This window comes from Schistocerca americana, chromosome 4, assembly GCF_021461395.2.
Source record: "Schistocerca americana isolate TAMUIC-IGC-003095 chromosome 4, iqSchAmer2.1, whole genome shotgun sequence".
Classification (NCBI taxonomy): Eukaryota; Metazoa; Arthropoda; class Insecta; order Orthoptera; family Acrididae; genus Schistocerca; species Schistocerca americana.
This window is the reverse complement of record NC_060122.1, coordinates 79,986,113-80,130,291: the sequence shown is the minus strand read 5'-3', so window position 1 is coordinate 80,130,291 and position 144,179 is coordinate 79,986,113. Positions and strand designations below refer to the sequence as shown.

The 144,179-nt window shown below is 42.6% G+C and overlaps 1 pseudogene; it reads left to right on the top strand.

Moving 5' to 3' along the window:
• The first annotated feature begins 46,731 nt into the window (after positions 1-46,731).
• On the top strand, positions 46,732-46,848 carry LOC124614624 (annotated as a pseudogene).
• Positions 46,849-144,179: the final 97,331 nt, after the last annotated feature.

Genomic DNA, 144,179 nt, shown 5'->3' with positions numbered 1-144,179 from the left:
TCCTTACTTAATATGCAACTATCGTGAATCTCTCGCCGAGCACAAAGTCCCAACCGAACGAAAAACAGCTCAGGATAGTGCTGTTTATGTGGAAGGTAAAAGAAGGGGCCCGCACAATTGGATGCCTGTATTCTTCACATCGGTTTGCTGCAGAATTATTGCACAAAATCTTTTATGCACAAATTAGCATAGATTCGGAAAGCATCGCTAGTGGAAAACCGTGCTTGCCCTTAACTCGCACGATAGTTCAAGGGTAACAGGCAGGTTCACATTACTATCGGGAAGCCGTGTGATTTAGAACCGGACTACAGACTGTTAAGGAAGGTCCGACCGTACGGAATATGTTCTCAGATATGAGAGTGGTTGGAAGACATCTAAAGTTAGAGAACAGTATGTTGTCCTTAACGGCGAGCGTTTATTGGAGAAAAAGGATTTGCCCCGAGTGCTTCAGCGAAGTGTGACAGGACCAGTGTTATTTTCTATCTACGTAAATGATTTGGCGGACGGTGTGGGCAGCCATCTGTGGTTATTTGCTCCTGATGCTGTCTTGTACGAGGATGTGTCGTCGTGGAGTCGTTGAGTGGCTGTAGGAGGATGCAGAATGACTTAGACAATATTTCCAGTTGGTGTGACGCATGACAGTTGGCTCCAAATCTAGAAAAATGTAAGTTAATACACATGAGTAGAAATAACAGCTAAGCAATTTCCGTATACAGTATCAGTGATGTGGAACTTGACATGGTCAAGCCCATTAAACGTGTAAGCGTAATGTTGCAAGGTGCTATGAAGTGGAACTAGCTCTTAAATTCAGCAGTACGTTTATATGGAGAATTCTAGGAAAGTGTACCTCATCTATAAAAGAGTCTGCGTATACAGCACTAGTATGACGCATTCTTGAGTACTGTTGCAGTTTTTGGGTTCCCCACGACGTAGGATTAAAGGTAAGCGCAGAAGCAGCTGACAGGCGTGCTGTAGGAGGTGTTACCACTAGGTTCAGCCAACACGCAGTAAGTGCAGTGGTGCTTCGTTAATTCAAGTGGCAACCCCTGGACGAAACTAGGTGCTGTTTTCAACACAGGCTGAAGAGTACATTTAGATAATAGATAGTTACGACTGACTGCAAGACGATTAAACAGTCAGTTACGTGCATTTCGCGTAAGTATCGTGAACACAAGGTAACACAAATTACAGGTCAGGCAGACGGTTTTCACCGCTCGGTTTGCCAGTGGAACAGGAAATGTTGGATTAATACACTCCTGGAAATGGAAAAAAGAACACATTGACACCGGTGTGTCAGACCCACCATACTTGCTCCGGACACTGCGAGAGGGCTGTACAAGCAATGATCACACGCACGGCACAGCGGACACACCAGGAACCGCGGTGTTGGCCGTCGAATGGCGCTAGCTGCGCAGCATTTGTGCACCGCCGCCGTCAGTGTCAGCCAGTTTGCCGTGGCATACGGAGCTCCATCGCAGTCTTTAACACTGGTAGCATGCCGCGACAGCGTGGACGTGAACCGTATGTGCAGTTGACGGACTTTGAGCGAGGGCGTATAGTGGGCATGCGGGAGGCCGGGTGGACGTACCGCCGAATTGCTCAACACGTGGGGCGTGAGGTCTCCACAGTACATCGATGTTGTCGCCAGTGGTCGGCGGAAGGTGCACGTGCCCGTCCACCTGGGACCGGACCGCAGCGACGCACGGATGCACGCCAAGACCGTAGGATCCTACGCAGTGCCGTAGGGGACCGCATCGCCACTTCCCAGCAAATTAGGGACACTGTTGCTCCTGGGGTATCGGCGAGGACCATTCGCAACCGTCTCCGTGAAGCTGGGCTACGGTCCCGCACACCGTTAGGCCGTCTTCCGCTCACGCCCCAACATCGTGCAGCCCGCCTCCAGTGGTGTCGCGACAGGCGTGAATGGAGGGACGAATGGAGACGTGTCGTCTTCAGCGATGAGAGTCGCTTCTGCCTTGGTGCCAATGATGGTCGTATGCGTGTTTGGCGCCGTGCAGGTGAGCGCCACAATCAGGACTGCATACGACCGAGGCACACAGGGCCAACACCCGGCATCATGGTGTGGGGAGCGATCTCCTACACTGGCCGTGCACCACTGGTGATCGTCGAGGGGACACTGAATAGTGCACGGTACATCCAAACCGTCATCGAACCCATCGTTCTACCATTCCTAGACCGGCAAGGGAACTTGCTGTTCCAACAGGACAATGCACGTCCGCATGTATCCCGTGCCACCCAACGTGCTCTAGAAGGTGTAAGTCAACTACCCTGGCCAGCAAGATCTCCGGATCTGTCCCCCATTGAGCATGTTTGGGACTGAATGAAGTGTCGTCTCACGCGGTCTGCACGTCCAGCACGAACGCTGGTCCAACTGAGGCGCCAGGTGGAAATGGCATGGCAAGCCGTTCCACAGGACTACATCCAGCATCTCTACGATCGTCTCCATGGGAGAATAGCAGCCTGCATTGCTGCGAAAGGTGGATATACACTGTACTAGTGCCGACATTGTGCATGCTCTGTTGCCTGTGTCTATGTGCCTGTGGTTCTGTCAGTGTGATCATGTGATGTATGTGACCCCAGGAATGTGTCAATAAAGTTTCCCCTTCCTGGGACAATGAATTCACGGTGTTCTTATTTCAATTTCCAGGAGTGTAGTAGTACAAGATATCCTCCGTCATGCACTGTGTGGTCGCTGAAGAGCATGTATGTAAATGTAGATAAAGAACAAGGTAATTTTATCAAAAGAAAGATAAACTTTGTGATCAAATTTTCGATGTAAAATTTTATTACTTAAAATTTGTTTCACCAGTATGAATCAAAATACCACATGAAGCAGAAACATGTTTAGGCACAAAACCGAAACGTTACTTTCATTATAGGCAAGCTATGAAACCCAATGTTGTGATTTATTCTTTGGTTCCTTACTACTTTACCTGAGAAAAACGTGCAGCTCCCAAAAGGGGATGAGAAAACGGAATGAAACGTCACAGGTTGAGAGGGTAAATGGAATTACATCAGTGACTACAATAACGAGTCAAATTTACAAAGAACTTGGCAGTAAGAGTGCAATGATCAGCATGATGTTGCACCACCTATGGCTTGGGTGCAACCACTTGGTCGGTCGGGAGGAGTGTTAGAAACCTGTTGTATCCTCTCGTAAGGCAAGCTGTAGCTGAACTGCTGTAACTGCTCCTAGACATCCTGGATGCTGGGCATTCGGGGAGGGATTTCTACCGGGTACGGCTTTGAAGATGTTGCAGGCCACATGTATATCTCAACATCGTGCATACAATTCAAAGATACGCTTGTTGTGTGGGGAAGCGTTGTCCTGTGGAAAATTACTGTCACGAAGCGGCCGAAAGAGATGTAACAAATGAAGACGTGGGACGCCCATGACGTACCGTTATGATGTGGGAGTTCCCTCGTTCACTACCAGCCATCTTCTGGAATCATACTCTTTGCCTTTTCACACCTTAAGGTAGGGAATTACATCACCATACCTCCTCTGAACGTTGGAATCATGGACCCTGTGTCTAGGCCGCCGCTATATTCCCGTACTGTGGTATTTTTCATCGCTGAAGACAATGCGACGTCATTAATCACCAGCGCACTCTTCCCGGTCTCGGAAACACTCCATATGCACCTACATCTACATATACATCTACATCCATACTCCGCAAGCCACCTGACGGTGTGTGGCGGAGGGTACCCTGAGTACCTCTATCGGTTCTCGCTTCTATTCCAGTCTCGTATTGCTCGTGGAAAGAAGGATTGTCGGTATGCTTCTGTGTGGGCTCTAATCTCTCTGATTTTATCCTCATGGTCTCTTCGCGAGATATACGTAGGAGGGACCAATATACTGCTTGTCTCTTCGGTGAAGGTATGTTCTCGAAACTTTAACAAAAGCCTGTACCGAGCTACTGAGCGTCTCTCCTGCAGAGTCTTCCACTGGAGTTTATCTATCATCTCCGTAACGCTTTCGCGATTACTAAACGATCCTGTAACGATGAGCGCTGTCTCCGTTGGATCTTCTCTATCTCTTCTATCAACCCTGTCAACCCACACTGCTGAGCAGTATTCAAGCAGTGGGCGAACAAGTCTACTGTAACCTACTTCCTTTGTTTTCGGACTGCATTTCCTTAGAATTCTTCCAATGAATCTCAGTCTGGCATCTGCTTTAGCGACAGTTAATTTAATATGTTGATTCCATTTTAAATGACTCCTAATGCCCACTCTCAGATAATTTATGGAATTAACTGCTTCCAGTTTCCGACCTGCTATATTGTAGCAAACTGCAACCGATCGTGCTGTGGTGCTAACGATAGTCTTCACTTGGGACGGTATTTCCTTGGTCGGTTGCTTCTAGTCTTCGTCCAGTTGTGAGGGACAATACAAAGTGTAACAAGGAATCCATTACACCCAGAAAGAAATTTTCGCTCTGCACCGTAGTGTGCTATTTGAAAGGTCCGGTACACAATTTCAGTCTGCCTTTCGCGAGAAGTGATCATCGGCTCAGCTGTCCAAGCACGACTCACGATCCTCTCTCATTGTTTGACATCCGCCAGTTCATAATGATGAGTTAGTGGCGGATGCAAAGGTTTGAGAACAGGACGTGAGTCGTCCTTGGTCAACTCAGCCGGTGAGCACTTTCCCGGGAATGGCAGATATCGCAGGTTCGAGTCCCAGTTCTGCACAGTTCTCATCCCCAAGGAGGCTTCAGTTCACTGTTTTTTTCTCGGATGGCAGAAGTAGATGTGAAGGGCTTACGTAATGTTCGGTGCGCAGTACGCCGACGCTACCTAGTGGTGGTCAGACGTGGTCGCCGAAACATTGACGAATATGGCTGCACTCACGTTCCGACGCAGTACTACTTCGGGCCACAGTCGCATCTGAACGCCCCAAACGTCTTGATACTGTGTGATACACCCAGACGGTCAAGCCGACCGCTGTGACGAGCGGTTCTAGGCGCTTCAGTCCGGAACCACGCGGCTGCTACGATCGCAGGTTCGAATCCTGCTTCGGGCATGGATGTGTGTGATGTCCTTAGGTTAGTTAGGTATAAGTACTTCTAAGTCTAGTGTACTGATGACCTGAGATCTTAAGTACAATTGTGCTTAGAGCCATTTGAACCAGATGTTCTAATGGAAGCCCGTAATGAAGTCAAATTTAAACGGCATTAGGTGCAGATGACGCTGTCTCTCTTGCGTACACGGCGTCCCCGCGTGCTTCATAGTGGTCACTCATCACCTAACGCTATTCAGTTCCGTTTCCATTTATGTCCGGTGCTGACAATAAAGCAATATGCAACATTTATTTTGACAGAATCAGATGGTTCAAATGGCTCTGAACACTATGGGACTTAACGTCTGAGGTCGTCCACTAGAGCTTAGATCTACTTAAACCTAACTAACCTAAGGACATCACACACATCCATGCCCGAGGCAGGATTCGAACCTGCGTCCGTAGCGGTCGTGCGGCTCCCGACTGTAGCACATAGAACCGCTAGCCCACTCCGGCCGGCCTATTTCGATAACTGCATTTTATTCATACAGGAACTATGATTGTGAATTAGTCTATGGCATCAGTGTTGCCAACGTGGTGCTGTGTTCTATTTTTCACTCCGGCTTACGCAGCTATGTGCATACGGTCCAGTGGCGTCATGAAATTCGTGTGATAACCTACATTGACCTAGCTATAATTCACCTTCCATGTGGCTGCGTCGCAAGGCAAACCTATTTAGTTCCTCCCACTCTATTCAATTAACGCGCCGACTGCTCTCGTTCGATTTAATGTGACCACGCCTCCCTGAACATCGGCGTCGACAACACATTGAAGCGGAATTTCACCCACACTAACCACATGATTCGCAAAACACTTCCAGTGACCCAAACTAATGTTTCGAGAATATTATACGTATAATCCTTTGTAATGATAATCTAACGAAAGTTTTTGTGCACTATTAGTGTGGAAGCCACCTGAGTCAGACGAATTAACTGATTCTAGTCCTTCTTTATTATACTGATTTTTTTAAGCTGTTCTCCATTTCTTACCTCTGATTATCTCCCATTGTTTTTTGGCTACTACCCCAGAATTCTTCATAAAGAATCATGTTGATCATTATATTTGCATACCCTCGTTGTTTTTTGCACCTGTGTGCTCCTTCACCCACAACGTATCCGCTCTTCTGTTCAGTACTTTCTGTAGTCATTATTCATCCACAAAATGTTTTGAAACCGGTGTATACTTAATAAATCCACTTAATTTTTAGCTTTTTCGTACTACTTGTTACCTAACGCGAGTTCTGTCACTTCCAATATTCTTACAGCCCTCAAATTTCTACAAACAACTGTGCTTTAGGACATAGCATTGAGAATGCTCTTATTGACAAGTGTGTTCTTTTGCATTACTAAACTTCCTTCACCTGCCTTGTATCAACCAGACTTGTATTATTATTTGTAACTGTATGTAAAATACTTCCCAATCTTAGTGTTTAGGAAAACAGCCCTGTTTACCGCCTGCTGTTCATCAGTCCTCGGTTTCTGTGTATCCCCTAGCATCGATCAGAAGGTAAGGGAATTACTGGGACTAATGCATCTTTTCCTTGCTGCGAATACAGACAGAACAGTGAATAAGTCCTCGTGATTTTTCAGTACTATTACTTATACATTTTCGTTACTTATGCTGATTCACAATTTTCAGACCATATGGTTGAGAATAGCTTTAAATAAAGGTATGAGTCTGAACTCATATGGTGCACTCAGTCAACCTACGAACACCTGTCATGCAGAGAGAAATGTACAGGTAACGTAAAATAAATTTGAAGTGGAGACAACCGATAGTAGGACACAATATACCAACCACAGATGTTTTGAAGAAGCCTTTTGTATTGATTTATGTGACTGTAACCATAAACTGCAGCAACCTCTGAAATCGGTCAATAGGAGAAAGGCATTGAATACGTTAAATGACCGAAATGATTCAACTGATTTTATAACGAATGTAATTCTCTTATTCATGAGGTAAGATTCGTAATGTTTCGGTATTAATTTCTCAATGACATTTCGTTTGCTATTTATTTCCCAGTAGCACTTTAATACACGGTAATCAGTCACTATATTACTCAATCAGAGCTTCACTTGCTCTCTCTGGTAATCCTTGAAATTAAACAACGTTTGCCGGCTGCTGTGATCGAGCGGTTCTAGGCGCTTCTGTCCTGAACCGCGCGGCTGCTACGGTCGCAGGTTCGAATCCTGCCTCGGGCACGGATGTGTGTGATGTCCGTAAGTTAGTTAGATTTAAGCAGTTCTAAGTCAATGGGACTGATGACCTCAGATGTTAAGTCCCATAGTGCTTAGAGCTATTTGAACCGTTTAAAAAAGGTACAAGTCGGTGGATTAGCTCGACCGTCCATACTACAATCACCCCAAATGATGATGCAATAATTCAGACAGGTTGAGGTGACATACTTGAGTTTCTTACATCTTCATGGCCGTACATAATAGTAAAGTCTCAAGTTCCGAAGAATATACCGTGGCACTACTGACTGGTGATTTCCTTTCATGCTCCACTATCAAACAGAGCGTGACGGAAACGACTGTATATATGGTCCCGCGCATGCTCTAATTTTTCCTGTCCCCTCTTCATAACACTTACACGAAACGTAAGGTGGCGGCAGTACTAGAATGAGTCAAATTAAAACCTTAAATTTGTAACAACAAATCGAAACTTCGCACCGTTGTCCTGTAAGTTAGCGCGCTACAAACAGCGTGCTGAATGGCCTGTAGGTGGCAGCATAGTGCAGATGCATACATACCGTCGCAGTATCAGTATAAAGACGGCCGCCTTACTTGCGACTTGCACCAGGGAAGAACAGCATTCTGTTATTCGGCTTTTGTGTAGTGAAGGTGTGAAACCTACTGAAATTCATCGACGAACGAAGGTTCAGTACGGTGATGCATATTTGTCACAGCAGCAAGTCTACGAATGTAGTAGGAAGTTTACAAATGGTGTGACTTCAGTGGAAGATGCTACTCGTCCAGGTCAGGCACAACGAGTTGTGACTCCACAGAACATTGCAGCAGTTCAAGCCATAGCGAAGGAAAACAGCCGAGTGACACTGAATGACATTGCTGCATATTTACAGTTCAGTCATGGGCAGCATACCACATTGTGTATTATGTGTTCCAGTTCCACAAAGTGTCTGCAAGATGGGTGCCACAGGAGCTGACTCCTGAAATGAGAGAACGACGTGTTGATGCTTGTGAAGAACACCTTCAGCGCTTTGAACGAGAAAGTGATGGCTTCCTTGCAAGAATCGTTACTGGGGACGAAACCTGGGTTCACTTCCACCAACCGGAAACGAAGAGAGCGAGCAAGGAATGGTACCATTCCTCACCACCAAAACCAAAGAAGTTTCGAACAGAACCATCAGCAGGGAAGGTTATGCTGACCCTCTTTTGGGACGAAAAAGGCATCGTTTTAGAGCATTACATTCCTAGAAGGACCACTGTCGCCAGTGCATCACACACAGACCTCCTAAAAATCATCTGCAGCCTGCAATCAAGTCAAAGTGACGTGGATTGCTGTCAGCAGGTGTCCTTTTGCAACATGACAATGCAAGACCCCACTCTGCCCGTACAACAATAGCGGAAATCACAAACCGGCATTTTTAGTGTCTTCCTCGTCCAACATACTCACAAGACCTTGCCCCAACTTATTTCCATATGTTTGAACCGCTCAGAGACGCTATGGGAGGAAAGAAGTTCCGTTCTGATGAAGAGGTACGCCACGAGGTGCATGAGTGGTTTCGCGGATTACCAAAATAATTTTTTTCTAAGGGAATTTAACCACTTTGTAAGCGCAGGAGGACTTTCATTGAGCGTGGGTGAGACTATATTGAAAAGAGATACAGCTGTGTACCATTTCTGCACAATAAATAATATTTAAAATTATATTTAAAGTATTCATTTGACTCACCCTCGTAGAACTATTCTGCACTTGGCTTCAAACGCCAGTTCTCTAAATTTCCTCAGTCGAGCTTTTCGAAAAGAACGTCGTCTTCCCTTCAGGGAGTCCCATTTAAATTCCCGAAGTGTCTCCGTAACACTAAGGTGTTGTTCGAGCCGAACAAATCTAGCATCCCGTCTTTGAATTGCTTCGATGTCTTTCTTAAGTCCGACGTAGTTCGGATTCCTAATGTTCGAGCAGTAATCAACAATGGGTCGCCCTGAGATGAACCACATTTTTCTAAGATTCTCGCAATCAACCGAAATCGATCACTCACCTTCCCTAATACAATCCTCACTACCCTTGCTCCATTTCATGTCGCTTTCCAACCTTACGTTTCTATATTTAATCGACGTGACTGTTTGAATCAGCACATTGCTAATGCTGTATTGGAATATTATGGGTTTCTTTTTCCTAGTATTCTTTATTAACGAGATTTCTCTACCTTTACAGCTAGATGTCATTTATAACACTAACTACAAAATTTGTCTCAGTCGTCTTGTATCCTCCCTCAGTCACTCAAAGAGGACACCTTCCCATGCACCCCAGCATCATTAGCAAACAGCCGCGGATTGCTGCTCTCCCTGTCCCCCAAATCATTTATGAATATAGAAAATAATAGTGGTTCTATCACACACCCTTGGCCACTCCTGACGATCCGTTGTCTCTGATGCACACTCGATGTCGAGAACAAAGTACTGGTTTCCGTTACTTAATAAATCGTCGTGCCACCTACATATATGGCAACCCATTCCATATGCTCGTACCTTCATGAAGTGCCTGCAGTGGAACACTTTGTCAAATGCTTTTCGGAAATCAGGGAATGTGGAACCTGCCAATATCCCTTCACCTATGGTTCAAAAGATGTCATGCGAGAAAAGAGCTGATAAGTTTTGCCGGAGCAATGCTTTTTAAATCTGCGTTGGTTCGTGGACAGCAGTTTTTCTGTCTCCAGGGAATTTATTATTTTTGAACAGCCAACAGTTATGACCGAACGGTTCAAGGCGCTTCAGTCCGGAACCGCGCTGCTGCTGCTGGTGTCGCAGGTTCGAATCCTGCCTCGGGCATAGATGTATGTGATGTCCCTAGGTTTAAGTAGTTCTAAGTCTAGGGGACTGATGACCTCGGATGTTAAGTCCCATAGTGCTTAGAGCCCTTTGAACCATTTTTGAACTCATCGTTATGTTCAAGAATTCTTCAGCAAATCTGTCTAAACGATACTGGTCTGTAATTTGTGGGTCCGCTCTTTTACCCTTCTCATAGACAGCAGCCACCTGCGCTTTTTTCCAGTCGCTTGGGTCTATGCACTGGACGAAGGTCTCGCGATAAATGTCAGCTAGGTAAGGGGCAAACAACGTCGAGTGTTCTTTGAAAACCCAAAATGTTATTCCATCATGACCTGGTGAGTTATTTGTTTAAAGTGTTTCAGATATTGCTCCACGTCAGGAAAGCTTGTAACTATGGCCTCCATACATGACTGTGTGCGATAATCAAACGACGGTATAATTGAGCGATTCTCCAGCACGAATGATTTGTTAAATACATTTAATTCTCTTACTCACTCGCCTTGTGTTATTAAGTCCTTACCTAGTCAACATCATTTGGGTCAATACCGCGTCCTTTTATAATTGATATTAAAAATGAAAAAAATTCCTCCAGCTCTCTTTAAGGTGTCGATTTTATTTTGGCAACTAGTTCAACGTTATGACAACGTCACCTTCTGGTCCATACACTTGTTGACGTCAACTGGGTGCGACTGATACTAGAAGTCAGTAGTGAGATACGGACGGGTTCGGTGTGGAAGGTTGTTTATTCACGTCTGGCTTCGCAAGGTGTAGTTTGTCTACTAACGCAAAATATAGACACCATAGGTGTGGTGGAAGTATTCTGTATTTTTTAATCCATCGTCAAATATGTATTTTACTTTAGTTGACGACCCATTCTTTGTGGAGTTAGACTTGAATATTAAATCCAGTGCAGATTGAAGTGATTCAGATGGTGTTTGTTTGTTTACTACAATAGTGCTCTTTGTTGGGTGATGACAACAATACGAGTACTAGGAATTACAATATCAATCATGGTAATTTTTATTTATATGTTCGTAGTGGCTGATGATTCGGGATGGTGTCAATGAAAAAGAATGCAAAATTTCTTCCACAACCTTACCATATCCGAGCTTCATCTTGTTTCTAAGGACTTTTTGGCTGACTGGACCTTATACCTTAATGTTCCTTCCCTCCTGTCCGAAGAATTGCTTACTTCATCACAAGGGCAAGTGGATACATTACCCTACTATTTTATTCCATTATTATATAAAAGGAAAGAGGAAATAACAACTGTAATCACACAGAACGAATGACAATAGAACCATAACCAGAAGCATAACTGGCGTATGTCAGAATGATTAATAGCGTTATAGATGCTGCGAGACTCTAGTACTAAGTACAAGTAGGAAACGTTACAAGGATCATTAGAAAGCTGCCAACTACCTAGGCCCTTGCCTCCAGAGTCAGAGAATCTCAGCCGCAAGTAATGCCTGAGGTAAAATTTCACGATGCCGTTCCCTCTGCCAACGCAGAATGCAACCCATCCGGGTTGCCCCAGTAGACGTGTGATTTAATTAGGTCAGTGCGTTCGCGGAGTTATCCAACGCCGTGGAGTTAGCAATAGCTTCGGGAGTGGCTTGGAGCTCACGGCCGCAGACCTGTGGCGGCGCCGGACAAACTTTAAACCGCATTAACGTTAGCCCGTCCAGGCGGTGCGAGGGCGGTGTGTGCGAGTTTGACGGTAATGGCTGCACAACTAGGCCATCGGTGTGCCTCGCCCCCCTCCCCTCCCCACCTTCCCCCCCTACCCATTTGCGGCTACCCGTATCGTTAGACAGCACCCTAACGGACGCCTCGTTGTGTTGGGAACTGAGTCAGGGTGGGATCGTTGTGTGAATCCCTTCCATTCTCTCTTCGATGTTGTACATGTGGTCACTGTCACCTTTACAACAGCCAACATTGCGCCCACAAACGTAATCACCATCGTCTGCTATTTTACACCAATTTAGGGACGAAAGTCTTCTCTAGATTTGAAATTAGTTATAACAGTCAAGATCTCAAAGACCATTTTTTAAAAAGTGATTGAGTTGGATCATATCGTCACATGGTCATCCGCAGACCTACAACCATATTGATAGGCAACGCTTGTGCATGGAGAGGGAACCGCTCAATGATTATAATCATTGTCGACTGAGTTTTTAACTATCGCCATTCAGCGGTTCCTGCTCCACGCAGAGCCACTGTACTCGTAAATCGACATGGTCGTAGGTCTGACGATTAACATGTGATTGCTGAGACCAGTCACCTTTTAATAAGCGTGTTTTTAGACGTAAGCTTTTACGATTAATTACAATTACGCTATTGTGATCACTGTCTCTTGCAATAATGTTTTCAAAAATAATTTCGCTTCTAGGCTGTTCAGTGCTTAATGGCTTTCGACTATAGACCTTCGCACTAAATACCAGTAATGTGATTAACTCATGTTTGTACGCATTTTGGGACAGGCAGCAATTTGTATGGAATACCTTTAAAGTCTTTTGTAGCTTGTTAGGGTTTATAAAGAAAGTACACTGAAGAACCAAAGAAACTGGTACACCTGACTAATATCGTGTAGGGGCCCGGCGAGCACGCAGAAGTGCAGCGACACGACGTGGCATGGACTCGACTAAAATCTGAAGCAGTGTTGCAGTGAACAGACACCATGAATCCTACGGTGCTGTCGAGAAATCCTTAATAATCAAAGAGGTTGGAGGTCTCTTCTGAACAACATGTTGCAAAGCGTATCAGATACGCACAATGATGTTCGTGTCTGGAGAGTCTGGTAGCCAAAGGAAGAGTTTAAACCCAGAAGAGTTTTCAAGGAGCTACTCTGTGGCAATTATGGATGTGTGGGGTGTCGCATTGGGCTGACGGAATTGTCCAAGTCTTTCTAATGCACAATGGGTATCAGTGGTTGCAGATGATCACACGGGATGCGTACGTTCGTGTCACCTGTCAGAGTCGTATCTACATGTATCAAGGGGCCCATGTCACTCCAACTGCTCACATCCCACGCCATTACAGGGCCTCCACCAACTTGAAGAATCCCCCGTTGACATGCATGGTCCATGGATTCATTAGGTTGTCTCCATATCCGTACACGTCCATCCGCTCGATACAGTTTCACACGAATCTCGTCCGACCAGGCGACATGTTTCCAGTCATCAACAGTCCAATGTCGGCCATGACGGGCCCAGGCGAGGCGTAAACCTTCGTGTCGTGCCGTCATCAAAGGTACACGAGTGGGCCTCAGGCTCCGAAAGCCCATATCGATCATGTTTTGTTGAGTGGTTCGCACGCTGACAGTTGTTAATGGTGCAGCATTGAAATCTGCAGCAGTTTGAGGAAGGGTTGCACTTCTGTCCCGTTGAACTAATCTCTTCAGTCGTCGTTGGTCCCATTCTTGCAGGATCTTGTTCCGTCCATCGCGATATCGCAGATTTGAGCAGGCCAGTGTTGCCGAGCAGCTCTAGACGCTTCAGTCTGGAACGGTGCGACCGCTGCATCAGGCATGGATGTGTGTGATGTCTTTATGTTAGTTAGGTATAAGTAGTTCTACGTTCTAGGGGACTGATAACCTCAGATGTTAAGTCCCATAGTGCTCTGAGCCCTTTGAACCATTTTTCGGAGATTTGATCTTTTACCGGATTCCTGATATTCACGGCACACTCATGTATTGGTCGTACGCGAAAATCCCCACATCATTACTACTTTCGGGGACGCTGTGTCCCATCACTCTCGTGCCGTCTATAACACAACGTTCAGACTCACTTAAATCTTGATAAACTGTCCTTGTAGCAGCAGTAACCGATCTAACAACTGTGACAGACACTTGTTGTCTTACATAGGAGTTGCCGACCGCAGTGCCGTCTTCTACCAGTTTAAATACCTTTGTTTTTGAATACGCATGCCTGTACTAGTATCTTTGGCGCTTCATTGCCGTGTCTTTGTTTTTTCGTGTGGTCTAGGTATTAAGACTGGTTGACACTTAGTTATTTATTTGAGTCATAAGAATACACAGAGTATTCTTTAAATTTTCAAGTCCAGGTTAGGAAATTAAATTAACTTATAAAGACATAAGCTTTTATTTTTTTTTAGTCATATGTCTTTAGTTTGATGCGGCTCACCAAGAATACCACTCCTGACAAAAAACAAATATACAAAACTAAAATCAACCAGTCTTTACTCAGAACCGAGCAACTGCAAGAGCTTGCAGTCTGGAACCGCCAGACCGCTACGGTCGCAGGTTCGAATCCTGCCTCGGGCATGGATGTTTGTGATGTCCTTAGGTTAGTTAGGTTTAACTAGTTCTTAGTTCTAGGGGACTAATGACCTCAGCAGTTGAGTCCCATAGTGCTCAGAGCCAACTGCAAGAGCTATTTCTTGTGCCTTGAACTAATCCTCTTCAAAACAGGTATCAGGGCAACATAGACACAGTTGTTCCATTGTCCGTATGTTTATACACTCACAGAGTATTGACCTCTTTAAAGATCCCCATATCGTTACGTTGTCCTTAGATTTGCCAACACCCGTTCGTAATATGTTTATTGATCACCATGTCCAATTTGTGTCCAACTGGTAAGAATTCTCTTGACTTCAAACCTGCTTGGAGATAAGTTATTTTGCCTGGCTACAGCTATTTTCCTCGGCTTGCGTATTTAGTGTGGATGTCATCCTATGCCTCAGTGAATTAGTTTCTTCCTTTCGCCATTTGCGGGTCCTTCCTGCCCCAAGTCAGAAGGAGCAAAGCCTTCGAGTTTCATTAAGGGCTACGTCTAATTCCTTTTTGTGGTCGTATTTATGCCACACTCGGCAGGCATAGTCACCAGCTAAAAGAGTGCCGTAGCACACTACTGGCCATTAAAATCGCTACGCCAAGAAAAAATGCAGATGATAAACGGATGTTCATTGGACAAATATATTGTACTAGAACTGACATGTGATTACATTTTCACACAATTTGGTGCATAGTTCTTGAGCAATCATTACCCAGAGCAACCATCTCTGGCCGTAATAACGGCCTTGGTACGCCTGGGCTTGAGTCAAACAGAGCTTGGATGGCGTGTACAGGCAGACCTGCCAATACAGCTTCAACGCGATACCACAGCTCATCAAGAGTAGTGACTGGCGTATTGTGACGACCCAATTCCTCGGCCACCATTGACCAGATGTTTTCAATTGGTGAGAGATTTGGAGAATGTACTGGCCAGGGCAGCAGTCGAACATTTTCTGTATCCAGAAACGCCCGTACAGGACTTGCAACATGTGGTCGTGCATTATCCTGCTGAAATATAGGAAATGTATGGTAGAGCCACGGGTCGTAACACACCTGAAATGTAACGTCCACTGTTCAAAGTGCCGTCAATGTGAACAAGCGGTGACGAGACGTGTAACCAATGGCACCCCATACCATCACGCCGGGTGATACGCCAGTATGCCGGTGACGAATACACGCTTCCAATGTGCGTTCACCGCGATGTCGCGAAACACGGATGCGACCATCATGATGCTGTAAACAGAACCTGGATTCATTAGAAAAAATGATGTTCTGTCATTCGTTCACCCAGGTTCGTCGTTGAGGACACCATCGCAGGCGCTCCTGTCTGTGATGCAGCGTCAATGGTAACAACAGCCACGGTCTCCGAGCTGATAGTCCATGCTGCTGCCAACTTCGTCTAACTGTTCGTGCAGATGGTTGTTGTCTTGCAAACGTCCCCATCTGTTGACTCAGGGATCGGGTCGTGGCTGCACGATCCGTTACAGCCATGCGGATAAGATGCCTGTTATCTTGACTGCTAGTGATACGAGGCCGTTGTGATCCAGCATGGCGTTCCGTATTACCCTCCTGAACCCACCGAATCAATATTCTGCTAACAGTCATCGGATCTCGACCAACGCGAGCAGCAACGTCGCGATACGATAAACTGCAATCACGAAAGCTACAGTCCGACCTTTATCAAAGTCGGAACGTGATGATACACATTTCTCCTCCCTACACGAGGCATCACAACAACGTTCCACCAGGAAAGGCCGGTAAACTGCTGTTGGTGTATGAGAAATCGGTTGGAAACTTTCCTCTTGTCAGCACGTTGTAGGTGTCACCACCGGCGCCAACCTTGTGTGTGTGCTCTGAAAAGCTAATCATTCGCATATCAGAGCATCTTCTTCCTGTCGGTTAAATTTCGCGTCTGTAGCACGTCATTATCGTGGTGTAGCAATTTTAATGTCCAGTAGTGCATGACCATTTTCCACATTTTCCTTCACATCACATAAACATTATTTTGAAAGAATCACATCTGCATCGCAAGTAATTTAGGAATTTGGCGGTAGCTGGCGCCAGCTGCTTGGTACCTCTTACAATTCTGGTGCTGCAGAAGGTCAGCCTTGCTCAGTTTGAAGCAGTTCTGCCTTTCACCGTTAGTTGGCAAAGACGTCGGTTTGGCAGGAACGAGCCGAGTGGTTATAGGCGCTTCAGTCTCTAACCGTAAACCGCTACTGTCTGAGGTGCGAATCCTGCCTCGGGCATGGATGTGTGTTATGTCCTTGGGTTAGTTAGGTTTAAGTAGTTCTAAGTTCTAGGGGACTGATGACCTCAGCTGTCAAGTCCCATAGTGCTGAGAGCTATTTGAACCATTTGACAGGAACGAGGAACTTCGGTTCAACATAGTTCAGTCAGTTTCTAAAAAAATAAAAATTTATCAACTACTTACACAAGCCTTCGTAGCGAATCAGTCTATAAGTTAGTGAAAATCTTATCCAGACACATCCAGTAGCTGCTGAGATTAGCATGGACAGAAACAGCACCGGCAGACGTTGATCTATACTCCTGGGAGAAAATGCAACACCCTCAAAGGCACGTGGGGTTAAGAGTACTTCATCGTCTTAGGAGTATGTTGTTGTTGTTGTGGTCTTCAGTCCACAGAGTGGTTTGATGCAGCTCTCCGTGCTACTCTATGCTGTGCAAGATTCTTCGTCTCCTAGTACCTACTGCAACCTACAGGTCTATGCCAAGCATGTGTACGGGCATACGGGCAAAACCCACTCTCATAGCCGAAGACATTAGAGTATTATTTCACTCTACAGTCAACTCTTTCACGAGGTCAGAGTAGCCATACTTGATGGTGTAGCGGTGTCAGTAATAGCCTGGCAAGAGGCACATGTGATCTTCATCTGCTGGAAGTAGACTGTTCCCACTGGCCCTTGATGACATAGAAGGTACAACTCGTGCCTAGATTTCATACCTGAGTGATGGTCGGTCGGCAGCCGCTGAACACAAGATGGATCGGCCTTGACGTGTTTCTGTACCACTCGGGCGTCGAGAACCTGGTCCGCAGGTGTGGAAATGCTCCACAGACCACTATTGAACGCAGTGACACAACGCCGACACATTGTGCTCAACATGTGCACAAGCCTGTGGATGCGTCCATCCACCTCCCTGCAAGCCCACAATGTGACTCTCTTAAAATGACTGGAGTCTTTCAAATGAAATATTTATTCGTGGGTACGACATTGCTGTAACTATACTGAATGTCTCACACACTGTTCACCTATAAACTGGTCACAGTTACTGCCTGTAGAGCCAAAACATAGGGTGTACAGCCAGGTCTTCGTCATCTGATGGACGAAGGCTGTAGGAAATGAATCGGTAACACTAAAGGCTATCAGTATGCATGTGTTATACACTGGTGCCTCTGAAACACTACTTGAGGGCATCGTTTTTTTTTCCCAGATGTGCGTGTAGCATGTACGGTTAGAAGATATACTGCTCAACAGAAGTTCGTAATACTATCGTAAAATGTAGTCTACCATACTAAAGGTTCACTAACCTAGGCACTCCGTGCATTACCAAGTTATGGCCCACATACTGGACGCTATTTACTACTGGCATGCTTCGTGGCCGTTTCCCAGTTATGTAAACATTCCGCTGCCGCGAGTAGTCCATTATCAACAACAGCTTCGTTCAGTTTCTGTTCAACACTGCAGTAACATGCCACGCAGAGGCATACAACACGCTGATACATTCAGAATGGTGGCTCCACCTTCAGCAGGTCCTACACAGCCAGATGTCGCCTATTGGTTACATGGCGTTCAATGTGATGGGTGTAAGAGTTTGAGAAAGTACAGAGAGACGGGAAATGAGCACGTCAGACCTCCCAGTGGTCGGGCCCGTATGATAACACCAGTGCAGGATCGTATCCTCCAACTTTCGGCTCGCAGGTGGCCAAAGTCAACTGCCAGAAATATTTGACATGATTGTCTCATGGTACAGGGATTCGTGTCTCGGACCAAACAGCGTGCTATTAATTTCAAGCTACCGATGAGAAGTTCTGCACTGCTCCAACGGAAGCGGCACAATCGAAGGACACGGGCTCTTTCACTTCCACATTGCACCATAGCAGATTAGAGCAATGTCGTGTTTGCTGATGAGACCAGGATTAGTTTGCGACGAACACCGGACGTGTTAGCGTTTGGAGAAGCACTAGACGACACCAAGAGCGCCGATACATTCAGAAAGTCCATCCGTTTCCTGGTGGAAGTGTAATGTTCTGGGCGGCAATAATGATGGAACGGCGGACTCCTCTAATTGTCATCTATGACAATTTAACTGGCTCCCGGAGGTCCTACAAACGATTGTAAGGCCGAAAAGAAGTGAACTCGGTGACGATTTCGTCCTAGTCGATAACAATGCAAGACCGCACCCTGCTCTAGCAGTATCTTGGCATCTGCAAAGATGCAACATCAGCCGAATGCAGCCGCAGGCACAGTCCCCAGACATGGATACGACTGTGCACGCATGGAACCCCTTGAAGGTGGCCATCGCACAGCGACCGAATCCACCTGATAATCTTTAGAACCTCCCTGAAGCCGCCTTTGAGGATTTTGACCTCATACTCAGAGATAAACTTGATGCTCTCATCAAGAGCTTGCCTCGTGTGCGAGGAAGACCTACTCACTTAATGACTGATAATCATCTGCATGAGTAAAGGACTTGCACTCTTTTTGTTTTCCTGACGTACACTTAGGAGAGAGCCTGCATTGTTCGGCAATGATTTCTTGTAACGAACCAAACTCGTTCTTGTTTTCAGAAGGACTAATGTTTGTTTTGTTAATGAGGTATACTACAGATCTCAATGAGTGTAGTGTACGAAGTCACTGTAGTAAACTCTATGATATTCCAAACTTCTGTTGAGGTGTGTAGATTGAAGAAGTGCGAGTCATATTTGTTAGGGGCCGTAGCAGACATCGGAAAATTTTGATATCTTGCCTTTGACGTCTTTGAGCGTCGTAGTCCTCTACCAGCTATACATACCGCTACTAATTTGGCAGGTCTGATTTTTGGATGAACTTCCCTCTTCCTCCTTGAAACACTATCACCTGCTTTTGTTAATATTGAAGTTCTTTGGTGCAATTGAGTTCCGAATCAGTTCACCTACTTTGACTTTTATGGCTGTGACGAGCTATTAATTACAAGAAACTTTTCTTCTTACGATGGCCGTGAGTACTGTTTGGCAATTGCACTACCTTTATGTCACGTTCTGCTCCAGATTCAATAGACTAACGATTCCACAATCGTAACTAAAATATTACTGACGTGGGCAACGCACATCCCCGTAAGCAGTGAGCTACAGCTCCAGCTACTGCCCGGGGTCGGAAAATTGTAGCCTCGTCCCCTCACCCCAGTGCCAGTCACAAGGCCCTCCCATACCTACGTGATAGACGTACAATGAAGTGAGGAAAGTCGGACATCTTTCTGCCCGACGTAGTGCAGCACCTAAATGTGGCCTGGAGATAACAAGTCTTTGGAAGTCCCATACAGAAATGTTGAGCCATGCTGCCTCTCCAGCTGGCCATAACCGGGCCGGGATAAGATATCGTGCATGAACTAACCTCTCCATTATCTTCTTCTTCTCTGCATACAAAAGGCAGTATCCTCACTGACTGACTGATCGGCTCATCATGGTCCAGACCAAATCGCTATGGACAGAAAGTTCGAAATGGGAGAAGGTGTGGATCTTATCCTGTAGGCGTTGTTTGGAAAGGGATTTTTCGAAATTACAATCCTAAGGGCTTGAAGTAGGGAATGCATGGCTCTTTTTTAAAAAATGTCGCTGTTTATGCAATTTTGAAGCTAGATCTATGAAAATTGACATTTGGTTTCTCGGTCAGAAATAAAAAACTTTTTTAGCAATTTTTGGAACTTTAAACCTATTTTTTTAAATACTAAAGTATTTTTAAAGCTACTTCTATGAACATAGTTATTTGACTTTTGGGTGGCAAATCAAATAATACAGGTTTCAGTGTTTTCCTGGAAATTGAACCCCGAAGGGTGGGAGGGTGGAGTGGGGGGGGGGGGGGGGGGGGGACTTGGGATGAGATTTGGCCAGAAAATATTTTATTAGGAAAGCATTTGGAAAGCTAAATCTGTGAAAATTTGAATTTGGTTTTTCACTTAGAAAAAAATATAGGTGTTTCACTGTTCTGTAAATTGAACCTCTATGGAGGTGAAAAGTGGGACGAAAGTTTTTATGAACATATTTAATTGCGCAAGCGTTTTTGATGCTAAATCTATGAACATTTGTGTGTGGTTTCTCTGTTAGATATAAACCATACGCATGTCAATATTTCCGGAAATGCAGCCCCTAAGGGGGTGAAACGTTTTATGAAACTTTTTAATTGCGAAAGCATTTTTGAAGCTAAATCTTTGAAAACTGGTGTTTGGCTTCTCGTTTCGAGATGAAGTAAAACGCGTCTCAGTGTTTTAGCAAATTCAACCTCCAAGATGGCTAAATAGGATCAAACTAGCTCACTTACTCATTATCGCCCAGCCGAAATCAGTAAGGATAGGAACTTTAAGTTTGGAGAGGGTGAGGAACTTTTACTGTAAGCATCGTTTAAGAACGGTTCGACCGAAACTCTAATCTAAGTGCGTTAAATAGGGGATGGAACACGTTTTGAAAGGGAATTTCAAGCTTGAACTACGAAAACTGGTAGTTGGTTTCTCAGTCAGAAAATAAAAAAAATACCTGTTTCAGCCTTTTCTGAAATTCAACCATTAAGGGGTACAAAATTGGATGGGAGTTTTTTTGAAAATAAATAATTACTAAAAAATACTTAATTAATTTTTAAGGCTACATCTGCAGTTGGTATTTGCCTTCTCGGTTCGGAATAAAAAAATACGTGTTTCAGAATTTCTGGAAATTCGGCACCGAGCGGAGGACAATAGAGTATGAAATTTTTTAAGAAAATATTTCGTTGCATTGAAAAAATTTTAAACCTAAATTTATGAAAATTGATGTTTTACTCTTCGGTTAGATATAAGGAAATACATGTTAGGGGATGGTAGTTGCTATGGAAACATCTCCACAATAAGGCAAATGACATGATTAACAAAAACATCGGACTCTAGTGACAAGAATCGCTTTCTGGTCAGAAGCACGTGCTTATATTGCCTTAATTATTCCAAAAGCTTAGAAGATGTAGCCATTCGTGAAAAACAGAAATATTCGATTAAATGAAAACCGAAAGAAACATCCTCATGCCATACAGTCCATACGATGGAAGCTGCTGGCGCTAAGATATTCTCCCATAAACAGTCATGTCGGGAGTTCAGGGTTCAAATCATTCGCTCGAATACTCCAAAATATTTTAATGGTCCACAGTCGTGGCTCAATGAGATGGCGCGTTGTCATCCATAAAATTTCCATCGTTAATTGGAAACATAAAGTCCATGACTAGCCGCAAATGGTCTCCCAGTAGCTGAACATAAACATTTCCTGTCAGTGGTCGGATCTATGTAAACACAGCCCACACCATTATAGAGCGACCAACAGCTTTCACCGCGTCTTCCTCACAACTTGTGTTCATAGCTTCGTAGCGTCTATTCCACACTTGGACCCTACTGTTAGCTCTTACGAACTAAAATCGAGACTCATCCGGCCAGTCCACCTTTTCCAAACGTCTAGAGTGCCATTTCGCTTCCAATTCATCGGATGTGTTGGTTTGACTCTTTATGTGGATGAGAGTATCTCTGTGGCTTCTGCGACTGGTTTTGGAAAAGTCGTAGTGCTGCGACTAGTTTCTCCTTCCCGGAAGACCTGTTTGCTGTTTATGCGGGTTTGCTCCGAAAGAACTAAAGTTTACCTTAATGGAAACAACTTTGTTTCATTAAAGACGTTACTGTCATCTGCTTGTGAAATGTGTGGAAGTTGCGCGGCATGTGTTACGTAGCTAGTGGAGGTACATAAATCAGAACAACCAACTTAAATTGGTCATATGGCGTGTCGCTTACCATGAACCATGGCCGGCCAGTGTGGCCACGCGGTTAAGGGCGCTTCAGTCTGGAACCGCGCGACCGCTACGGTCGCAGGATCGAATCCTGCCTCGGGCATGGATGTGTTTGATGTCCTTAGGTTAGTTAGGTTTAAGTAGTTCTAAGTTCTAGGGGACTGATGACCTCAGATGTTAAGTCCCATAGTGCTCAGAGCCATTTGAACCCAGCCATGAACCATATTGAGGACTGAACTGTTGTTCTTTCTTGTAATTACAGTGAAGTATGGCAACTACACCTACCAATTCGTGGGATATAGCAGGAGAAACCATGGAGGTAGTGACCACATTCAGTTATCTCGGTTCCCAGATCTCAGCTGATGGCGACTGCAGCCATGAAATCCGGAGACGCCTGTTGCTCGGTAGACAGGCGATGTCAAACCCTGACAAGGTTATAGGGTCCAGAGATATAACACTAGCAACAAAGATCAGTATTGTGAGGGCTATGGTCTTTCCAGTTGTGATGTATGGATGTGAGACCTGGACCATTAGAAAGGCTGAACGGCGAAGAATTGACTCCTTCGAATTGTGGTGTTGGAGGAAACTTCTTAGAGTTCAATGGACTGCAAAGAGAACCAACAGATCAATATTGGAGCAAATTAAACCAGATTTCTCCCGGGAAGGTCTAATGTTAAAACAAAAGCTGACCTACTTTGAACACACAATGCGAAGGCATGCCTCGCTGGAAAAAACATTAGTGCTGGGGAAGAATGAAGGAACTAGAAGAAGAGGACGTCAGAGGATGAGATGGATCGATGGCATCACAGAAGCAATGTGTTCCAACCTGGAAGGTCTACGGGAGAAAGTGCAAGACAGGAAAAAGAGGCGTGATTTGGTTCATGGAGTCACGAAGAGTCGGAACCGACTAAACGAATGGAGAGAGAGAGAGATAACTTAACAGCTTTAATTCCGCCAGCATCTCGTCTCCTACATTGCAAAATTGACAGAAGCTCTCCTGCAGACCTTGCAGAACTAGCACTCCTGGAAGAAAGTATACTGCAGAAACATGGCTTATCCACAGCCTGGGGGATGTTTCAAGAATGAAATTTCCATTCTGCAGCAGAGTGTGCACTGATGTGAATTTTCCTGGTAGAGCACTTGCCCGCGAAAGGCAAAAGTTCCGATTTCGAATCTCAGTCCGGCGCACGGTTTTAATGTGCCAGGATGTATCATGTCAGCGCACACTCCACTGCAGAGTGAAAATTTCATTCTGGATGTCTAATTTAATCAGTGCCTTTTTACTGCAGTCATTTTAGTTAACTATTTGGGGGCGTTGTTAGTTGACCCGTCTTGAGATTTTGTATGTTACATACTGCTAAAATATGAATGTACTTTTCCACTGTAGTTTTAACAGGCAGCCTGGTAAGCCATGTTCGACAAATGTGATTAAGTTGCTTAGCTATCTGAAATAGTGGAGTTTACGTTAGTAAGAGCTGCCCAATTCGTTACTTAAGGCTAGTGTTTCTCTGATCAACAAGTTAGAAGTCAGCGAGATTGAGTTTTCTTCAATTTCAAAATAGTGTGTAATGACTGTTGCGTAGTTAGTACAAGTAACTATTTGAGAATTAATTTTGGGGGCACATAAAACTTACTGGTTTTGTCATTCCTGTAATCACAGTGTTAAACAGTTGTTAAGTATTTGGTTGCTTATCACCATATTCACTGATTCGACAGATGTTTTTTTATTCATTTATGTTTGGCTTTTAAATGGTAATATAATGAAAAATGTGCCGCCCTTGTAAGACTGTGCACTGTTGGTAGTTTTCTAAGATTAGTTCTTAGTCTGGTGTAATTCCCTTCGTACGGGACCTGGCCCATCCAAGAGCACAAACGTGGATGGCGAGTTCACGTAGCCCATTCTGTCCGACGGGTTATTTCGCATGTCGCGGTGCTGAACTGTATCTGTGTAGCTTCTCCTTGATCTGAACTTACGTCACCATCAGACGTGACGCATTGCTTATATTACTACTGTAGTTACCAAATCTTCTGCAACAATTGAAAATATTGTATTTCAAAGTCAATTGAAATTTTCTTATAAATATCAAGGTTTCGATTATTAATATGCAGCTTGGATGACTCAGACACCTGTTAATGTTTGACAAATTGCTTAGTTTCTTAACTGCTGAAAAGCGCTTATCCTGCTATCAGTTGCTGATCTCATTTCCTCGTTAATATTGGACAAGTTGTTTAATGTCTTACTTCTCTTTAGAAACTATTTTACTGACGTTATAAGTTGTTGAATTTTATTTAACTACAATATTAAGCATGTTTTCAACTATAAACGCTGCTTTCTAGCCTCCTGTCCCAGCCCTACCGCTCAACAGCGTATCAAATTGTATGAGGGTACGTACGCCCAGTTGAGATTATAGGCAGTGTTGTTGTCTTTCAAGACCTGTAAACGATAGTTTGTGTGCTTGACACACTGCAACACCTTCATTTGGAACATCATAAAAGTATGACTTTAGGATTGAAATCTTCCATAACTTTGCTTCTGGTGTCACGTAACGCATTGGACTTCCTTACTCACGAGAGGTTCAAAAAGTGGCCCTCAGTACTATGGGACTTAACATCTTAGGTCATCAGTCCCCTAGAACTACTTAAACCTAACTAACCTATGGACATCACACACATCCATGCCCAAGGCAGGATTCGAACCTGCGACCGTAACAGTCCCGCGGTTCCGGACTGCAGCGCCTAGAACCGCACGACCACCGCGGCTGGAAATATCCACGAGAGTGACATATTAGTTACCAGAGCTACATCTTGCTATTCACTCCTTTTTTCCAAATTTCCCGAAAGATTGCCTTCTGATGCTCTTTTTCCATAACAGTTCTCCGTTGTCAAAATCGAATGAGGTTCAAGAAAACTTTTGATTGATGCACAGCACTTTCACTCCATTACGATAGTAAAAGTTGTCCGACGGAGCACATCCATCAACAATAATTACCGGGCTCGCCATTATGGTTCAAGCATCACGCCGAAGAATGAACGAACAATGTGGACGAAAAAACGACGTTACATAGAACTGCGCGTACCACGACAGCTGTTGGTGTCGCAGTAACGCCGTTTTCAAAGTACATGTAGCAGTCGCGGGCATTGTTGCGATATACGGCATATGGGTGTAATTTTGATAATGTCTTCTCCTGTCCACGTTGTAAATTGTTTGCAATTAGGCTTTCATGTATGTAAAAGCTACATTCATCATGGTTTTTCTTCAGTCGAGGAATCTCATCTCACTTTGTACATGTCCCTTTGTTTCTGATACTCTGTTAGGAACACAAGCGAGGCGACACGCAAACGCTCCCATATGAGCCACTCCAAACCTAAAATCTGGTTCAAATGGTTCAAATGGCTGTGAGCACTATGGGACTTAACATCTGAGGTTATCAGTCCCCTAGAAGTTAGAACTACTTAAACCTAACTAACCTAAGGGCATCACACACATCCATGCCCGAGGCAGGATTCAAACCTGCGACAGTAGCGTTCTCGCGGTTCCAGACTGAAGCGCCTAGAACCGCTCGGTTACACTGGCCAGTTAAAATCTGGTTCTAGTGAATAATTTTGGGGGAGGAGTCCTGATTCTACAGAAACAATAATGTGAGCCATACAGAGTCCATCTGAAAGAAGAGATCCAATGTAGAGAATCTCTAAGTATCCACATCCATCTAAGTCTTCTTTTGTACTCTACATCGTGCAGTGTGTGATGAGTGCCCCATAATAAGCACTATTATTTCTTTCACTTCCATCCTTAGAAGACGTGCGCGGAGTATGATTGCCAGTACGCTACCGTGCCGTTTATACCGTGACGGTGGTTTTGCAGTTTAGGCATGCCATATATTTGATCAACACCTGTAACTGCAAAACCATCATCATGGTATAAACCGCACTGTAGCGTACTGGCAATCATACTGGCAATGGGATAGGAAAATCACTGGCATTTTAAACAGCTTCCAGTCGCCTCTGTGAGGCAAAACACGTATCTTCTATGGTTTTCAAATCAGCCTTATACCATTCTCCCTGCAAAACAGTGGCAAGTACAAGTAATGGTCTCGGAAGTGGATAGAGGCCACCCACCCATCTTTCCAAAGCAGACCACAAAAATTCAATAACAACGACTTCTGATGACTAGGGTGTCCATGGGGGATGCCCCAATGTACCCTTTTGCTCGAAAAACCAGTTCTGGACGATGTGAGCAACGTGAACAGGGGCCGTGACTTCTTAGAGCACTGCATCGCCAAAGGGAAACAAACATTGTATCATGGGTATGATCAGCAAAACAGTCACGTAATCTTTGGCAGTAATAAGACCTTGCAGAACAGCCATGGGGCTCGCAGAATACCACGATATGACAGCCCAGATCGGCATGGAACCCCAACCATGTTTCATTCTTGCGTCGTAAACCCGGCCAGATGTTAGAAAAACTGTGAAACTAGACTCGTCCTACCGAATGACTCGCTTCCTGGTTTTAAGCTTTCGACACCATTTATTCCACTTACTGGCATTTGTATCACTGATGAGTGATTTTTGAAATAGAGCTTGTCCTGCTGTTGTCTGCTTTGGACCTCTCTCCGCGTTGTTTTGGTTCTTACGTGGTTCGCGCTTGCGGCATTCAGTTCTCGACTGTCTTTTGAAGCCGTCGTCCTCTTGATTTACGTCACTATCATCTTCAACGATCGTTTTTCACCACCACTCAATATACACTTTCATCTGCGTTGTGGCTTAGCGAATGATGTTTTTTGGCTTTTCCCCTCTGAGGAATTACAATGACAAGAGAAGTCGTCAGTGATCAGCCCCGCTTCGAATTGAGCCCCGATGACCAGAGTGTCTGGAGACCACTGGACGGTGGTCGCATACCAACATAACTGTCGCCCGTTATACTACCCGGCAACCATGAGTGGTGGTCTGGCCTGCCACTTCATTTCAGAACAGGACCTATTCACACAGTTTTTCTAAAATTCTAATCATTTGTTTGTCTGTACATGTACATTCCGTCTACAGATTTCCGTCCCATTCGGATAATTCCTTCGCGGGGCGTCCTTTTTTTTTATGTCTTACTGTGTCTGTGGGTCAAGGGATAGTACAATATCTTTGCCATCTTTTCGTTTAGTTACTATATATTCTCCATATCATCAATTTTCACCTTAACATCTAATTTTACGACAATTTAAAATTTATAGTGTCATCGCTACAAAGCACGATGCACATATCAGTATCACAGTGTACACAGTACTTGTGTATTCATCATTACATATTGGGTTTTTGGAATTCTCACCCCTCACGATCTATAGCCTTACATAGAAACGCTTCAGAACCGTGTTGCTGTGTCAGTTCGATGTAATTTACACACATTCTCCAAGCCCTTGAAGGAAAAGATTTGAAAGAAAACGTTTAGAACGTTTATAGAGACAGCATTTGCGAGAAACAGAAAAACTCTTCTTCTGTTCCCACTGCACTTGTTATGGAACGTAAATAAATGGGATACTGCAGAACCTGGTAGGCTGGTACATTACCTTGTTCCATTTTCGATGGAAAAAGAAATGAACTCATTACCAGTTATGTAAAGTTTCTTCCTCTTCACTACGATTCGCTGTACAGTAGCTTGTGGATGAAGTAGATATAATTCATTATTATAGGTTCAAATGGCTCTGAGCACTATGGGACTCAACATCTTAGGTCATAAGTCCCCTACAACTTAGAACTACTTAAACCTAACTAACGTAAGCACATCACACACACCCATGCCCGAGGCAGGATTCGAACCTGCGACCGTAGCAGTCCCGCGGTTCCGGACTGCAGCGCCAGAACCGCTAGACCACCGCGGCCGGCCATTATTATAGGACTATATTGCTTGTTCTATAAAGCAATGTTAGTTTTTTTGGAACTCATTGTACACATATCAACAAGATATTCCAAAATTTTCTTTCAGGTGACAGCAAGTACAAGACACATCAACACTTCATTGTTTTAGCAGTTACACTGTATGTGAACATACACACGCTACAAAATCAATGAGTATGGGAATCCGTATAGCCACAGACATTAATAACTGTTTTGGTCATGTATAACTACTTTGGTCATGTATGGTACACTCTAACCAAGAAAAAAGTCTGTCATCGACACTACTGGCCATTAAAGCAGCTACACCACGAAGATGACGTGCTACAGACGCGAAATTTAACCGACAGGAAGAAGATGCTGCGACATGCAAATGATTAGCTTTTCAGAGCATTCACACGAGGTTGGTGCCGGTGGCGACACCTACAACGTGCTGGCATGAGGAAAGTTCCAATCAATTTCTCATAGACAAACAGCAGTTGACTGGCGTTGCCTAGTGAAACGATGTTGTGATGCCTCGTGTAAGGAGGAGAAATGCGTACCATCACGTTCCCGACTTTGATTAAGGTCGGATTGTAGCATATCGCGATTGCGGTTTATCGTTTCGCGGCATTGCTGCGCGCATTGGTCCAGATACAATGACAGTTAGCAGAATATGGAATCGGTTGGTTCATTAGGGTAATACGGAACGCCATGCAGGATCCCAACGGCCTAGTATCACTAGCACTCCAGATGACAGGCATCTTACCCTCATGGCTGTATCGGATCGTGCAGCCACGTCTAGATCCCTGAGTCAACAGATGGGGACGTTTGCAAGACAACAACCATCTGCACGAACAGTTAGACGACGTTTGCAGCAGCATGGACTATCACCTCGGAGACCATGGCTGCGGTTACCCTTGACGATGCATCACAGACAGGAGCACCTGCGATGGTGTACTAAACGACGAACCTGGGTTTACGATACGCAAAACGTCATTTTATCGGATGAATCCAGGTTCTGTTTACAGCATCATGATGGTCGCATCCGTGTTTAGCTACATCGGGGTTAACGCATATTTGAAGCGTGTATTCGTCATCGCCATACTGGAGTATCACCCGGCGTAATGGTATGGGGTGCCACTGGTTACACGTCTCGGTCACCTCTTGCTCGCACTGACGCCACTTTGAACAGTGGACATTACATTTCAGATGATTTACGACCCGTGACTCTACCCTTCATTCGATCCCTGCGAAACCCTACATTTCAGCGGGATAATGCAAGACTGCATGTTCCAGGGTGTGTACGGACCTTTCTCGATACAGAAAATGTTCAACTTCTGCCCTGGCCAGCACATTCTCCAGATCTCTCACCAATTGAAAACGTCTGGTCAATGGTGGCCGAGTATTTGGGTAGTCACAATACGCGAGTCACTACTGTTGATGAACTGTGATATCGTGTTGAGGCTGCATGGGCAGCTATACCAGTACACGCCATCCAAGCTCTGTGTGACTCAATAACCAGGCGTTTCTAGGCCGTTATTACGGCCAAAAATGGTTCAAATGGCTCTCAGCACTATGGGACTTCTGAGGTCATCAGTCCCCTAGAACTTAGAACTTCTTTAACCTAACTAACCTAAGGACATCACACACATCCATGCCGGACACAGAATTCGTACCTGCGACCGTAGCGGTCGCGCAATTCTGTAGCTTCTAGAACCGCTCGGCCACCCTGGCCGGCTATTACGGCCAAAGGTGGTTGTTCTGGGTACCGATTTCTCAGGATCTATGCACCCAAATTGCGTGAAAATCTAATCACATGTCAGTTCTAGTATAATATATTTGTCCAATGAATGCTCGTTTATCTGCATTTCTTTTTGGTGTAGCAATTTTAATGGCCAGTAGTGTATAAGAACAAAAACTGAATTTAGGAGTGTATGCAAAAACTGTATTATGAGATCAACATTTTTAGCCGTTTTGTGTTTCAACTCTAAGTTTCTCTGTAACAACTCTGTACAATGCTGCGTTGCATTTTAATTACAAATGTGCATACCTTTACGGCCTTGCTGCAGCTGCAATGTCAGCAATGTAAACTTCTCAAAAATTCTTACAGTATACGATCAGTTGTCAGCTGTGCGTTTCTTGGATTTAAACGTGAGCTAAGACGAAGGATTATATTTGCTTTAGTTGTTTCACATAGGGAGCTACACAGCTAGCAAAAAGTTTATTTATCTGCAGCTGTTACAGTGGAAACAGACAGTTCCATTTCCGGCTCTTGATTTACGACTTCCGCCAACGAAGATTAGATTGTCCAACTCATCCCCTTAATCAACGCCTTACGCAGCCCTGTGACACTTCCGTGTTATACTACGTTTTTAAATGTGGTACTTTCTGACGCTTTAGTCCAGTTGTACCAACCTATTTTTCTCGCTGTAGAAGTTAGCTAAGCGCAACTCTGAGCAAGTAATAGCAGACGCTGGTGAATTGTTGCTTGATGTTTTATCTTAAACGAAACGTATGTCGTACTAAACAAATCTTATAATGTAGATGCCTTACAACGATAGTAATTAAAAAACTGAAAACAGCGAGCAAGGTGCTATTCATGTGGAAAAACTGATAGTGTTTCTTTTACAAGTTTTTTATTGTTATGAAAGGAGTATACACTCCTGGAAATTGGAATAAGAACACCGTGAATTCATTGTCCCAGGAGGGAGAAACTTTATTGACACATTCCTGGGGTCAGATACATCACATGATCACACTGACAGAACCACAGGCACATAGACACAGGCAACAGAGCACGCACAATGTCGGCGCTAGTACAGTGTATATCCACCTTTCGCAGCAATGCAGGCTGCTGTTCTCCCATGGAGACGATCGTAGAGATGCTGGATGTAGTCCTGTGGAACGGCTTGCCATACCATTTCCACCTGGCGCCTCAGTTGGACCAGCGTTCGTGCTGGACGTGCAGACCGCGTGAGACGACGCTTCATCCAGTCCCAAACATGCTCAATGGGGGACAGATCCGGAGATCTTGCTGGCCAGGGTAGTTGACTTACACCTTCTAGAGCACGTTCGATGGCACGGGATACATGCGGACGTGCATTGTCCTGTTGGAACAGCAAGTTCCCTTGCCGGTCTAGGAATGGTAGAACGATGGGTTCGATGACGGTTTGGATGTACCGTGCACTATTCAGTGTCCCCTCGACGATCACCAGTGGTGTACGGCCAGTGTAGGAGATCGCTCCCCACACCATGATGCCGGGTGTTGGCCCTGTGTGCCTCGGTCGTATGCAGTCCTGATTGTGGCGCTCACCTGCACGGCGCCAAACACGCATACGGCCATCATTGGCACCAAGGCAGAAGCGACTCTCATCGCTGAAGACGACACGTCTCCATTCGTCCCTCCATTCACGCCTGTCGCGACACCACTGGAGACGGGCTGCACGATGTTGGGGCGTGAGCGGAAGACGGCCTAACGGTGTGCGGGACCGTAGCCCAGCTTCATGGAGACGGTTGCGAATGGTCCTCGCCGATACCCCAGGAGCATCAGTGTCCCTAATTTGCTGGGAAGTGGCGGTGCGATCCCCTACGGCACTGCGTAGGATCCTACGGTCTAGGCGTGCATCCGTGCGTCGCTGCGGTCCGGTCCCAGGTCGACGGGCACGTGCACCTTGCTCCGACCACTGGCGACAACATCGATGTACTGTGGAGACCTCACGCCCCACGTGTTGAGCAATTCGGCGGTACGTCCACCCGGCCTCCCCCATGCCCACTATACGCCCTCGCTCAAAGTCCGTCAACTGCACATACGGTTCACGTCCACGCTGTCGCGGCATGCTACCAGTGTTAAAGACTGCGATGGAGCTCCGTATGCCACGGCAAACTGGCTGACACTGACGGCGGCGGTGCACAAATGCTGCGCAGCTAGCGCCATTCGACGGCCAACACCGCGGTTCCTGGTGTGTCCGCTGTGCCGTGCGTGTGATCATTGCTTGTACAGCCCTCTCGCAGTGTCCGGAGCGAGTATGGTGGGTCTGACACACCGGTGTCAATGTGTTCTTTTTTCCATTTCCAGGAGTGTATACAACATTTGTGAATATTGCTTCAAAGAAAGTTTTCAGTAAATATTCTCGGTTTCTGTCGTAGAAAGGAATTCTGACTGAACTACACGTTCATTATAATTTATTAATATAATCTTCGTTCCATTGCTACGCAGCAAAAGACACTGTGGCTTTTTTCAAACCGAGTGCCAAACAACAATTTCGTACATTAATTCTGCTTATTTTTGTAGGGTGTCACCATACTTCATCCTGGAGAACTATAAAAATAGCAGTCATATTACTTCCTCCTCATTATTCCAAAACTAGTTCACCCACTTGAAATGCAAATGCAGCGCTTCATTTATTAATTGTTAACATTTCTCTTGTGTAAGACTGTTACTATGGCACTGGAGCTTAATGACCTATCGGTAGAGTAATAAGGAACCTGTTGCAATAGGTTGAACTACACTTCACACATGGACAGAGCGTTGTGGAAACCAAACGGACATACAAAGTATATTTAATGTTGCTACTGTACCTTTAATACGCATCAGAAAAAGACGCGTGGATCAACAGCGAAATACTGCTGATGGTGCCAATACACTCAGTTGAGGGCGTCCAAAATCCTCGTGGAACGTTGCGAATATTGACCACACCAGCACATACGGGGTAGTCAGTCCCCAGAGTCACTTGGCCACCTGTCTTATTAGTATATCAGAATCCTCGTTACACAGAGTTTTACCAATTGGCATACACAAAGGTGTGTAGAAAAATCATATATCCCAAAGAAAATTCCTAATGGCTTGTCAAAAAGACGAGTCCGTAAATGAACAACCTCATTTCCCCAAGAAATTTTCATCGGTGGAGCCCATTTTAACCTAAGTGGTTTTGTTAATAAATAGAACTGCCGCATGTGGGCGACAGAATAGCCACAAATTATTTAGGAAATAGCTCTCCACGAGCAGCATGGTGTGAGGTGTGGTGTGGGATTATCTAGCATACCGTGTTTAGAAAAATTTCTACTTGCGATCAGACGTCGGAAGGCTCAACGATACTGACCCACCGCCATGTCATCCTCAGCCGATTGCCGTCACTGGATGCAGATATGGAAATAAATGTGGTCAGCACACTGCTCTCCCGGCCGTTGTCAGTTTTGCTAGCGGAGCCGCTATTTCTCATGCAAGTAACTCCTCACTTGGCCTCGCAAGGGCTGAGTGCATCCAGCTTGCGAACAGCACTCGAATAATATGGACGGTTACCAATTCAAGCGATAGCCAAGCCCAACATTGTTTCATTTCTGCGATTTGTCCGGAAACCGGTGTACCCGCTGCGGTGAGGCCTTTGATACATCCTATGTTTGATCATTAATGACTGTAAAATACAGATGGTATGTCCGTCACTGTGAATGGTAAATGTTATCGTGAGAATGTTAAATACCCTTCTGATACCATTATTGGCCATGGAAAATAGTATACTGCCTCACTGCTCGACAGACAGCAGCACTTCTTCAAGATATGTCCTCTGGTAGAGTCATGTAACGCAATGGAAACATTACTTGTCCGTCGAGATCGCAGCATCTATCGGCCCCTGGATATTTCTTAAGCGTTTCTCAAGGACAATGCCTACGGGAATAAACTATGGGTATAATGTCAACATTATCACGGCATTGTGCGAACATTCACAATAGATCTAACAGAAAGTCATGAAACGCCTTGTCCTAGGGATTTGTTACTGCTGAAACTTTAATATCGGACAAACAAGTAGTATTACTTTTCGGAAATAAACTCCTTACTATAGTCTGTAAATGGCTATGAACATTTCAGTTGGAATAAAGTCACTAAAAATTATCTATTGTTAAAATGGATAAACAACTTTCATTACACACTGTACATCACTATCAATAAGAGAAAGTGCACCGACAACCTGTCTTCCTGCTCACCATGCTCATATGGGACAAAATGGTGGAAGAGGTGGGGAGAAGGGAATAGATTCTCTGACACATCACACGATATGTAGTGTGGGGAGTTACAAGGAACTGTATTGGATGGCCTGGTTCATTAAATGGTGAACCAGATTCCACTGTCGTCATCTACAAACACAGTTTCAAATTCGATCTCATCTAGCTGTACAAAATAGTATATATATCCTATCAGCCACGATACAATTTCGTCTTAGCCATCGCTTCTTTTTTAATGAAAGATTGGCTCAAGCTTTCGATATACAGCTGATCAAATATATAAATGATCTGCTCTCTAGTATTACGGGTAACTCTAAAATATTTCTGTTTGCTGATGACACTTGCTTGGTAGTAAAGGATGTTGAGTGCAACATTGGCTCGGTTTCAAATAGTGGAGTACACGACCTAAGTTGATGGCTTGTAGAAAATAAACTAACGATAAATCACAGTAAGACTCAGTTTTTACTGTTTCTAACACACAATTCAACAAGACCTGACGTTTTAACTTCACAGAATGGGCGTATGATTAGCGAAACTGAACAGTTCAAATTTCTAGTTGTTCAGATAGATGGTAAGCTGTCGTGGAAAGCCAACGTTCAAGATCTTGCTCAAACACTTAATACTGCCATTTTTACTATTCAAACGGTATCAGAAGTGAGTCATCGTTCGACACGAAAATTATTCTAATTTGCTTATTTTGATTCTCTTTATGTCGTATTGTATTATATTCTGCGATAACTCTTCCGATTCTAAAAGGGTATTTTTGGCTCAGAAACGGGCGGCTCGGGCAATAAGTGGTGTAAGTTCACGAACCTCTTGTCGACCTCTGTTCACTAGTCTGGGTATTTTGACATTGGCCACTCAATATGTATATTCCTTATTGTCGTTTCTTGTTAGCAATATTAGCTTATTCCAAAGAATAAGCGGCTTTCACTTGGTTAATACTCGGCAGAAATCAAACCTACATTTGGATCGGACTTCCTTATTAATTGCGCCTAAAATGTGTGCAGTATACTGCTGCACCCGTTTTCAATAAGCTGCCACTGGAATTCAAAAATCTTTTCAGTAATCCAAGCGCTTTCAAATTGAAACAGAAGAGCTTCCTCATGAGTCACTCTTTCTATTCTGTCGAGGAGTTCCTTGAAAAATTGAGCTGATTCTTATTGTATTGCTGATAGCGTTTACTTAAACTTATGGACTGACATTTCTCAGGTTGATGAACATTTATTTTTATCTGTTATTACTTTTATGTTGTAATTATATGTACTGACACATTCCATGACCATGGAGATTTGCTTCTCAATTTCGTCCTACGATACTTGACGTGTAAATAATATATTTAAAAAATTCAATTAGATCACACGGTAAGCACTTTGTTCCTCATGTAAGAAACAATCACGTAAATAGAACTTGGTTTCGATTTCACGGTGTAGTACGCCCCCAGGTAACGTCAGTCTGCTTTCGGCTGCGGAGGGGCGAGGACGTCCGCTGCGCCCCGCCGTGCGCGACCGTGAGCGCTTGCTTGTGTTTACCTTCTCGCGGCGCGAGTTGTATTTGTTCCCAGTTCAGTTGGAATATGGCACACACATGGCGCCACGATACGATCGTAATTACTTTCCAACCAGATCATGCGCGTCCTCGAGCCTATGAAATAGAACAGTTCATACGCGATAATCTACGTTTAGATCCGGCGACTGCCGTCGGAATACATTTTTCTATAATGGTGAGCGTGGTTTATGTTAAAATGACCAGTCTAGAGGTCTGCGCGACAGTGGTGTCTAAATATTCGAACTCACTAAGATTCAAACGTTCTGACGGGCATATCGGTCCAGTGACGGTGGATCATGCAGGGATGGGCCTAAGGACTGTAAGGGTTTTTTAGCTCCCCTTCGAGGTCCCGGAGGAAGTTGTCAAGGACGCCTTCCGACGATATGCCAATGTCATCAGTCACGTTGCAGGAAAGTGGCAAACTTTCTCGACGCACAAGGTCTACAATGATGTGCGCCAAATTAAACTTGAGCTCAAGAAACATGTGCCGTACTATTGGAATATCGGTGGCTGTCGTGCAATCATCATGTACGACGGTCAACCGCGTACCTGTTCCGGATGTGGGCAGGAAGGCCATGTTCGATCGAGCTGCTTACAACGTAGAATCACGCAGACACCAGTGGGAGACTGCGTTTCCCCGACGGGGACGACAATCCTGCCCCTCACGTACGCTCAGACGACGATGCGCACCATAGATGAGGACGACACGGGCGGTCGGGCACATCTATCGACGTCAGAAGGACCAAAGGAGGAAATGGAAGGACCCCAGATGCCAATCCATAAGTCGCCCTCTCTGTGGTGTCACCGCCTGACACCACACTTGCTAGGTGGTAGCCTTTAAATCGGCCGCGGTCCGCTAGTATACGTCGGACCCGCGTGTCGCCACTATCAGTGATTGCAGACCGAGCGCCGCCCCACGGCAGGTCTAGAGAGACTTCCTAGCACTCGCCCCAGTTGTACAGCCGACTTTGCTAGCGATGGTTCACTGACAAATTACGCTCTCATTTGCCGAGATGATAGTTAGCATGGCCTTCAGCTACGTCATTTGCTACGACCACGCTAGGCGCCATTATCATTTGCTATTTATCTTCTGATGCATGTACCGTCCGACCGATGTTCACCAATTATGGATTAAAGTTAAGTGTTCCCGCAGCTGTGTACCTTTTTTACTAGACTCAACTCCTTTAACTGTTCCAGACCTCACGCCAGCCTGCGTGAGCTTAAACGCGTGCCTTTCGGCTACCTCGTAGTGGCTTGGCTGTCTCGCCAAGTCACAACACTCTACACAGCAACAACAGCAGCAACAGTCCCACGGAATCCAGACGCAACATAACATTCAGAACGAGATGGACGTGGACGCGAACATTGTCCCGACCGTGGCTTTCCTAGCGGAAGGTGATACGACGCTGGATTGACTCCCACTTTCGGATACGGATGTCCACGTTCGAAAGCAACGTTCGCCTCGAGGACGCAAGCGACGTCGGCGGACCCCTTCTGACAATTGCTTTCTACACACGGCCGGTCAAGAAGGTGACATCTCGTCAGACGGCATGGATGCTGCGCCTGCTGAGGATCTAAGTGGTGTAGACGGTTCACTTGCCCTTACTACGAGTGCCCAGTTACTTCTTGCACCACAGGTGCAGGAGGTCGCGTCGATGGATGGCGCTCCGTCTATCTCTACCAAAGACGACGTGCGTGAGGGAGGTTTAGGTGCCGATCAGCTACACATCATCGTGTTGCACCCACTTTGGTCGGACGATGTTGAGGAACTTCCCGGAGAGGGCATGGACGACAGGGGAGGGGGTGGCATTGGGGATGCCACTGCTAGTGTGAAGGACTCATTATTTGTTACCGGTTCGGTGTGTCCGGCATCCGTTGCGGTTATCTTCGATTGCCATGGCGTCTACCCTAGGTGAAGAGGCTAGGCAGCACACCTTTCGCCTTGCCACAATCAATATCAACGCGATAAGGGTACCACACAAACTGACAATGCTACAACGCATGCTCGATGCGGTGGACATCGACGTGGCCCTCTTATAGGAAGTATGTGCCGCTAGTTTCCCTGACTTCTACGGATATACCGCCCACTTCTCCCACGCCTCTTCTACCGATTGTGGTGTGGCTGTCCTGCTACGACACGGCTTGGCGGCTACGGACGTACAGTACTTACAGAGTGCAAGAGCCATGGCAATACTGTCAACGGTATAAAAATGAAATGTCGTGGGGCTAGGGCCTCCCGCGGGTAGACTGTTCGCCTGGTGCAGATCTTTCGAGTTGACGCCACGTACGCGACCTGCGCGTCGATGGCGATGAATTGATGATGGTTAGGACAACACAACACCCAGTCCCTGAGCGGAGAAAATCTCCGATCCAGCCGGGAATCGAACCCGGGAGCTTAGGATTGACATTCCGTCACGCTGACCACTCAGCTACCGGGGCCGGACACTGTCAACGGTGTACGACTCATCAATGTATATGCCCCTTCAGGTTTAGGGAGACGGAGATATCGGGCCCGCTCTTTTTCGGAAAATATTACGCCTCTACTTATAAGCCGCATAGACTATATGGTGATTGGAGGAGATTTTAACCGTACATTATCTAAGTCTGATCAGCAGCCACATCATGTCCCGTGTGCCGAATTGGAAATGCTAGTGCGTGACCTCCACCTGATCGATACGTGGCGCCACATCCATTGTACAAGTCATTCATCAAGTCGGTTAGACAGGATTTGTGTTACAAGCACCCTTTCTACGGCGACGAGAGGAGCAGAGCTCTGGCCCACTGCATTCACCGACCACACAGCCTATATTTGCACCATTGCCCTCCAACCTGCATGTGTGTACCGCAGTAGGCCCCCCTGGAAACTGAACGTCGCCTATCTGGACGAGCCGGCATGTAAAGGTGCTATCGAAGAGTCGTGGAACGCGTCCTTACAGCATCGTGGTCGCTTCCGATCGACCCTCAGTTGGTGGATTGAATGTGCGAAGCCTGCTCTTAGAATCACCTTAATGGCTTACGGCCGGGAAGCGGCGGCATGGAGGTGGAGCACGGAAAACTTTTATGACACCGTCCTACGGGAATGTCTTGCTATGGAGCCCTCACCTGGTAGGCAGATCATAGTCAATCGCGTGAAAGAGCAGCTCGTCTCCTTAGCACGTCGTCATTTACAGGTCGCTGTTATACGGTCGCGTGCTCCAGACATGATACAATCAGAAAGGCCATCTATGCACCGCGTGCTCCTAGAACGCAAGAGGCACCGTACGGCACTGGTAACCGACATGATAACGGACGACGGTCGACGCGTGGTAGAACAAGCAGATATAGCAGAAGCCTTCTATGGGCATTACGCTCAACTATATTCAGCAGTGCTCCCTGATATGGTCGACGCGTGGTAGAACAAGCAGATATAGCAGAAGCCTTCTATGGGCATTACGCTCAACTATATTCAGCAGTGCTCCCTGATATGGCGACGGTAGACACCGTTTCAGCACATGTCCACGGTACAGTTCCACCAGACATGGTACCGACTTTACTGGGAGAAGTGACTGAAGAGGAAGTGCTCGACGCCATTGGTAAAGGTGCTCCCCATAAATCACCAGGAATCGATGGATGACCATTAGAGTTCTATCGAGCCTTTAAACAATTGTTGGTACCGTGTTGGGTTGAAATTAGTCAGGAATTGATGTCCCCGGGTATACCGTTGCCTGCACCGTCTTTGGAAGGACTGATTGTCCCCATCCATAAGCCGAAGGGACGGAGTCATGTCCGCGATTACGGCTCCTTGACGTTATTGAACAGCGACTTCAAGACCTTTTCGTGGCTGCTATCAGAACGTATTCTCGGCACACTGTTGCACGTTCTGTCCAGCGATCAGACGTCCCTGGGGGGACCCAACAACATCAGAACTACGTTATGTCGTTACAGAGATCTCATCTCCGTTGCACGGGTGAGACGTTTGCCGGGAGCCCTGGCGTCTATCGACTTTAGCCAGGCCTTTGACCATGTGGGCCACACTTTCCTCACGGTCCTTCAACGGCGCATGGAATACCCCGACCCCTTTATCACAGTGTTGACACGCCTTCTGCATGGTGCTACTTCTCGAGTTCTTGTTAATGGAAGACTGACGGCATACATGCCGATCCGCCGATCAGTACGACAGGGATGTCCATTATCAACAATGTTATTTGCATTGGCCTTAGAACCTTTGTTGTGTGGTCTCCGAGACAGGCTCACTAGTATACAGTTCGGCGGCTCCATCTATTGCTGCACCGCATATGCGGATGATTTCATGATCGCCATACGTGGAGCTGACGATATGGCGCCGGCTTTGGACTGGATTGCAACCTACGGTACAGCTTCTGGTAGCCAAATAAACGTTGACAAGTCCGTCGTCTAGAGCATCGGGATTGGGCTACCGCAGGAACACATTGCCCCCTTACGCTTCAGTGATACTGTCCGCTGCTTGGACTTAGATTTCATGAACGACATGCGACGCTCAATTATCGACGCCTTCTTAACCAAATTAGGTCAGGAATTGCTAATCAGCGCTTGCGATCCCTCAACATCGTTCAGCGGGCGTATTATGTCAATGTATACCTTGCGTCCTGCATGCCGCATGTCACCCAAACGCTACCCATTCCGAAACCCTTGGCTCGTAGCATTATGGCGGCGCTGGGATACTTCGTCACCGCTGATATACTGCTGAAGATCAGATACGTATCTCTTACCCTCCCCAAGGAAAAAGGGGGTCTCGGCCTAGTTAACGTCCATGATGGGGCCATTACCCTCTATGTTAGCTCACATTTATGTGTGCTGCGCCGTTGTCCTACGAGCCTCACGAGTCTGCTTCTGACGGCGCTACGACCTGCTTCACTAACAGCGCCGGTGCCACTACAAGACATCCCAGCGCCCCTCTTTTATGTAGGAGGTTTGTATTTAGAACAAAGTTATTGCAGTGTAGCGCTCACGACACCACGAAAGGCCACAACTCGACGCCTATATCATGACATGCTGCAACACCGCCCCCAAAATGTGGTCGAACTAAAATATCCTGACGAACGGTGGCGCGTGGTGTGGAAGACTGTACACGATGCCATGCTTGATTCCGATGTTGTTTCCCAATGGTACGTAGTCGTTAATGGAAGCTGGTGACGCAAGAACGTCTTTACAATATCCATATGGCAGAAACTCCCAATTGTGTGGGTTGTAATACAGTAGATTCTCACGAGCACCGCCTCAGCTGTGGAGAGGCAGAACCGGTTTGGCACCTAGTGCGGCAGATGCTGGCTTATCTCCTGCGAGTTAGGCCGGAGCATATATCTGCACGCACATGACTGTTTCCGGATGAGACATTTTACCCCAAGCCTCGAACCAACTCCGTTACTTGGATACGTGGACATGCGGTCCAGAATTTACTTGACTTCTGGCTCTATTTGCAAGAAAGACGTCATGCTATTTCCGGGCATACCAGATATCGACAATGCTTCGCGAACTACCTATGGAGTGCCTTTCACAGCCCGCCGTGTAGCTGGAATATTCCACGCAGTGGTAGGTGAGGTCAGAACGAACTGCAAACGATCATATATTGAACAATCTTTATCAGTGGGTGCAGTCGCTGGGAAGCCTAACTACGAAGTGGTAGCTTTATTTTCTTGTTATTTATGTTCACTATCTTCGATGGTGTCTTCATTCTGTTTTAGTTTTCTAGGCTTGATTAACTATGACCGTTCGCACATTGATATCTATATAAATTAAAAAAAAATTAAAGGAATAAAAAAAATAAAAGACAATAAATAAAATTTTAAAAAAATACCTTCCGCACCCTACTAGAAATACCCTTCCCCCATTCCTTTCATCGTGTTCTTGTGGGTTGATGCATACACGTTAAAAAAAAAAAAGAAAGGTAGCTGAGTGGTCAGCACGACAGAATGTCAATCCTAAGGGCTGGGGTTCGATTCCCGTCTGTGTCGGAGATTTTCACCGCTCATGGATTGGGTGTTGTGTTGTCCTAATCATCATCATTTCATTCCCATCGACGCGCAAGTCGCCGAAGTGGACGGGAGGCTCTAGCCACACGACGTTATTATTATTATTATTATTATTATGTCACGGTATAGACACGTCCCAATGCTTCATAATATGATTTGCTTCAGTGCATACCATTCACTTTACTCTGTCATTCACCATAGTGTGAATAAAGTTTGGATTTGGTTTACTCTTTACAAATAATCCTTAACGTTACTGAGACCTATTGAATGTTACGACCATATCTTATTCATAGTGAGGTAACTGGTCTCGTTGGGGGTAGCTGCCGTGAGCTAGCCGCATCATGTCTGATACGCAAACTTTGTTTTACTTCTGATTGACAATTTTTAGAAAGATCGCTTTGATGCAGTTGAGCTATCTCAATTGTAGCAGGACGTCAAAACATAACAAATGGGACAACTAGTTTCAAATATAAGATGAAGTTTTAATTCACATTAATTTATTGAATCAGCATAAGGATTTCACCGTAAACCTTCCCAAACCCGAGGAACGTTCAACAAGTAACGTAAAAAATCTGAAAGTAGGAATGTGTTATCGTAGATTCGATTACACCATATTAGCCCCGCTGTCGTGTCTCGAAACTTGGAACGCCTGTATGACGACACGGTACCCCTCCACTGGTCGACGTTGGACCCAGGGTCTTGCTCCGTTGGTAACCTCCCCAACACCTACCTACTGCTTCTAGCCGAGTGAACCAAACAGATCTGAATCGGAAGGAGCAGAATCGGGATTGTAAGGTGGAGGAGGAAGAACAGTCCAATGAAGTCATGTGAGCTAGTTGCGCAGACTTGTGGGAGGCCTTGCGTTATCATAGAGAAATAGAAGTTGTTTTGCGCGTTTCTGGTGACGAAGACGCTGAAGAATTTTCATCAGTCTCCGAGAGTAGCCAAATGTACTTCAGAATTGATCGTTACACAGTAGGGGAAGACATGAAACAGAATAACCCCTCCAGAGGCCCAGGAAACCGACGTCATGACTTTAAACTTCTTCTTCGAAGGAAAGGTGGTGTGTCATCACTCGATGGAATGCCGTTTTGTTTCCGATTCCAAATGCTGAAAAAAATGGTTCAAATGGCTCTGAGCACTATGGGACTCAACTGCTGAGGTCAGTAGTCCCCTAGAACTGAGAACTAGTTAAACCTAACTAACCTAAGGACATCACAAACATCCATGCCCGAGGCAGGATTCGAACCTGCGACCGTAGCGGTCTTGCGGTTCCAGACTGCAGCGCCTTTAACAGCACGGCCACTTCGGCCGGCTCCAAATGCTGAAACCAGGTTTCACCGCCTGTGATAATGCTAGACAAAAACTGTCACAACAATCCTGTAACGGACTAGTAATTGGGCACAGGTTCTGTTTCATTGCTTTTGAAGGTCTTTTGTTAAGCGGCGAGGAACCCAGCTGGCCAATATCTTCGAATGTCCCAACTGCTGGACGAGCGCCGCGCTGAGTGGCCGCGCGGTTAGAGTCGCCATGTCACGGACTGCGCGGCCCCTCCAGCAGGAGGTTCGAGTCCTCCCTCGGGCATGGTTGTGCGTGTTGTTCTTAGCATAAGTTAGTTTAACTAGTGTGTAAGTATAGAGGCCGATGGCCTAAGCAGTTTGGTCCTTAAGAAAATCACACACATTTGATCATTTGATGGACGAGTGTGTCAGCACAACAGAGCGACAGAGGCACTCATTTGTGCAGGAAGGTGTCCCACTCCGATCCATCGATCACTTCGAATCATAGCGCCCGTACGTCTCAACACTGCAGGAGTTACAACTGTGCGTGGCCGGCCGGCAAGCGGAAGATTGGACAGGTTTGCGCTGCCTACTGCGATGTGACAGTCGCCTCGCCCGCTTTTATTCACTGCCAGGTCTCCGTAGATATTCTGTAAGCATCTGTCAATATCTGCGATGCTGTCATTTTCCGCCAGACAAAACTCAACGACAGCTCTCAGCTTGGAACGCATGTCCGTTACAGATGCCGATTTGAAAGGCTACGTATAGCGCCGCAACCAATTAAAACTTCACGAAACTGAAGCGGGGGTATTCCACGATGTCGAACAAGTTCTGCATTTTTTCTTCCTAAACTGGGCGAGAAAGAAAATGTGTTGCATTACTTATTGGACCCCCCTCGTAAATTGCCGTCACAAAAAAAAAAGAATTCGGAATGCCCTATACAAAGTCTACTCTCTGATACGCACAAAGGCAATGGCGGATGGACGTGTACGGGCGTGGGGACAACCTCATGAATCCATGGAACCTGAATATCAACAGGGGACTGCTCGAGTTGATGGAGGCTCTGTAATGGTGTGGGGCGTGTTCAGCTGTAGTGATATGGAGCCCCTGATACGTCTAGATACGACTCTGACAGGTGATACGTACGTAAGCATCTTGTCTGATCACCTGCATCCAATCATGTCCATTGTGCATTCCGACGGACTAGGGCAATGCCAGCAGGACACTGCGACATCGCACATGCCCTGAATTGCTACGGAGTTACTCCAGAAACACTCTTCTGAGATTAAACTCCTCCGCTGGCCACCAAACTCCCCAGACATGAACATTACTGAGCATATTTGAATACCGTGCAACGTGCTGTTCAGAAGAGATCTCTAACCCCTCTAATCACACGGATGTATGTACGGCCCTACAGGATTCATGGTGAAAATTCCCTCCAGCAATTTCACACGTTAGTCGAGTCCATGCCACGTTTTGTTGCGGCACTTCTGCGTGCTCGCGATGGCCCTACACGATATTAGCCAGTTGTATCATTTTCTTTGGTTCTTCAGTGCAGGGCACCGACCTCAGCAGAGCAGCGGCCATTAAGTGAAGATGGAAACAAGTCTTTTTACCGAAATGCAATGAGGCCTTACGACGTCCAAATATACATGCGATTCTCTACGGATTATAAACGTGGGTAACGTGCAAACAAAGTGGGCACATAGGAAAGGAATCTCATTTTAGTCACTAAGCGTTCAAAACTGGGCTACCGTTCAATTTAAAATTAGATAAGATATGAACAAAATACGTACTGTTACGACGCTCTTCTCGATTGCAGACTTTGTCACAAGCTTCCAATTGAAGGGAAGCAGCCACAATTAAGTTAGGGAGTGAGAAGCAGAGAGTGATGAGGGCTGGTGAAGTCTTCGAGACTTCGGAACTGCTAACACCACTCAGCCATCCACAGGTGAATGCTCACAAAGACTGTGTGTGGCTCGCACTGATGTGGTATTTTCATTCTGAATAATTTTCTCGTTGCAACGCTGATGCCATATAGGAATTATAACCATTCTAAATCTTAATCGTATGTATCTGAGCTAATAATAAAAGATCCAAACAAAGTGCACACAATGTCGTATTCAGTATCAAATACTTCAGGAAAAATACTGGACCAGCGCCTCGGGACAAATAAGTTATACTAGTATGTTAGAAAACATAGACATTTATGCGAGAGTTGTGGACTTTGGTATCAACCAAAGTAACTTACTGGGGGCTCGTTAATTTGCCTAAAATAAACATATAGTAGTTTTCAAAATATCCCAATCTCCGTTTAGCATTAGAAATAACATCCGATACGCCGGCTGAGGTGTCACTTCAGTGCCCACACCATCGACGAGCTTCGCTGTGCTCCGTGAGTGTAGAAGGTACCTTAATCTGTGGTTGTAAATCTGTATGGAATATTTTATGACTTCTGTAACCCTTATGCAAAAAATATTTAACGAGACACTTTAAAACAGCGCAAGGTTGATTTTAATTCACGGGAGGCCATATGCAGATAAATATTCGGTTGTGACTTGGCAAGACAGCCAAGCCACTATGAGATAGCCGAATGGCACGCGTTAAGCTCACGCAGGCTGGCGCGAGGTCTGGAACAGTTAAAGGAGTTGGGTCTAGTAAAAAAAGTACGTAGCTTCTGGAATACTTAACTTTAATCCATAATTGGTAAACATCGGTCTGACGGTACATGGATCACAAGATAAATAGCAAATAATAATGGTGCCTTGCGAGGTCGTAGCAAATGACGTAGCTGAAGGCTATGCTAACTATCGTCTCGGCAAATGAGAGCTTAATTTGTCAGTGAACCATCGCTAGCAAAGTCGACTGTACAACTGGGGCGAGTGCTAGGACGTCTCTCTAGACCTGCCGTGTGGCGGCGCTCGGTCTGCAATTACTGACAGTGGCGACACGCGGGTCCGACGTATACTAACGGACCGCGGCCGATTTAAAAGCTGCCACCTAGCAAGTGTGGTGTCTGGCGGTGACACCACATATTCTTTCAGTATAAGTCGTTTGTAGTGATGTATGTAGGATTTTATTTCAGTCAACATAGCGTTACCTGCTGGCCAGTGATGATGACATCATTATCCATTTTAAGCCAGCGTTCTGCCGTATTGTGTGACATTGGACGTGCTTTTCGTTTTCATAAAATTGTACGGCTAGAGTGCTAATTGCACATTCACAAATGTAATAAGTTCTTTACAAAATACAAATCTCAAAACTAGTGACTTAAATGACCACGGAAGTCATACAGATTCACACAAGAAATTACTTTCTTCACATGTAGTAAACTGTTGACATATTTAGTGACATAGAATATAATGCATACCACTGTCGATTTTTCCGATTCGGTATATATAGCAAAGTACAGTATAACTATTATCATTTGTTGCATTAATGAGTCTTTAAGGCCTATAGCAAAAGAAAAACAAAGGAAGTAGCTACACTACATAAGGGAAAAAACAGTTCAGCACTTTACAACATTTAGGATTAGGCTGATATGATGTCACTCATAGCTTGTCAACAACTCCTGTCACACACGCACAGCATTTCCACTTACTAGAGCGTTCATACAGTCGTCGTGTTCTGATACAGTTTTCTGTTGTATGTTGGTCCTCCTGTGGCAACGGCCTTGCCGCAGTGGATACACCGGTTCCCGTGAGATCACCGAAGTTAAGCGCTGTCGGGCGTGGCCGGCACTTGGATGGGTGACCATCCCGCCGCCATGCGCTGTTGCCATTTTTCGGGGTGCACTCAGCCTCGTGATGCCAATTGAGGAGGTACTCGACCGAATAGTAGCTGCTCCGGTCAAAGAAAACCATCATAACGACCGGGAGAGCGGTGTGCTGACCACACGCCCCTCCTATCCGCATCCTCAACTGAGGATGATACGGCGGTCGGATGGTCCCGATGGGCCACTTGTGGCCTGAAGACGGAGTGCTTGGTCGCCCTGTCACTTCAAGCGTTCAGATGTCACGTGTTTTCACGTTACTCACTGCCGTATGCAGCTTCCGCAGTTTGACAGTCCATCTAATACTTCTATGCATATTATATTTCATCAGTTTTGTGCACAGCACATAACTATTTTGTACGTGAAACGTCACACTAATGCTTAAACATTTCCACACGCCACTGACTTTCACCAAAAATTTAGATACTATTTACAGATTCAGTCCTTCCGGTGTATCACAGTTATTCCTTACTGTGGTTGTGCTAATATCTTTTTCCACCTATTCAGTTTTTGGATTTGTCTATTGTTTTTGAAAAAGTTTGGCCCTTGTAGTGTCGCTACTTCAGCGTCCAGATTGTTCCACATTTAAAATGCACTTTTCGCACACAGTTTTTACATTGTGCGTGTGAAAAGTCCATTACAAGCACTTTCGCTTTTACGTTGTGTAGCACACATGGTACATCCCTTGCAATAAAAGTCTTTCTATTTCGGTAGGATTCATGTAGCCAGTGTCCTCTCATGTAGAAAGTTCGACCAATTGCTCACCTGTACTATCCAGTTCAGTATATTTTACAGTCATAGCTGCTCTCAACACCTATTCATTGTCTAGTGTTTACTTCGCTTTTCCGACAACAGGATCCAAGCACATTACTTCCAAGTATCTAACTTGTGAAGGTTTTATACCATCCATCGTGACAGAAGTTTAAAATCAATACTGATGTTTGACTATTCTGTCATTAGGGTTATTCTAAAATTATTTGTTATGGGTTTACGATTTGCAGGCGCACATAAGTCACATAGGGACCACGCAAATTGCCTACATTTCCTTACTTACATTGTGATTTTATGAAATTTACAATAAGTAAGTGCACTGTCCTCATTAGTAATTTACTTTTTGTTGCCATTGTTTACATGCTCTCTCACGTACTGATGCAGGCATCCTGCTTTCATACCCAGACACATAAATGCACATATACATAAACATTTAGACACATATTTCCAATACACACACAAGAAAGATACAAATATTATCCTAAAAATAATTAAATAACATTACACTACTGTAACTACTTTAGGGGTTGTTAACACTCGATTCTTCCATCGTATCCTTTGCCGTTTTCCAGCAGGTTGAGAATGGAGGAATCGGTAAGGAAGAAATCTCTCAGCTTGAAAGTATGCCAAATAGCATGACACACGGGAAAGTCAGTGATTATTTGTAGTCTGACTGTTCAACACAAAAACTACGAAGTGTTTCTCTTAAGTTTTCTTTCTCGTAGTGAAACCTCTGTGGTCGAGCGAGAGCTGACGGCTGTTCTTCACGCAGCGCCGATGTTCTACGTCACCGGCTTACATCTACACCGGGGCGAAAGACACCTACTTACCGATTCAGCTAGAGCCGTGCCAAATCTCCTGCGGTTATTATTATTAATAATGAAACAAAATTGAAGTTAAAAATACTGTAGCGTTGATATTAATGTTGTTATCAGTTACGTTCTGGCAGCTGTCCAGTCCACATATATATTATAAATTACCGAAATTTGACGAATACACTGCATTATTTTATACTTTGTGCTGAAAGAAACTTGAAGTGTTTGTGACTTTTTCTGGAAGTAAATGTACGAGAACGTGTTACAAATTTAATAACTAACATACTTGATCAGGAAGCATTAGAAGATCTGAAAAAGGAAATGATATGGCTTCATCTAGATAAAGTATGGGGTAGTAAAGTACAACGGAAACAAGGCATAGTCAGGTTCGTATATGGTGACATAAACAGCAGCAGTAAATGATATAGGGCACAGAGTGACTTACTGCGAACAGTACAGAGATAGATTTGTTCTCATCAGAATCGACAGCAATAGTTTACATACATATGCTAACGTCGCAAACGGAAGAGTAAGAGATAATTCAAAAAAATGTTCAAATGTGTGTGAAATCTGATGGGACTTAACTGCTTAGGTCATCAGTCCCTAAGCTTACACACTACTTAAACTTAATTATCCTAAGGACAAACACACACACCCATGCCCGAGGGAGGACTCGAACCTCCGCCGGGACCAGCCGCACAGTCCATGACTGCAGCGCCTGAGCCCGCTCGGCTAATCTCGCGTGGCGAAGAGATAGTGTAAATACTGGGAGATGAAAATGTAATAGTTAGTCATGGGAGACTGGGATATGGTTGTAGTGAAAGAAATAGAAGAAGGAGTACACGGAAGAATACGGTCGTGGTAGTCGTAATGAGAGAGGAGAAAGATTAAGTAAGTTCTCCATTGAATTTCAGCTAGTAATACGAATACTCTTTTCAAAAAACACAAGAGGCGGACGTACACTTTCGAAAGGGCAGGAGATACAGGAAGATTTCAGTTACATTAAATTGTGATCAGGCCGATATTCCGATATCGGATATTGGGCTGTAAGGCCTACCAAGAAGCTGATATAGACTCAGATCATAATTTACTAATTATGAAGAGTAGTTTGAAGTTCAAGAGATCAGTCAAGAAGAATCACAGCGTAATGTAGTGGGATATAGAACTATTACGGTATGGAGACATACGCATGGAGTTGTCTGAGGCTATAGATAGCGCGATAATGAGTAGCTCAGTAGGTAGTTCAATTGAAGAGGAATGGACATCTCTAAAGAGGCAATCACAGAATTTGGAAAGGAAAACACAGGCACAAAAAGGTTATCTGCGAGGAAACAACGTGTAACAGAGGAAATACACTCCTGGAAATGGAAAAAAGAACACATTGACACCGGTGTGTCAGACCCACCATACTTGCTCCGGACACTGCGAGAGGGCTGTACAAGCAATGATCACACGCACGGCACAGCGGACACACCAGGAACCGCGGTGTTGGCCGTCGAATGGCGCTAGCTGCGCAGCATTTGTGCACCGCCACCGTCAGTGTCAGCCAGTTTGCCGTGGCATACGGAGCTCCATCGCAGTCTTTAACACTGGTAGCATGCCGCGACACCGTGGACGTGAACCGTATGTGCAGTTGACGGACTTTGAGCGAGGGCGTATAGTGGGCATGCGGAAGGCCGGGTGGACGTACTGCCGAATTGCTCAACACGTGGGGCGTGAGGTCTCCACAGTACATCGATGTTGTCGCCAGTGGTCTGCGGAAGGTGCACGTGCCCGTCGACCTGGGACCGGACCGCAGCGACGCACGGATGCACGCCAAGACCGTAGGATCCTACGCAGTGCCGTAGGGGACCGCACCGCCACTTCCCAGCAAATTAGGGACACTGTTGCTCCTGGGGTATCGGCGAGGACCATTCGCAACCGTCTCCATGAAGCTGGGCTACGGTCCCGCACACCGTTAGGCCGTCTTCCGCTCACGCCCCAACATCGTGCAGCCCGCCTGCAGTGGTGTCGCGACAAGCGTGAATGGAGGGACGAATGGAGACGTGTCGTCTTCAGCGATGAGAGTCGCTTCTGCCTTGGTGCCAATGATGGTCGTATGCGTGTTTGGCGCCGTGCAGGTGAGCGCCACAATCAGGACTGCATACGACCGAGGCACACAGGGCCAACACCCGGCATCATGGTGTGGGGAGCGATCTCCTACACTGGCCGTACACCACTGGTGATCTTCGAGGGGTCACTGAATAGTGCACGGTACATCCAAACCGTCATCGAACCCATCGTTCTACCATTCCTAGACCGGCAAGGGAACTTGCTGTTCCAACAGGACAATGCACGTCCGCATGTATCCCGTGCCACCCAACGTGCTCTAGAAGGTGTAAGTCAACTACCCTGGCCAGCAAGATCTCCGGATCTGTCCCCCATTGAGCATGTTTGGGGCTGGATGAAGCGTCGTCTCACGCGGTCTGCACGTCCAGCACGAACGCTGGTCCAACTGAGGCGCCAGGTGGAAATGGCATGGCAAGCCGTTCCACAGGACTACATCCAGCATCTCTACGATCGTCTGCATGGGAGAATAGCAGCCTGCATTGCTGCGAAAGGTGGATGTACACTGTACTAGTGCCGACATTGTGCATGCTCTTTTGCCTGTGTCTATGTGCCTGTGGTTCTGTCAGTGTGATCATGTGATGTATCTGACCCCAGGAATGAGTCAATAAAGTTTACCCTTCCTGGGACAATGAATTCACGGTGTTCTTATTTCAATTTCCAGGAGTGTACTTCAGGCAGTCGGCGAAAGATGGAAGCGCAAAAATGTTCAGGGAAATTCAGGAATACAGGGATACCAGTCACTTCAGAACGAAAAAAGAAATGAAGTTTATTTCAGTCAAGGCGAAATTTATGCATAAAAATGTGGGAAATCAAAAAAGAAATGAAGAAGGACTGACAAAACAACCTTCTATAAAATTAAAGCTAGGGCGATAACACTAGGCGTGCATTTTTAAACGCAGAGCAGACAGATGGAAAGATTGTACTTAAGGCCTCTGTGAGAACTCGTCTGATGAGGAAACAGAAGAAGAATCAGGAGTTGACAGGGATTCGATAGGGGATCCGAATTACATTTCATCGGAATTTCTTAAATCGTTGGGGAAGTGCAATAAAACGATTTTTCACGTTGCTGCATGAAGTATACGAGCACTTCCGGAAATATATAGTCCACCAGATCCGAAGATTGCAAGAGGCGATAAGAGCGAGAATTATCCCACAATCAGCTTGACAGCACATGCAGCCAATTCTGACGAGAATAACACTTAGACGAACGGAAAGGACAAGTGATTGTTGGCTTTGGATAAGGTGAAAGCACCAGAGAGGGAATTTTCACATTGTACTTGTTAATGGACCTAGAAAAAGCGTTCAGCGGTGTGGGATGGTGCAAGATGTTCGAAACTCTGAGATAAATAGGGGTTAGCTATGGAGAAAGAGGGGTGGCATAGAATATGTACAAGAATGAAAAATACGCAGATGATATTAATAGTGGGAGACCAAGAACGAAGTGATCAGATTAAAATCGGTGTAAGTGAGGGTTGTAGTTTTTCGTCCCTAGTGTTCAATCCTTATGTGTCGGAAATAAAAGAATGGCTCAAGAATGGTATTAAAATTCAAGGTGAAAGGTTTTCACTGATAATTTTCGTTGAAGACAACGAATCCCAAGTGAAAGGGAAGAATAATTACAAGATCACTTGAACCAAATAGTCTGATCAGTTCACAATATGAGATGAGAGTAAATCGAAGAAAAACGGAAGTAATGAGAAGCAGCAGATATGAGAACAGATAGAAGCGTAACATAGAAGCAGCAGATATGAGAACAGATAGAAGCGTAACATCAGAATTGGTGATCACGAAGCAGATGAAGTTAAAGAATTCATCGACCTAGGCAACAAAATAATGCATGACGGACGCAGCAAAGAGGACAGAAGAAGCAATCTAGCACTGGAGCAAAGACTATTTCTGGCCATGAAAAGTCTACTATCGTCAAACATAGGTATTACATTAGAGTTGAAATTTCTGTAAATGTACGTTTTCAGCACATGATTGTATGTTAGTGGAACATGAACCGCGGGAAAACCGGAACAGAAGAAAACTCAAGCATTTGAACGTGATGCTACAGAAGAATCTTGATCCGATACGAAGAGTCAGCGAGGAAAGGAATATACGGAAAACAATGACAAGAACGATTGACAGGTTGATAGGGCATCCCCTAATATATAACGGAATAGCTTAAGTGGAATACATCCAGCAAATAACTAAAGACGTAGTATGCAAGTGCTACTCTGTGACACAAAGGTTTGCACAGGAGAAGAATCCGTGATGGACCGTATCCGACAAGTAAGAATACTTATGACTGAAAAAAAAGGCTAGTATTGAGGATTGTAATCAAAATGACGGTATCCTTTGGTCTGAAACAGATCCACAGAATATATTTTAAGCTGAGCAATAAGCGTTTTTAAGGAACAGTGTAACGTTGTATTGGACACTAAATAAAGACTTATTTATACGTAACAGAAAGCCCCATAGAGTGGAAAGCAATTAAATTTGACTGGACTGACTGACTTTCCTTCTCCCCCTGAAATTTTTACGCATATGCTATAGGATATTTATCACTATTAATTTGCGAAATATTTAGGCAAACTGAGTTATTTTATTAAATGGACCATATATAAGCACATGGGAATGTCTGCAACATGCTAGCACATGATAAACCATAAATCCGCGTTAAAACTAAGACTTACGAGTGCATGTGGCATCTTTGGCCGGTTGTCTTTTGGGTAGTCCTGCCGTCTGGTGCAAGTATTTTTTATTTGACACCAGTTGCGTGAAGTGTGCGTCGATGATGACAAAATGATGCTGAGGACGAACACATACAAGTGGAGAAAATCGCCTACGCCACCGGAAACCGAAGCCAGGGCCCTATGTTCGAGAATCAGCAATGTTAACTACATGACCTCGAACTGCCACCAAAAATTAGTGCCAATATTCAGTAAATGGCTTTGAAAAGCAGAAATGAGTAACAATAAAATCAAGTGAATTATCTACACCTCCCTCAAGTGGAACAAACAGTGGGCACAAGCCACATGGGAATCACAATACACGTGAGACTCGAGATCCTGACAAACACAGATATTAAGTTTCGTACGCGATTTAAGCGCAGGCGTAGAACAATCTGTAATATACCGTACGTGAGCGTCTGTTCACATTCGCAATTCATCACAAGCGTAACTCACGGAACGACTGTAAAACGAACCGAGCGATACGAATATTGTAGGAATTAAATTACTCGGAACCTTGATTCTTAACATCCACTGCGAATAACGAAAACGATCTCGCGAAGTCTCCAGACTGATTCGGTCGCCCCTGAAGTGCTACAACTATCCACAACTTACACACAAGCATGGTCCCATTAAGTCTCAGCTACCTGAATGCGAGTGGCTGAGAGAGAGTGAAACTCATCGGAGGTAAACACGCTACTTTGCACATTCTCAGAGAGACATAGCTCAGTGACTCTATACTGCCTAGCAATACTAACTACGCAACGTCTTTGCGAAAAGTTACCAAAGACCAGTTCGCGACTTAAAGAAAAGAAACCCATAGAAATAATTTAAAGTGCCATATAACCTGTAACTTTCACAATATACATTTCCCAAAACTTCGCCAAATGCTACAGTATTCCTCATTACGAAACTGTGATTTCTAAAGCTACAACTATAGTAATAAAGACAGTGTTATAAGTCCAGGACTGTTTCTGCTGTTTACGCTGGAGGCAATAAAGCTTATCATCTGTCTTCGTATCTGTGGATTCTACGCCACACTAGTGCAGTGGCTATATTTAACTACCGTTCGCCTAGGTAAACCTGACCACTTCGCATCCTATCTCTACGGCATCATCTCCATCCCAGATGATCCCCACTTTTATTCCTCCTAGTTCCCTACCATCCATGACCGCATGAACACCGCTGTCTCACTCCTGGCTACTGGCTTCCAATAACTGGACAATATACCACAAACAGAATCAAATACTCCAATCACAGCGCTTGACAAAAAACAATCACTCCACAAAAGTCTCAACACATCACATGGTCACAACAGCATTACCCACTGACACCTCAAACAACGCCCCCTCTCCATTGTAGTCACCCTTGCAGCGGTATGCGTCACAACCCTCCACAGATTACCATCCTCAACTGTAGAAAACTTCAAATATTCAACTTTTCCCCAAACATCACAAATTACCTGCTGATACCACATCCTACCGCCATATTTGCTTCACATCCATGTTTAGCAAGGCTTTCGAATCCATCCTCTCCTGACACATCCATCAACACTTGAACCAACACCACCTCTTTCCCATCAACCATTGTGGCTTCCATCCTAATTTCTCCCCTGGTAGAAAGCTCCAGCACTTCATCCACCTCCTAGCCGACTAGCTAAAATCCAGTAAGTCCTGTATTTTTTTGCCTCTTGACCTAGGAAAAGTCTACGACATTCCGGTCTCCCCTTAGTCTCCAGACATACGGTTTCCCAGTTAACTAAGCCCGCCTTATGGCAGCCTTCCTATCTAGGAGCCCGTGCGAGTATGTCGTTATCAACAACATCAGTTCCCGTACCTTCCATCCCACTGCAGGAGTGCCCCGAAGCTACGTGCTCTGCCCTCACCTTTATATCTTCTATACAACTGATATTCCAAAATCATCTTCTCACGTAAACAAGTACTATCTGTTATGGAATAAACCTAGGTAGCTTGGCAGTTTCACCGGATAATTGTCTGTATGTGCTGTTGGAGGACTTATCCTGGAAATGAATAGTCAGAAGTTTCTTTTTAAGTTGTAAATTGTACGTTTACCGATCATTAATCACATTTCTAGAGTCCTAACGTAATGGGCATGTCTTTTGTAGTCTCAAATAATGTTTACACATAGCCAGTTAGTATAGATGTATGTGGAGCGTAATAGTCGTTATTTCTGCAAAAAGCAAAACTTTACACAGTGCAGATGAAGCAACATTATTTTGATTCACAGGCAAGTAAGTAGAAAAAAGTCACAGAACCGTTGTTAGTCACAATTACTGTTCAAATAACCCAAAACACACATTCTGATTATTACCCATTACTATAAAACACGATTTCTCGGCCCTCTTAACAAGAATGGAGATGCAACTCAAAAGGTTCCCAAGGATGGGCTACATAACAGACTAGCTATACCCCCGAAGGCTAAGAGCGAAACGAAATGAATAAGAATAGACTGAAACTGAAATGAATGACAAGAATCGCAGACTATGAACGAACTAGAGCAAGACTAACGAGAAACTGCTTGAGCTTTGGCCTTATAGAGACTCGTTAAAGGACGTTACTTATGATTATTAATTGTATAGTCCAGAATGCTTATCAGGTGATTTCTGCTGGTGCTTTAATCGTTGTATCTCGTTTGTATATTATTTCCCATGAGCTGCGTCCATTAAAGAGTGCGGTACTAATTTACGCCTGCAAAACGGATATCATGGGATTATGAGCATGAGATCCGTCTTGTATGTTAAAATTTTGTTATTGAAAATTAAGTAATTTTTAATTAAGGATCCTTGTTCACTAATATGGGTTCCAATATATTGAGAAGAAATAGGCAGTGAAAATTATATCAACTAATTCTGGATATTTGCAGTGCTTTGGTAAAAATTGGCACTGAAGTTTAAAACAAGGTCAGATATTTAATTAATAACATCTTTTAAAATAATTAAGTTTGAGGTAATGTAAATACATTATTGAAGATGGGAAAGTCGTTCTTTAATTGGTTGTGGTTTTTATTTCTCAGCTTAATTATTAGTTCATAAGATTTTATGTACGAAAATTAATAGCTGCAAAGACTTTCGATGGCCGGCCACAGTGGCCGAGTGGTTCTAGGTGCTACAGTCTGGAACCGCGCCACCGCTACAGTCGCAGGTTCGAATCCTGCCTCGGGCATGGATGTGCGTGATGTCCTTATGCTTGGTAGGTTTAAGTAGTTCTAAGTTCTAGGGGACTGATGACCTCAGAAGTAAAGTCCCATAGTGCTCGGAGCCATTTGAACCATTTGACTTTTGATGGGAAACATTTTTGACAAAATTAATTTGCTCACTGCAGTCTGCATTATCAACCAAATGATCTGAATAATTAAGTTTTTTTTCTTGGGGGGGGGGGGGGGCGGGGATTAGTTTCTACAGTCTCGGTAATTTGCAGTACATGTGTTTAACGTAGGAACCTAAACATCGGAATTTTCAAAAGAAAAATAGCGAAAATTTTCTATAGACAGTGATACACGAAACAGCAGTGGAAACAAAGCAGTATGGTGGAACTCAGCCTACTTTTTTACAGCATCACTTCCATATGGAGTCATGCAGATGGATTGTATGAAATAGAAGCCTGAGTAAATCCATGGTAAAAGATAGCACAGATGACTGTACATAATCAATAAATGTAAGTTTATTGATCCCCATTGCTACTAAAATTAGTATTTCTGCTCTGGAGATCCTGCTCATCTTAGTTCGAAATGACATTATATCCAAGAATAAATTATTCAAAAGTCAGTACATTTTTTTTCTATACACAAGCAAGGATTTTCTGTAATACCAAGCCTAAAAAAATATTTTTTTTAATTTTTTATGTAACCATTACACAGTATTCCATGATATATGTGTGTGGTATTCACAGTCCTAAATTTACTGCATTGAAACACTTCACAGTTCAGTCCATGGCAACAGAAGAATGTCATCATCACATGAAGTATATACACATTTTCCTGATAAGTACCTTAATCTAAACTTACTATGTTTACAGAACAGAGTCCCATTGTAATACAGACATAGATAACGAGAATTCAAAAAGAATCTGCATGCTTAATGGAAGGAATTGAAACTTTCTCTTTAGACATACTTCAATTCAGGTTCAATAATCTTTTTTTTCAGTTGAAGGTATTAATCATTTCTTGCAATTGTCTACAAACTGGTCATCTCTTTATTATTCTTGCAAGTTTTAAGGGTTCCACACTATCGTATTGTATTTAATTTCTAAATTTCAATTTGTGGTATAAGATAGTACCCCTTTGTTATGCTTAGTACTTACCAAATTTTCACTCCACAGGTGTGTCCATGATAACATATATTAAATTCATTTTATTAGTCATTCTTTATTTTTATTTTTACAGCAATTTCTTACCAGAACATCACATGGCAAAAGTTCAATATTACGTATTCCTAAACAAGAGAGTAAATGGAATCATAATTTCATATTTTAAAGAATTTGTTCACGATGTAGTGATAGTAATTGCTTCTAACTTCAAGTTTTTAAATTCAAGAGACTTTTACAGTTCTTCCATACCTTATTCATAATATGTGACATGTTACAAGTTTACTTGCAACTCATTTAGTCGGTGCAAGACACAAAAATCTTACTGTACACTTGATATACAAAAGCATAATAGTGTGACAATAATCATAAGTACATGAGAATATAAATAGAGTGTTGAGCTGTTATACTATTGTGTTCCTTGCTCTTTACTTCTCTTATACCAATACCTCCAATGGACACCTAATGCACGATTACATACATGCACAATAATTACCATACATGCATTAGAAAATAATTGGAGTCCTTCCCTGTCATCACTAAACTGTTCATTTGCTCTAAATTTCTCCTATACCAACTCAGAAATGGTTACTTAATATACACATAGATGCATGCACAACAATCATCATTAATACACAAGAAATAACTGGAGTCTTACCCAGTTAAAACCGATGTACATACTTCACATATGACACTAATCATAAGATAATCAAAGATATTTATTGTGTGGTTGGAGATATCAGTTAGTAGGATGTATCATACAGATCAGATGAAAGCTACCACTGAGAAAAACACTTTCAGAACAAAGCATCTTTCAAATTTTACTATCTTAGTTACTTTAATCAGTGGGTTTACCTTACCTTAAAGTCAGTTACATCAGATTCACTTTTATAACTCGTCTCTGTTCAAAAATGCTAGTACAGGATATTGTTACTAAACACTAACATAGTAAAGAGAGACAAGGATGCTAATATTTACAAAAAAAAATTACTTAACACCGGTTATAACTCCATTATATGTTATATATTGATTACTTCATTTTAATTCTTAAATTTGTTATTGTATAAGTGCCAAAAGGTTCAATATCTTCACATTAATGCTATAAACTTTATAGAAGAAACACAATTGTTTTCTGTGAACTATACACATACTATGTACTACTGTACTTATTCAGCTCTTGGTTGTGCCATTAACATATTTCTTTCCTTAGCTTCATTTTACCATACACGATCAACTGAAGTGCATTCATTATAAAAGAATTAACTACAACAAAGACACGCTTCCTAACATATTACCACTATCTCAGTTTCTTTCCCAATTTTTCTCATGATTTGTCGATGTCATATTTTTAATATCATTATCATCAAAATCTAAATTGTTATTAGCATTCATTAACCCACTACTTTGCTTTCATTAATGATCAAATTACTTTAAAAGAAAAACATTACACTGTTACTATTTAAAAATACCATTGCTAAATAAACAAACTTCATTACTGCATAACTCATGATCTATCTCTACTTCATAGTACTCACCACTGAAAGACAAACCATAATTGATGAAAAACTATGGAAAAAACATATATATCAACAAATAACTACATTTCATTTTAGACAGCACACTTATAACTCCAACAACAGTTACATAAACTTAGAACTGGCACTAAATCACTCACAGGACTTACAACTCACTGCAACCACTGCTGATTGCAAAGGAAAGGGCTTTCAGGATCTTGTAAGTAATTGCTTTTCAATTATATTTTTTATTTTTAATTAATACCTTCAAAATTTTATAGGAAATATTTCTGGAATGTACAATTTTGTTACCTTATCGCACTCAGAATTTTAAGCAATACCATATTTTCAAAAATCAGAATCAAAATTTTCAACACAGTGCAATATTACAGGCTCCTATTTCTTATAATAATAATTCAAACATCCATTATTACAGTTTATGGTATGCAAAATTAAATTCATCAACATATTTAGATAATGAGAGTAAAAAACATATGATTGCATTTTCTTATCAACTAGACAGCATAGCAGAAGGAGAAGAGTACGAGGAAAAGGAGAATGGCATCTCCCAGCTGGGGAGACACGAATATCTAGTTGGTTTTTTAATAAAACTGCAATAAATTCCCTACCTGCTGATAGGGTCATGATTATCATACAAACATACACAACTTCACCCAGCCCAATACATCACATCATACATACACAAGGCATACAGAAACTGGTTTCACCATCATCTTCAAGACGCTACGACATACATAAATGTGAACAATACATTGAACCAGTCAAATTCGTATCGAGGGGCGCTTTCCATCCCGCACAGAGGAAGGAAGGCATTGACAGATACATAGAGCTTGAATCAATAAACGCCAAAAAAATCAGACAAAAAACCAATACAATGCACATACTTATAAAAGCAGACAAATTGCTTGACGAGAGATGCCAGGGAGACACATGTGACATTTGCATCTCAGCGTGTATCTAGAAAGAACCACGACCCTAAACATCAAGAAAGACACCACAACACATACAGTCAGCCCAATACAAATCACCAGGTGAGGTGGCGCAGTGGTAAGCAAACTGGACTCGCTTTCGGGAGGAAGACGTTTAATCCCACGTCCGGCTATCCTGATTTTGGTCTTCCGTGATTTCGTTAAATCACTTCAGACAAATGCTGGGATAGTTTCTTCGAAAAGGGCATGACCCACTTCCTTCCCCATCCTTCCCTAATCCGATGAGACCAATTACCTCGCTGTGTGGTCTCCTCCCCAAAACAACCGAATCCCAACACAAATAACCGCCATCGCTAACAACACACCAGCAAGCAAAGCTAACATCAGTGAAACACGTGTGAAGGCAAACAGTGTTGAAGAAGAACGTGACAAAATGTAGTGTAACCGTGTGATGTCTCATAGACATCTTTAAATGTCTTCAAATCAGTGGCAAACTCTAAACCACAATCCATCAAACACCATCGCAGAAACCGTAAGAGAATCACACAGTAGCATACACTCAGAATTCAGCTACCACAACACATGCTAATATGAAGATTGTATCTGTTCTTTGTCACATGTCCGAAAGAACAGGTACCACTGGTAATCTAGCAGCTCTCGAAGAATGAAATTACAATGAAATCAAGACCGTTAGCCGGGACTCAAACCCGGGATCTCCTGCTTACATGGCAGACGCTCTATTTCACTTAGCTACGGAAGACAGAGACGACAGTGTGTCTGTTTCTCCGGTGACTAATCAGACAGATAGAATCATCCAAATGACAGAGAATGCTCTTACATTAGCAGAGTTGCTGGTCGACCTCATGCTCCAGGTCTGACTCCGCAGGTCAGAATCATTCGACTTGGACAAAATATATACAGATCATTTAAGAGCACATAGACGAACATACTTCGATTATACAAAGACAGGCAGTAAATACTTTGTACACATTAAACACATAGACACAAACTTAATACATTGCAGTATAATACAGAAATAAGTACTACAGATAGCGTGGAAATCCTGAAAATAGCACAAGATATGCAGGCAGACATTATGTGCGTACGTGAACCTTACACATGAGCAACTAATATGTCTACAAGCCCACATGCTACAATAATAACAGGCCACAGTAACTGCAAGAATGATATAGCAAATTTAAATAGACCTTATGACGTATTAAGACTGGACTGTTATGCAATCAACATTTAGTTTCCATAGAATTAACCAATGGGAACATTCCCTGGATGACTTTGTCCAAGTACAGCTAATACAGCCATAAATAATAATAATAATAAACTTACACAGACGACGTCAGAGACCTAGAAATGTATGCCAGGAAGCCAGGGGCAAGCACATAGTGATAAGTGCTGACATTAATTCAAGATCCACCCTCTGAAACTTAGACAGAACAGATGGCAAAAGACGAATAATCACCCACCTAATACAAGAAAACCGTAACATGTAATGAACACACTGGGGCCTATACTAAAATACGCAGTATTCAATGGTACGAGCAGTGATACCGACTTAACGGTATCAAATAATGCAGCAATGGAATACGTAACAAACTGGAGTGTACACGACAATATAACCAGTCGTTATCACAGTGTCATAACATACACACTTACACACACTGAGAACTGAACTGCCAAAACACACACTTATTGTTCCACAAAGCAGACTGGAGCAAATTAACCGAAATTATCCAACAACACGATCTAGAAAACGTCAATGGAGGTATCTGTTACAGAGCATACAAATTAACACAGGCAATACAACATGCGCAAGAAACATCAATACCAACGAAAAGAGCACAAAACGCTTACCAATACCACGAACCAACGATTTCAAGAGACTCAAGAAAGATGCCACATGAAAACGAAAATTATATGAAATGGCGATGAAAGACACAGACGCGTAAGACCTGTGGCAAATAGACATACACACTGACTATAGAAAATGAGTAAACAACAATAGGAACAAACGGAGTAAAATACGTGGGGAAATGATAAAATGATACTGACGGAGGAAAAGCACAGTACATCTGGCAACGATAAGGCAGAACGCGGAGTTTCTGCTGTATAAACTGCCCCATGACGACGTCATCGATACACACACACAACATCACACAACACTAAAAGAAGACCTACATACACATACAACGTTACTGACCGATGCCTTCCAGCTGGGAAGAGCACCTACAGCACGAAAAACCTCCAAAACCGTCATTATTAACAAATCAGCATAGAGGTATCCTTCAGATCCAAAGACCTATAGACCAATATGGCTAATAAACACTCTCTCAAAAATTCAGGAGAAAATAATCTATAATCTATTGTAAATCCGCAGAGCCTCCGAGGGAATAGGCGAAAACTACTTTGGTTTCAGAGCCGACAAATCCGTAGATGATGCCATCAACCATGCCCTACACAAAGTTAATGTTACAATATAGAAATACGCCACGGAGATAATAATTGACAATGTCGGGGGCTTTTGATAACCTCTAGTGGTCCGCCATTTTTCAAAGCTTAAGGCGTCTGGAGGTACTGAAATTACTGTACAGCAGTTCCCGGACTACTATAAAGACCGAGTAGTCGAACGTGAATAGTCGAATGGGAGATGGATAGCTGGAAAACAAAAGAATGACCAAAGGCTATCCAGAAAAGTCTATCTGCGACCCCAACTTCTGTGCCTTAATAGACGAACCCCTCCCACGACTTCTACTTGAGGATAACAGATCACTGTCGCCTACTCAGATGACCTTTTAACTGTAGTAGCAGCATACAACAGAATCCAGCTAGAAGAGAAAGCCAGCAGAATACTACACACTAAAAAAATACTACACAATGGTATGGCAACTCAGGATAGCCAAAAACAATACAACATACACATTACTGGGGTCGCTCCAAAAGAGACCAGTTAAGGTAGGGTGCACAAACATCGGACGAGCATGGGCGTGTGTGTTTGTCCTTAGGATAATTTAGGTTATGTAATGTGTAAGCTTAGGGACTGACTTAGCAGTCAAGTCCCATAATATTTCTCACACATTTGAACATTTTTTAACAAAGAGCATTTCAAAAAACAACACACGTAGAGCGTGACAGCGAAACCCAAATTGACAGCGAAAACAGTATCACTGAAGAAGAACTGCAGGAGGAGTAAGCTGAGATGTGACCGGAAGTAACACACCTAGAAATTTATTAATCAGACATAATATGCCAAAATGCACTGGCAAATCGTACATACCATTTAAACAATGGTTAAGGATAGCGAGTATTAGAGTGTAAAGTACTGGCAGTCTAGTCAACAAAGCACACAATGTTGTTCACAGTTGAGTACCTAATGTTAATGCATAGGATTAGTATTACCATTTCTCTACCACTAACTACAAACTATATTTTTGTGGCTGGCGGTCGACAGCTCGAAAAAACCATTCCGAGGTATTCACCAAAAATCGCAATCAGTGATGGACCTCATAAATTTCTCCTCTGTTTTATCATCTGTTTACATTCTTCTTAAAGCAAAAAAATTGTATTCATATTTCAACCTTAATTTATTGTTATTTTAAAAATGTGTTATTCTTTAACAAATGTTACGAATAAAAACAAAACAAAAAGAGTACAAAACAGATAGCAAAGGACAACTGTAATGTCTACAACTTATTTAAAATATCGGGTAACAGGTCTTTAAATGGGTTAGATAAATAAATAATGCACAATTGTCACCCATCGTGAAGGAAATCTGCGACTGGGACTGAAAGGTTAAAAATAATACGCCCAGCTACCGCTCGAGGTCTCCCGACGCTCACTGCTTTGCGTTTCATTCCTTCATTCTTTCTTTACTACTTAACATACCACGTACACTTCCATGTTTAATGAAGAAAATATTTATTATGTAAAATGAATGGATGAAAATGGGGAAGAAATGGCTTTAAATATTTTTGTTATTTACTCTTTCAGTACGAACTTTGTTGTAGAACCCTTTTTTTTACGTGTGGTAATAAAAATTTATTTAGACAGAATTAAGCACATTTAAAATTACATGAACCTTAGCAACCCTCTCATGCTGATAAATTCAAACTAACTGATTAATAACATTTATGACTTTGAAAATTATTTAAATTAATTCTTTTACGTATTTCGGCCTTGGCACACATTTTCTAAATGCAGTGGGTTTTTAAATATTTACTGAATTCTTTCCCGGCGTTAGCTATGGAACACAAGACCGTCTCTGTTAGCATAAAATGGTTAAATATCACCAAGCCGACCTGAACGTTTAATCATCATTGACAAAACACTCTTCACTATACGTTTAAGTTATTTGCTTTAGAAATTGAAAGAACCAACAGATTAACAACTTCAACGTTAATTATCCGCCTATGAATGCACAAATGTAAAACCAGTAATAAATTCAGTCAGCTTCAGGATCGCTGTAAAAGAAAAATATTTCGTAATACACTGCTAACTTTACCTGCTCCCGATTTACGGGTTTGGTTAATTTTATAGCGGAATAATTTTTTAAATGTGCCGCCCCTGCAAATCGTTCGGTCGCGGCACAGCCCAGCAACACCAACGACAATCGCTGAAAAGTGCTGAAAATTCTTTAAAGAAATATTATAGATGACATGGGCAAGCTAATTTACATTACTAATACACAATTTTGATAAATAATAATGTTTTTAGACCACAACAATAATTAAAATTACACACCTTTATAATTTCTCCTCTAATAGCGGCTAAAGATAGATACAGACAAAGAAGGCTACTCATGCATATAATGCTACGTCACAGGTTCCTCTCTCTCTCTCTCAGCTCTCGAGGAAGTCGACAAATAATGCACATTATGTAGTGCTATTTACACTATTGCTGATTATTGATATCTCTTTGTAATCTTACAAAATTATTTTCCTCTGTGGCTATATTTTACATTTTTTCATCACAGGTATTAACGTATTTCGTAATTGCATTATGAGTATAGAAATATTACAAACATAAATACATCAAGAATATTATTACAGAAAATATTACAGTAATAACCAACGTCCTTTATACAAAATTAAATAATATTTTTTCTTAAACAATTACAGTACATACGAATTGCTTCATAACTGCGTACATAGTACAATTAAACGTCATTTCAGTTTATTAACAGTGCGTGTGCTGCCAGGGAACGTTACACATGAAAGCCCTCCCGGTTGCCGTCATGTCTAATGCACGCCTTTCCGGGCGGGAAGGAGCGATTGGTCCCCCGGCACGAATCCGCCCGGCGGTCCGGTGAGCCGGCCAGTCTGTGGATGGTTTTTAGGCGGTTCTCCATCTGCCTCGGCAAATGCGGGCTAGTTTCCCTTATTCCGCCTCAGCTACACTTTGTCGGCGATTGCTGCGCAATCAAGTTCTCCGCGTACGCGTACACCACCATTACTCTACTACACAAACATAGGGGTTACATTCGTCTGGTGTGAGACGTTCCCTGGGGGGGGGGTCAACCGGGGGCCAACCGCAAAGCCATCCTGGGTTCGGTGTGGGGTGGCGGAAGGGTGAAGTGGACTGCGGTAGTCTTCGTGGGGTTGCGGACCACTGCGGCTGCGGCGGGGACGGAGCCTCTCTGTCGTTTCTAGGTCCCCGGTTAACATGCAACACAACATAAGATAACACTTCCATGAAACTTTCTTCTTACAAAATGACGAGAATTGCTTCGCAGTAGAAAACCTCAGTAGCACGTAATTTCGTTACACGAAGGTTGCCTCTTACATACTGTAAATGGTATAATGTACATTTGAAAAAGAGCACAATGCGATTTAGTTTCGTGTTGAAACATCATAGATCGTTTCATGCAGTAAATTGTATCGTTTTGAAACAATGTAAGAGCAAATTATGTTTCGCCTTTGTTCCTGGAACGTATCTAATCTCTTCCTAGAAAAAATTCAGATGTGTACTGCGTTATACTCCCAAGAGTTAGGACGCATTAAGTCTTGTCACACGCTGTTACGACCGAAGTATTCGGTGTTAGATGCGTATACCGCTCCTAATAACCGACCAGTCTCGGTGATGTTAATGAATTTCTCTTCATGGTATGTCTGCCAGGCCACAAGGGAAGGAAGGTCGTATATAATCTGAGGCTTTTTCTGTCTCTGAATGCCTTCCTTAATGGATTGCCTGTCGCGCAGTTGTTTATCGAGAGATTCAACTTACGCTCTCAAAAAACAGAGCCTCTTCGTTAAAAATACACGAACAGACAGTCTACTGAGTGCCTTATGACGTACGTTCCCACACTTTCTTGTGTGTTCGTCAGTCCCCTGTTACGGTATAGAGCCATCTGATCTCCAGCAGTTCGCTTTAGGGCGGCGTTTTTATTAAAATTGATATTTAATGCTAAATGATATGGAAGGAAAATTCATTACTACGCTACCATTAAGAGTTTGAATATAAAACGGGCGATCAAAAATTTTCGTTTTGCCGTCTTTTCTGCAGCGTGTATTCAACGTAGCGCGACTCCGATGATGGTATATAAGCACCGAGATGTAGGAATTTGTGTCTCTCCAAATAGCGAGCGGTAAATACGGAAACTTGAACTATGACGACGTTGTTACGAAATGCCTCCAAACTGGACCGACGCACTGTCATCCTTTCCTTGGCTGCCGAAGGAAAAACAACGGTAGACATCCATCTTATAGTGAAGAATATCTGTCGAAACCCACACCGTTGGGAAACGGTACGAGACTAAGGGTGCTGTTGCTTCATGAAAACGCACATCCCCCACATCGCAAATGTCGTATCGCAAGAGTTCCTCCAACTCAAGTGGGGGACACTCGAGCACCCGCCCTATACTCTTGACCTTTGCCCACAAGATTATCACGCCCTTGGTCCCTTTAATGGATTCCTGTCGGACGGGGATGCGCAGCAGGCAGTTACGGACTTCTTCACGCGGCTGGACACATTGTTTTACCAACCTGGTATCTTCAACCTGGTACGTCGGTTGGATGATTCCTTCAATATTAACGGCGATTTTTCCCGATTTGCGCACCAATACTGGACCGCACGGTCTTGGAACGAAAAATTTTTGATCGCCCCTTACATGTGTGCCTCATTTCACAGATTAATATGTACTTACAGATTAATACCGTATAATCCCGTGTTGAGTTGCTAGTCTCCCGTCGGGCGCTACCCCAGGTGGCGGATAGGGGAATGCTCACCATGTAATGTCGTCAGTCATACGACCACACCGCCACCTGAGAGATCGATCCACCGGATGCGATTCTCTCGATAAACGGAACAGAAGTATGGCTGTGTTAGCCAAAGAGTACACAGCCAGTCGCAGTTCTTATGTTCGCCGCTAGGCCACTTCATGTGCAGCAGGAGAGTGGTGCAGTTGTGCCAGTCTACAGTTCGTAGCCGCGCTCAGTGGTCAGCCAGCGCCGACGTTAGTCATCGTCTGCAGCTCAGTCATTGCTGCCATCAAGTCTTTGTAGCTCCATTCCAGGTTATTCTTCAAAATTGCCGGATTCGACATTCAAAATTGCGAGAGATTAACGAGTCACTGGAAGACTTGTGACTCGTAAATTATGTCATTCTACAGACGCTTAGTATAGTCGCGTCTTCTATAATTGTCAACCAACTGATCATGGACTACAGCAAAGTTAAGTAATAAATACTTTCTTATTTTGTACTCCTGGTAATTAATTGTGTTTTCCTGTTTTAGCTACCAAACAGTCTTGGCATAGTAGAACCCACGTTATCAACATCCTTGGCTACCTCATATTTGCCACCTCATGTTGATGGACTCGATTACGGTGGAAGATCGCGAGCCATTACACCAGATGTGATAGGCATAGCGAATATAAAATACCAGGTGTGAACCAAAACTAGTGGCTACTGCCTTGTAGCGTGATATTGGCTTATCAAAAGCTGAAGGAAGTAAAACTCGAGAATAAATTAGCTGATCGCTCAGGTTGGGTGTTGTGCAGTGGGCCAACCCCTCTCTCCTGTGAAAATAGTAAAATGCTGAACAACCTCATAATATGCCGCGGAAAACTCCATTCTTGGGCGACGAACTGGAGAAGAAAAAAGAAAAATTAAATTTTGATGCTGGAATGTGCAAGGTAACTCCACAAAATTGAATAATGGAAAGGCTATTTGTAGAATTGTTTAAAGGGAGTAGAGAGGAAATATATGAATACATATAACCCACTTTTATAAACATAGCAACACAGGGGCTGGGCATCAGGTGAAACAATCACAGCCATACAACAGAATGGTGGTCGGACTAAATTGCAGATGGTAGTTAAAGAAAACAAGATAGTATTCAACCGGTGAATGAATGATAAATCTGAAACAACAAGAATTATCTAAAGTAGAATGTCGTGACAAAAAAATAAGGACATCAAAGAATGAAGGAGGGGAAAGGTTATGTGCCAATGTCAATAGCAAACTAGCGTTTGGAAGAGAGCAAGAAGCTTCGTCAGTATTAATAGGACTTCGACAAGATACGAAAGGAAAAACCAATCTTCACGTAATAACATTAAAAAAATGGGAAGAATATTTCCGGAAATTATTAAATGTGGATAGAGAAGAGTAACTGGAGGAAGGTAGAGTGGAAGAAAAGGGGGGAAAGATCCAAATTTTAGAAAGCGAGATGAGTAAGATATTAAGAACAGGGAAGAATGGTAAAACATCTGGACCAGGCAATATCAATTTGGAGTTCTTAAAATATGGTGGTGACAAAATTGTGAAACTAGTAACACGGTTATTGAATAAGATGTTACATGGAGATTTAGTACCCAAGGAAATGAGGATGGGCTACATTAATACTATACATTTAAAAAAGGGTCACTGTCTGCGCGGCTTCCCCCGTCGGAGGTTCGACTCCTCCTTCGGGCATGGGTGTGTGTGTTGTCCACAGCGTGAGATAGTTTAAGTTTGATTAAGTAGTGTGTAGGCTTAGGGGTTGATGACCTCAGGAGTTAGGTCCCGTAAGACCTTACCACAAATTTCCAAATGCTGCTGGAATTGTCGAGGAACTTGTGTTAGAAGCAAATTAACGAGAACTTTTGGGAAAAAAATTAAAATAATAAAAATTAATTTTAAAACCCAAGAAGAACAATGTGGCTACACAGATTGTAGTCCAAACGGTGACAACATTTTTACATTACGACAGCTCTTAGAGAAACATAGATGATGATGAAGGGGTCCCTTATTCCGAGGCGCGTAGGCGCACTGTCGTACTAGGGAAGGTCCTACTGCAGGAGGTTTCCCATTGTCTTCTTCCTATCGTAATGGGGATGAATGGTGATTATGAAGACGAGGCAGGAAAAATCCCCGACCTGGCCGGGAATGGAACCCGGGACCCCGTGTGCAGAAAGCGAGAACGCTACTGCAAGGCCAAGAGCTGCATACAGAGAAAAATAGGGAATAATAAAAAAAACGTAGAATTAATTTTCGTAGATTTAGAAAACCATATGATATGGTCCCGAGAAAACTACTTTGGATAGAATTACATGTGGCGAAAATAAATGGTCAGTTAATTATAATAATACAAGAAATACGTAAAATTAGCATACGTCAAGTGAAAATTGGTAGCACACATTCACAGAAATGTAGAACAAGCAAGGATCTGTTGTAAGGCTGCCCCACGTCACCAACATTATTTAAAATATATATAGACATAAGTCTTAAGACACAGTATCGTAAATGCGATGGAACGGGGCTAGACAATAAAAATGGAGTTTACATATCTCACCTACTATTTGTTGATGATCAAATAGCTATAGCACAAGACAGGGAGGATGAAAATATTATGTGTAACCAGCTGGCAATGGAATACAGAATCTGGGAATTGAAGATTAATTATCAGAAAACAGAATACCTCACCAATGATCCAGATGAGTTTTGCCTAGAAGGAAGGAAAATCAAGCAGATCAATAGTGTCTTTTATTTGGGATCCAGTTTAGAGATGGAGCGAAAATCGGAAGTACAAATTAATAAAAGACTTAGAAGTGGAATGATGGTCACTGGGATGCTCAACACAATCTTATGGAGCATAAATGCAATAAATCGAACCAAATGAATCATATCGATACTAGGGATCAGAGTTATGTAATGAGTGGAGACTTTGACTACTAACATGAACATTTAAACAAACTTCAAGGAGTAGTAACAGACCTCTCAAGAAGACCAGCAAGATTTTCTAGAAATGAAAAAGTAAGAAACGACGAAATAATATCGAGCATGGAAGAAAGAGAAAGAATATATCACGTGATGGATATAAGGATGTTACAATGGTACTGGCATGTAAGAAGAATGGAGGGAGCCGGAATACCGAAAGTGGTCCAGGAATTGGAACCGGAGGGAGAGAAGAAAAGAGGCCGCCTGTGTCCACCTGGTCATGTTCGAGCTCACTTAGCTCCGATAAAATGCACTCACAACTACACAGATCACTGTGGCCGCCACGACCGACAGTTGCAACCTGTTAAGGACAGTGCAAAGGTGCGGTTAATGGTCAGGTACAACACAGACACCTGCAGTCTTGCACTGTTTCCACTTGTTACCCAACCTCTGAACATTAACTATCGTAGGACATCATATCCCATTTCAGCTAAACAATTTTTCTATGCTACAACAACAAAGGTACTGAAGTACTTACGAGAGTTTTGAATTAGGACTGTGTATCTAAACAAGAATGCCTTCACTTTTTCAGATATATGGTACTGTAACGGGACGTCCTCTTCTAGCATTACTTTTCCTCAACAGTAGTTGTCGACACAAGTATTATTTTTCCTATTTCGGACAGGTCAATAGTATCTCAATAGATTTTCTGAAAACTTTCATATAATTTTATACGCAGTATGTTATATTTCAGGCTAAAAGTTATGAAAAGGGATCATTTATAAAATATTCTAGTTTCGATATTATAATCGAAAAGTGCTAGTTCTGAATGTACAGTTAAAATTATTTCTTTTAGAAACATTTGAAATTACGAAGTATTTGCACATTTAAAATTTCTGTTATTAATTATGCAATCCTGTACTGTTTACTATGTTTATTTCTCGATTCATTTTTGAAATAACAATCGAACTAACTATTATAACGAAAGCAAGTAGGAATTAATTTGTTAAGAAAAATTGTAAATCCTTTGGAATTTTGTTTTTCCCGCAGTGTGGGCGAGTCGTAAACTTCCCTCTGTTGTGAACGGACATACTTTTGTATAAAGGGCGCGAACAATGTAATTTCGGCTTTGTTAATGTGAAAAATCAGAGGACTGTGTGATATACTAGAATGTGAGAAAATATATTTACATAAAAAATCTCCAACAACAAACTATTTAGTTCAAACCAACAGTGAGGACCTGCTGTGAAAATTTCAGCTTCAAGAATCGGACCGCTAGACAAGAAGAACTGGAGTAATCTCAACTAGACGAGCTTTTAATCATCGCTCTTCTCAAAATATCCATAAAGACTTTGCTTATTAATTACTTGCACTGGGCATTGTTTAATGTGGACAATAGCTGGAAGAATGAAGGAGGGTGCAGATTATAGAACTACGTGACTATAAACTTGAAAAGGAATTGAAAAGAGTCTGACGAACTGTTTTACGTAAGTTGGTGACAGATTTAACACGATTTATAACGCAAAATGCATCTTTCAAGGAGTTTACGGACGGAGACTCCTACAAGGCAATGGCAGGTGTAATCCCAAGGCAAACTCAATTACAGGAGCAGATTACCTTCCACCCCACAAAGGGTGAAAGTAATCGCGTCAGAACCGTCTTGATGAGATGCCGCAAAGCGGTTCCCCGTCCACGGGAATTTTCGTGTTCACCCTGGCTTAAGTCGGCGCGTACCAACGCTTTTCCTTTGTTTCCAGAGGCAGTAATCCCCTGCAGCCGCGCCTTCCAGTGGGACGGTCCCAGTGGAGAAACATTCTCGCGCGACTGCTGCGGCGTGTAATTCACGCCCTCCTTGAGCTAACAGGGCCTGCAGAAAAGCACCTGCGTGGGAACGTGCAAGATGAAACTGCGCGCCGCGTTCTAGAAAAACACAGAATGTTGCGCTTACATGGAAAATACAGCACCGTATTTTTTCCTCGAGCACCATAAAGGCGTCCAGTGTACATACGCGCTGCCTAGCCCTAATACCGACACAGAAAGAATGTTCATGAAAAAATTTAAGAAATAAATACAACACCGATAGTAGGTAGCATTACATTTTCTGTGGTTGTAGTGCAATTCGTGCAAATTTTTGATGTGGCAATAATATAACCATTCCATTGCCATTATCTGTCATGAAATTTTCTACAGAGTTGTTTGCATCTGTGCTGTTGTTATTTCAGTATCGTACTGTAGGTATGATTTTGCATTCGTTTCATAACCTACTAAAGTTTGCTTCTGTCCATTGTTCATCTTAATTTTTATTTACATTACTTTTCGCATTATAAATGGATCGCTGAAACACCTTCCTATAATAAGCTACCTCCACGTAAGTTTCTGGGCAGTTTCCCCAATCATTACAGTGAATTTGGGTATCTGCTCATGTCACCGTCGCTTTATATACACTTCGCGAAGTATAGCTACCGCTACTAAGAATCCTACTAACTGACCTTCAGAGTCATTCCCCCTTTCACAAAATATGGCGGTCTTGCGTCTAGTCTTGACATTCATTTAGCGCTTATGTCTGTTTATTTAAAGTGACTTAATCAAACAAAGATTGTATGGTAAATCATTATCTGAATTCGAAGTAAGAAACTTCAGTTTCATTAGGCTGATCACATTGATTCAGTGCTTACATGATCAATGTTAACAATTTAGCAAAATAAATAATATATTACAATTCAAAGAGTGATTCTGGTGTCACCTAAAAAACTGTTTACGATCTAATCATTTCTCAGTGATTCTCTGCTAGTAAAAGCAGTCAAAATTACATGTTTAGTGAACTAATTAAATATTTGTCTTGAAAATTGGTCCCTCATTACGTCACAGAAAACAACTACACCATTGCTGTGCGAGTGAAAAAACTTGTATATGCATCCTGAAGGAAAGAAAGGACACACCACAGAGGAATTATCCGAATGGGACTAATATCGATAGATGCAATGTACATAAACAGACGAACAAATGATTATAATTTGAAAAAAATTTGACTAGCTATTCAAGACAAAGAGCTTCACAAATTCAGCAAGTCAGCAACGCGTTGGTCCACCTGTGGCCCTTATGAAATCAGTTGACATTGATTGACAGGATTGTTGCATGTCCTCCTGACGGATATGGCACCAAATTTCATCAAACTGGCACGTTAGATCGGCAAAATCTGGGAATGGATGGGGAACCCTGTCCATGATACTCCAAATGTTTTCAGTTTGTGACAGATCCGGCAACATTGCTGGCCGACCATGCTTTAAGTAGTAGATCCTCTCGCCGTGTGCGGCGGGCATTACGTTGCTGAACTGCAAGCCCAGGATGACTTGCCTAGAAGAGGGTGGCCACCAAGAGCTGTCGCAGGACGATTGATTCACGGATCCAGTTATATGGCTCCTCCCGTGCATAGCGATTTGACGACTATAACAAGTGGGGCCTGATGATGGCATCAATGTAATGCCGAAACTGGTAGCACACAGAAGTTCATAACGTAATATAAGTTTCTACAAATCACACGGCTGTTAGTAAATTATTGGATTAAGAAGTTCATGGTTCAAAATGGTTCAAATGGCTGTGAGCACTATAGGACTTAACATCTGTGGTCATCAGTCCCCTAGAACTTAGAACTACTTAAACCTAACTAACCTAAGGACATCACACACATCCATGCCCGAGGCAGGATTCGAACCTGCGACCGTAGCAGTCGCACGGTTCCGGACTGAGCGCCTAGAACCGCGAGACCACCGCGGCCGGCTAAGAAGCTCATGCCAGCCGTCATCCCACAATCCATAATGGATCAACGAAGAATATCTGAAGCAGTGCTGGAAGGAACTGACGCCATGAATTCTGCAGGGCTGTCCATAAATCCTTAAGAGTACTAGGGGGTGTAAATCTCTTCTGAACGCCACGTTGCAAGGCATCCCAGATTTGTCACTAATGTTCATGTCTGGGGAGATGGGTGGCCAAAGGAAACGTTTAAACTCAAAAGAGTTTTCCTGGAGCCACTCTATAGCAATTTTAGACGTGTGGAGTGTCGCACTGTCCTGCTGGAATTGCCCGAGTCCGTTGGAATGCAAAAGGGATGTGAATGGATGCAGTTGATCAGACAGGATGCTTACGTACGTGTCACCTGCTAACAACATTAGTATGCGTGTCAGATCTTAGAAGAAATCTGAAATAAATTTCGTTCATATACTGTTATTGAGTAAGTAAGACAGCATTCTCTCCTTACCACAGTTCTATGAATACCAATGAACAAGCTGATTGTACTTAAATGTTGTCCCACTAGTTCTGATGCAAAAGGTTCTGTCGTTAAAAATAACATTTCACTTGATGGCATCTAGTACAGTTAACGGTATGATTTATGTTTATTTTACACAGGACAATGCAAGAGCACACATCGTCATTACTTCTTTGACATTACAAAGTGTCGTGGTGATGGATGCTATGCTTTTGCACAATTCGTCCGTCGACACACTAGTATTACTTCGTTTTTAGTTTGTGCATGATTCTGTCAGCAGATACAACTAACACCCCAGTCTCTTTGCCCCCCCCCCCCTTTTCTGTCTGTCTGTCTGTCTGTCTCTCTCTCTCTCTCTCTCTCTCTCTCTCTCTCTCTCTCTCTCTCTCTCCCCTCTATCCTCCGTCTGTCTAGTTGTTCAGTTGATCCCGAATTGATGAACTAAAGCAGACGAACTTCTTATGTCCTTCACCATCCCGCGAAGACTTTGTAATCCACCAGTTCTGTGATGTCATCAAACCTTCACAGTCATTGCCGCCCTGTTCTCTTTGCGCCTGCGATCTTCCCCCAAAAGAATATTTCAAATGGCTCTGAGCACTATGGGACTCAACTTCTGAGGTCATCAGTCCCCTAGAATTTAGAACTACTTAAACCAAACTAACCTAACGACATCACACACATTCATGCCCGAGGCAGAATTCCAACCAGCGACCGTAGCGATCGCGCGGTTCCAGACTGTAGCGCCTAGAACTTCCCCAGGATGACGGTATTTTCCAGAGAATCGTGTCGTCTCATGATGTACGCTAAGTAGTTCAGTTATGTTTCAGTATCAGGCTTTCCAACGAGCAATTTGGTTTTATTTGTTGTAATGTCGATCTATTCGTTCTCTTTGCTGTCCATGGAACTCTAAGCAGCTTCCTCCAGCACCACATCTCAAAAGATTATATTCTACTTCTCGTAGCCTTCATTACGATCATGCGCTCTGAGACGTTTCTTTAAAAAGTATACGTCTTCTTCTTATTGATATTAAGGGCAGAACCGATGTGTAGTTCGTATGTGCACCTTTCCTTCTTTAATTGTGTATACACACATTTTGTTTAATTCCATAGCTTAAAACACAGATATACTATGAAAGACACCAGCAATCTGTATTTCAAATCAGACCATTCTAAACACTCTGAAGCATGTGATATCCGTTTGCTACGTTGTTTAATATCGCTATCTCACTTATATCTTGTTTTATGTCTTCTATTTCTTAGAGTATTCAACGACTAGAACAGCGACGTTGCCAAGAAATTGTTGGGAGACTTAATGACCGAACACGTTCTGTGATCAGTCACTAATTTGTCCCTGAACAAGACACAAAGCGGCCCTGAAATAAATAACCGGTCATTTAAAGTATATTGCGGTAGTTTTCGTGCAATCAATGCTGAGAATGAAATGAAATGATCGTATGACACTGTTGGCCGGGAGGCTCCATTCTGGGGAGTTTAGCTGCCGTATTGCAAGTCCTTTTTAGGTGACGCCACATCGGCGACTTGCGAGTCAATGATGATGAAGGACACACAACACCCAGTCCCCTGCCAGGAATGGAACCCGGGGCCCCAGCATGGTAGGCGGTAACGCTACCGCTACGCTACGGAGGCGGACTATGCTGACAATGATTTGGTCACTGGTCTACATACAATGGCGTTGTCGATCTTCGATACCAGTCACAAGGAGGGACGAGTAAAGGTTCTAGTACTCTCATACAACACTCTGTACTGAACGTGTGCACATTCTTTTCGATGCACCGAGCGAGGTGGCGCAGTTGGTAGCACACTGGACTCTTATTCCGGACGACAGGGGTTTACACCCACAGCCGGCCATCCAGATTTAGCTTTCGTGCGATTTCCTTAAATCTCTCCAGGCAAATGCCGGGATGGTAACCTTCAAAGGACGCGGCCGACTTCCTTACCCGTCCTTGATGTAATCCCATCCTGTACTCCGTCTCTTGCGATCTTGATGTCGACTAGACGTTAAACCCTGACTTATTTCCTTCTTTCCGAAGCACGAACGCTGTGCAATAACTGAATCTGTTACTACCACCAAACGAAGTGTTGTCCTCTCGTGGCGATCCTCTACTGCATCTCTTACATGCATGTGATTCAATTTCCTTAGTTCTACTGAATTGTCTCTCTGAAAACATCAGTAGTCTTCACACATTTCTCTCCTTGATATCTTCAGGATTGTGTGGTTGATATTTTATGCAAAAGTCTAATGGTATGTCTCCACACTCTCAGATTCCTCACACCAAGTTGAATAGCCGCTTGGGTGCCATTTCCCACAGTGAATTCGGAAGTTCTGAAGGAATCTTATCTATTCCTTCTGCCTTATTTGACTGCAGGTCTTTGAAAGCACTATTAAATACTGACCGTGATACTTCATCACCTACGATTGCCTTATCGTCTCCCGTTTCGCACACAATCACGCCATCAGACACGTCCCCCCAGTCGTAGAGGCCTCCAGTATGCTCTTTCCACCTACCCGTTCACTCCTCCGCGCTTAGCTGTGGACTTCCCATTGCACTTTTAATTTTGACGCCCTAGCTTTGAATTGCACCAAGAATAGTAATAAGTCCTCTATATGATGACTGAGTACATTCTTCGCATCTTTTTCTGCACTAATTTCGCTTTGGATTCACTGCAGTTCCTATTTATTTCTTTCCCATTTGACGTATACACTGAAGAGTCAAATAAACTGGTGTAGGCATGCGTATCCAAATACAGGAAGAGCACGGCGATGCGGTCGGCATCGCCTATGTAAGTTTCTGGGGCAGTTGTCACATGTATTACTGCTGCCACAATGGAAGGTTACCATTATTTAAGTCCGTTTGAACGTGGTGTCATAGTCGGCGCACGAGCGATGGGACACAGCATCTCCGAGGTAGTGATCAAGTGGGGATTTTCCCTTACGGCCTTTTCACGAATGGAACGTGAATATCAGGAATCCGGTAAAACATCAAATCTCCGACACAGCTGCAGCCGGAAAAACATTCTGCAAGAACAGGCCCAACGACGACTGTAGAGAATCGCTCAACGGGAGAGAAGTGCAACACTACCGCAAATTGCTGCAGATTTCAGTGCTGGGCCATCAACAAGTGTCAGCGTGTGAACCATTCAACGAAACATCATAGATATGGGCTTTCGGAGCCGAGGGGCCGTTTGTGTACTCTTGATGACTGCACGACACGAAGCTTCACGCCTCGCCTGGGCCCGCCAGCACCATCATTGGACTGTTTATGATTGGAAACACGTTGCCTGGTTGGACAAGTATCGTTTCAAACTGTATCGAATGGATGGTCGTGCACGGGTATGGAGAAAACCTTATGAATCCATGGACCCTGAATGTCAGCAGGGGCTGTTCAAGTTGGTGGAGGCTCTCTAATGGTGTGGGGCGTGTCCAGCCGGAGAAGTATGGGACCCCTGATACAGTACTCTTACAGGAGACAAGTACGAAAACATCATGTCTGATCACCTGCATCCATTCACACGCATTGTGCATTCCGACGGACTTGAGCAATTCCAGCACGGCAGTGCGACGTCCGACACTTCCAGAATTGCTACAGAGTGACTCCAGGAACGCGCTTCTAAGTTTAAACACTTCGCTATCCACCAAACTCCCCGGACATGATCATTCTTGAGCATATTTGCGATGCCTTGCAATGTCCTGCTCAGATAATATCTCGAAAGCCACCAACCCTTATGGATGTATGGACTGCTCTGCAGGATTCATTGCGGCACTTCTGCGTGCTCACGGGTGCCCTCCACGATATTAGCCATGTGTACCAGTTTCTTTGGCTCTTCAGTGTATTTCTGTATGCCTGATGTTCCCAAAACATTTTTGTACTTCCTTCTTTCGTGGATTAATTTTATTACTTCTCCTGTTACAAACGATTACTTCACAGTTACCTCCCTCTTACGTATGTTTGTCCTTCTGACTTAATTAATTACTCGTGTTATGGACGCCCATTCCTCTTCAACTGAACTGCTGTTCTGCTGCTCATTATCGCCGTATCTATAGCATCACACAACTTCAAATCCCTCTCATCATACCCAAACATGGCAGTTTTCTAGATATTCTTCCGGTCGAGATCTTATTCTTCAAACTACTCTTCATCATTACTAAACTGTGATCAGAGTCTAATTCTGCTTCTAGGTAAGCCTTAGAAACCAAAATCTGATATCGAAAACTCTTTTTACTCATTCATGTAACTCATTTGCAATCCAAGTATTTCGGGATCTTCAGACTTTTTTCAAGTATACCTCCTCCTGCTGCGATATTTGAACAATGAATTCGCTATTAGTAGCCGAATTTTATGCAGAAATTTGTTTTACTCTCTCACATGTGCTACTAAGTCCATAACATCCAGTGACTCAATTTCTATGCTCCTTCCCCTAGTACCGCCTTCCAAGCCTCAATTATTATTAGTTTATCATCTCCTTTCACACAATGTATGACCTGTTCAATTTTCAGATACGCTTTATCTATCTCTTCATGCACAGCGTGCGACGTAAGCATGAATACTTGAACATATCTATTTCAACATTTCTTGTAGGTTTACTGTCGTTTCTGATGATCGTCCCATCACTCAACTGTTGTCAGTAACTCCCTACTTGCCCTACTTTCCTATTCATAACAAACCCTGTTCCCGTTGCTCTAATTTCTGCTGCAGTTGATATTAGCGTATGTCCCTATCTACTCTCTGTTCCTCCTGACTGACCTGCATTATATCTTGACTGAGCCTTTACATTACCCTTCACATTCCACAATCTATTCGTCCAATGTTACCCTCTCGATGGTTATTCAGTCTCCTTCTCATGGTTACCACCGCCTGGTGGTTCCTTCCAGGAGATACGAATGGGTGGCTAGTCCGAAATCTTTTGCCAATGGATAGATCACCATGCTACTTTTCCTGTTATGTCCAGGGTATACACATAATTTGTCTCTAAAGCTGTGTTTTCCACTGCCTTATGCATCTTCATGCCGTTGATCATTGCAGATTCTCCCGCCTTTTGGGGGCACTATCTCACGCCAAGGGCAACAGAGTATCTTGAAACTCTCTCCTTTTCGTCATCCACTTTCACGAGGTCGTTGACAAAACGAGGGTCACTCCTTATACCTGGAGTCTTCAGTCGCCATTGCTGATGATCATTGTCCGTACAAGGATGTACAAACGGTATTGTCGATGGGACAGTGGCTCGATTCGATGATGAGGATGTTAGTAAGGCTCATGCGTTGTATTTATTCTGAAAATTTCCCTAAAAACGATGACCCATTTTATAAGACAATGATCTTGAAGCTTTCAGGAAGCAAGAATACAGGCTCGTTACTTAGAAATACAGTATTTTGGCAAACCGCTAAGATACAAAAGTGGTCTAGTCTCCCTTCACTCTATAAAGTCAATTTAGGGTCTTCTTGTTTCACTCTGGATTTGAGCTGAGAAAGCGATCTAGAAAGTAAGTGCGAGAATTTTTTGGCACATGGTGATTATCAGCAACGTATCTGTTGGAATAAAGAATGCCCTATTCGACAGAGAAGCTGGATCAACAAGAAATAAACACCAATGCAAAGGATATGGAATTATTCAACCATACAGCTTCCTAAATTTCTCCGTTTAAGTATGCATCTCTAGTAACTTGCAATGTATAAAGACAATTTACTGCATTAAAGAAAGTTCCGCCAGACAAACGCATGCATCTAAATGAGGAAAAACTCTATATGCCCATTTTTTTAGAAATGGTCGCATGACTCAGCTGTTCGATAGAGAGCGTCAAATTAAAAAGAGCGTCAAATTAAATACATTTAAGGCGTCAATGTTCAACCCTATTTTATGTATCAACTAGTTTCAGAGTTTTACTACGCTATCTTCAGGCCCCTGACCAATGTGTAGAAAGAATCTACCTCGGTTGTGTTCAAACCAGTGGCCAACAATACTGGTATTTGTATGTATTTGCTACAGTGATCACTTCAACCAATGCCTGCTGATCTTGGCGTCTCAGACGAATTGAGGCAGCCCACTAGAAAAATCTTGTAAACGAACGAACTACAGAATGTGCTATCATCACATACACCTTCCGCTCTCCACAAACCCTTTCCCATCTCTTCGTATCGAAACAGGTTTCCATATCTGCGTATCCACCGGACGACGAACCTGGGCGATATTTTGACGTTAGGGTTACTAACAGTAGAATATTGAAGAGATTTTTTAGAGATTTGCAACCATCGCCATTTGGGCAGTATTCGAGCAACAAATACGAATCCAAATGGATTTCTATAGACTTATTTTAATTTAATGTCATTTGTAGTGATTGTTAAGGCTCTGCTATGTTGTGAAATACCGAAATATTGCACTTTCGACCAGCATCCAAATAACTACGCTACTGCTACCATTGAACTACTATAGATAGGTATTTAGGCTGTTATAGTAGTGTATACGCTTTTTTGACATGCCACAGAGCAAGTTGACGAATCAGTTGCGGTTTTACTATTCTTTATTTTTACAGACTTATCAATTATTAGAACGTAACATAAAAATACGCTGGACAAACACAATAAACGATAGCACTTGCAAGAAATTGAACTTAAAGTGAGAACTGAGCTGATTAACAAAGCTACAACTGATCTCAGGAAGGCCTACAATGTACAGTAGCTACTCTTGGCTGAAGTAGGAATGGGTAATAACTGATAGTGCTACCGATTTGTAGATAGTTTAAGTGTATGGTTAGTCTTGTTAACTATCCGTAGTGCGTATTCCTTTTTCGTATTATAATGGGAAATCAAACCATCTTCCAGTTCGACTACTCGGCAAGTAGGTCGTTTGTAATATCACTCAGTTGATAGCTACGGTCGCAGGTTCGAATCCTGCCTCGGGCATGGATATGTGTGGTGTCCTTAGGTTAGTTAGGTTTAAGTAGTTCTAAGTTCTAGGGGACTGATGACCACAGCAGTTGAGTCCCATAGTGCTCAGAGCCATTTGAACCATTCAATTGATAGCAGTGGTCCGCATTCCCTGAACGCCCGCTTTGGCTACGTCCTTAATTCGTAGTTTAAGCAATGGCCGGTTTGGGGCCGGGAAGCAGTACGTTTTGTTTACTAATCAATGAAGCTACCTGTAGCCCCAGGGTCACCACGACTACCGCAAACAATGACGTTTTGCAAAAGACATTTTCTCGAACGAGTCAACTTTATATTTATTCGCCAAACAGAACCGACACAGATTTCGTACATTGGGATATTCACTCTGAGTATCCTGATGTTGCACGTGAAATGGAGCGGCACACAAGAAGTCGATCTGTAGTGCGAAATTATACAAATGCATCCTTGGTCCAATATTTACAGCCAGTCTACCGCCAGCTGGAAATACAAGCGTTTGTGCTGCCACAATTGGGATACTACCAATCTGATGTCATATTTCAGTAGTATGGGGAACCGCCTAATGGTCCCAAAATGCCTCTGATATCTGAGTGAAAAGTTTCCGTATAGGCTGACTGGACGAGTTGGTCAGATTCGGCGGTAGTGACGAACATGCGACACAAACACAAACACACACACACACACACACACCACTATTACTACCACTACTATTAGACTTCATGCTCTTGGGTTTTGAAAAGGATCAGATGTACCGTACCTAGACTACGGACTTACAGGGCTTGAAGATCCACTGACAGTGCATTTCAACACGTCGCTGTTGAGTTAGTGGAGAGCACATGGAAAGAAATTGAATACCTACAGATCGTTGTCCGAGCCACTTGGAACGAACAGGATGACAAGTGCGAATGAGAAACGATATCTTCACGAGTCATCTTGACTCATGTCAAAAAACAGTTCTTATTATGAAACACTATTTATGGACGCTCTGCAGAAAAAATGCGCAAAGCATTCTCTTAAAAACCCCTGCCCAACCATCCGAAGTTACAAACTAAGGTTCTACGTAGCCGTGGTACATCTCTTACGACGAGAATCTGGGAAGCTTCTTTGTAACGGACACGGCGTTGTATTTCACTCACTCCAAGTTCCTGCTGCCTTTCCAATGACCTCGTAGTCGAAGTACTGCCGAGGCCTAATCTTATTTCTTTTTTTCATATATCCCTACTATGTCGTAGTTTCTACTACTCTTTGATATTCAGTTAATATTTTTCAAACTTCTATTTTTAATTGTATCATCTTAATTTTGTGAGTGATTATTGTATTTCAACAAAATCTTAACTGCTAATACAGCAATAACGGTAACGCACTCAAATATTCCAAATATAAGCACGTTAAATATACAAATTACTTACGCAGTAGACTGATTACTCTATCTCACACTGCAGTCACTGCGGTTTCCCATCCTCATCCACGCATTTAGTGCAACTAGTAGAAACATCTCTGTTCCCTGCTGAACACAGACAGAATTAATCGTTGCTGCATTCGCTGCCGCGAGCATCTGCATCTAGTTGTCAGTGTTCATTTGCATACAGCATTATCAGAGCACACACAGAGGGAATTTAACAGCATCGCCTCGTTCCTACCTTAACTCAGCACCATATGAAACTATCTTCCAACTCAAAACCAGTGAAATTGCATTATATTCGCAGCAGTGGTTTAAGGCTTCAGGAGTTAATTAGTAAGCAGTGTAGTAATTTCCTCTGACTTTCTTAGCACAACAGAAACTGCATAATAGTACTGCAATGATTCCCTTCAAAGAATGCTTTCATGTACATGTTTCCTAACTATACATAAAAGTTGTGTGATCTCTTCCGCCATGACCTAAATTAAGTTAGGCTGCGTTTGTGGTGCGTATGCCGTTCTAAAATAACTCACAGTTTAGATATGAGTAGTTTGAGATACCTGTAATGTGCGACAATTCCTCCTAATCAAATTTTCCAAGTAACAACTGATAAGTATCATTACTTTTTTCGCCTATAAATCGAAAAAATTACGCAGTTAAAGTTCACTCACCGCACAATGGTTAGAAACCTTTCGGGTGCCATATGCTGTCGGTCTTTGCAGTTAAATCTTAACAAAGTTGTAAACTTTACGTTCCTCATGGTTGTGTGTGAATGCATACCACCTACGTCCACCTAATAATAGAAATTTGACTTCTTCTTGCCTTCGTAAATGGTTAATGTGTTTAGAATCCACATCGTCATTATCGTCATCATTGGCATCTTCAAGGATTTAATCTTTAGGTCTTTCCCGTGTAACATCTGTTCATGCCATCTCTTTAACGGAAGTCCACCGTTTTTCTTTACTGTTACTGACATAAGAAAATAATCCAGCCACCTATGCATGTAAGCAAGCTGAAGCGGGAAATGAAAATTTGTACCAAGGCCGGGATTCGAACCAGTCTATCATGCTTACGTAGTATGTCGTCTGTAGTTATCTTATTACATGATCTTTATTGGTCAGTCTGTATTTTACGCTTATCGCCATAGCGGACTCTAAACTTAGCTTTCGTCTCATATCAGTGGTTGTTCTATGGTACAGTGATGAATAAGCCGGTACAAAGCCAAGGAACGTCACCTCTGGTCATTCCATTTGTCGTAATTGACTTGGTATTAGGGTCCAACATTCACTGCCATTTCGCATCAAATCCAATGCTGTTACTTTGTAATGTATAGTGTCTCATTAGTACATTGCGTTTTAGTGCTGCGGGACGGCGGGTGGATATTTCTAGAATAAATGTTTTGTATTTATGCTGTTTGCCGTTCTCAACAGTGGCTCTCTAACTACAATATTGGCAACCAGAAAGTGATTAGCAAAACGTGAAGCCTGTAATTAGAATTCCTAGTGCCCACTTAATCTGAGAAATATATTTATAGCTACAGCTTATAGCTCTGAGGAATTGGGAGATTGTCTGGGATTCATAATCAAAAACCATTCTCCCAAAATGTTCACTATATTCTGAAAGTCGCAGACCAAAAAGAATCCACACAATCCAATTACCAGAGCAGTTCACAGTCTAATGCACTGATGCCACTATAACTGTTCAAATTAAATGTTTAAGTGAATGCTCGCCATAATTTGATGATAATGTTCATCAAACGCCACGCTAATAATGGTAGAATGTCTGTCCAGCGACGGCACGTGAAAATACGACATACGCAAACTAAAGACAGATCATTAACGTCATCCCAAAATTAACACTTCACTCGAAAACGATTTCATGGTCACGCATATCCCGAGTAACTTATTACTGCATCCGAGGCTGTTTATATCAACGATACCGACGCGACGCGACTCCCTGCACAAGTGGTGCGCTGATCAGCGTCTGGAGAGAACTGGGGTCCACTTTCTCTCGCGCAGCGTTCTTACATATAAAGCCGCGGTGCGGACGGCTAAGGGAACGCCTGATCAAATCTGCTCTCCCGACTAGCCGCTGGGCTAGTAATGCACCACTTTAAGTTATCGAATAAATCATTGCTTCCTTTGCTGATGGCCGATGAAGCTTTCAATTTAATTGTGCAATCAGCACACAAGTAAGTAATCATAATAAAAGTCTGATGTAGCTATGTGAAATATTTTGGGCGAGAGAATTAATGTAATTACACTAAACGCAGTAGAAGAGCTCTGAACTTGCTGTTTGGAGATACGGATCTCCCTTCTACTTAAATTTAAACATCCTAGCTTTATTTATTCGCCTACTTAATCTATCTTGCTTCCTTAATTTCTAAGATAAAAACCAGAAAATCATGAATTTCAACTAAAATTTTAATTTGTGAGATCCAGAATACTGTTTCTACTAAGTTATTATGCAAAAGGAATCTAAATATGAATTTTTAAGTATCTAACTCTTTTCTGTTGCGCCAATGATTTTTACAGAAAAACGTCCAAATTTCGAAAATGGTTAAAGTTATTGAACTGATATTCAACATATATTGATTTAGTATTACTCCTGACATGCTAGAAATGTTTCAGGTTATTTAATTGATTTTTAAAGTATTGCGCAACATTTACGACGTCAGAGCTAGTTACAGCGGACTGGCTGGCACGCAATGGAAAGACTGATGTGAATTTTATAAGGTGTGAGTAGGCTGCTTCCCTACATCACCCTCTACTTAATTTTTTTTAATGTAAATGAAAAAAATATTAATTACAAAAAGGGAAGCAAGAGTACAGCTTAACTCCCTATGAAAAGTAAAACTGAAATGTAAACATATAGAAATGTGAAAAGAAAATTTATTACCCACCTCAATTATTTAAATTGCTGGCATGTTCACTGCCTCTTAAGCAACATTATCACTCTAAATTGAAGCAAAATCAATGAAACACTTTGGCATACAAATTGCCTTAGACCGACAAACACATAATAAATATGTAAAATTATGAAAATCTTAAATTCATTAAATTGTCTCTAAATATTTTTACATACTCGAATTCACAGAAAATAACACAGTCATTCATGATACATAAACAGATAATTATATCTTAGCAGTCTTTTCTAAACCTGAAAGAAAATTCCACAAATCATGACAATTCCATTTTTACACACGTGGTTGTAGTGTTCCAAATGTTCAATGAAACGATCCACATTGTCTCTAGGGGCAGATATAATTCTAGTCTGCCAATACCATGGCATTTTGGCTTCAAGACCTAGTATTATCATCTCAGGTTTTAGCTTTTTTGCCAAATGTGACAAATGTGAGATCCATGACCTGGCAAACTCTTTAATAGATTCCTTGCCTGCACTGAAGCGTTTTCGACTCCAAAATTCTCTCAACATTTCATTTTGCTTATTGCTAGACCAATACTCATTAATGAAAGCTGTTTTAAATTCTGCTAATGTTTTACACTTCAACATAACATCAGCTGACCAACGCATGCCGTCACCCGCTAAGTGGCTTCTAATAAATGAGATTTTCTCTCGTTCAGACCAAGTTGGTGGAATCACATCTTCAAAATCGTTCCAGATATCTAGCGGGTGGATATTTTTATCTGGATCGAATCGCAAGAACAGCCGACACCCGATAAAAGCGGCGTTTGCAGCTACAACTTGTTGCATACTACCATTACCAGAAGTTACTGAAGCTACTTTACTCTCAATGTTAGCAATGTTAGTACTAATATTTTCTACTCGCATTTCAACAATATCTACTCTTTGCACAATATGAGTAGTATCAGTTTTGATTGCGTCTACTTCTGCTTGACATATGTTTACTTTTATATTAACATCTTTAAGCCTATCTGAGCACAGTTCAGATTTCGCCTCGATCTTTTCTGTTAACTTATGCTCCAGCATCGCATTATCCATTTGGAAGTCTTTGCGAACCTCAGCAACTTCGGATTTTACTGTTTTATACATCTCAGATGACTGTTGAGCAACCTTTTTCTGAATATCCTCATGGTTGTAATGAGTTTTATAATTTAAACTGTCCAGATCCTCTTTCAACTTATTGCAGCTAGTCTTGAAGGAAGTTTCTAATTCAGCTTTATTGGATTCTAATTTAATGTCCATTGCCTCAAACCGTTTACTAAAATTGGTTTGGCTGGCCACAATCCTGTTATTTACCTCAATTATATCTGATTTTAACTCAGCTGTCATTCTAGCATTACTGGCTGACATTTTTGCATTACTGGCAGCTATTGCTTGTAATATTACATTTAAATCAATAGCCCCAGTATCTTTGGGTGGCTCACTAGCTGGCTTTTTATCAGACTCAGGTGACGAAAAACTAGCTCCAACACCAGAATCATCAAAACTAAATGGAACTCCCGATTGATCAGTCATATCTAACTTCTCCTTTTTAAACTCTACCATCTGTGATGATTGTTTCATTTTTAATTCATCAGAGAAACTATCATCCAATAACTTAACACTTTCTGATTTCTGCTTTACTGCAGGGGTCTCTACTATTGAATCGTTGCCCTTTTTCACACTACTGTCAGGAGACACTAGTTCGGATTTCACTTTAACATTACTATTTTCATGCAAATTTACACTTGAACCGTTGTCTGGATTTATAGTTCCTTCAACAGACATAGGTCCTGATTTTAACTTCTGTTTCTTTTTGCAGTTCCATCGCCGACAGTCGTTTAGTGCAGGTTAGGAAAAGTTTTAACAGCTTTTCACTTAACTTAGTTCCTTCTGCACGACGTATGGCGTTGCCGGCGCAGCGTACCTGGATTACTGATGTGACGTGGCGCGTTGAACTGCAGGCGGCACTTCGACGGCTGCTGTCTGTTTGCGTGGCCCGCAACTGCAGGCGCGGCTCCGGTTGCTCCGGAGGATGACTGCGGTGGGGCGAAACTGCCTTCTCGCGATGCCGGCAGCGCCGTTAGACTCAGTGCCAGCTCCGTCAATCCAGATGCGTTGTCAATCCAATTGCGTCGTCCACAAGCACACGTAACACTATCACTGTTCTATTACTCAGTAGCGTGTCGCATTTCACTCTCGAATCCGAATATTTAAAAATCACTTTCACTTTTACTCAGTTTCTTTCCCAGCCGAAGCACCATACGTGGGGCGGCGGGTGGATATTTTTAGAATAAATGTTTTGTATTTATGCTGTTTGCCATTCTCAACACTGGCTCTCGAACTACTATATTGGCAACCAGAAAGTGATTAGCAAAGCATGAAGCCTGTAATTAGAATTCCTAGTGCCCACTTCATCAGAGAAATACATTTATAGCTACAGCTTATAGCTCTGAGGAATTAGGAGATTGTCTGGGATTCATAATCTAAAACCATTCTCTCTAAAATGTTCAGTATATTCTGAAAGTCACAGACCAAAAAGAATCCACACAATCCAACTGCCAGAGCGGTTCAGAGTCTAATGCGCTGATGCCACTATAACTGTTGAAATTAAATGTTTAAGTGAATGCTCGCCATAATTTGATGATAATGTTCATCAAATGCCACGTTAATAATGGTATAATGTCTGTCCTGCGGCGGCACGTGAAAATACGACATGCGCAAACTAAAGATAGATCATTAACGTCATCCCAAAATTAACACCTCACTCGAAAACGATTTCATGATTATGCGTATCTCGAGTAACTTATTACTGCATCCGAGGCTGTTTATATCAACGATACCGACGCGACGCGACTCCCAGCACAGGTGGTGCGCTAATCAGTGTCTGACGAGGACTGGGGCCTTCCTTAATTTCTAAGACAAAAACGGAGAAAATCATGAATTTCATCTAAAATCTTAATTTGTGAGATCCAGAACACAGTTTCTACTAAATTACTATGCAAAAGGAATCTAAATATAAATTTTTAAGTTTCTAGCGCTTTTCTGTTGCGCCAATGATTTTTACTGAAAAACGTCCTAATTTCGAAAATGGTTAAAGTTATTGAACTGATATTCAACACATATTGAATTAGTATTACTCCTGACATGCTAGAAACGTTTCAGGTTATTTACTTGATTTTTAAAGTATTGTGCAACATTTATGACGTCAGAGCTACTTACAGTGGACTGGCTGATACACAATGGAAAGACTGATGTGAATTTTATAAGGCGTGAGTAGGCTGCTTCCCTACAATGCTTATGATTCCACAGAAATATCTGCATCTGGTCTAATTTAGCTCTACATCACCTGACTTGGAAAATTTAAAATAGCATCCTATATACTTAATTTCTCATACTTACTAAACTTTCTGCCCTCTTTTAACAATTTTAGCTATGACACGTTCCAACCTTTGAAACGACATAACTTTTATTTTATCTGTTCATATTCTCATTCCGTACTTAGCGGCGGTGTGAGTGCAACATGAGCCTGTTTCTTCAGATTTGCTTATTATAAGCAGATTGTCAGCAAACAGTAACGGCAGCATATTAAAGTCATTGATGTGGTTGCATGTAATCTACAGTTTACGAATGATATCATCAATATAACCACTGAAAAGTGTAGGGGATAACTCACAGCCAAGTCTAACTTCTTGATTAATATAGACAAATCCTATGCCAGTCTTTTCACTATGTATCCCTATTTTACTATTTATGGCAGTTCAGTCATTCAGCTGCCATAGTCGGATGTGCTGGAAATCCCATTTCCTTCAGTGATTTTCCTTTTTACCTTGCCAAACACTTTTCACGATTGGTAAACTGTGAAGAGTAGGTAATCCGAACTCTTATTTTCTGAATAGCTTGTGCCAAAGTGAACACTGATTCAGAACATGATAAATCTTTTCTAAATCCATGTTCTAGCTCTAACATGCGTGCTTCCATTGTTGGTAGCATGGTTTTATGTACAATCTATCATACATTTTGTAAATTCAGCAGATTTTTTGCAATGAGCATTGCGATTGTCTCCTTTCTTGAAAATATGTATATCAAAGGTCTCTTCCATCCTTTGACATATTTTCACTCAGCCAGAAAGGATTCGTACAACTCAAGTTTATGCTTTAGTTGATCACATATTTATTTCATCGGCTACATGTTTATATTATCAATACTCGACAACATTTTTTCTTTCTTGAATCAAACTTGGCACTTGTGACACTAGTATCATATCTAAACAGTGTTTGAAAGTGGTATTCTTATTGGTTCTTATTCATTAACAGTCCATAAATATTTAAACTAATTCTAGTACTCCTTTTCGGATATTATATTTGGTTGTGAACTACCTCATTCTAATTTATTCAAGCGCTTCATGATTTTTATGATTTCTTTTGTCTTTCTTGATTGTTCTATTACACTCACATACCGATTCCAACTTTCCATTTAATTTTACATATTTCTGCTAAAGCAGATTTACTTCTGTAATTTTCTCTGTGACTCATATTATCAGCTAATAATAAAGCTTTTTTGTCTTTCATTAGTTTGCGGATGTGGTGGATTCAAATCGTTGGTATCCTTTTAAAATATCTCTTTCTACTTCTTCATAATGCTTCACCGGCTGCTTTCGTTATAATTCTGTTCAATAGTATTGCATTCTGCATCTACGTTGTTATTTGCTTGTTTCATTTTTCATTCTCTTTTAGTCACTTTTGATATACCAGTTCTATACTAGGCGTAAGCGCACTTTGTAAGTTCTGGCACCATTCTGGATCTCTTACGTGGTTTCTTCTTAAAAAAGTTATGTCACTTCCTACTGGAACGTGGTCTGATGATAAATTCAAGCTTTTGCCATTTATTCTTACCCATACCTTACTTTCCTATCTACTTTATCCACTTCTTCCCATGAAAGACTAGGGAATGGAAGTGAGGGAAAAAGTCCACAAAATTGCACGAATGCGACAGGAAAGACATTGAATAAAGGTCACAGCAAGCTGGAACAGTTAGATCTTACCTGCAACTTCATTAAGCGACAACTTGCATCTCGCACCATAGGAAACTTTTATTTCGCGTGCATGTTGCGAATTTAGGGCGCTCAACTATGAAGTTAATTATCGCTTTGCTAAAATAGTCCAAGACGTGCTTTTAAATTCCCAGCTGAACTGTAGCATATAAGGCTTTAAAAATCTCAGAAACTGATGAATACGTGTTAGCCACCCTGGGAACGTATTAAAACGTACGCTAGTGGTCTTGGGAGGAAGTCAGACTTATCACAAGGTCTTAAAAGGCGTACCTCATCCGTTTCAATACTAGCTAAAATGGAGAACACGTAAGTTGGTAAATTAAATTTTGCCTTCTTTTCTGAATATAAAATACATTCATTTAAAATGTTGCATAATGAAACAGCGAGATCTGATGTAGTGGAAACGAGTTATTCAGTTCTGAGAAAAATTTACATGCCAAAACGTGAATCATTATATCGATGTTTCGAATGGAAAGTACCATCTACACTCCTGGAAATGGAAAAAAGAACACATTGACACCGGTGTGTCAGACCCACCATACTTGCTCCGGACACTGCGAGAGGGCTGTACAAGCAATGATCACACGCACGGCACAGCGGACACACCAGGAACCGCGGTGTTGGCCGTCGAATGGCGCTAGCTGCGCAGCATTTGTGCGCCGCCACCGTCAGTGTCAGCCAGTTTGCCGTGGCATACGGAGCTCCATCGCAGTCTTTAACACTGGTAGCATGCCGCGACAGCGTGGACGTGAACCGTATGTGGAGTTGACGGACTTTGAGCGAGGGCGTATAGTGGGCATGCGGGAGGCCGGGTGGACGTACCGCCGAATTGCTCAACACGTGGGGCGTGAGGTCTCCACAGTACATCGATGTTGTCGCCAGTGGTCGGCGGAAGGTGCACGTGCCCGTCGACCTGGGACCGGACCGCAGCGACGCACGGATGCACGCCAAGACCGTAGGATCCTACGCAGTGCCGTAGGGGACCGCACCGCCACTTCCCAGCAAATTAGGGACACTGTTGCTCCTGGGGTTATCGGCGAGGACCATTCGCAACCGTCTCCATGAAGCTGGGCTACGGTCCCGCACACCGTTAGGCCGTCTTCCGCTCACGCCCCAACATCGTGCAGCCCGCCTCCAGTGGTGTCGCGACAGGCGTGAATGGAGGGACGAATGGAGACGTGTCGTCTTCAGCGATGCTCTGCCTTGGTGCCAATGATGGTCGTATGCGTGTTTGGCGCCGTGCAGGTGAGCGCCACAATCAGGACTGCATACGACCGAGGCACACAGGGCCAACACCCGGCATCATGGTGTGGGGAGCGATCTCCTACACTGGCTGTACACCACTGGTGATCGTCGAGGGGACACTGAATAGTGCACGGTACATCCAAACCGTCATCGAACCCATCGTTCTACCATTCCTAGACCGGCAAGGGAACTTGCTGTTCCAACAGGACAATGCACGTCCGCATGTATCCCGTGCCACCCAACATGCTCTAGAAGGTGTAAGTCAACTACCCTGGCCAGCAAGATCTCCGGATCTGTCCCCCATTGAACATGTTTGGGACTGGATGAAGCGTCGTCTCACGCGGTCTGCACGTCCAGCACGAACGCTGGTCCAACTGAGGCGCTGGGTGGAAATGGCATGGCAAGCCGTTCCACAGGACTACATCCAGCATCTCTACGATCGTCTCCATGGGAGAATAGCAGCCTGCATCGCTGCGAAAGGTGGATATACACTGTACTAGTGCCGACATTGTGCATGCTCTGTTGCCTGTGTCTATGTGCCTGTGGTTCTGTCAGTGTGATCATGTGATGTATCTGACCCCAGGAATGTGTCAATAAAGTTTCCCCTTCCTGGGACAATGAATTCACGGTGTTCTTATTTCAATTTCCAGGAGTGTATAAGAATGAACATTAACTTACCGAACAGCAGTTATTGGGAACTGCGTTCACTCTCTTCTACTAATCTAGTGAGACTGTATTTCTTAGAAAATGCTACAATGATATAGAAAGAAGTCTTTAATCAAATGAAACTACACTGAAGAGCCAAAGAAACTGGTATACCTGCGTAATATAGTCTAGGGCGCCACACGACATTGCATGGACTAGACCAATGGCTGAAGTGGGGTTTGGAGGGAACAGAAACCATGAATCCAGCACAACTGTCCATAAATCCGCAAGGGTAGGAGGGGATGAAGATCTCTTTTGTTGCAAGTCATCCTAGATATACTAAATAATGTCCATGTCTGGGGAGTTTGATGGCCAGCGGAAGTGCTTAAACCCCGACGAGTGTATCTGGTGTCACTCTGTAGCAGTCCAGGACGTGTGGAGATACGCATTGTCCTACTGGAATTTCCCAAGTCCATCGGCATGCACAATGGACATGAATGGATGCAGGTAATCAGAGAAGTTGCTCACGTATTTTTCACCTGTCAGAGTCATGTCAAGAGGTGTCAGGGGTCCCATATCACTCCAGCCGCACATTCCCCACACCATTATTGGCCTCCACCAGCTTGAACAGTCCCCAGCTGATATGTAGGGTCCATAGATTAATTAGGTTGTCTCCATTGTGTACTGCGTGTATTGTGTATTGAACCGGGACCTAGAAACGACGGAGAGGCTTCGTCCCGCCGTAGCCCTCAGTGATACACAACCCCACAACAGGCCACGGCAGTCCACCTCACACCGAACCCATGATTATTTGCCGTTCGGCCTCCATTGGATCCCCCACCCACCTTGGGAACGTCTCATACCAGACGAGTACACCATAAATGTTTGCATCGTGGAGTAATTATGGTGTTCGCGTACGTGGAGAAAGTGCTTGTGCAGCAATCGCCGACATAGTGTAACTGTGGCGGAATAAGAGGAACCATCCCGCATTCGCCGATGCAGATAGAAAACCGCCTAAAACCATCCACAGGCTGGCCAGCACACCGGACCTCGACACTAATTCTCCGTCGGAGTCGTGCCGGGGACCGGCACGCCTTCCCGCTCGGTTAGCAGCGCGTTAGACCGCGCTGCTAGCCTGGCCGTCACGTTGTCTCCTTATTTGTACACATTCTCCATACCCGTACATGTCCATCAGTTCTTTGCAATCTGAAACGGTCTCTTCCGACCAGGCAACGTGTTTACAGTCATCAACAGTCCAATGTCGGTGTTGGTCGGCCCATGCAAGCCGTAAAGCTTTGTGTCGTGCAGTCTTCAAGGATACACGAGTGGGCCTTCGGCTCCGAAAGCCCATATCGATGATGTTTCGTTGATGGTTCGCACGCTGATATTTGTTGATGATCCAGCATTGAAATCTACAGCAATTTGCGGAAGGGTTGCTCTTCTCTCAAGTTGAACGATTCTCTTCATTCTTCGTTGCACCCGGTCCTGCAGGATCTTGTTCCGTCCACAGCGATGTCGGAGATTTGGTGTTTTACCTGATTCCTGATATGCACGGTACACTCGAGAAATGGTCGTACGGGAAAATGCCCACTTCATCGCTACCTCGGAGATCCTGAGTCCCATATCACCATGTTCAATCTCACTGAAATCTTGATAAACTGCCATTGCAGCAGCAGTAACCGATCTAACAACAGCGTCAGATACTTGATGTTTTATATAAGTGTTGCCGACTGCAGCGCCGTATTCCACCTGTTTGCATATCTCTTTATTTGGATTAGCAAGCCTCTGCCAGTTTCTCTGGTGCACCAGAGTATATGGTTCCGGAGAACGTTTCAAGTTGTAAGCAGCTGTGATGTATGTATGTGATATTGTTGAATTTCTGACATTTTGCATATGAGAAAAGGACAGCCGTCGAGCTGTAGTTTGTAATGATACTAAGCATGACAACGCGAGAGTAAAGAATCGAAAGTGTTTATAACGTGCGCCTATACCAAGACGCGCGGCCTGCGTTTAAAAGGTACTTTTAAACACTATGACTCGCTGGGAGCAGATATTTAAAATCATTGCCGCAGCGCTTGATAGCAAGAAGCTGCGAAACAGAAGAAAGAACAATTTATCATTTGTTAGGAAAATTCTAGAGTCTTTATTGTTAGTTGTACTTCTGGTCGCCGATATGTTATCATGTACTTCATTACCTTTGATGTTTGGTCGCCGACTTGTTAAGACGTGTTGTGTAGAACCACTACAAGTCATATTTCATTTAGTGTGAAAAACCACGTTATCACCAACAAAAAGAAACGCTTTTGTAAACCATGTGACGATAAAAAATACTTACGCGCACGCCAGGGCATTTAATTTTTACAAAATATCACACATACAAAAGCAGCGATTGTTGGACTGCTCCACGTATGAGAAAAACATAAAAATGTAAGTTTTGTATTCATTGTAAATTTGTTGATGTTTACAGTTTAACGCCTTTGTTCTTGGAGAATATATTGATGCTTCACTGTACAGAAAATTTATGCTTATTCTTTTCTTTAAATTAACCACAAATAATGTTTATGTATAAATGAACTTTGTTACAGGTTCGCTCTTTATCGCGGTGTCTCGATTGTATTTGGGAGACCATTAATGTGTTCAATTTCCGATCTGACAATATTTTTTACAAAATTTCACTGTTTTGCATTCATTTCCAAATTCTTTTGTTATTCAAATAGGTCCCTTAGGTAATTTCATTGTAGAGTCTGATTGCGTGAAAGCAATCCGGGTCAAGAGGTAATATGAGAAACTATTTTCGCGCAGTCAATCTGCACGACTCCTGAACACAATCGAGAACCGACGCATCGGCGATCATTCATAAATTTTTGTCTCTTTCCAAGTCGTACCAAAAAACGGCCAAGGAGAACTGCCGTGAGTACGCAATCTAGTGTTAAAGGTTGCATTCTTTATCTTGTCGGCAGAAATTGCCATATATTATCATCATCAATGTTATATTTGGTTACGTGAAAAGCAAAAACCTTTTAACGCTAGAAGATTAAAGCGAGGAATCAAAGTTGGTACCAAGACTCCTGTTCGCTATGCAAAGTCGCAATGGCGCTATAGCTTTGGACAGCTGTACAGACCTCCATACCGCACCTCCTCAGTCCGAATGCCCTTTCATCCCTCTTTCCACTATGTATTCCCTCTAAACTCCAACTGTATTGGAGTAGCACCTCAGTAATAACGAAAAGGGGGCTGAGACGTGAATGGGAATTTTGACTGAGGAGGGAGGCTTGCTAGGGTAGTCTGCGCAGTTGTGCAAAGCCACAGAGGTATGGTGGCGTAATGGTTAGTGTTATATCCTAGCCAGTAATGCCACCCGAGCCCGCTGCCAAAAAGGTTGGCAGCATCAAAGTCCGGACGCCGTCCGCATAAGCAGCGCCAGCGAGACAGGAAATCGCCTCAAGTCTGCGCGCGCCACCGCGAGCGCTACGACAGTTCTGTATTCGCCGCTCAGTTGTATACTCGCCACCGAATTGTGTACTTGCTAGTCAGTTGTGTGTTCATCGCAGCAGAGTTGTTGTTTGTCGTCAGCCGACGCTGACCTAGCCGCTCCGACTCGAACTAGACAGATTTCTGTAGACACGGAGTTCACTACTGTGTTTCTGTATCTTCGTTAATAAAGATAAGTACCGACTTTTATTTAATCAGAGTGTTTGGGTTTTCATCTTTCTGTTCACTGTTCCAGCGGACCGGTCGGCCCGCTATTAAAAGTGTGGCGGTGACTTCGTAAGCCGTTTCTACAGCGAATTGCTTGTCGCTACGAACGCCGCCACAAAACTGGCGACGAGGGCTTCCGAATTCGTGTGCAGGGCTGGTTCAACTTGTTTCTGGTTATACTAATTATAGCGAAAAAAATTTTGGGGGCTGGTTTAATTTGTGTTCACTATGTCTGCCGAATTACAACAGTTGATCTTGTTACAGAGTCAGCAAATACAAAGTTTGGTGGAAGCAATCGCCAAACAAGCGGCTAATCCTCCAACACAAAAGGAACAAGCACAGGCAGCACCACCTTTCCGTGCTTTTGATGCATCAAGAGAAGAATGGCGAGAATATTTCGCGCAGTTGCAGGCGCACATGACAGTCTACAAAATCACGGGTGCTGAGCGGCAGCTTTATTTAATTTCCACTGCAGGCGTGGAAGTCTATCGACTACTTTGTAAGTTGTTCCCGGAATGCAAGCCAGAAGCTTTAGACTATGACGTTGTTTCCAGAATGAGATTTTCACTCTGCAGCGGAGTGTGCGCTGACGTTGTTGTTAACAAGCTTGCTGAGTATTTCGAGTCACGAGTTCATGTGGCAGCAGCCAGATTCAAGTTCTTCAGATTAAAGAAACTGCCACATCAATCTAATAAACAGTGGTTAACAGATTTACGGGGCCTCACCCGTCAGTGCCGATTTAATTGTGTGTGTGGAGCTTCCTACAGTGATGTCATGTTACGAGACGCTATTACTCAAAACATTGCCGATTCTCGTATTCGTGCTGCTATCTTAAAGTTGCCTGACGCGTCATTAGAGACTGTGATGATCATCATTGAAGCCCAAGGTACTTTTGACTATGCTGAGTGTGAGTTAGATCAGCCATGTATTTCTCAAATTGCCTGTGCTAAGCAAGTTATGTCACGCCCGCGGCCCCACCGGCAGAGTCAGACTGTAAACACTAGCCGGCCGCGTCATGTTAAACACATTCGTCGGCCGCGTGTGCAAAATGATAGAGTTAAGTCCTGCCCTAAGTGTGTTCTTGCTCATCCTGGTGAACGTTGCCCGTTAAGAAACGCGGTTTGTCACTTTTGTCAAAGGAAAGGACACACCCAGACTGTTTGTTTGCGTAAACGCAAGAACAATTCCAGTGCTGCCCAGCCCATGGATATTCATGTTCTTCAAAGCCAGCCCGCCCAGAAGGTCGCGTTTAAAGACTCTTCCACGGTTCGTGTGGGTAATAAACTTGTTCGCAATAAGCCACCCACCCAGCCCTCTGCTATGCGACCCAAGCGTAATTAAAACGCTGTAAAATGTAATGTACAGACTGCAAGTGAAGCGGGAGTTGTTGTTCCACCCGCCCAACCCACGAGTTGTCGTAAGCAGCGAACACGCGCTAAACGCGCTGATTTTGTGTCTTCCGCCTCCACTGCACCGATCCAGAGACAGTGTAATAAACTATTTGTGAAGCTACGCATCCAGGATAAGACCTTCAATTTTCAATTAGACACTGGTGCGTCTGTGACTCTCATAAATAGTGCTACGTATGCGGCTATCGGCCGCCCTAAACTTTCAGCGGCAAAACATTCTTTGGCTACTTACAGTGGAGAACAAATTCCTGTGTTAGGTGTATGTAGCGTGCCAGCCACATTCCGTGGCAATACAAAAACAGTTTCATTCACAGTGCTCCGCGCTACAGACAGTGTAAACATTTTCGGATTCGACTGTTTTGACTTGTTTGGTCTGTCTATCCAAGACAATGTGTTGCAAATTAATTTTGTTGTTGTTCCGCAAGACAGCATAACCGATTTGTGTAAACGATACAGTGACATATTTAAAGACGAACTAGGTTGTGCTGCGAACTTTGCCGCTCATATTACGTTAAAAGATAATGCTCAGCATCGATTTTTTCGTGCTCGTCCAGTGCCTCACGCCCTCCGGGCACCTGTAGCAGATGAACTTCGTCGTTGGCAAAACAACGGTGTTATTCAACCCGTTTCAGCGAGCCAGTGGGCTTCTCCCTTAGTTATTACAAAGAAACCGTCTGGCAAGTTACGTTTGTGTGCTGATTTTAAGTCGACAGTTAATCCTCAGACTGTCATTGATTCTTTTCCTTTGCCTAGACCGGACGAGCTGATGGATAAGTTAGGGGAAGCTCGTTTCTTTTCCAAAATTGATCTCCGTGAAGCATATTTGCAATTGCCCCTCGATGAGCAATCACAACAGTATTTTGTCATAAACACGTCGTTGGGGTTGTTCCGTTTTCTGCGTTTGCCTTTTGGTTGTGCGTCAGCTCCAGCTGTTTTTCAGCGTTTTTTGTCACAACTTCTGGCTAATGTGCCATCGTGTTGCAACTATTTAGACGATATTGTTGTGTCCGGTCGGACCCCTGCTGAACATTTCCGTAATTTGGAGTGTTTGTTTACAGTGTTGTCTCAGGCAGGCCTACGTTGCAACATCGATAAATGTCCATTTTTCCTTACGGAGATGGAGTATCTGGGACATGTTATTAATGCTCAAGGCATTCATCCCTCCCAGTCACATTTAGCAGCTATTCGTGATTTGCCCGCCCCTCGCAATCTGCAGGAATTGCAAGCAGTTCTTGGCAAATTGACATATTATATTAGGTTTATACCTAACGCATCACAGATTGCTGCACCGTTGCATCGTCTCCGCCGTAAGAATGTTCCGTTTGTGTGGTCAGCTGATTGCTAATCAGCCTTTCAGCAGCTTAAAGAGGCTTTATTAAATGATCGTTGTCTGGTCCATTACGACCCTAACAAGCCTCTGGTGTTAGCTTGTGATGCCTCTTCTTTCGGCCTCGGTGCTGTGTTGTCTCACCGAGTCGGTAACACCGAACGTCCTATTGCGTTCTCATCTAAATTGCTAAACAAAGCTCAGTGTAATTATAGCCAATTGGACAAGGAAGCGTTGGCTATTGTGTTCGGTGTCACAAAGTTCCATCACTACCTCTATGGTAGACCATTCTATTTAGTAACAGATCACAAGCCCCTGTCGTCGCTGTTTCATCCGTCTAAACCAGTTCCTCAGCGGACAGCTCAGAGACTACAACGTTGGGCTCTTTTGTTATCATAATACCAGTATGAGATACTGTATCGCCCTACAGCTCAGCATGCAAACGCTGACGCGCTTTCTAGATTGCCGGTTGCTGCGGATGATGTCTTCGATTCCTCTGACGACTCTTGCCATCAGATTGACGCCGATGAGCATCAATCCCTCCGGGATTTTACGATTGATTATCCTCAGGTGGCACGTGAGACAGCTACAGATCCTCATCTGAGTTTACTATTACGTTTTGTTCAACGTGGTTGGCCGTCCAAGGCAAAGGACATATCGGATCCTGTGGTTCGTCGCTATTATCCGCAACGTCATCTGTTGTCTGTTTCGCACGGAGTTTTGCTGTTACGCACCGAGAATGGCCAGCTTCGTGTAGTGGTTCCCCAAGTGCTCCAATCCAAGGTCCTCGACTTGTTGCATCAAGGTCATTGGGGAGTGGTCCGCACCAAGCAGCTTGCCCGCCGTCATTGTACATGGATCGGAATTGATAAGCAGATTACGCAGATGTCTACAGATAGTTCGACGTGTGCCGAACACCAAGCTGCTCCGTCTCAATGCTATTTTGAGTGGGCACGCCCTGCCGGTCCCTGGCAGCGAGTACATCTTGATTTCGCTGGTCCATATTGGAATTCTCGTTGGCTCATCGTGATAGATGCATTTAGTAATTTTCCGTTTGTTGTGCCCATGCAGTCTACAACGTCTGCACAAACTATACAGGCGTTGACTTCAATTTTTTGTATTGAGGGTCTTCCAGAAGTTTTAGTGTCTGACAATGGTCCACAATTTACCTCTGCTGAATTTGAAAGGTTTTGTTCTGCCAATGGCATTCGCCATGTTCTTACTCCGCCGTTCCACCCTCAATCGAATGATGCAGCGGAACGTTTTGTACGCACATTCAAGGATCATATGGACCGCCTTCGTGCTACGCACTCTCGTCAGCAGGCCCTCATCACGTTCCTGTCGTCGTACCGGACCACGCCACGCGACAGCCCTTCGCCTGCGGAGCTTCTCCACGGCCGTCGTCATCGCACCCTACTACGGTTGTTGAACCCCCCGGGATCGACCCGCCGCTTCTGAGCAACGCAGGCGTTTTCAGCGCAACGACGCGGTTTTTTTCAGAGTTTATCACGGTCGCCGTCGTTGGGAACGTAGTACCGTGATAAGTGTCCAGGGTCGCGGTTTTTATACTGTTCAAGGTGCTACTTGGGGTGCACAGAAGGCATCAGAACCAGTTGCGCCGCGCTGGCCGCCCGGATTCTGCCGCTCGTTCTTTGTCCACAGATTTGGTACGCGGCGGGTTCCAGCCGCGCCTTCCGACTTCGCTGCCGCCCCCAGGGTAGCAGCAGCAGCCGTCGCCGCTACCACGCCGACAGCCCGTTCCGTTGATGCCTTCCGCGCAGCTTTATCCGGGAGCGCCCCAGGTGGTCGCTCCGGCGCCTGCGGTCCCTCTTCAGTCGCCACCGCCTTCGGAGCTGATGGACGTCGACCCCTCAGCCGGGCCGCCTTCCCAAGCGGTGGCTGTGCAGCCTGTCCTGCAGCCGCTTTCCTTGGGAACCCCCAAGGAGTGTAACACCGTAGCGCCTTGTCCGGCGCCCACTCAGCAGCCGTCGACGCAGCGTCAGGAGACGCTGCCTCTCTTCGTGGGTCCCGACGCTCCGTCGCGTCCAGTGGTCACAGGCGTGCACCCTGACCTCGGTTTTCAGTCGGTGTTTCCCGAGGCCCCGCGCAGCCAATGTTGGGGTGCGGACCGGGGACTGCCACCGACAATAGTCTCCGCCCCGGTCTCTTCTGCTCCGCCTGCGGGCAGACCCCTCCCCCGCCGTCGACGCTCGCCACGTCATTATTCAACGACGGTGCGGCGATTTGGGGGGGAGGAGTGTTATATCCTAGTCAGTAATGCCACCCGAGCCCGCTGCCAAAAAGGTTGGCAGCATCGAAGTCCGGACGCCGTCCGCATAAGCAGCGCCAGCGAGACAGGAAATCGCCGCAAGTCTGCGCGCGCCACCGCTGGCTTCTGGTTTCTTAAGCGCTGGAGTCGCGAGCGCTAGGACAGTTCTGTATTCGCCGCTCAGTTGTATACTCGCCACCGAATTGTGTACTTGCTAGTCAGTTGTGTGTTCATCGCAGCAGAGTTGTTGTTTGTCGTCAGCCGACGCTGACCTAGCCGCTCCGACTCGAACTAGACAGATTTCTGTAGACACGGAGTTCACTACTGTGTTTCTGTATCTTCGTTAGTAAAGATAAGTACCGACTTTTATTTAATCAGAGTGTTTGGGTTTTCATCTTTCTGTTCACTGTTCCAGCGGACCGGTCAGCCCGCTATTAAAAGTGTGGCGGTGACTTCGTAAGCCGTTTCTACAGCGAATTGCTTGTCGCTACGAACGCCGCCACAAAAGTTAGCATATCTGTCTATTGAGAAGGATACCCAGGATCGAATCTCAGTTTGGTACCAATTTTCATTCGCCGCTTCAGTCTGCATAAATGCATACGAGGTTAGATTGTGTTCGTATGTCAGCAATCCCTTTTAACTACAAATATCACATTCTGATAAAGCATTTTCTTTGTTTTTGTTTTCGGGCGCAAAACCAACGAGCTTCATACCCGCGCATGTCAAAACTGTAAAACACGAAGACAAAGGGAGGAGTTAAGAACGACTCCACATCAGTCCTAACTGACTAAAATAAGACAGATAAAAACAGGGACTTGGAGAAAGGTCTATAAAATACGCCATAGAGAAACGCAGGTTCAGAACAAAAAATTTAATGGCCTTCGCCGTATTGCTAAGACGGATAAAACGTAAGTCACAGTCGACGCGTCGTTCGCTGAAATGGCCGATAATTCAGACGGGAAACACAAACGGGAACCTTAGCTGTTAAAAAAAGGGCATTTCGTCAGGAAACGGCAGACAGTTAAAAGTTGGATGCAATATGCACCAAGAGGTGGCGGAGCACCTCTTAACAAATGACAATGGCTAAAATGGCTAGGACCAATACGCAGCCTTCCGAAATGACTTCACAAAAGAAGATGAAGTAAATATTCCAGAATTCGAATCGAGAACAGCTGTCAGCATGAGTAACGTAGAAGTAAATATCCTCGGAATAGTGAAGCAACTTAAATCACTTAATAAAAGCAAGTCTTCTGGTCCAGACTGTATACCAATTAGAGTCCTTTCCGAGTATACTGATGCATTAGCTCCATACTTAACAATCATATACAACCGTTCGCTCGATGAAAAATGCGTACCCAAAGACTGGAAAGTTGCAAAGGTCACACAAATATCCAAGAATGTTAGTAGGAGTAGTTCACTACATTACAGGCCCATATTATTAACGTCGATAAGCAGCAAGATTTTTAGAACATATATTGTGTTCGAACATTACGAATTACCTCGAAGAAAACGGTCGAGTGACACATAGCCATCATCGGTTTAGAAAATATCGTTCCTGTGAAACACAGCTAGCTCTTTATTCGCATGAAGTGTTGAGTGCTATTGACAAGGGATTTCAGATCAATTCCGTATTTCTGGATTTCCGGAAGGCTTTTGGCCCTGTACCACACAAGCGGCTCGTAGTGAAATTGCGTGCTTATGGGATATAGTCTCAGTTAAGTGACTGGATCTGTGATTTCCTGTCGGAGAGGTCACGGACGGAAAGTAATGGAGTAAAACAAAAGTGATTTCTGGCGTTCCCCAAGGTAATGTTATAGGCCCTCTGTTGTTCCTTATCTATATAAATGATTTTGGAGACAATCTGAGCAGCCGTCTTCGGTTGTCTGCAGATGACGCTGTCGTTTGTCGACTAATAAAGTCATCACAAGATCAAAACAAACGGCAAAACTATTTAGAAGATCTATCTGAATGGTGCGAAAAGTGGTAGTTGACCCTAAATAACGAAAAGTGTGACGTCATCCGCCTGAGTGCTAAAATGAACTTGTTAAACTTCGGTTACACGGTAAACCATTCCAATCTAAGAGCCATAAAGTCAACTAAATACCTTAGGTATTACAATCACGAACAACTTAAATTGGTTCGATCACCCAAAAATGATGTGGTGAAGGCTAACCAAAGACTGCGTTTTATTGGCAGGACACTTAGAAAACGTAACAGACCTACTAAGGAGACTGCCAACACTACGCTTGTCCGTCCTCTTTTAGAATACTACTGCGCGTTGTGGGATCCTTACCAGATAGGACTGACGGAGTACATCGAAAAAGTTCAAAGAAAGGCAGCACGTTTTGTACTATCGCTAAATATGGGAGAGAGTGTCACAGAAATGATACAGGATTTGGGCTGGAAATCATTAAAAGAAAGGCGTTTTTCGTTTCAATGGAATCTCCTCTCGAAATTCCAATCACCAACTTTATCCTCCGAATGCGAAAATATTTTGTTGACACCGTCCTACATAGGGAGGAACTATCTTCGCTATAAAATAAGGGAAATCAGAGCTCGTACGGAAAGATATAAGCGCTCATTCTTTGCGCGCGCTATACGAGACTGGAATAATAGAGAATGGTTCGATGAACACTCTGCCAGGCATTAGAATGTGATTTGGCGAGTATCCATGTAGATACAGATGTATATGTAGATCCGTTGCACAAACTGATGGACGGTTTAAAGCACACAGAGGCTTTGAAGGGCGCTGTGAGAGTCGCAGGAGATGACGCAATTGTAAAGCCTGTGTCGCTGGATGTACCGCGCGGCCTAATAGAGGGCAAAGAGCTCTGCTGTAAATACTGAGCAACTTAACGGAATCCGATACTGAAAAACGTCGGCACCAATGACGATGGCACGTCCGACACCATGGTCGGTCTGAGAGGCATCAGTGTATACGAAGGTAGTATCACGAAGTTCCATGTGAAGGTCGTGGAACTGAGTGCGATGGAGCGAGGCTGGAATGGTGTCCTTAGAAAGCGGATGAAGGCCGCCGCACGAAGTCAAGATGGTGAAGGGATCACTACCACCGGGAAAGTTGTAGATAACGGTAAGGTAAGCTGCCAGTTGCCGAAAGCGAACTACAGGAGCTAACAGAGAAGAGGGACGCGCCCCATACTGGCGACCAATGGAGTCTTCGAAGAAAGAGGCATAGGATGGGTGGCCACGAATGGCAGACAAACGGCATCCATATCTCCTGAGGAGAAAGTGGCGGCGGTAGGACAGCGGTAGTTCGGAGCTTTTGCATACAGTGTCTTGAGCCAGTGGCCAAACGGATGCCACGATGGTGGATAGTATTCAGACAGTGTAAGAGGGACGAACATACAGATGTATAAACGAAACACCCATAGTCCAGTTTCGAACGGACGAGGGACCGGTACAAACGAAGTACGGTGGTTCGATCTGCAGCCCAGGAAGTACCATTGAGGACATGTAAGACATTAAGGGACCGCATACAGCGTATTGCCAGGTAAAACACGAGGGAGAACCACGAAAGTTTCCTATCGAGCATGACCCTGAGGAATTTCGTAGTTTCAACGACGATGGAAGAAACCAATTGCACCGCCAAAAATTCAAACAAACGGTTTTGTCAGTGGAAAAAAGAAAGTCATTGTCGATGGTCCATGATTAAAGACGGTCGAGACACAGGTAAAGCAGTGGCGGCAGACGCATTGCCAAGATGCAAAAACCATGAGTTGTTTCTTTTTTTTCTTAATGTAACATTTGGAAACTTTTGCATATCAATAGCAGTAGCACCTCCTCCCTCCTTCGTCCTCACTTTTCGTTTTAGTTAATTTTGACCTGTTAGTGTTCTCATCTTCTCTCAGCATGCCACGGTCTCTTTTCCCTTTTGGTTTAAAATTGTTTATCTGTCATCGTAGTCTGCCTGGACCCATTCGTTGTAGACCTTCATCCCACTTCATTTTGTTTCCGTCCAGTTATTTTTCAGACTACAGCGTTTCGACTCCTTCCGGACATCTCCAAATCGAATTTTATTTATTCGAATTTTAGCTCTACTAAGAAATCCCATTTCTATTTCTCAGTTCTGCGGCACGTCTTAGAACATCAAGGAATAACTTCCATGGTACTTGAGGGAGCTACAGAAGTTTAAAACTGCAGGAAATGTCTGAGATTGGGATATATCCGACAGGACTTACCGGAGCTGCGTAGTGGCTAGCACACTGGACTCGCATTCTGGAGGACGACGGTTCAAATCCGCATCCGGCCATCTTGATCTACTTTTTCCCTGATTCCTTAAATCGTTTAAGGCAAGTAACGGGATGGTTCCTTCGAAAGCTTACGGCCGCTTTCCATCTCCTTCCTTCCCCAATCCGAGATCGTGCTCCGTCCCTAATCACCTCGTTGTCGATCGGGCGTTGAACATTTATCTCGTCCTCCTCCACCTGCTCCTCCTCCTTCAACATAGCCAACAAATAATTTAGCACGCTGAGTACAAGTGCTACTCTGAGATAAAGATGTTAACACAGGCGAAGAATTCGAGACAGACTACATGGAACGATTATTAAAAGCGATGGGAAAAAGTTGTTTTGTTTTTGAAAAAGCTGTCGTCACACCACTGATAAGAAATATTATTAGGTCTTTAATTATTGTTGAGACATCTGCTTGTGGCAGTATGAATTTCAGCAGAATTCGTAAAGTGTGAGTGCGAGAGTCTACAATTTTTCAATGATTTAGACGACACACGTTGTGTGACGGGATGTATATAAGTAGAATAAAATCCACTCTGCATGAATCAACCGAAAATAATATCGTCACACTACCAACCGTGTGTTTCCTAAGATGGAAATGATAAACTAAAGCAGCTGAAATTGTCGAAAACCGATCTTTAAAATTGTCACGACTAGTAAATGTGTTGGACATAGATTAAAAGGCACGATATGGCGATCCAACACGGTATAATGTCATTGAGATGTTTAAAACCTAATTGAAAATTTCCCGAACAAATCAAAGTTACATCATTTACGTTTACAATGTGTAAGTTGCACATCTGAGGCACTGTCATGATTGGATTTGGATCCAAATATGACCATGCTTTTCCATTATATTAAACGAAGCAGCAGTTGTGGTGCTCATTCGCTCAACAACGCCTACTTGTCGTCACTAATAGGTGTCGTCGAGAGGAGACCACAACGTTGGTAGTTGGCATCACTATGTGGATCTAATCTCTAGAACTCGAGTGTAACGATGATGCTTCATTATGTTGATGTCGGTCAGTTTACAAACTGTCGTACTTTGAGTAAAAAACAGTTTTTATTTACTGTAGATTTTCCTGATGTCATATTACGCGAATAACAATACGACTTAAATTTTGTAGAGGGAATCATCTAAATACTCAAGGGAACATTTGAGCATCTGTTGTAAGCTTATGGAAACAATGCTACAGGTTTAACGCAGACTTGCGACCGCTTTCACGCGGTATAAATGGTCATATATCAGTTAAACGTAACAAATGCTTCTTACTTAGACGGAAGGCCTTCACGTACAGAATATATTGGATCAGGTGTTAATAAACCGTTGTCCAACTACCATAAAACTAATAGAATAGATTGGTCCCTTTGATAATTGGTTTTATGGGATTTTAACCGAAAACTGAGCCTGAAACTAGTTAAAGGGAACTTAGTTCTTTGGCTGATGTTCTAAAGCACAAAAAATCTATATGGGACATTTGCAATAAGTATCAACAAACTGACGATACAGACGCAATTGTGTAGTTGATTATCACAGGAGAGAATTTTTCGTTTCACGACTACGGCACTAACACGAAGTAATATCTGTTGCTGTGGCTTAGCACAGAATAGCAAATCAAAGAAGAGCAAGATAAGAACTCTAGAAGGTACATTTCATCGCTTGTTAGAAGAATTTTCAATTGTGAATTTCGCCTATTATACCTAAACGTGAATGATTGAGGGGTAATACTGGGGTTATGATGCGAACTGAAGCCTCTATCACTCAAATGATAACGTCTACCTGATTAGAAGGCATTGATGACAGAGTATCAGCCGAATAGCTATATGATCGTGTGCACCAATACCCATTCTACAGGAGACAGAGATATGAATGGCGAGGTAGAACATGGCAGCCCTATCTCCAGTCTTATCTGCGCTGGATTAGTAATCCATTCACGAACGTTTCAGAACACTCAAAGTTCCCAGTTGGTAACGACTCGAGCTAGAGAAAAGGAAAGAGAAAGTGGGTAACGGGAATAATAACATTAACTACATGGAATGTAAGACGAATTGCTTACAAAGAAAAAGAGGAGGAGGAGGAGGAGATTAGTGTTTAACGTCCCGTCGACAACGAGGTCATTAGAGACGGAGCGCAAGCTCGGATGAGGGAAGGATGGGGAAGGAAATCGGCCGTGCCCTTTCAAAGGAACCATCCCGGCATTTGCCTGAAGCGATTTAGGGAAATCACGGAAAACCTAAATCAGGATCGCCGGAGACGGGATTGAACCGTCGTCCTCCCGAATGCGAGTCCAGTGTGCTAACCACTGCGCCACCTCGCTCGGTAAAGAAAAAGTAATAGGAAAGATATCTTCACAACAGAAAGATTTTTCTCCAGTGTCAAAAACTAGGATTAAAATGAAAAGCAACAGATGTGTTGGAAAACATATACTGCTGTGTAGTGGAGTGCAACAGAAAAAAAAATCTGAGTGAGGAACCGCGCGGGGTTAGCCGAGCGGTCCGGGGCGCTGCAGTCACGGACTGTGCGGCTGGTCCCGGGGGAGATTCTAGTCCTCCCTCGGGCATGGGTATGTGTGTTTGTCCTTAGGATAGTTTAGTTTAAGTAGTTTGTAAGCTTAGGGACTGATGACCTTAGTAATTAAGCCCATAAGATTTCACAAATATTTGAACATTTTTTTGGACTAAGTGAAGACTACAAAAGTACATAAATAGAAAATATTTCAAGAAGTATGAATACACAAATGAAACAATTGTTATAGCAACGATAAAAACGGAGGAAACGTAACACTGATAGTAATTGATGCAAAAGAGGAAGACAGGATTGAGCAATTGGTAACGCTTTATGTCAACCTTCAAAAGTTACGCACCAGCATAGCAAAAGAATCTGAAGTTCTTTTGTCTGGAGACATAATGCAAGGTTGGGAAACAATTCAATACTTAGTTTTGTTGGAATGCACAGTGAAACCACTTGTAATCGGAATGGGCAATTAGAGGATACAGATCGGTTATTGATAATATAATTTCGAATAGAAGAACTCAAGGTTAACTAAAAGATACAAACTATGCATAAGTTCTGATGTTATGACTAATTACTTTCTTGTAATGCCGGCCGGAGTGGCCGAGCGGTTCTACAGTCTGGAACCGCACGACCGCTACGGTCGCAGGTTCAAACCCTGCCTCGGGTATGGATGTGTGTGATGTCCTTAGGTTAGTTAGGTTTAAGTAGTTCTAAGTTCAAGGGGACTGATGACTTCAGATGTTAAGTCCCATAGTCCTCAGAGCCATTTGAACCATTTCTTGTAAGATGTCAAACTGACACCTTTTCTAAATGGAGGCAGAAGAAAATATTTACTTCATAGAATCTATACGACGTCTACAAAGGATATTCACCCCAGAATGGAACTATTAAGGGTCTACACCACAAGAGATTAAGAAAAATTAAGACAGTTAGCTACCTGGGACACTAGTAAAGAATAGTGGAGAAACATTATAGAATCAATAAAAAGTTTTATATGAGTAATTAAAAAAGAACAAGAAATATCGCCGAGTGCGTGGGTCAAAACTTGGTGTACAGTAGTCACGGAAGCAATAAAAGAAAGACAAAAACTTAAAAAATATCTTTCGAACCCTACCCTGGAAAGTAAACAGAAAGGAATTACATAAAAGGAATAGTCAAGGAAGTGCTCCAAAAAGCATGGGACTGAAAATTGGTGAATTAGAGCATGATATTCAAGGCCATACTCAAGTATCGTATGCAGCTTTTGAAGCATAACAGAAAACAGCAAAAATACAGTTCGTTGTATTAAACATATGTTACGAAGCCAACAGTTAAATGAAGAAAAAGAAAATGTCGAGAAACAGACGTTAACATAATCTTTCCTAGCCGAAGAAAAGGTCAGATTTCGAAACGAACAATCATAGGCTGATGCAGAATTCAGCTTAGTCCAATTTCTTTTTCCATCCGTCACTATACAGTTCTCCCCTTTCACAGCGTGTTTCAGTGCAGTCTTTGACTGGAGAGTAACAACAGAATTCCTCCTGGACTCTAAAGATAAGCCTTTGAATATCTTTCAAAGCCTACCCCGGAAAGTAAATAAAAAGGAATTACATAAAAGGAATAGTCAGGGAAGCCTTTGAATATCATTTCATCGCAGGTTTTGCTGCAGCGTATATAAAGTTCATCAAAGTATTGAAATAACAAGACAGAAAAAACAGCAAAATGTTTACTAACTGCAGAAGAGATAGAATTTAGAAAGGTTTGATCGCCTACGATGCAGTTTCTCGTTTACTCCAAGTTCTTCTTTCAATTACGTCGATAGATAGTTCCTCCATCTCGATCTATCCTCTCCACTAAACGGCAGAATTCCTCTTGCACTCATAAGATGCACTTCTGCATATCGTTACATTGGTGGTTGTTCTGAAAGTTTTAGTGCTGAATCAGTCCATCAATCATATCCTTTTCAAAATCTTCGCGATTTTGGTGCAGCCATTTCGCCTTGTCTTCATTCCACCTCCCAGTTATTTCAGTCATAAGTAATTGAGGCTGCTCCGTTTTCGTCATTTTTTAATATTATTATTCTTCCTTTTTCCGCTGTGAACTGAAGTATTTCTTCCGTCACCCAAGGCGTATTCGCAGTTACCTTTGTTATACCTACATAGTCTCTCCAACGTCTTCGGTTGCCATTTGTAGAGATGTCTCTTCAACTGAACTGACTATTGTGGTATTCACTGTCGCAATATCTACAGCACTATACAAGTTCAAATACACCTCACCATACCTCTGTTCCTCAGTATCCCCTTCGTTCCATACTGACTCAGCAGAACGATTCTCTTAAACTTCAGTCTTCCCTTCAGTAACAAACAGTATTATGAGTCTGTATCTGCTGCTATGTACACCATACAGTGCACAACCTGATTTCGGAATATCTTTCTCATCACACTGTAATCCAACCAGTATTGTCCTATGACATAGCCGACAAACAGAAGATGAAACAAGCAAAACTGAGGGTAAGGAGAGCAATGAGAGAAGTGTTCTAAGATTTTGAAAGTGAAGTCTTGTCAACAGATTTCAATAAAAACTGGCACCGAAAGGAAGATAACAGAGAGAAGGTCAGAATACTGAATCCATTCTTATGAGTAACTTTTACCGTGGAAGACGGTAACACGATCCCTTATCTCAACCATCGAACAAACGTCAAAATCGCAGATATAGAAATAACCGGTCGTGTAACAGAAAAGCAACTGCGGTAACATACTTGTGGAAAGACATCAGGATCAGGTGAGATACGTATGAGATTCTGAAAAGATTATGCGGAAGAATGTGCTCCCCTTTTAACAGCAGTTTTTCGTAGATCACTAGAGCAAGGACGTGCAAGTGGAGAAAAGTGCAGGTCATTCCAGGTTTCTAGATGGGCCTATACTGCTGGCGTCAATCAGTTGTTATGGAATATGTTTTGCGGTATAGAATTATGTCATGTTTGGACAACGATAATCTCTATAAAAGTCAACGTGGATAGCGCAAAGAATGACTCTGCGAAATTCAGTTCGCTGTGTTCCTCTGTGAGATCCACAGCGCCGTAGGCAAGAGCGCTCAGGATGATGTCGTGTTACTTTATATAACGAGGGCATCTGACACCATTTCGCACAGCCGGTTAGTGGAAGAAAATACGAACTTACCGAGCGTCGGACCCGATTTGTGATTGGATTTAGGATGTCCTTGCAGGCAGAACTCAACACGTCGCTCTTAACGAAACAAAATGGACAAGTGGAAAATTACACTACTGGCCATTAAAATTGCTACACCACGAAGATGACGTGCTATAGACGCGAAATTTAACCGACAGGAAGAAGTTGCTGTGACATGCAAACGATTAGCTTTTCAGAGCATTCACACAAGGATGGTGCCGGTGGCGACACCTACAACGTGCTGACATCAGGAAAGTTTCCAACCGACTTGTGATACAGAAACAGCAGTTGACCGGCGTTGCCTGGTGAAACGTTGTTGTGATGCCTCGTGTAAGGAGGTGAAATGCGTACCATCACGTGTTGTGATGCCATCACGTTTCCGACTTTGATATAGGTCGGATTGTAGCCTATCGCGATTTCGGTTCATCGTATCGCGACTTTGCTGCTCGCGTTGGTCGAGATCCAATGACAGTAGTATATGCAATCGGTGCGTTCAGCAGGGTAATACGGAACGCCGTGCTCGATACCAACGGCCTCGTGTCACTAGCAGTCGAGATGACAATCATCTTATCCGCATGGCTGTAACGCATCGTGCAGCCACGTCCCGTCCCTGAGTCAACTGATGGTGACATTTGCAAGACAACAACAATCAGGACGAACAGTTCGACGACGTTTACAGCAGCATGGACTATCAGCTAGGAGACCATGGCTGCGGTTACCCCTGATGCTGCATCACAGACAGGACCGCCTGCGATGGCGTACTCAATGACGAACCTGGATGCATGAATGGCAAGACGTCATTTCTTCGGATGATTCCAGGCTTTGTTTATAGCATCATGATGGTCGCATCTGTTTGTGGCTACATCGCGGAGAACGCATATTGCTAGCGTGCATTCGTCATCGCCATACTGGCATATCACCAGGCGTGATGGTATGGGGTGCCATAGGTTGCCCTTCTCGGTCACCTCTTGTTCGCATTGACGGCACTTTGAACAGTGGACGTTACATTTCAGATGTGTTACGACCCGTGGCTCAACCCTTCATTCGATCCCTGCGAAACCCTACATTTCAGCAGGATAATGCACGACCGCATGTTGCAGGTCCTGTACGGGCGTTTCTGGATAGGGAAAATGTTCGACTGCTACCCTGGCCAGCACATTCTCCAGATCTCTCACCAATTGAAAATGTCTGGTCAATGGTGGCCGAGCAACTGGCTCATCACAATACGCCAGTCACTACTCTCGATGAACTGCGGTATCGAAGCTGCATGGGCAGCTGTACCTGTACAGCTGTAGCTCAGTTTGACTCAATGCCCAGGTGTATCAAGGTCGTTATTACGGCCAGAAGTGGTTGTTCTGGGTACTGATTACCAGGATCTATGCACCCAAATTGCGTGAAAATGTAATCACATGTCAATTCTAGTATAATATACTTGTCCAATGAATATCCGTTAATCATCTGCATTTCTTCTTGGTGTAGCAGTTTTAATGACCAGTAGTGTAATTTTCCAAGGAAATATGATAGAACCGTTACTGTTTACAATATACATAAATAAATGATCTAGTAGCAAGTGTAGGACGCTCTTTAAGGCTGTTCGCAGATAATGCGATTGTCTATAAGAAAGAAGCAACGCCAGAAGCCAGGGTCGATTTACAGAGATACCCGCACAGGATGGATAAATCGCACAGGCTGTGGCATTTGACCCTCAACATGTACAAATGCGGCATCTTGTGCGTACATTGAAAAGAAGTCCATTAGTGTACAACTACACTATTAATGGCAAACTGTTAGAAACAGTATCCACCGTAAAATGTCTGGGAGTAACTATGCACACCGACCTTAAGTGGAATGGTAATATAAAACAAATAGTAGGAAGAGCGGTATTCCTAGTAAGGTTCTCTAAGGAAATATACTTCATTCAATAAGGAAATAGTTTACAAAACTTTTTTTTCCGACCGATTCTTGAGTATCGGTCATCACTCTGCAACCATTACTAGTTAAGACAGAGAGAAGAGTTACAGAATATCGAACGAACAGTGGCGCGTCGCTTCACGGGATCGTTTAATTGGCTCGAGAGTGTTACAGAGACGATCAATAAACTCATTATCAGACGTTACTAGACAGATGTGGTGCATCAAGTGAATGTTTAGTGCTGAAATAGCAAAATATTTCTTTCCGGGAAGAGTTGAGCAACATATTACGTCCTCCCATATACAACTCACGAAATGACCACGATAAAAGAATTCGAGATATTAGAGCTAATGAAGAGGCTTATCAGCAATCATTCTTCCCAAGCGCCATTCGCGAGAGGACCCGGTTAAGGGGGATGGTTGGCGATACCAAATAAACCCTCCAGCTGACACCATCAGGTGGCTTGTGTAGTGCGATTTAGCTATGGATGTAAAAGTACGCGTCCTGCTCTTATGATTTTGACGATTTATGCAAGTACAATAACTTAAGTAAAGTACTTATCTCTTGTAGCTGCAGTGGTCCAGTGGAGACTCCGTTCCTGGAGCTGCCAGGGATTATCCCCGGTGGCAGTGGGAAATTATTCTTGTTCCAGTCCCTCCAGTACTGGCCGAGGTACCCTCAGTCTGCTACCAGGTTGAGTACCGAGGATCAGTCCCGGAGTACACAGCGACAGTGGCAGCGGGCTATCCATCCTTCCCCTACCAGTTCCGTGGCTGCACTCTAGCTGCATTCAGGCCAACAGGACGGTCACAGGCTTTCGCCAAAGACATTACCGTTTTCCTTTCAATCCACGCCATTCTTCTCACTGGCTATTTGTAACTTTTAAGCTGGCCGGGGTGGCCGAGCGGCTGTAGGCGCTACAGTCTGGAACAGCGCCACCGCTATGGTTGCAGGTTCGAATCCTGCCTCGGTCATGGCTGTCCTTAGGTTAGTTAGGTTTAAGTAGTCCTAAGTTCTAGGGGACTGAGGACATTAGAAGTTACGTCATTTGAACCATTTTCTGTAAGTTTTAATTCCTATGTGTGTAATAGGCTACTTCTTAACGTACAGTGACATGCAAAATTTAAGGACTTGTTACTACCAAGAAACATAGCTCGATGAAACTTGGACCATACAGAGAAAGAACTGCTACAGTATAGCACACAAGGTAACTGAATGACGTGCTACTAAACGAACAGCAATGACACATTCAAAGACAGTAATTTATCGTGCAGTCACCGCGAATTATGATGGTCCCCTTGTAACACCATCACCGACATTACCTATAATTTTCTTATCTAACTTCTTTCTCCCTTATTTACTTAATGTGACTTCTGTATAACGATGCTCATTGATGTAACATCAATGTAAATGTTTTGTTCCTTGTTTATGATAACTTATATAACTGTAATCAATCTATGAATATAACTTCAAAAGTAATATACTGTAAGAGATTAAAAATTATAAAACTTCACTTGTAGATCTAGTTCATGCATAGGGAAACAGGTTTGTAATCACATGAAACTTGGATGAAAGTCCCTCCGCGAATAGAAAAGGTGGATCTGGCGGGCGAAATGCATGGCTTCTATGTGCAAGAGTCAGTCTGTGGCTAGTAGGCAAAGTTTGCCCATCTTGCGAACAGAACGAAGCGAGAAGAACTGCAAGATTATATAAAATAACCTAGGTTGTGGACGTAATTCGGCTTATTATTCAGGGTTTCCTTGTCTTTCTCTGTACTCTGAAAATCCGACATTAAGAAGAGAATTGTCAGAGGTACTTTTGCCGACTTTTTTGAGTAACACAGGAGATCGACACTGCAACCATCTTCATCTCAAATTATCAGTTGAGAACTGTATAGCTGCATGGACCATTTATGTGGTTTCTGTTTCAAAAATAAGTTTGTGTATCGTAAACTTTGTTTTGGGACACCGTATTGTACCCTCAGTCTCTTACGTAGACAGGGTCCTGGACCAAGTGCCACGATAATTCCAGGTATTCCATTTTACTGAACTGGAAAGCAGTTACCTTACTTAACAAATGTTAATAAAACTTGGGAGTTGAAAAATACATAATTATTTTGTGGGCGTAAGTTTTTAAATCACGTAATTGTCTTTAAAGGACAGTCAGTGTTTCATCAATGTAGAATTACTAACAAAAGATTTAATGTGTTCAGTTTAAAGATTCTTCTTATTGAGTGTTCATTAGTTCATGTGTAATGCTCTCCGTGTTATTTGTTGAGCTACGTTTAAATTTCATATTACTGTTACCGTACTCAAGAATTACAACTTTCATTCTTATATCCTGTGCGTACTATAGTAAACGAATAGCTGCAACTATTCAAACTATAATAGATTTAGTTATCACATGTTTCATCTGAGCTAAATTTTGTAAGAAAGTTGGTGTTCCTTGAGAGTATAAATAATAATCAGTACAATAGATATAATTACCCGATAAGTATTTTAATGGTAGCTATTTCCTATAATTAAACTGACACAAGAACCCCTAGTGCAAGTTAGTAATGCTCCACCACAAGTAATCACTTACCTGTAGTGATCATTACCTGCCTACAGCAACGTACAGAGAGAGAGCGTTAGTGAGAGGCAGTTGTTGGCTAAACGTATTAATACCCCTTCTGTGTAGTTCCTGTCACACCACTGGTACATTAGTCGCTAGATTTCTGAACTGCCTTGTATCTTATCAGCAAAACAGAATTTCAGTATGAAGTAAAGTGAATCTAAATATTTAACATTCCTTATGAACCATGCCAAACTCTGTACAACTTTCCCTAATTAGGTTGTAGACCGTCTCCTTGTACGTGATTACAGTTTTCGTTGATTCGATTCCCATTTGTTCTACTATTGCTTCATATGAATAGAAATCTGTAGAGAATCGAAAACAGTGCGAAACATTAACCAGCTTACATAGTATGATCACGGTAAAATTAAAATCCCATCGCAAGAATTACATTATCGGTGTGTAGCTACTTTAGTAATAGCCGATAGTGTTAGAAGTGGCCACAGTGACAGTAGTAGGAAAAGGGAGAGAAGGAAACGTAGTAGGTGAATATGGATTGGGGCTAAGAAATGAAAGAGGAAGCCGCCTGGTGGAATTTTGGGCAGAGCACAACTTAATCATAGCTAACACTTGGTTCAAGAATCATAAGGTAAGGTTGTATACATGGAAGAAGCCTGGAGATACTGACTGATTTCAGATAGATTATATAATGGTAAGACAGAGAGTTAGGAACCAGGTTTTCAATTGTAAGACATTTCCAGGGGCAGATGTGGACTCTGACCACAATCTATTGGTTATGAACCGTAGACTAAAACTGAAGAAACTGCATAAAGGTGGATAAACTGACTAAACCCGAGGTTGTACAGAGTTTCAGGGAGAGCCTAAGGGAACAAATGCCCGGAATTGGGGAAAGAAATACAGTAGAAGAAGAATGGGTAGCTTTGAGGGATGAAGTAGTGAAGGCTGCATAGTATCAAGTAGGTAAAAAGACGAGGGCTAGTAGAAATCCTTGGGTAACAGAGGATATATTGAATTTAATTGATGAAACGAGAAAATATAAAATGCAGTAAATGAAGTACGCAAAAAGGAATACAAACGTCTGAAAAATGAGATCGACAGGAAGTGCAAAATGGCCAAGCAGGGATGGCTAGAGGGTAAATGTAAGGATGTAGAGGCTTATCTCACTATGGGTAAGATAGATACTACCTACAGGAAAATTAAAGAGACCTTTGGAGAAAAAAGAACCACTTGTAAGAATATTAAGTGCGCAGATGGAAACCCAGTTCTAAGCAATGAAGGGAAAGCGGAAAGGTGGAAGGAGTATATAGAGGGTCTATACAAGGGCGATGTACTTGAGGACAATATTATGGAAAGGGAAGAGGATGTAGATGAAAATGAAATGGGAGATATGATACTGCGTGAAGAGTTTGACAGAGCACTGAAAGACCTAAGTCGAAACAAGGTCCCGGGAGTAGACAACATTCCATTAGAACTACTGACGGCCTTGGGAGAGCCAGTCCTGACAAAACTCTACCATCTGGCGAGCAAGATGTATGAGACAGGCGAAATACCCGCAGACTTCAAGAAGAATATAATAATTCCAATCCCAAAGAAAGCAGGTGTTAACAGATGTGAAAATTACCGAACTATCAGTTTAATAAGTCACGGCTGCAAAATACTAACGCGAATTCTTTACAGACGAATGGAAAAACTAGTAGAAGCCGATCTAGGAGAAGATCAGTTTGGATTCCGTAGAAATATTGGAACACGCGAGGCAATACTTACCCTACGACTTATCCTAGAAGCTAGATTAAGGAAAGGCAAACCTACGTTTCTAGCATTTGTAGACTTAGAGAAAGCTTTTGACAATGTTGACTGGAATACTCTCTTTCAAATTCTGAAGATGGCAGGGGTAAAATACAGGGAGCGAAAGGCTATTTACAATATGTATAGTAACCAAATGGCAGTTATAAGAGTCGAGGGGCATGAAAGGGAAGCTGTTGTTGGGAAGGGAGTGAGACAGGGTTGTAGCCTCTCCCCGATGTTATTTTATCTGAATATTGAGCAAGCAGTGAAGGAAACAAAAGAAAAATTCGGAGTAGGTATTAAAATCCATGGAGAAGAAATAAATACTTTGAGGTTCGCCGATTAGATTGTAATTCTGTCAGAGACAGAAAAGGACTTGGAAGAGCAGTTGAACGGAATGGATAGTGCCTTGAAAGGAGGGAATAAGATAAACATCAGTGTAGTCAAATTAAGTCGGGTGATGATGAGGGAATTAGATTAGGAAATGAGACACTTAAAGTAGTAAAGGAGTTTTGCTATTTGGGGAGCTAAATAACCGATGATGGTGGAAGTAGAGAGGATATAAAATGTAGACTGGCAATGGGAAGGAAAGTGATTCTGAAGAAAAGAAATTTGTTAACATCGAGCATAGATTTAAGTGTCAGGAAGTCGTTTCTGAAAGTGGCTGGCTCTGGCTCTGAGCACTATGGGACTTAACATCTGTGGTCATCAGTCCCCTAGAACTTAGAACTACTTAAACCTAACTAACCTAAGGACATCACACACATCCATGCCCGAGGCAGGATTCGAACCTGCGACCGTAGCAGTCCCGCGGTTCCGGACTGAGCGCCTGATCCGCTAGACCACCGCGGCCGGCTAAGTATTTGTATGGAATGTAGTCATTTATGGAAGTGAAACATGGACGATAAATAGTTTAGACAAGAAGAGAATAGAAGTCTTTGAAATGTGGTGCTACAGAAGAATGCTGAAGATTAGATGGGTAGATCACATAACTACTGAGGAGGTGTTGAATAGGATTGGGGAGAAGAGAAGTTTGTGGCACAACTTGACTAGAAGAAGGGATCGGTTGGTAGGACATGTTCTGAGGCGTCAAGGGATCGCCAATTTAGGGCTGGAGGGCAGCGTAGAGGGGAAAGTGGTAGAGGGAGACCAAGCAGATTCAGAAGGATGTAGGTTGCCGTCGGTACTTGGGGATGAAGAAGTTTGCACAGGAAAGAGTAGCATGGGGAGCTGCTGCAAACCAGTCTCAGGACTGAAGACCACAACAACAACAACAGTGACAGAACATTCTTTAGCTTCTTGTAGAGTCAAACATACATCGTAAATTTCTCATTCTCTTTCGATATAGTTCGTTGCGTTTAGTCTGGTCGGACGTCATAAGACATCGGTTCAAGTTGATCGTTGACCCTTTGACTCAGCTTTTTTTATTACAGAGAGCATGCAGCGCTCTGACCGAAGAAGTTTTTTTTTTATAAAAGACATTTATTCAAGAAACAATGTTACACATTCCTAATGCATACTAAGTACATATACTATGTGCACATGTTATACATGAAATGATTAAACAAAGACAGTTAGATAATTGCAATTATGCTGATGTAAAAAAAAAATACAACAGAAGATTGTGTTCTGACTAAATTACCAGAAACAGTTAAGTTAAAGATCAAGAAAAGTTTTTTTTTATAGACATTCAAACTTACATTGAAGAAATAAAATCTGCGCCTTGAATTACATGTGCTCCAATCTTTAGAGAAGCATAATTAGCTCTTTATGAAGGATATCAGCAAGTTGGTGGGATAATTTTTAATATATTAATGAACACAAGGAAATCGTCTCTGTGAGAGACAGATTAATGGTAGAAACTGATCTTTAACCTACTCAGAGTAGTCAGAGTAGCTAAGAGCATTTCATACAAATGTATGGAAGTCACCAATAAGAGAATATCGAAGATTTATGTCCATCGCACATAAAAACAATTTAATAATGATATTAGACTATTTCTGAAATACTTGAGGATGGTGGGAAGGGGATGTTATACAGTTGACTAGCCTTCCAACTACACTTTCTGGACATTAGTTGAATGTTCACTATCTGAAGTGATCAGACCTATATAACAAGTCTTTCACTGCAAAACTGACTTACACATCACACTGCAAAAATGAACATGGCAAAAGTGCCACCAATTGAATATTATATTATATCAGGTAGAATCTTATGGTTTTAACCAATCGATAAAGACATTTGCATAAAAACTCTCAATTTCCAGATTTATAATATAAACCAATAATGCAACTTTAATGTTTTATGTTTCGACACTATTAGACACTCAATCTGTCACGTATGCTCTGTAAATTAGCTTATTAAATTTCAAGAACTACTCTCTGAAACTGAAAAAGCACACACCAAAAATTTACAGAAAAATTTTAAATAATATCATTAAGGTAACTACAATACATCACTGTCAACAGTCTTCTTTCTTATATTAACCAGTGTCCACTCTTTCCAATATAATTTTTAACATATTACCGAACTTTTTCTAGTGATTCGAATACCTTCTAATTTTGTGGAATTCACACAGCATGTGTACCTTGAACTCTATGGTGCTGTCGGATCCTAATTTGATAAGGACGTAAGTAAGAATATTTCCCAACAACCAGTACACAGCGTTATTTTTTGCCTTTGGGAAATAGCATGCATCAGGCCTGTGTATCAATGACAGCGATATATACTCAGGGGATATGCTTGAACGCAGAGCTGTTTTTTCCCGGATCCACTTCCAACTATTTATGTGATCACTGCAAGTATATCTATGAACTATTGTGTCAACTGGATGGCATTGTTGACGTAAACTTGTTTCACAGAGTCCGACTGCGTACAATCTTTCATTGGCTCTACCTATGTTGTTAACTGTCTTGTACCATGAAGTTTTTAAATTAGGCTTGAGCACATTAGAACTAATGTTTTTCCAAATCTCAGTCCACTCAATGTGTGGAAACTGTCGTTCTAGTTTGTTCCTTCCTTCGATTTTCTTTCGTTCCCGCATTATGGGCTCTTGATGTTAAGTGTCGTGACTGCCTGAGTTCGACAATTACATAACTAAACCCAACATAGAAAATCCTCACACGCTGTAAACGACTGTTGATATTCTGCCTGTCTGTCGGGGGAAGCAGGTTTCGAGATTTCATGACCTCGAAAAGATGTATGGTTATACTTTCTCGCGAGTTTCTTATTAAATTAACTTGCCTTTTGATAAAAACGCAGAGGTTTTATCGGTTATTTCAGTTATTCCTAGCCCACCATTTCTAGGATGTCTACTTTAGCAGGTACTCTGAGCTGGACATTATTCTCCTCGCTATCATTCTCGGTATTGGAAACAGCTGGGCAGTATAATAGGCTTTACCAAGGATGCATGAGTTGATATACTCTGTTCTTCGAACTTGGTTCATATATTGAGTTAAATTGTCTACAATGGCTTCTTGCACTTTATCTGCTGCAACTTTCAAATTTAAAGCCGTCATTTTCACAGGGCATGCTGTCAGGGTGATCCCAAGATTTTTATGTTGCCGGACTAATTTTGCCCACTCGACTTGGTTATTAACAAAATCTCTGAGATTTAACATATTACTGTTTTTCGTTTACATTCGCTCCAGATGCTCTGCAGTACGAATCAGTCACTGTTGTTAGCGTGGTACGTCGCCATTATTCCTTATAATGACCCCTATATCGTCAGCATAGCCCCTTATAACTGTGTTATCACCTGGTAATTTAAGCCTTTTAATCTAGCATGGACATGTCTGAGGAAAGGTTCCAGCGAAATGGCTAAGAGCGACAGGGACAGAGGACTTCCTTCAGGAACACCTCCTTGTATTTGCATCGGCCTGGACAGTTGGCAATTCACCGCTATTTTAGCGTTTATTACAGTTGCTATGTTCTTAATCAACTGTATGACCCTATCGTTGAAACCTATTTTGTTCAATGTCTGTAGAAGATATTTATGATTTACTACATGGAACGCTTTATAAAGATCTAAAAAAAGACAGCACACTTCATGTTTGTTACAGAAATTATTGCAATGATATACCTCAATTTTGCTATATTTTGAAAAATGAATCTGCCTTGCTTGCAGTTCTGATGTTGACTAATAATTTTATCTGTAAGGCACGAACTTCTCTTGTTTACTATTCTAGCTATTAATTTATAGTCAGAATTCAGCCGTGAAATTGGACGAATATTATTAAAATCTTTGTTTCTATTATTTTTGGGCACTAGAACAATTTTACTCTCATATGTGATCTGAGGCTCTCCCGGCGAATGTGCTGTATCCAAGATTCCCGGGTGTCCAGCCAGATTCGATCGCCGAAGTTCCACGACATTTCGGCGAATAACCGCTTCGCCATCATCAGGTGGTGCTGATGGAATGATCTGTCTGCGCTGTGTCCGTGGTATTTATGTCCGCGGGGACCCGAGTCGTACCCCGGCGCGGGCGGCCGGCGGGGGCCGCGTGGTGAGAGGGGTCGGGGAAGCTGCAGCCACGCCCGGTGGTAGGCGCAGTTCATCTCCGTCCGCCGCGGCGGAAGGATCTCGCGTCCTCTCGCGCCGTTGCTCTTTGATGGTGTTTAATAATGGTTTCCATGCCTTGCTAGGTTGAAACACGGTGTCCCTGTTGATGAGGTTATCTGTTACCCGAATTTCTATGGCCTCCTTGTAGATACAGTCCCAGTGGGCACTTGTGGCCGTCAGGATTTTTGTCTCTTCGAAATTCGCTGTGTGTCCGGTTTCAATGCAGTGTTCTGCTAGGGCCGAATGGCTCGTTCAAAATGGTTCAAATGGCTCTGAGCACTATGGCACTTAACATCTGAGGTCATCAGTCCCCTAGAACTTAGAACTACTTAAACCTTACTAACCTAAGGACCTCACACACATCCATGCCCGAGGCAGGATTCGAACCTGCGACCGTAGTGGTCCCGCCCGGATGGCTGGGTTGGCGTTAGCGGGTGTGACGTTCGTGTTCCTTGCATCGGTCCTCGTCCGTGCGAGCTATTTGGCCGATGTCGGATTTGCCACAGCCGCAAGAGATTTTGTATACGCCCGCTTTCTTAAGGCCTACGTCATCTTTTGCCGTTCCTAGTAGGTCACGAATCGTTACTGGTGGTAGCAAGACTGTTTCAATCTTGTGTCGCGTTAACAGTCTCCCTATTTTTCACAACACGTTGCCAGAAAACAGCAGAAAGGTCAGAGCTTGCTTCTCTTCTTCGGGTTGTTCTTCATCTCGGTTCTTGCTGCACTTCTGTTGTGGGAAGGCCCTTTGCATTTGGCGGTTGCCATACCTGTTCTTGCGGAACACGGTCTCCAGGTGTTTGAGTTCCGTTGGTAAGTTCTGTTTATCAGAGATCGCGTGTGCTCTATGTACCAAGGTGTTGAGCATTCCATTAAGCTGCGCCGGATGGTAGCAGCTAGAGGCATGTAGGTTCAGGTCAGTGTGTTTAGGCTTGCGGTACACACTGTGACCCAGTATCCATCAGACCTACGTTCCACTAGGTCATCAAGAAAGGGTAGTTTTCCATCTTTCTCAATCTCCATGGAGAACCGAATGTTACTGTGGACCGAATTTAGATGTTGTAGAAAAATCTGTAGCTGTTGTTGTCCGTGTGACCAGATGACGAACGTGTCGTACACGTAGCGAAAGAAGCATACAGGTTTCAGTTTGGCGGCTTCCAGTGCTTCCTCTTCGAAACTCTCCATGAGCAGGGTGGCCATCACTAGGAAGAGCGGGCTCCCCAAGGCTACTCTGTCGGTCTGCTCGTAGTATTGTCCATTGAAGAAAAAGATGATATTCCCGAAAATAACCAAGTGAACAAGTGTAAACCCAAGAATTATAGTTTCCATGCTGAGAATGAGAATATATATATAAAGTATAAACAGCTCTAAAAAAAGACAAAAAGAACCAAAAAATCTAAAAGAAGATCAAGACATAATTATATTTAATAATCTATGTTCACCTACCAAATTCAGTGATGAAGGAGCAGCCACATTTGATGACCTTAAAAGATATCACACCCGCTTACGCCAACCCAGCCATTCGGCCCTAGCAGAACACTGCATTGAAACCGGACACAAAGCGAAATTCGAAGAGACAGAAGTCCTGACGGCCACAAGTGCCCACTAGGATAGTATCTACAAGGAGGCTGTAGATATTCTGATAACAGATAACCTCATCAACAGGGACACCGGGTTTCAACTTAGCAAGGCCTGGAAACCATTATTAAACACCATCAAAGAGCAACGGCGCGAGCGGACGCGAGATCCTTCCGCCACGGCAGACGGAGATGAACTGCGCCCACCGTCGGGCGTGGCTGCACTTAAGCCCACTCCTCCCACCATGCGGCGCCCCGCCGGTCGCCCGCGCCGGGGTACGACTCGGGACCCCGCAGACATAAATACCACGGACACAGCGCAGACAGATCATTCCATCAGCACCACCTGATGATGGCGAAACGGTTATTCGCCGAAATATCGTGTAACTTCAACGATCGGATCGGGCTGGACACCCGAGAATCTTGGATACAACACAATTTTACTCTCCTTAAACTCAACCGGAATAATTTTACCCTGAATAACCTCATATACAATGTCCGCGATTTTGACACCTACTACTGGCCAGTAACGAATGTAAAACCATGCTGCCACACAATCGGTTGTGGGGATTATTTTGGTGGTGCGGCGTACAGAGTCTCATACACGTCCTCTTCACTGACAACCTCGAGAAAATTTTCGATGTCACCTTCTGTCAGCTGTGGGGCTAGGATGTCAAGGAATTCTTCCATGGAAACATCAGTTCTTTGATGTACAGAACATAGCTCGCTATAACAGCGATAAATCTCGTCCATGGTATCCTGCTTGTTTCTGAGAATCGTACCGTGTTTTGTTCGAATATCATCAACAAAAGCCCTTCTTCCGTTTTTCGTATGCTTCACTAAATGATACAGGGAAGTAGTTTCACCTTCTGACACCGAATTTGCCTTCGAATTTATTTTCAACCCTTCCATTTGACTTCTCTTGATATTAAGTAACTTGGTTTTGACTTTTTTGATGTTTGCTATCCGAAGTGAGGAATCTGCTTGGACTTAATCACATATATCTCTCAAAACGGAATAGTAATATTCCGTAGTGCATTTCATTTCTCTTTCGCTCTGGCCACTGTAATGAATAAGAACCTTCCTCAAGTTTGGCTTAGCCATTTTAAACCACAAGTCGATAGCAGTTGCACGGCTACTACGGGCACGCAGGCATATTGCCCATGTTTCTTTAATCGGGTCTTCTAAATCATGATTTACGAAAAAGGAAGTGTTCAAACTCCGTTGATTCTTGAATCGGCGAACTACCTGTCTTGTTAGATTTATCCAAGCTAAGGCACTTGAATGGTCTGAAAAGTACGTAGGAATGGTTTCTACATCTGCCACGGAAGTTTCAAGATTTTTAGAAACATATAATCTATCAATCCTGCTACGTGATGTTGCCGTGACATAAGTGAACTCAACAATGGAGGGCTATATGATTTCTCATATATCCTTTAATTTTATACTAGTAACAAGTTGATTTAGCTCACTTGAGAAATTGAAATTTGGTAGCTGATCATTTCGATTTAAAACACAATTAAAATCACCTCCAAGTAATAACTGTCTTGGAGTTTTCCTTAACAAGTATATCAGGTCATCTTTGTAGAAACGTGCCCTGTGAGCTCGGTGAGAACTTCCTGAAGGGACATACAAGTTAATGGTAGTCGTATCATAGATATTCAGTCCTGTTCCCCTTCCGGGTTCCAGTCGTCCCACCTCGCTTAAGTAATCCTATCCCTCACCAAACCAGCTGTTCCAACACTTGTTTCAGGAGACATTTATGTAAGTGACAAAACCGGGAATTACGAAATCCGAAATTAGAACTGCTTGTAACATGGAAATATCAGTCGCAGATTCAAACAAAAATTCCTTAAAGGCCCATAATTTCAAACTGGACGTAATTTTATTTATGTCTGCGTCATAGCGCTGTCACTACGTAGTTGTTTTGATGAACTAATTTAGTTTCCTGTGGTTCAGGGTTCAGTTAAGCTGTAACAGTTTTCTCGGAAGGCTGAACATGGAATAACACTTCAATCAGTATATTAGTTACTGTCCCTTTTTTTTTCTATTTCTGATGTTTTCTCTTGTACCTCAAGCAGACTGCTTTCCTGGTAAACTTTCTGATATTTTCTCCAGTGATTCGTGTAGGACTGTTTCGGACCGAACATTCTTTGGGCTTAGGTCGCCCTTCCCGGATATCCCCTTCCTTTGGTTACGAGCTACATTCTCATTTGGTTGCGTCGGTATTTTACTTCGCGGCTGATCCGAAGCAGAAGCAGACGCTTTCACAATTTCTACTGCCGGTGCCTGCTCTGAGGTGTTCACCGTGATTTCATTTTGGCCACCAATTCTTTATTAATATCACTTACTTCCTGATAGAGAGAAACAAATGGAGACTGCAGTTTTGCAACCTCTCTCTGAATTTGTTTATTAACAGATAGCTGCTGTTCTCTGAAATCGGCTACTGCACCTGTTGTTTCTTGCAAATTAATACTGATTACACCCCTTTCATTTTCTGGTACAGCACGTGTATTATCTTTCTGTTCATCAGTTTCCATTCGCATTTTGCCTCCCGGTTCTTCTGCCTCCTCATCGCACTGTTTTTGATTGCTGAGTGAGGGAGCTGGACAGGACAGCTCGTCCTCTCAACAACTAGCAGTTGACTCCAGAGGTCTTTTTTTTTCGGTTGCATTTCAGCTCCACGAGTAGCGGTAACCGGGTTTCCCTTTGTTGCTAACGGAGAAAATTGACTGTTATCGTGACGGGAGACGCCAGCTTGGCCTGCTGCGTTAACATGCTCAACCAGTTGATCCGGGCTATTCTTTGGTAACAGACCGTCTAAGGTAAGCTTCTGACGCAGTATCAAATTACTTTTGAGAACAACACTTCGCCGCGGACATTACTGTCTGAAGTGGCCGGTTTCGTTACATATATGACATGTGGCTTCCTGACCTCTACGAATAATTTGTGCCTTATACCCACGAACAGTTATGTGAGACGAAATATTCGTCTTAAACTCCATCTCTACACAGCGTAGCCCGTTGAAACATTGCAGTTTAAAGCGAGGTAACCATCCTTCATCTGTAATTGATTTAACGTCCCCGTAGTTTGTAAAAGCTTCCTTAACCTTATCATTTTCAATTTCAGTGGAAAGATTCAAGACACGGTTTTGTAATGAATGTCCGCTCTATATATGAAAACCTTACTTTTATAACCGTTTCTATCAACAAAATCTACTTCATAGCCCCACTTCCGTAACACTTTATCAACCGTCGGAGCATTGATTAACTTGACAAAAACACAGTATTTTTCCTGATTCAGTCGCCAGGTATGGATGGCTTCAGAACTGAGACTAATCACCTGTGTAATCCAGTCATCTATTTCCAGGGATGTCGACTGAACAAGATGGAAGTCTTTGTCAACAGCAAATACTAGAGTGTTCTTCCTCAGGTTTGTAGCCATGGTTAATCCAGCGACGCAGTTTAGGTTAAACAACCGAAATTCCAATTCTGAGCAGCAAGACCAGAAAGAGCGATCAGATTACAAGGAATAGGAGCGAACACGGAGATCAACGGACGGACAGCACTCAGCGAAGCACAAGTACAGCGATGTAAACACGGAAGTGCTGTGCAGCAGTAAACAGCAGCCATTCTCTAGCGCGGCTGGAACGGAGCAATGTATCGCGGAGCCGGATAGCAGTAACTGAAATGAGTGCGCCGGTAGCGCCACAGGACGTCAATTGGCTTACGTGGCGTACCACACGTCCATAAATGATCAGATTCAGATGATGAGGTCGTCACAAAGAAAACTGGAACTAAATGATGGAGCAAATGAGAAAGATTACGTGGAAGATGGTGTTTCTACAAATGAATCAGTTGATATATTCAGTTCCCCACAAGTAGAAAAAGAACCGATCGAGACACATGAGGTAGAATTCGAACATGAAGTTACGGTATAGCGTGAATGATAGGCTAAAAGTTTGGTCTGTGAACATCAAATCACAAGGCTGTAGGATTAACCGTCAGATTAAGGCATAAGTTAGTGGTACTGGTAATCAACACAAAACACGAATTAGTGGTCCTGATAGCCAGCTCAAAACACAAGACAGTAACGTTAATAACAAGCTGAAAGCAGAAAGTAGTAATCTTGAGAATAAAATGAAGACACATGGTATAAAGAACACTAATGAGATCGGAAAAGTAGACGAAAAAGTAGGCTTTTTGAGTATCGCAGTCAAGCTCAAAACTCGAAATAAATACAGTAAGTACCAATGTCGCCACTGCAGGGGCAGGTCAATGATAGCAACGAAAGATTCGATTCAGAAATCAGATAGATCTAAGTTAAGGTAGAAACTTTGGTAGTAACGAAAGTGGACGAATAAGATTTCGGTCTGAAAACCGAAAGTGCAGACGAATATAGAAATGAAATTTCACATTTGAGAGACAGTGATTGATTCTGAGAAACAAATAAACAAACGCACAAACATTTGCGGACAGTAGAGTGACCAAAACACTTCACAAATTCAAGGTACAATCTGCTATCTTGGAAAGAAAATAAGAATCAATCCCGGTTGTGCCAAAGATATAATACCTCATAACTAAGTATTAGAGGGTGAAGAAGGCTATGATCCTACCAAAAGACATATTTGCTGCCAACCATTGGATTCCCCGAAAAATGGCGAAAAGGTTTTCCTCAATATTTGACAGATCAGGAAAAGATTAACATAGTTATCAATGAATTAACAGGTGATGCTAAACGATAAGGGCTAAATTTGAACACTGATTAACTGACGTTTAACGAATTGAAACAAAAGTTTACCGAGGAAGATCATTGGCGAAGTAATCGTGATTATGGTCAGAATAATATTAACAGCAGAAACCACAATGACAACGAACAAAATGACGTCGTTATGTATCGCGTTAATATGGTTCAGCGAGGAATGGGGAAAGATGGAGATATTTCAGTCGCTCGCGATAGAGGTTTTGCACCGCGACTGTACCACGACAGCAACCACGCGAAAACCTGAAGATAAATATGTTGTGAGCCGGCCGCGGTGGCCGTGCGGTTCTAGGCGCTCCAGTCCGGAGCCGCACTGCTGCTACGGTCGCAGGTTCGAATCCTGCCTCGGGCATGGGTGTGTGTGATGTCCTTAGGTTAGTTAGGTTTAAGTAGTTCTGAGTCCTAACCGACTAATGACCACAGCAGTTGAGTCCCATAGTGCTCAGAGCCATTTGAACCATTTGAATATGTTGTGGGCCAAACTAAGGCGGGTATATTTGTAAGTAGGCTGTTTATGTTTTCTTATTGGCAACGTTACGTAGCGCTCTGTATGAAAATCACTGGCTGTGCAGTGTGCAGTCTGTGGCTAGTTTGCATTGTTGTCTGCCATTGTAGTGTTGGGTAGCGGCAGGTGGATGTTACCAGCGCGTAGCGCTGCGCAGTTGGAGGTGAGCCGCCAGCAGTGGTGGATGTGAGGAGAGAAATGGCGGAGTTTTGTAATTTGTAAGACTGGATGTCATGGACTGCTATGTATATTATGAGTTTTCAACACTATTAAGGTAAATACATTGTTTGTTCTCTATTAAAATCTTTCATTTGCTAACTATGCCTATCAGTAGTTAGTGCCTTCCGCAGTTTGAGTCTTTTATTTTGCTGGCAGTAGTGGCGCTCGCTGTATTGCAGTAGTTCGAGTAACGAAGATTTTTGTGAGGTAAGTGATTTGTGAAAGGTATAGGTTATTGTTAGTCAGGGCCATACTTTTGTAGGGATTTTTGAAAGTCAGATTGCGTTGCGCTAAAAATATTGTGTGTCAGCTTAAACACAGTCATGTATAATTGTTCAAAGGGGACGTTTCATATGTCGACCCTCAGCCGAGGATACCTCACTGGAATCTTCTGATTTTTTCTTGTGGTTTGTGTAATTAGTCTAGATTTTGTTTATTGCTAGCGCGTAATTGTAGAGAGAATCTCCTTTGTAGTTGCAGTCTTCCATTGTTGTACAGTAAAACAGTTGCGGCATGCATGTAGATTTGCACCAAGTATTTCGCAGCTGCGCTTGCAATTAACTAGATATTATTTTCAATGTTATGTTAATGTGTTTTCTTATTTTGCTCTTCAAATTGTGCTTTCCTGTGTTGTCATGTGAAATATTGTGACAATATTGGCGTGTGAAAAACGTAATACTAGGCTCCAAAGTAATCTGAGAAATGACAGTGAAGACGAAAGCAGTGTGTTAGCGCCACCGTGTAATGAATTAACTAATGTTCAAACTAGTGATTTGGTAATTTTGCGTAGGGAACTGAGGCGGGCGGAAAATTATGGCGTAGAGAGTGAAACAATTAGTGCACAGGGAAGCATTATCGATCGATCGGGCGGCAATAGCTCGCCTCAGGATTCCGAAATGACGGGACGCAATCTCGCAAATACTGTAGATTCAGGTTTTGGGTCCTCACCGTATTCTCAAATAAGTCAAGACACATTTTCTGCTTGTCAAAATGTGAATGTTGCCGGTGCAAATTCACTGCCGAAAAGCACTGAGGAACATGTTTCAGACACCAGTGCAGTGTTATTACAATTAATACAACAAATGGGACAAACACAGCAAAAGCTTCAAAAGTTAGACACAATGGAACAAAATCTTCGAAAGTTTAACACAGTGGAACAAAATCAGAGACAAACACAGCAAAACCTTCAAAAGTTAGACACAGTAGAACAACACCAGAGATAAACACAGCAACAGTTAGACACAATGGAACAAAATCTCAGGAAGTTAGACACCACACTTGAACAAACACGTGAAGATTTAACTACTGAGTTACATAACATTGAATCGAAATGTCAATAAGTCTGTAATGACGTAAAAACACAAATATGTGAGCATTTCGAACCTATTTTTTCACGTCATGAAAATGCATTACAGAGTCACGAAGCAGCCATAAAAGAACTGCAAACTATTGTTCATGAAAATCTCGACACCTTGCAAGCTAAAATTGAGTCAGTTGCATCTACCGATTTGGTTACGCAACTTGCAAAATCTCAGGAAAACTTAAAGGACACAGTAGATACGATTTCAACACAAATGGACACTCTAAAACTTGGTTCAGAAAAACACACAGAGGTAATAATTTCACTATCGGATAAAGTAGCCGAACTTTCAGATCAGTTCACTAACTTATCTACAAAGGTAGATGATGATCTGAATGACACAAGACCTGTAGCCTTCACGGACACTGAAGAGTATGAAAAAATTAGAAATTTCAAACAAAATCAAAATCAAATCAATACACAGTACAAAAGAGAAATCCGGGAAGTACAAGATTAGTTGGCACAAGTAACACAAGAATTACATATTTCAGAGGACACTCGCCCTCCAGTATGGGAAGAGGGACATAGAAATACGGAACAACCACAAAATAATAACACAGGACATTTCGGAAATTATGAAAGAAATTGGCAAGGTGCACCGAAATTTGAAATGGAACCGCCGAAACGACGTAACAATGACCGATATGCGACTCGCCGACATGATGATTTTGACCATAAGCTGTTCATTACTACACGTAAATTTAAAACATTTAAGAATTCTGGCAACTACATTCATCCACAAGCGTGGCTCCATCAATTTATAAAGGCACATTTGCATGCCGAGCGTGAGTTTCCTCGGAAACGCGAAATATTAATTAAATAAATAATCAGTGACAAATAAATAAAGCCTATGGCACACAACTGCAGCGCTGTGTCGCTGATAAAACAAAAGCACAATTACGTTACTCTTATGTTTGATTAAGAAAGAGAGAGCTCTGGTTGAAGTGGTGCGAGAAGCACGTATTTTATTTTATTGTCTGGCACACCGCCATATTTCATGTTATAGAAGAATACCGCGAGTTGCAACCACACTAGGCACTCGATTCTGTAAAGAATTTATATTTATAAAAGTAAGTAGGATTATGAACTGTAGGCTTATTCATTGAATATATCTGATTTAACTGACTGTGTAACTTTTTTATGTTTAGTAGACAATCACCTCTGTACGACGTATTGGCATGGCTGGCAAATTATTGTAATATTGAGATTTAGATTATGAGTCCGCACCTACCGCAGCAGTCTTTGGAAACGATTTAATTACGAAGTCCGATTATTTCAGTTTTATTTCACGGTCAACTACGAGTAACATTGCCGTTACGAAAAAGCCATTGTCAAGCGTCTGATACCGAATAATTAAACGTCCACGTTCCAGATAAGCAAAATAGTAATTACAATTGCAATCACAATCACCATCATACAGATAGAATAATTAACATATTTAAAATAACAATATTTTTTTTTATTTATTTTATTTATTTTATATTGGCGACTGCGTGTCGGACTTGTTATTTTGTCATTTGTCACATTGTTCTCTTTGTTTCATGTAAAAAATCAACTTTCTGGACCTGGACGTCAATGTATGAGAGATAACAAAATATGAAGATATTTTCCAATTCTGAAATTTTGCGGGAAGACGCAATGAAACTTCCAGCAAAATAAGGTAAGACGCAGCATCTTTGCATTGGTAGGCTTGACCAGACGTATAGTTCAGTGTATTAGCTTTTCAGTAAATTCTGTAGTGTTTCTTTTCTGTATAACAGTTTCAGTGATAAATTTCATTCTCAGTACTTTTCCCTAAACAATAACGTATGCAACAATACCAATACACGAGTGTACAATATGGCCGACTTCTGTACGATATCATGTAACATGGCTAGCAGCCATTACCAATAATCTCAAATTCAGTTTATATTTTTAAATTAACAGACAGCCATTGTTGCTACGAGCGATTCATGCTCAACTACATTTTATTTTAAAATCAGTGTCAAAAAATTTTCTTGAAACATATATCACGTGTGGCATGGTAATAACTAGAAAACAATACGCAAAAATGGAACAGCAAGGACGTACTATTCAGACGCAATCCGACTCGGACGTGAGACAAGTGTTAGAAAATGACTTTACGACAGCAACCGGTAGTGACGATTCATCAAACATTGACGCATGTGTTGACGAAAATTTTGGCGATAGGCCGTCCACTACAAAAATTTCAAAATCTCAATCAGAGCCCATGTTAATGCATGACGTCACGTCTAATGACGCGGCGGGGGCAGAGACCTTGCAAACGGTAAACATTGCCGACATGTTACAAATGCTAATGAAACAAAACGCCGAAAACATGGCAACCTTAAAGGCACAATTAGAGACACAAAATGAACAGTTAAAAACACAAAATGACGAAATCAAATCTGATCTCATAGCAATCAAGATAGGTAATGACACTTTATGTAAGCGTGTGGAACTTATAGACGCCACACTGACCAAACAGATGACCGAACTCAGTACTAAATTTTCCCAGCTCAATACGAGACAAGAAAAGACTACAACTGACGTAGCACTTTTACAGACACAAGTAAAAAACCTTAATGTCACGTGTGAAGTTCTTACTGAACAAATTCAAACATATCCTTCAGTACATGACAATCTTGAAAAACGAATTACTGACGTACAGAATAAATTTGACAATGTTGAACAACACCTGACTGACATCTTACAATCAGATGCCACAGCTCATTTTCAAAATATTAATAAAGAATTTCATGATTGGGTTGAGAACAAAGACAAACATTTTGATAGATGCTTACGTGAAAATTTACCAACAATTGTGCACGACTCCGTAGCGCAATACATTACTAATAACACACAGTTGATCAGTGACGCAGTACAATCCGTCACTGCACCCATGAGACAATTCACCGATCAACTACAGTCTGAATGTAACGAAAATATCAGTCAAAATGTACAGTTCAGAAACCAATATACATTCGAGTATGATACACACATTCCGCACACGACAAATACACAAGAACAAAACACACCACGACTACAACACATACCACGATGTGGAAACACAAACACAAGCTATTATCATGGTAAACCACAGCAACATTATCGTAATTACTCGCCAGCTGAACATACCAGTAATTACAGTGGAATAAATCCATATCACAATGCGAAGGAAGATGAAAGCTTAATGAAACACAGGCAATTTCAGATTTTTATCCCAGAAAAACGAACCATTCATCCGGTGATTTTTCTTAAATCTTTTAGTAACGCATTTCCACGCACTTGGAGTGACCGGAAAAAGATTTCATATATTGCCGGTTACATCCAAGGCGATGCAGCTGTCTGGGCATACAGTCAAGCTGACGTATGTACCACGTACAGTGAGTTTGAGCGTGCTTTTCTGAACAAATTCTGGTCGCAATCCGTCCAGGAGCGACTCAGAAGACAAATTTTAGAACCTGAAACTTTTAACAGTAAAAATGGTAACTTACGCAGATATTTTGAAAAATACTTGAACATGGGACAATTTTTAGACGAACCAGTCGCAACGCGTGATATACTCCGAGAGTTGAAGGCCAAATTGCCTTTCAACATTAAGGAAAAACTTCTACATATCCCGGATGACGATTCAGATTATTTTTTAACAGCTTTAGATTCGGTTGACATGTTACTTGAAGATCAGCGCTTCGCGCGGCAAAACAGCAGCCACAATGTTTACACTAGTGGTATGCAAAACATGCAGGCTTGCCAACACAATTCTGGCGCGCCCACAGTTGGATACGCGGTACAACAAAAACAGCAAACTCACATGCCGTCTCAGTACGGAAATCAAAATCAACACGCGTATTCCAATACAAAATATAGTTACAACAGTAATAACATTTCATGCGGCAATCCATACAAAAGGCACCGCGGTAATAACTACAACGGTAACAACGGATACAAGGGTAATAACAAAAACACAAACAGAAATAGAAAAAAGAATAACTACGAGCCAAGACAGCATCAAGGTTGGACTCGTAACGATCAGTACTTTCATTCAAACTCTGCTTTACCACAGCAGCCGCCAGGACAAAATTGGAGCATACCTTACGACCGACAGGTAAGTTATAATGCGCAACAGCAACAACAACCGCAAAAGTTTGGAGATCATAATAGGCAATATGCGAATGTGAATATAATAGAAATGACACCTCATGCACAACCTCAATCTGTGTCAGTACCTAGTACAAATGATAATCCAACAAACTAGAAACAGTCACTACTTTGCCCCAGGTCGTGGCTGAAGAATTCTTGGGGAGCGACTTCAATGTTAATCAGTTATTTGACACCACACTTGAACAACAGAATAATGATATGCCGAGTAATTCTAAACAAAAAACTACCTGTTTTATTTATAAGATACAACCATAATAACAATATATCAGATGAACTTTTACAAGACAGTACACAATGTCGTTTAAACACAAATGAAATTGTTTTAGCATCAACTGCTGGTGTAGTAGGTGGGATTCCAACTACTATTATCCTAGATACAGGTGCAGCTGTGAGCGTTTTGTCTTTTAATTTCTATAAAAAGATGTGTGAATTGGAACCTGTGCCTGAGTTTCTTGCCCAAAACTGTAAAGTAACTACTGCACTAGGTAATAAGTCATGTAGGGTTACGAAGCAAGTTTTTGTAAACGTTAAAATAGGTAATGGAACCGTACAATGGCCATTCCTGGTTGTACAAAACCTTGTGACAAATTGCATATTAGGAATAGATATTATGAGCGAGAAGGACTGCATTATAGACTTCTCCAAAGGTAAATGTATTTTAAATGATAAAGGCAGTGTAATTATTATTGATTTGGACAGGAGAACTCTAAAGCATGACAAACACTGTACAGGGTACAAGGTTCAGTTAGTACTTGACAATGACATTCAAGACATGCAAACACACTCATCTGACACAGAGCTAATGGACTTGAAAACATTGCTTGATCATAAGATAAGTGAAGCTACAGCTCTCAGTGTACATGAACGTATAAAACTACAGGAAGTGTTATCCAAATATTTACAAGTTTTTACCAAACGATTAGGTGTTATCAACACGTATGTGTACAAGATTGAAGTTAAGCCTCACAAGATCTTCTACCATAAGACATATAACGTACCGTTATCTCAACGACCTGCTGTGTGACAAGAATTAAAACAAATGTTAGACTGGAAGGTCATTGAACCATCCACCTCACCTTATTGTAGTCCTCTACTTGTTGTCAAAAAATCAAATGGAAGCATTAGGTTAGTGTTAGACGCACGAGCTATTAATGAAATAATTTTAGCAGTTCACACAAAACCTGAAAATTTAGAAGAGCAATTACAGAGATTTCTAGATGCAAAATATTTTTCCACAATAGATCTCGCTAATTCGTTTTGGCAGGTGGGTATCACTCTTGATTCTCGGAAATATACTGCATTTATGTTCGGGGGGCGAACCTATCAGTTTTGTGTTCTACCCTTCGGACTGAATGTCAGTTCGGGGGTATTCATTACAGCCTTGGATACCGTGCTTGGCGACGATGTAGATGATATACTGATAGCTACACAATCTTGGAATGAACACGCTGACACACTTCAAAGAATTTTAGAAAAATTTGCACAAGCTGGAGTCACAGCCAACCTAAGAAAATCAAAATTTGGTTGCAGTGAGATAAAGTATTTAGGACATATCATTAATTCACAGGGCATACGTCCGGATCCCAGTAAATTAGATGCTATCAGAAACTTTCCTAGCCCTCGAACTAAAAAGCAGTTAAAATCATTCCTTGGGCTATGTTCATTTTTCAGACGTTTTTTGGTATAACCACTTTTGAACAGTAAACATCTGCTAAATCTACTCAGAAAGAATCAAGTTTGGATCTGGTCGGAACAGTGCCAGAATGACTTTAATACAATTAAACATGCTTTAGTGAATGCTAACATATTGAGCCATCCAGATTTCAATTTAGATTTTTGTATGACTTGTGACGCTTCACGTACTGGCTTGGGCTGTTGCTTATTTCAAGTTGTAAAGAATAAATAGGAGGTACAGATAAGAATTATTGGGTTTGCGAGTCGCACTCTAACTGAATATGAGCGTACATACTCCACTACTGAGTTAGAAACACTTTCCATAGTATGGGCATTCAAGAAATTCAATTATTATTTATTTGGAAAACATACGGTAATTTACACCGATCACCAGGCCCTGACATTTTTGTTAACTTGTAAACTTGTACATCCTAGACTATCACGATGGGCAGTTACACTTCAGAACTACTCTTTTGAAATTAAGTACATAAGAGGTAAGGACAACACCATTGCAGACACTTTGTCTAGACTTCCACAAGGTATGAATGATACCAACAGTTACTTAGAAAATATAAATGACTACAGGATTCTCTTAATGCAAGACAAGCAGTATCACCAATATTATATTGATATGTACAGAAACATGGCTGAATTACAAAAATCTGATCCTCACTGGTATAAGATAATAACATTACTGGTAGAAAAACACAATCATCCTTTGACTAAGTATTACAAGTTACACAATGATGTGTTATTTTACCGCCGACATCCAAATGCTACTAACTGGTGTCTATGCATTCCCAAAGAGTTTGAACGTAATTTAATTTGGCACACACACTTAGTTTGGGGTCATTATGGGACGAAAAAGTGTTTGGCAAAGCTCAGCACATACTGTTATTTTAGCAATATGAGGAGAAAAATTTACAGGGAACTGAAAACATGTGTCATATGTCAAAAATCAAAACCTCAGAATTTATCCACAAAAACAGATTTACATTCTATTTTACCTAGTAAACCCCTGGAAATTCTGTGTACTGACATCAGTGGACCGCATCCAGCAAGCTCTGGAGGCGTCAAATATATCTTAGCTTTTTACGATATATTTTCTAAACATGTAAAACTTTATGCTTTAAAATCCGCCACTGCAAATGCTATAATACGAAGATTCTCAAGTGATTACCTGACGCACGTGGGAAAACCTAAAGCAATTCTATCATATAATGCAGCATACTACTCTGGGTACAAATGGAGAAATTTCTTGAAGGACAATAACATTAAAAGTATATTTATTTCGAGGTTTAGTCCACAATGTAACGCGACTGAGAGACTTTTCCGAGAATTAAATCGATTCATGAGGACCTATATTTCATCAAAACATACTAATTGGGTGTCCTACCTAAGTCTTTTCGAAGACGTACACAATAACTTAAATATTTACGATACAAATTACACACCTAACGAGATCATGTTCAATTGCAAACAGAACGATCAGTGGATAGAACCATTACCTAACTTGTCAGACAAGGAAATCACACCTGAACAGAAAATAAAAGAAGTATTGACTACATTGACACATCACGCACAAATACGAAACAAGCATCACAGAAACATAATAAAAAAAAAATTCGAGGTAGGAATGCTTGTACTACTTCGAACTCATCATAAATCTGTAGCACTCAAACGACGCAACGCTAAGTGGCGTCTGCTATATGAAGGACCTTATATAATTGTTAACATACCGCATCCTGGTGCGTATCTGTTACAACATCCTAGAACTAACAAAATTATTGGGCTATACGCACACCGAGATCTTAGAGCATTTCATGCTGAATAATGTCAAAGTCATACCCATCAAAATATTGCTAAGCAACTCGAAAAACTCTGTTGTTACAACACAGATAATAAGTAGTATAGAAATTTTCATTTCAGCGGTTCCAGTGACCCAGTTGAAGACAGAAGAACTCTTCTTTCAGCGCGCGCCTCCACCTGAAAGACGGAATATTAAAGTAAAATTTATGATTACGTAGCAGTGGATGACATATTAATTTTTCACGGAACATTTGTTACTGAAGGTACCACTGACTTGGTGTGACACCTGACGAACTGACAGACGTCATCTGTGAAGCGATCTTATACTTTGAGAAATAGATTAGACGCACATCTCTCAACACGAAAAGCATCTATCAGTAGTCAAGGCCACACAGACACTCTACACACACGCACAAAACGCGAGGAATCGAACATTTTCTCTCTCTTACTATTTTGAATATTTATTGAGTAGTGAAAACGCCTGGTCTTGCCTACTGATGTAATGAATGTTGTGTCTAACCTATCTTAATTTCAGATGACATCACAAAAAAAAACATCGATGATATCCCTGCAAAACCGCTAAAGAGGATGTAAATATCTGCAATTCATGTAATCAAATGTGACACAATGTAATAACCTACAGCGATGTAATGATGATGTAAACATGTTTATGTGCAACTATGTTATGTTTATGCTAAGAAAATATGTGACGTGTGTATGTATAATTACTTATTTTTTTTAACTGATGTATAGTGCAACTGTTACTATGTAAAAATTTGAACAAAACGAGTGCCAAAAAGACATTGCATAGTGAACCACTGTTCACGGATATTAACGAACATTACTATCTCTGCAACTACGCGGAAACCCATGTGAAAGAAACTGTTAATGCCATTCATTATGCAGCGTATCTATGTGAACGCGATGAACGATTTCCTTGATTAATAACTACGAACATTTAGGTGAGCTATATTCAGCAAAAAACTGAAAATGTGAAGTGCATAATTCGTGAATCGTCTAGTGATATTACTACAGTACCCAACTTCAAGATGTTAACTGGATTAAATGGACACAAAGTGCCTGTCCAGAAAACAACACGATGGGTGGAAGAATTTTGGTTGGAACTTCAGGGAATGAAATGTTCTCGAAATGTGACGGACACTCTTACCTGGACTGTCCAAGGATCGACGCCAGCTATGTGCCGTCCGAGGTTCTGCAACCAAGCTTCCACGGAATGTAAAAAACGAACTGCACGTGGACCAATTACTCGACAGGTCACGTCTGATCTGTAATAAGCAATGCTTTTAGTCACAACGAACTGCATCACTACGACTATAATGGAAATGAGAAATGGACACACTTATGTATTAATCACGTTGTTATACAACGATGTTACTGTGATCAAAAAACTTTACCACGACGATACTAACCTGTAAAAAATTATTGGGCAGCGGATGAATATGAACTGTAATAACGACACGATGTGTATAGGTCAACGCACCTGAAAAATACGGACATTTTTCTTTGAAGTATTTCAAAACAATACTATGTAACTAAGAACATTCAACAATCTAAGTTGTATTGTGTTATAACAAATATTGTAAATTTAAAATTAAGTTACCTGTCGTAGAATGTAGTCTTCATATGTAATCTCGGTTGAATATTTTCTTTGTGCAACGACTGAAAAACGCGCGCGCACGAACAATATGATCTGCAATACTGTGCCGCGTGATCTAACTGTATGATATAACGGCAGTGCCGCAGTTACACAGACGCTTCTGCGCATGCGCGCACTCTATCTGCCAACATAAGAACTTTTACGGCGCACCCGCGTCATTCAAATTTTGTATATAATGTGTAATGTAAGTCATGTAAATAGTTGTAGATAACTTAGATTTTCTTGTGCCTTTAGGTGAATTGCTCGCCTGCAGGTGTGTCCTTTCGCCTCGCAATTCAGGGGGCAATATAAAGGCACATTTGCATGCCGAGCGTGAGTTTCCTCGGAAACGCGAAATATTAATTAAATAAATAATCAGTGACAAATAAATAAAGCCTATGGCACACAACTGCAGCGCTGTGTCGCTGATAAAACAAAAGCACAATTACGTTACTCTTATGTTTGATTAAGAAAGAGAGAGCTCTGGTTGAAGTGGTGCGAGAAGCATGTATTTTATTTTATTGTCTGGCACACCGCCATATTTCATGTTATAGAAGAATACTGCGAGTTGCAACCACACTAGGCACTCGATTCTGTAAAGAATTTATATTTATAAAAGTAAGTAGGATTATGAACTGTAGGCTTATTCATTGAATATATCTGATTTAACTAACTGTGTAACTTTTTTATGTTTAGTAGACAATCACCTCTGTACGACGTATTGGCATGGCTGGCAAATTATTGTAATATTGAGATTTAGATTATGAGTCCGCACCTACCGCAGCAGTCTTTGGAAACGATTTAATTACGAAGTCCGATTATTTCAGTTTTATTTCACGGTCAACTACGAGTAACATTGCCTTTACGAAAAAGCCATTGTCAAGCGTATGATACCGAATAATTAAACGTCCACGTTCCAGATAAGCAAAATAGTAATTACAATTGCAATCACAATCACCATCATACAGATAGAATAATTAACATATTTAAAATAACATTTTTTTGTTTATTTTATTTATTTTATAAATTCTCTCATTGTTTTCCTCTCAACAGGCCATTAGAGCACAGATTAGAATTTATGTGTGGCTATTTAGAGAATGAACCAGCCGTAAGAATGCGATCGGTCATTCACGACTGTCACAGTGAAGGAGAATATTACCATGCCATCCTCTCAGCATATTGGTCTCAAGCTACACAAGACCGAGTAAAACATAGTATTATAATGATGAAACATTTCGAACAATCTGAATTTTCCAGTCTTGTGAAATATTTTGAAGACATGTTGCACAAGAACAGTACCAGTCATACCCATACAGCTCCTCAGAACTCATCCGTATTTGCTTAATCAAATTACCTGAACATTTACGACATATGATTTTGGCAGGACGTTGCAAAGACGACATTGAAGCTTTTCAGGGACTCTTACAAGAATTAGAAATTGACACTGGCAATCGCGGAATGCGGTAACAGGAACACAACAATTACAGGTCACATCTGTCACAATTCCGCGATGACAGATATAATACCAGACAAAGCTATTTTTACAACGTAAATCGTGACCAAAACAGACACCACCCGTATGACAACCGTTGGCAGAGTAGTAATAATTACAGGGAAAGATCACCACTCCGCGGTAATGACTATCACAGAGACAATCAGAGAAACAGACAATATGGGAACCAAAATAATTATTATCAAGGGAGAATGAATAACTTCAGATGCAACGGTCCAGTGCGCAGTTACGATTCAGGGAGAAATTCTCCACCACGTGACCGACAAGAAAGAAACTATGGAATCTACCAACATGACGACAGACGATATGATCGTAACGACAGACCTGAATTGAATCAGAACTGGTGGGATTCAAACAGAGCAGGGCCCTCTCGACAAGGTGAATTTTCAGAAGTTAGGTCTCCAAATCCCAATAACAACGCGCGCCAACAAAGACACAATAGGCAATGACTCATACCGCTGGCAGCCACAAAACGTACATATGAAACTGACGACGCAGCTGCCGTAGCTAGTAATTACGTAAAAATGGAAGACGTTTTAGTAGTAACTTTTGTGGTATAGCTACAATGAGACAGCCTTTTCCGTAGCACAACAATACATTACAGCACAGTACTTTCTTCATCATGGCAATAAGCTTAATACCTAAGATATCTATACACAAAGCATTTCACTTTTGTTTATCATGAGGTAAGTACATTGACTTCTTCAGAACTTAGCTTTCGGAGGACAGTAACTGCGACACTTCCACAGAGATAATCTTACAGCAAGACGGACATTTAGTACTACAGGACACGTATTTGAGCGATTAATTTTGCACTTAAATAATTTATTTTTAAAGATATTTGAAGTACAATGATATAAAGGTTTTCCGTGATCCACTTCATTCCATTGCTGTAATGTGTAACACCTGAGGGTATAATTACATTAATCCTGAGGGGGTACACGCTTACTTTGTGTACCATGTGTTTGGGAAGCACAAGGAGCCCTAACTGATATGGTATTTGCTTATACAACTTTACACATCAGTACCATATTTCTCTAACACACAAATTACACAGCAATCTGATCATTTAACTGAGAGATAAACTTCTTTTTACTACATCAGTGACACATGTTTACGCAATTACACAGTTGGGTAACTTCACACTTATGAAATTGTATTTTGTCTCTACTTTGTGAACTGTTCATATTTTTTCGGAACCATTGTGATACTATGAGAGCTTTGAATGATGTATTTGGTATGAGATCATGATTTTTAAAGTACGTTTGAGGTAGATGACACTATTGAAATGAGCAGAGAATTTTTTTAGGTTTTGACACTGTTGCAGAAAGCTACGACGTTTTTGAGATTTGACTGAGGTGTTATGATGTTATTTTTTCGACGACGATGTATATTATGCGGTTAGGTATGTTTATGATCAATAAGCTGATTCTATATGAGGAATTTGATTATGCTTTGTATTTATTATGATGAAATATTGAAGTGTCGTGGCAAGATTGACGTGTCAACGAATATGTATATGTGTAATAAGGTAAGGAGTAATGAATAGTGGTTAGGGACTGTGAATTGTGAAAAAGGACGTTAGAAACCAAGAATCGTACTTTAAGAGTTATGAAATGTGTGTAAATGCGTGAATGTATCACAATGCCGGCGAAAACTTCTTGGACACTGTTATATTTACGGGATTTTGTTTCTACACATTTGTAACGCAAATTCTCGACCTGTGAAATTTTTATATGAGACTGTCACTGTAGCGGAAACTGCTGTCATAGATATTTCAGTAAGAATGTTAAGTGACCACCTTAACGTAATGCGTCGTGGGCACCCAGCTGTGCGACTGTCACCTTGAAAGAAGCCATTAGTGTGTGCCTTTCAGAGGCACAGTTGGAGAAAAAAGGAGGCCATTATCCTCGCTATTGACACTTCTTTGTAGAAAGCATTGCAAATACGACACGCTCAAACTTGAAAACATATCATTACACTGTGGAGCTCCTAATTTATGATATTTACTAAAATGCCTAATGAAGTGATGAGAAACATTTCACATCTATTATCTTTCTAGTTGAGAGATTGCTCATTTTGTTTAGTATCTGGTTTCCAGCTGTGTTGCAGCATTGGTTTTATAAAATAAAATAAGATGCATTTGCTAATGTGAACACTTTCTGTTAACAGATCTATTAAATACTAATTTTATGATCCACATTCTTCGAGAAAGGAGCACTTGGAAACGAAAGAACAATAAGAAGGGATTAATAACAGTAACTGCATACATAATTTTCTTTTCAACTACTTAGTAATTTTTTTGTTAGATTAACTTGTTGTGGTGCACCACTTTAATTACACAGACATTAAGATGTGAATAGACATTTCCCTTACCTGCATTGTTGTCTTTAGTGTAATATTTTTCTGCTTGAGCTTTTCGTGTTTAGGTATAAGTTATTTCATTTGCTGCTGCTGCTTGCCAGGCATAGTGCTACTAAAATTTACATTGTATTACTCTGTTAAGCCAGTTTTACTAATGATTTATTTTTATTGTTTGCTGCACATTGATTTATATTAGTTGTAATGTGGCAATTGCTCTGCTAATTTAGACTTAATGCTGCTAGCTCTGCCAATTTGCATTTTTTCTCATTGCTGTTTGTGTTAATTGTTTTGCGCTGCTGCATTACCTCGTCCGTTAGTTTAGCATCTGAGCTCAGTAGATTTAAGTTAGCTTAAGGTGGGGTAGGATAAGAGAACGAGTTTTGATGCATTGAGAAGCTATAAGAAAATGGTTTGGCCAAAAGAAAAGTATTTTGAAAGAGGATATGAACCAAAAAGTAGGGTTTAGGGACAACAGGTTTAGGAAGGATTTTCTTGCAAATAAATGATGAG